This window comes from Urocitellus parryii, chromosome 5 (genome assembly GCF_045843805.1).
Source record: "Urocitellus parryii isolate mUroPar1 chromosome 5, mUroPar1.hap1, whole genome shotgun sequence".
Lineage (NCBI taxonomy): Eukaryota > Metazoa > Chordata > Mammalia > Rodentia > Sciuridae > Urocitellus > Urocitellus parryii.
In genome coordinates this window covers 87,550,220-87,694,398 of record NC_135535.1, presented here as the reverse complement: position 1 = coordinate 87,694,398, position 144,179 = coordinate 87,550,220, and positions in this window count along the sequence as shown.

Genomic DNA, 144,179 nt, shown 5'->3' with positions numbered 1-144,179 from the left:
GAGCCTTAAGTTTGCAATAACATTCATAATATGATCTTATTTGGCTGATATATCATAATTTTATTCAGGCATCTTAGCATACTTGTTCCTTTGCTGTGTCACACTAAATTCTAACTACTCCAAATAATTTTTATCACAATATATTTAATTGATTCACTAAGTATTTTTAAGCCCTAACAATTATACAATATTGCCTTAGGATTTAGGAACTGGAAGATGCATAAGGCAGAGTCCTATCCTTAGAGCATTAGCAATCACAGAAAGTTTCATCATTCATTTGATAAAGAATTCCCTCATATCTCTAAAACGTTTCAGTCTAAAGGAAATGCTGAAAGATCCATAGTTGGAATAACATTTTTTTAGGGTAGCAAAAAAAAATTAGCCTAAAGATACTCTAATGCCAATAAGACTGCCTCCCCCACTGAACCACCTACATGCAGTTAAATATAGATATTAAGCCAGAAAGTCATATTTAGTTTAATTTGGGGTTCTTTATGTTTTTTACTGACAGCCTTATGAGCTGTTCAGTTTCTGCTCTGAAAGTTTGAATGGTGGTGTCTCTAAGAGCTTGAAATTTTTAACTTTGTATTTCTATTTTGTTTAATAAGCACTTTCCATAAACCATCATTTCAACTATTAGTTCAAGAAAAGTAAGGTCTGTTATAACATTTCACCTAATTTTGGAAGACATTTTTTTTAAAAAAACTAGTCTCCAACAGGCAAGGAAATTATCATCTACTGCAACATTAACCAGAATAAAGTTAAAAATAGTAAAACTTATTTCATAAATTGACATTTTCTTTATAGTTCTTCCCAATGTTTTTCTTTCTCTTTTTAACAATTTATGTTATAATTTTTTTAAAATCTTCACAAAAGTGATATAACTGCTGCACAGCTAGGTTATAATAACTGCACAGCAAGGATTTCCAAGTATCTTGCCCTTTGTTCAATATCACTTTTTTTTTTGCTCCTCGAGAGAAGGTTATTGTACAGTAATTACACACCTTGTTATTTATACCTTATTAATTTGGTATTGTGTATTCTTCTGTACACTTATTAGCAAAGAAGATAGGATATGACACAGAGCCAACAGCAAGTATTGACAGGTTCCAATCAGAAGCACCAATTATGAGTTATATAATTAGGTTAATAAAAAACCACATCAGTAATATATCCAAGTCTCTTGAAATTTCTTTATTCTATTTTTTCTAGGTTACAGATTCTTTTAGTAAGAAAGAGTTAAGATGAATGTTAAATAGATACCACCAAACCATATCTAAAAATCCTTGCTATCCAAATTCTGGTTTTCATCCAGGCAAAAAAAAAATCATAAAACTAACATATAACATCTATTGTCTTTCCATCTCCAGTTTATGCTTTCCTCTCTTCCTCACTTCAGTGAGTTTAGAACCAACAAAGGATGTCATCTCAACCTTTAGTGTAATAACTCCAGAAGTTTTTAGTATCTCAATTTCAGGTGAGTCCTGGCATCCTTCTTCAGGTAGACAATAAGCAGAGTAAAAGCTAGTCAAATAGCAACTCACGTATTCAAATATGAACCAAATGCTTACTATGGATCTGGCCCAATTAATAAGCAAGATAGACATGATCCAAGTACTTAAGAAGCATGTGGTCCAGGAGTTAAAACTGAGAAATTAAGATCTAAATGTCATAAAGGAGAAGTGCAGAGCTTGCCATGGGACATAACTGCTCTTGAATGGGACAACTACACAACAAGTGTCGAAAGTTATTCTGGTGAAAGAGAACCTTAAGCTAATCACCAATAGAGGTTAGTAAAAATGTTGAGAGTGGGAAAGGGAAATTGATGGAGGTTAGATTAGCACTCCAGGCAAAGAAAACTCATGAAAAAGTCTGGAGGTGGGAGAAGAGTATAATTCAACACATCAACAGAAGAGGGTGTCTTAGTTCATTTTCTGCTGCTATAACAGGATGACTGAAACTGGATAATTTGTAAAGAAATGAGGCTTATTTTGGCTTCAGGTTCTGAAGTCTGGGAAGTCTGAGATCATAGTGCCCATACCTGCTCAGCATCTGGTCAGGGTCTTCTTGCTTCAATATAACATAGTAAAGGCCATCCCATGGCAAGAAAGGTACAAATTAGATTTCATAACAAATGCACTCATGAGATAATCTCATTATTTAATTAATCCACGAATGGATAAATTCACTTATGAGTGCACAAGCTCTCATGACCTAATCCCCTCTTTAAGATCTCACCTGGTCCCACCTCTTAATACATCACAATGGAGATTAAATTTCAAATGAGTTTTGATGGGACATTCAAATCAAAGCATTTGGTTAATATGACTTGAAATCTGAGAATCAGCGGGAAATTCTTTAATGGGGTTCCTTGAATCTGTCCTGAGTACAGTTTTCTCCTCATTTTATACTATTTCTAAGGCTTCAATGGGTCATAGCTTTTATTATGACCTACATGAAAGTGCTTTATGATTTTATCCCTGTAAGTCAGAAATTTCCTCTAAACTCTAGATCCTTATAAGCTACAATTTACTGGAGGCCTCCAATCGACATTCTCAAAAGCACCTCAAATCCCATATGCACAAATCCAACTCATCATCCTCCCCTGAAAATCAGACAGGGTTCCCTGTCTCTCCATTATCTACTTTATAGGCCATACAGTAGGGATGATTTTGAGCAATTACCTCTATCTTCCTCCTTGTCATAGAATACATGTTTGTGTCCCTACCTCCCTACCCAAATTCTTATGTTGAAGTCCTAATCTCAAATGTGATAGTATTTGGAAGCAGAGCCTTTGGGAAGTAATTAGGTTTAGACTGGGTCATGAGAGTGGGGCCTTCATCATGGGACTAAAGCCTTTATAAAAGAAGAGATTCATCTCACTCTGCTCTGCCATAAGATGATACAGCAAGAAAACAGCTTTAAACTTCCAGGAAGCCAAAAAGTAGGCCCTCAGCAGACTTAATCTGTTGGCACTTTGATTTTGAACTTCACATTCTCTGAAACTGTGAGAAATAAAATGTTTGTTGTTTAAACCACCCAGTCTATTGTGCTAGTTATAGCAGCCTGAGCTGGCTAATATACTCCCCTATTCTTATAATCCAACATGGTAGTTTCACTTCTTATCTGTCTTTTGAGTTTGATTATTTATATCTATATCTGCCATCACCACCTTAGGCAAGGCAATCATCAACCTATTTCTGGACTACTCAAATCTCATTGCCTAGTTTTCCTGTATCCATATTCTAGTCATTCTCTATGCTCCATACTGCAACTTTAAAATTATTCCATATATTATAAATTTCCTGTTTCTGTTTAGGATGGAGAAAGTTAGAAAGAAACTGACTCCTATCCTTGCAAAACAATACAAGATAATCTGTAAATTCATAAGGTTTCATGAGTCACTCAGAAGTTACAGGATAAGCAACTGACGTGAAGTCCAAGAATACAGGTGCCCGCAAAGAGAGATGGGATGCTATAGCACTACCTTACTTGAGACTGTTGGCACAGACCAAAGGTGAAAATAATCTAGCTAAATTTTTTAATAAATTTTGTAAAAGCTGAGTATGGACTAGCTAGTGGATAGAACTCCTACGGGATACAGATATACATGGAATTCCCTTCTACTGGAAGACCCATCTCTTGGACCTCTCAGAATGTTCACAGAGAGTCCACAAACAGCATCACTTGCAGTGTGGTGGTAAATGGAACAACAGGTATTATAAAGGGGTGATCAGATACCCTCCAATCCTTCTTCCCTATCATCTCTATTGAACAAAAGTCTTAAATTACTGTAAGGCAGAATAATACCCTTCCGGATCTATTAAAGATCCATTCTAACAGTGAATTGGCTAGGCAGTATTTTTATTGGTAGGAATGGGAGAGTCCAAATATGTGATTATAAAGGACAGCTAGTTAAACTGAAGTGTTTCTAACTTGTATAACTATGCTCTAAAAATACAAGCTGACTATTCATAAGATCAAAAACCAAATTCATTGCAGCCATGGGAGAGTAGCAGAAAAAACTCTTGCTACTCTTGGGGTAATGGTAGGGATGTATGCTATGCCAAGAAGGAAGGCTGGGAAAAGGGTATGGGCTCTGAGAGGGCCACAAGTCTTAAACTGAGTTCCTCCTAAGGCCAAGGCTTAATCATAAAACAGAAAACACTGCCATACTGCCCCACACCAGAGGAGAGGTTTATAGCAGTGACAAATAACAGTAATATACTGTTTTAAGACAATAAGAACATGAAGGGAGATCTTTGAATGATAGAACAAAGTAGCCCTACAATTAACATTGTAACAGATATTGAGAAAAGCTCTGGAAAACCAGCCTCAACTTTAAATGCAAAGTGATATTATAAGAATCTGAAGTCTATGGTGTACTTATATTAAAAATAGTAGCAATAAATCCAAATCCTGTTCAACACTGAAAAAATAGACACAAAATCTCACACTAAAGACCTAGAATAAGATACCCCATGTTGGTATTTATCCTGATGGACTAAGCATGACAGTTAAAGCCACAAATACTTGGCCTCCGCTGTCCTAAATACAGTGTTTAAATTTCAGTCCAAGATGTAAGGGACACAAAACGTCAAGGAAAAGTTATACAACGTCAATGAAGTCTTCTACTTCATATGATACAGACTTAAATATAACACTTGTCAGACCATCAAAACAGGAAATTTAAACTATAATTAGTATTTTAAATGTTCTAATGGAAAAGATAGAAAATAAGCAAGATGAGATAAATTATTTGAGCATAAACATTAGACCAATGTTACAGAACATATCTATAGTCATTTCATCCTTGACAAAAGTGCCAAAAACATACATTGGAGAAAAGACAGGCTTTTTAACAAATGGTGCTGGGAAAATTGGTTATCCATATGTAGAAGAATGAAACTACACCCTTATCTCTTACCCAGCACAAATATTGAAATCAAAATGGACCAAAACCTAAGAATTAGAAATTAAGCAACTAAATTAGAAACTAAGCAACTCCTAGAATAAAATGTAGGGTCAACCCTCTAGAATATAGGCAGAGGCAATAACTTTCTCAATAGGACCCCTATTACTCAGGAAATAAGGCTAAGAGTTAATATTTGAAAAAACATCAAATTAAAAAGGTTCTGAACAGTAAAGAAAACAAATAAGAATGTGAAGAGAGAACCTACAGAATGGGAGAAGCATCTTTGCTAGCTTTACTTCTGACATAGAATTAATATCCAAAATATATGAAGAACTAAAAAGAAACCCACCAAAAACACAAATAACCCAATTAATAAATGGGCAAATGAGCAAAACAGACATTTCTCAATAGAAGAAACAGAAATGGCCAACAAATACATGAAAAATAATTCAACATCATTAGCAATTAGGGAAATACAAACCACTACCCTAAGATTTCATCTCAGAATGGCAGCCATCAAGAATACAAACATTAATAAAGTCTGGAAAAGATGCAGAGGAAAAAGGAATGCTTTTACATGGTTGATAGAATTGTAAATTAGTAGAACCACTATGAATATAAGTATAGAGGTTCCTCAAAATACTGGAATGAAACCACCATATTGCCCAGCTACACCCCACCTTGGTATTTATCCTGAAGGACTAAATCATTATACTATAGTGATACATGCATATCCATGTTTATGCAGCACAATTTACAAAATAGACAAACTATGGAACCAGCCTGGGTGCCTATTAATGAATGAATGAATAAAGAAAATATGGTGTATATATACAATGGACTTTTATTCTGCCCTAAAGAAAAATGAAATTATGTTATTTGCAAGGAAATGGAGACCATTATGTTAAGCAAAACAAGTCAAACTCAGAAGGTGAAAGTTTATGTGTTTTCTACCATATATGGAAATTAGAGAGGAAAAAGTAATAAAGGATAGAAGGCAGGGGTGGGGGGTCTCCTGAAAATTGAAGAGAGATCAGTATAGTAGAAAAAAGAGAGCAGGGGATGGCAAGTAAGGAGGGAATGAAGAAGTGCTGGAGAGTTATATTGGTGAAATTATATATTTATATTGTGTTCATATACAAATATGTAACAACAATTTCCACAATTATGAACAACTATAATGTACCAATAAAAATATGGAAAATAAAACAGCATACTACAGGGACACAGCCACATCATTATTTATAGCAACACAATTCATAATAGCTAAACTGTGGAACCAACTTAGATACCCTTCAATAGATGAATGGATGAAAAAATGAGGCATATATACACAATGGAATATTACTCAGCAATAACAGAGAATAAAATCATGGCATTTGTAGGTAAATGAATGGAGTTAAAGAAGATAATGCTAAGTGAAGTTAGCCAATCCCAAAAAACAAAACGATGAATGTTTTCTCTGAAAAAATTGTGTTTTATATGTGTAATAAGAATTGTGATGCATTTCATTGTCATATATGAATTTTAAAAATTAATTAAAAATTGAATAAAATGAAAAAATATACAAGTCCACTATCATGTTTAGAATCTTTAACATTCCTTTCTCAGTAATTGATAAAAGAAGAAAGACAATGAATGAATAAGGATACAGAAGACCTGAAAACCATTCAGAATCAGTATTGTCTGACATTTCTAATATACTCAGCAGAGAATATACATTCAAGCATATATTAAGTATTCAGAAAGACAAAATTTTAGGTCATAAAAATATGAAAATATCTCATCTAATAATAACAAACTAGAAACTGATAAAAGAAAAATATTTTGAAAATCCAAAGTACTAGAAAATTAAATAACATGTTTTCTAAATAATTAATGAGCATAAAGGAGCTCTGTAATATAATTAAAAACATTAGCTGAAAACAAATGAAAAAAAGACATATCAGAATATATAGAATGCAGCTAATGTGATGCTTAGAAGAAAATGTATACACTAAATTTTCATTTTATAAAAGAAGATGCACTCTGAAAATAGTAGTGAAATTTTCACCAAAAATTAGACAATAAAGGGCAAATTAAGCCCCAAAAAATCAGAAAAGTAAATCAAACCACTAAAAGCAGAAATCAATGAAACTAAAAATAGAGGAACAATAAGAAAAAACAATGAAATCAAGAATAAGTTCTTTGAAAACAATATAACAAAATTACTAAACTACTTTACACTTTTTCCAAGCAAAACAAAACCAAGCAGACAAAAATTATCAACATGATGAATGAAAAAGGCAACATTACTGCAGACCCAACAGCCACAAGAATGATAATTTAAAAATGCTATAAATAACTATATGCCCAAACATTAGAAGAGAGTCAAATGGATAGCTTCTTAAATACACAAACTACAAAAACCTAGTGAAAAATAAATATTACATTCAAATAGTCGTGTATATATTAGTCAAAAACCTTAAAAAAAGTCTCCTAGCCCTGGTGTTTTTGTTTGTTTGTTTGCTATTTGATAAATGTTACCATCATAAGGAATAAATCATACCAAATATACACAACCTTTTCCTGAAACAAAGAAGTGGGCACACTTCATACCTCATTTATAAGAGGCCAGCATTGCCTTGACACCAAATCAGGCAAAAATATTGCAAGAACATAAAATGATAGAACAATAAATTTTATCAATATCATTGTAAACGTCCTCAGCAAAATTTTAGCAAAGTGAGACCGGGAATATATAAAAGGATAATGTTTTATAGATACATTCATGACCAAATAACCATATGTAGGGAATTTATGGTCATTTCAATATTCAAATATAGACCAATGTAATTTGCTATATTAATAGACTAAAGGTTAAAAATCATGTGTCATCTCAACTAATGCATAAGTAGCATTTGAAGGAATTCAGCATCCTTAATAAAATATCTTTAAAAGGTATACTAGAAAAGACCACCCTTACCATGATTAAGGGCTCTGCAAAATTCCTACAACCAACATCATTTTTAATGGTGACAGATAAAATACTCCTTTGAACTCCAGATCAAGAACAAAACAAAGATATCTCTGTCACTACTCCTTTTCACCATTGTATTTGGAGTCCTAGCCAGTGCAACAAAGCAAGAAAAAGAAATGAAAGGCTTATTGATTTGAAAAAGAAATAAAAGTGTTTTTATTAGCAGATGACACAATTCTCTATATAGAAAAAAATCCCTCAAAAAATCTAACAAATGCTTCTAGAGTGAGTTTAACAAGTGAGGTTAGTAAGGTCACAGTCTATAAGGTCAATATACAAAAGTCAATCATGTTTCTACATACTAGCAATACACTTGGAATTTAACTGGAACACTCTTTGATTGCTGGTGGTCATACATAATGACACGGCACTTTAAAGTAATTTGTTTTAAATTAAACATGAATTTATCTTATGACCCAGTATTTATCCAAGAGAAGTAAAAATGTATCTTCAGATAAAAACTTATATGTGAATGTTTATAGTAGCTTTATTGATAATAACAAACGCAAACTGGAAGCAACCTAAAATATCTTCAAATCTTGAATAGATAAACTATAATGCATTTGTAGAATGAAATACAAATCAGTAATAAAAAGGGACAGACTGTTGAAACATGTTGCAACTTGAAAAGATCTCCAGGGCTTTATACTGAGTGAAAGAAGCCAGATCCTAAAAGTTACATGCACATTGATACCATTTATATGACATTTGGGAAAAGGCAAAACTATAGGGACAAACAATTAATTCAGTTGTTGCCAAGTTGTGGAAGTAAAGAGCATGTTTATCTACAAAAGACCAATAAGAAGGAATTTGGGATGTGATAAAAAATGTTAATGTTCTGTTTCTTGATTGTGGAAAAATATGATAGCATTTGTCAAAATTCATAGAATTGCACACCACAAAGAGTACATTGTACTGTATATAAATTAAAAATAATTTGTAAGACATTTATGTAACTTCTTCCTATTCTTATGACAACAAACCTTTTCCATGATTTCAAAGGCTCTATATTTATTTTTTACATCTCCACTCATTGTTCACCAGGTCCCTCACTCTCAAAAATCCCAATAGACAGCCTTCTTTCATTCTTCAAATACACCATGTTAACTTAGGGATTCTGAAATGTGGTTTATACTGCCTGGAAATCTCTTCCCCCATATTTCTTGCAAGTGCTATAAACTTGTTTGTTTCCTATTCTTCCTTCAGATTCCTGAATATTTTTATATGTTTTTTTTTCAGAGAAATTTTCTCTAATTTTTGCCTGTTCCAAGTTTCATAGTTTTCAATCTCTCAGTCATAACATTTACTCCTCAATAGCATTTATTCTTTGATTAATATGCTTCTTTTCTACTAGTTGCAATATGACAGAGACCATGTGCCTAGCTAATTTCAGTACATGGTACATAGTAGGTGCTAAATAGTCTAAACTGGTTGAATGGATGAGTGGATATTTTAAAATTTTCTCTAGTTAACAAATAAAATTGCATGTATTCATGGTATGTACAGCATGTGTTGATATATCTATGTATGTATACATAGTGGAATGGTTAAATCAAGCTAATTAATATATCCCTTACCCCCCCATTATTTATTATTTGTTTGTTTATTAATTTATTGTATTGTGGAAATACTTAAAATATACTTACTTAGCAAATTTCAAGTATAAAATACATTGTTATTAATTGTAGTCATCACATTGTGTGATAGCTCTTTTGAAGGTCATCCTCATAGGTAACTGAAATTCTATATCCTTTGACCAGCATTTTCCCAGTCTCCCTCCTCCTCCACAGCAGCTCCTGGTAACCACAATTCTACTCTCCACTTCTATGAGTTTGACTTTTTTTAGTCAAATCCGTCACATATAAGGATATCATAAGGTATTTGTCTTCCACTCCTTGGCTTATTTCACTTAAAATATATATTTTACATACATATATGTAAAATATAATTTTTAAGTGAATATATATATATATATATATATATATATATATTATATATATATATATGTAATCTCACATGGGAGTGCAGCTATCTCTTAAATATACTGATTTAATTTTCTTTGGATATCCACAAAGAAGTGATATTGCTGGGTCATATGACAGTTGTACTTTTAACTTCTTTAGGAAACTCTATACTATATTCCATGATGAGTATCATAATTTGCATCCTTACCAACAGTGGTCAAGAGTTCCTTTTTTCTCCAGATTATTGTCGGCACTCATTGTCTTTAGTCTCTTTGGCAACAGCGATTCTAAGAAGTGTGAGGTGATATCTCATCATGGTTTTAATTTTCAATTCCTTGGTAATAGGTGATGATAATGTTTCATATACTTTCTGGTCATTTTTGTATCTTTTCAAAAGAAATGTCTACTCAGGTCCTTTATTAGTAATAAACCAATCCAAGAATAAGGATGGAAAACTAGGCAAGACTTTTCTCACTCAGAATGTTTGATGCTATTTAGGGTTTTGGATTTATTCAAGAGAAACATACAAGACTGTTTATGTAGAGTATGTGTATGTATAGCTTTTAGTGGAACTTTATTATTATCTTTGCTTTTTAAAAATTTATTTAAATCATTCTGAGAACATTGTGGAACAGATTAGAGATATCAAAAGTAGTTTCTACTTCTTGTTCACCAAAGCCTTCCTGTCTTGTGTTAATAGAATTGTAACTAGGATGTAGCTCATTATCTATGAGCTGCTTTTATTCATATGTCTTGCCCTCAGGTGTGGCCACCTGACTAAGTAAGCATAAATGGAAAGTCAGTAGAAATGGTACGTGTTTCTTCCAGCTGGTCATGAGAAACTTCAATTTTACACTCTGTCACACTCTTTTCTCCTTCCGATGATCTGGAATGATGACAATTAGAGCAATTTTGGACATTTATTTTGAACAAGGAAAAGCTGCTTTCAACCTGAGTCTTTAGATGACTGCAGATGGTGTAGTGACTACCAACTAATACCTCATCAGTGATTGAATGCAAACTCCTTAATCTTCCTCTTGTCCCCCATACTGTAATAATGATGATCAGAGCAATTGTAGAAGCCATATGCTAAAGATGGCAAAGAAACCACAGATTTTGACCTCTGGATTAATTGCTGCATGCAATGGAACTATTTACTTACCTGGAACATCTAAGCTATTTACTTTCTTATCTTGGGGATTTTTTAATTGCTGGTTTTTATCTTCTACCATTATTAATAAAGAGGCTGTTGCGATATTTAAAAGGAGCTGATAATGACTTGTACTAGGTAAAGGTAGTGATGTGGAATTAAATCTACCTTTAAATCGCTTGAGGGTGTAGATAGTGGAGCTATTTAATGAGATCTGAAATATTAAAGGAGGCAAGATTTAGAGAACGCAGAATGCAAAGCTGCTCAGCACTGTTCTCTTCCCCTGTTCCTGCCAATTTTACTTTTGAAAATTACCACACAAAAAAAGAAAAAAGTCATTATGAACTTGAGATCATTTAAAAAGCTTATGATAAACAGAGAGAAAATCACTCAGGAAAATCTAACTAGCTTTCAGTGAGAAATATTAGTCTCTCTATCTTGTTCATGGCCATTCCCTTAACATCCCTCAGCAATTCTGAGCTAGGAAAGCTCTACTCCAGAAACATGCAGGCACGAAGATGTGACTCTTTGCCCTCCACCTCCCAGTATGGAGCTACACTTGTAACCTGAGAGTGTCAAGTCAATAGTATTTATCATGCTCCCTACTCCGGGCAGTTATAGTAGAGGACTGTATCTGCTTTTTCCTATGCAGTGCCACTTGTAGGATGAACTTCTTCTTTCCAGCAGTGACGGGCTGAAGACCCTGGGTCCACATTTGCTTCTACCCCAGCTTGTTTAGGTTCCAAGCCAAGAGGAGAAAGCCAAGAAAACAAGAGGTAAGCCATCACCCAGGGCCCATTCATCTGGTGGGAACACCATTCCAGGAAGAGAACCCCTCTTCTCCTAGTTCTTATGCAGTGGCTCAAGGGTTTTTCTCCAATGGAAAAGGCAGACTGCAAGGACTAAGAACTCTGGAGCTCTACTTGAGGGAATCAACTTTATTTAGAACACAGCAAGAGGGAGAATTGACACAAATGCAGATCTTGGTAGATAGTAATTAAGAAAAGGCTAATAACTCCATACTAGTTAAAGAAAAAAAAAAGTCAAAAGCTTAAGAGAGCCAGGAAAAAGATTACTGAAAAGAGCCATTTGGAGATCCTGGTAAACTCTATGGGTTGGGAAGATTGTGCAAATGCACTCAGAATCAGAGCAGGACGTGGAACAGATATGAAAGATTTCTCCAAGGTATACACAGCCACAGCATCACAAGACAGAAGCCTCACTGGCACAAGCAGCCTATGTAGAATCCCTAACCAAACACAGACTGAACAATAAGCCACTGTAGCCAAGGGGTGACTCCTGAGAAGCCAAAATTAAACATAAAATCACATTTATTCCTGGCAATGCCGAAGCTGTATTCTAAGAAAACATCAGACAAAAACCATCTAAGTTAACTAGTCTTTAACTAAACATGGGAATATGTTTTTTTTTTTTTAAAGATAAACTCACTAGCAGCCTTCAATCCATACATCTAGTCACAGTAAAACAGTAAATTCTATCAAAGGAGATTAACCCTTAACATATAAGTGACTTAGATTGTCATTGAGACAACCCTAGATTTGAAACCAAAAATTGTTAACTAGAGATATAGTCATTCCATAGTGATAAAAGAATTAATCCTTTGGGAAGATTACCAGTTATATAAACATACATGAGCTTAACAACAAAGCCCCAAAATACATGAGCAAAACTAATAGAATTGCCTCAGCACAAAATAAATACATACATACATACATACATACATATTTTTTAAACTGACAGAGTTTAAAAGAGAATAATAAAGAATCCAATAGTATCCATAAGGGCTTTGATACTCTATTTTGAATAATAGCTTTGCAACCAGAAAAAAAACCAACAGGAATACAGAAAATATGAACAACCTACAAGGACCAGAATTCAATAGAATACTCCACTTCACAAGAAAAGCACACACGATCTCAATGCATTTGGAATTTTCTCTAGGATACACTATCTTTAGGCCATAAAACAAGTCTCAAAACTCTTAAAATGATTGAAATTATGCATGAGATGTTCTCCAACCAGAATAGAATCCAAAGCAATAACAGAAGGAAATTTGGGGAATTCACAGATATGTGGAAATTAAACAACACATTCTAAATAATACATGAATCAAAGACAAATCAAAAAATTTGAAAATACATGAATATGAATGAAAGTGAAAACACAATGTGTCAAAATCAACAGAATTCAGTTAAAGCTGTGCTTAAAATGAAATGTAAAACTTCAAATGTCTATAAGAAAAAAGCAAAAAGATCTCAAATTAATATTATGAAACTAAAACTGGCAAAACAAACAAAATCTAAATCAAATGAAAGGAAAAAATTAATAATGAATGGAGTTAAAATAAGTGAAATAGAGAAAACTAGTATTAAATATCAGAAACCAAAAGATTTTTGGAAATATTAAAATTATCTAAAAAATATTTAGATATATTGGCCAGGGGAAAACAAAGACTCAAATCAAGAATGACAAAAAATGGACATCCCTACAATCTAAACAAAAATAAACAGAATTATAAAGAAATACTGTGAAAATCTGTATTCAACAAACTAGCTAGCATTAACAATCTAGCTAACAAATTATCCAACAAACTAGCTAACTCAGGAGAAATAGAGGACAAATTCCCAGCAAGAAGTAGATATTGAAACTAAATTAAGAAGAAATATGAACACATCTATAACATGTAGGAAGACTAAATTAATAATTTTTAAAAGGAAATTTCCCACAAATAAAAGACAGATTCTTACTGGTGAATTTTATTACTAACTCAAAGAATAACAATAGTTCTTTCTTCCATAAGCCCTACAAAACAGCAGGAAGACCTCTCAACTCTTTCAGTGAGACTAACATTAACATGATATCAGTACCAGAAAGAGACATCACAAGAAAACTACAGACCATAATTCCTTAATTATAAACATAAAATCCTTTAGAATATACTAGCAAACCAAATTCAATAACATATAAAAATAATAGTATACCATGATCAAGCAGGATGTATTCCTGCAATGCAAGGCTGGTTCAATTGACAAAAATCAACCAACATAATACATCATAAAAATAAACAACGATAAGATCTAATAATCTCAAAAGATATAGAAAAAACTGACAAAAAATTCAAACACTTCCACAATTAAAATACTCACCAAACCAGGAATAGAAGGAGTATTCCTCAACCTGATAAAGGGCAAATACTAAAAAAAAACCACAGCTAACATCACAAGTCATGATGCAAAACTGAAATCTGTCCCTTAAGATCAGGAACAAGGATGTTTGTTCTTAATATTTTTATTCACTATTGTGCTAAAGGTTCTATCCAGGGCATTAAACATGAAAAAGAAATAAAAGAAACCATTTTGGGAGGAAAAAGTAGAAGTATATCTCTTTGCAGATAGCATAATCTTATATATACAAAATCCTAAAGAGTTCCCTAAAAACTAATTATTAGAAGATCAACACACAAAAAATTGCTTGCATTTCTGTACTCTAGAATCTAATATTTCAAACATGAAATGAACAAAACAACTCCATTTACAATGGCATTAAAAAGAATAAAGTATAGCAAACCAGCCTATACAGGACCCAGGCTCACAGAAGGCCCAGTCCACCCCTCCCCTAGCCAGGAAGACACTCCAGCAGGGCAGACACCCACCAGAACCTAGACTCTGGTGCAAGACTGCCCCCTTGCAATTAGCAGACTACCAGGGGAGCCAAGAACCAGCGCAGACCACCTACACCAGCCCACAGGGGACCCAGGCTCACAGTAGGCCTGGTCCACCCCTCCTCCAGCCAGGAAGTCACTCGCCAGAGCCTAGCCTCTGGCACAGGACCACCCCTTCCTACCAGCAGACTACCAAGGGAGGTTAAACCCAGTGGCCCAGATCCACTCCTGCCGACTTGCGCAGGACCAGGTTCAGGATGCAGTAGCATACATTGAGGGACACCAGTAGGGTCTGAAAGCCCAACAATAAGGTGAGGTACAGACAATCTGCATGGGTACTAAAGAATATAGGGAAAAAACTGTAAAATTTCAGATCGACACTGCAAGAAAGGAGGACATATAGACAACATGAAAAAAATGAGGGAGGAAAGTGCCAGGACACTATAATAACAGAAACAAACCAGGACACTATAATAACAGACCCATGGATAGCAAAGTTGATGAAATGTCAAAAGAAGGAGTTCAGAAAGTTCATAATTAAAATGATCTGTGAATTAAAGAATGACCTAAATGAGCAAATACAGGCAAAAATTGATCACTCCAACAATGAGATAAGAGAGTAAATACAGGCAGTGAAAGATTACTTAAAGAAAGAGATAGAGACTCTGAAAAAAAAGCCAGTCAGAAATCCTTGAAATGAAGGATACAATAAATCAAATAAAAAACTCACTGGAAAGCATAAACAACAGACTGGATCACTTGGAAGAAAGAACGTCAGATAATGAAAAGAAAGTATACAATCTGGAAAATAAAATTGATCACACAGTGAAGATAGTAAGAAACCATGAACAGAACATCCAAGAATCATGGGACAGCATCAAAAGACCAAGACTAAGAATTATTGGGATAGAGGAAGGTACAGAGTTTCAAAGCAAAGGAATGAACAATCTCTTCAATGAGATAGTATCAGAAAATTTCCCAAGCATGAAGAACGAATTGGAAAATCAAATACAAGAGGCTTACAGGACACCAAATGTACAAAGTTACAACAGATCTACACCAAGACACATTATAATGAAAATGCCTAGCATACAGAATAAGGATAGAATCTTAAAAGCTGCAAGAGAGAGAAATCAGGTCACATTTAGGGGGAGACTAATTTGTATCTCAGCAGATTTTTCAACACAGACCCTCAAAGCTAGGAGATTGTGGAATAACACATACCAAGCTCTGAAAGAAAATGAATGCCAACCAAGAATCTTATATCCAGCAAAACTAAGCTTTAGATTTTATGACAAAATAAAAACCTTCCATGATAAACAAATGTTAAAAGAATTTATAACTAGAAAGCCTGCTCTACAGAATATCCTCAGCAAAATATTCCAAGAAGAGAAAATGAAAAACAATGATGAAAATCAGCAGAGTGAGGTATTACACTAAAGGAAAAATCTAATCAGAGGAGAAACCAAGTCACATTAAATACCAAAAATAAACAAAAATGGCTGGGAATACAAATCGTGTCTCAATTATAACCCTGAATGTTAATAGCCTAAACTCACTAATGAAAAGAAATAAACTAGCAGATTGAATCACACACACACAAAAGACCCAGCAATATGCTGCCTCCAAGAGACTCATTTCATAGGAAAAGACATCCACAAGCTGAAGGTGAAGGGTTGGGAAAATCATACCACTCATGTGGACTTCAGAAGCAAGAAGGGGTTTCCATTTTCATATCATATAAAGTAGACTTCAAACCAAAGTCAATCAAAAAGGATAAAGAAGAATATTACACACCACTTAAGGTAACCACACACCAAGACTTAACAATTATAAATATATATGCCCCAAACAATGAAGCATCTTCGTTCATCAAACAAACTCTTCTCAAGTTCAAGAGTCAAATTGACCACAACACAATAATTTTGGGTGACTTTAACACACCTCTTTCATCACCAGATATGATCTTCCAAACAAAAGCTGAACAAATAATACAATCATTAATAGAACTCAACAATACAATCAATAACTTAGACTTAACTGACATAAATAGAATATTTCATCATTTAGTGAGCGAACACACATTCTTTTCAGCAGCACATGGATCCTTCTCTAAAATAGACTATATATTATGCCTCAAAGCAACTCTTAGAAAATATAAAAAAGTAGAGATACTACTCAACATTTTATCAGATCATAATGGAATGAAATTATAAATCAATGATAAAATAAGAAAAAGGCACTACAACGCTTGGAGACTAAATAATATGCTACTGAATGAACAGTGGGTTGCAGAAGACATCAAGGAGGAGATTTAAAAAAATTTAGAGGTGAATGAAAACACAGATACAACATATTGAAATCTCTGGGATACTATGAAAGCAGTTCTAAGAGGAAAGTTCATTTCATGGAGTTCATTCCTTAAAAGAAGAAAAAGTCAACAAATAATTGACTTAACACTACATCTCAAAGCCCTAGAAAAAAAGAAGAACAAATCAACACCAAAAGCAGCAGAAGACAGGAAATAATTAAAATCAAAGATGAAATCAATGAAACTGAAACAAAAGAAACCACTGAAAAAATTGACAGAACAAAAAGTTGGTTCTTTGAAAAAATAAATAAAATTGACAGACCCTTAGCCATGCTAAGGAAGAGTAGGAGAGTGAAAACTCAGATCACTAAGATAAGTGATGAGAAAGGAAATACCATGACAAACACTACAGAAAAACAGAAGATAATTAGAAATTATTTTGAAAACCTGTACTCCAATAAAATAGAAAATATCAAAAGCATCGACAAATTTCTAGAGTCATATAATTTGCCCAAATTGAATCATAATGATATACACAATTTAAACAGATCAATTTCAACTGATGAAATAGCAGAAACCGTCAAAAGTATACCAACCAAGAAAAGCCCCAGCTGAGTTCTACAAGACTGTTAAAGAAGAACTAATACCAATACTCTTCAATTTATTTTAGGAAATAAAAAAAGAGGCAGCACTTCCAAACTCATTCTATGAGGCCAATATCACCCTGATTCCAAAGTCAGGCAAAGACACATTAAAAAAGCTTCAGACCAATATCTCTAATGAACATAGATGCAAAAATTCTCAATAAAATTCTGGAAAATTGAATACAAAAATGTATCAAAAATATCATGCAACACCATCGAGTGGGATTCATCCCAGGTATGCAAGGTTGGTTCAACATATGGAAATTAAATCTTTATCCCTTTATTCTTCATACATCAGATAGAACACTAATTTCTAGGGTAATTCATCACATCAATAGACTAAAGATAAGAATCATATGATCATCTCAATAGACACAGAAAAAGCATATGACAAAATACAGGACCCCTTTATATTCTTTTTTTTTTTTAAATATTTATTTATTAGTTATTGGCGGACACAACATCTTTGTTTGTATGTGGTGCTGGAGGATCGAACCCGGGCCGCACGCATGCCAGGCGAGCGCGCTACCGCTTGAGCCACATCCCCAGCCCCCCCTTTATATTCAGAATACTAGAAAAATTAGGGAGAACAGGAACATATCTCAATATCATAAAGGCTAAGCCCCAGACCAACATAATTCTAAATGGAGAAAAATTGAAGGTGTTCCCTCTAAAAACTGAAAGAAGGGATGCCCTCTTTCACCACTTTTATTTAACATAGTTCTTGAAACTCTGGCCAGAACAATTAGACAGATGAAAGAAAATAAAGGGCTACACATAGGAAAAGAAGAACTCAAATTGGCACTATTTGCTGATGATATGATTCTATTCCTAGAAGATCCTAAGAGTTCCACCAGAAAACTTCTAGAATTAGTAAGTGAATTCAGCAAAGTAGCAGGATATAAAATCAACACCCATAAATCAAAGGCATTTCTGTATATCAATGACTAATACTCTGAGAGGGAAATGAGGAAAACTATCCCATTTACAATAGCCTCAAAAAAAATAAAACAAAAATCTTGGGAATCAACTTAATGAAATAGGTGAAAGATCTATGTAATGAAAATTACAGAACCCTAAAGAAAGAAGTCAGAGAAGACCTTAGAAGATGGAAATATCTACCTTGCTCTTGAACAGGCAGAATTAATATTATCACAGTGACCATACTTCCAAAAGCACTATACAGATTTAATGAATTCTGATCAAAATTCCAATGACATTCCTCTTAGAAATAGAAAAATCAGTCATGAAATTCATCTGGAAAAATAAGAGACCCAGAATAGCTAAAGCAATTTAGCAGGAAGAATGAAGCAGATGGCATCATCATACCAGAACTTAAACTATACTACAGAGCAATAGTAACAAAAACAGCATGGTATTGGCACCAAAACAGACTGGTAGACCAATTGTACAGAATAGAGGATATAGAGACTAACCCACAAAATTAAAATTATCTTATATTAGACAAAGGAGTCAAAAACATGCATTGGACAAAAGATAGTGTCATCAACAAATGGTGCTGGGAAAACTGGAAATCCATATGCAACAAAATGAAATTAAACCCCTATCTCTCACCATACACAAAAATCAACTCAAAATGGATCAAGAACTTAGGAATAAAACCAGAGACCCTGTGTCTAATAGAAGAAAAAGTAGGACCCAACTTCCTTAATAAGACTCCTGTGATGCAAGAATTATAATCAAGAATCAATAAATGGGATGGACTCAAACTAAAAAGTTTTTTCTCAGCCAAAGAAACAATCTGTGAAGTGAATAGAGAGCCTAGATCTTGGGAGCAAATTTTTATCCCTCACACATCAGATAGAGCACTAATCTCTAGGGTATATAAAGAACTCAAAAAGCTAAGTACCAAAAAAAAAAAAAAACCCAAATAACCCAATTAATAAATGGGCCAAGGACATAAACAGACACTTCTCAGAAGATTATATACAATTAATCAACAAATAAATGAAAAAAATTTCATCATCACTAGCAATTATATAAATGCAAATCAAAACCACTCTAAGATTTCATCTCACTCCAGTTAGAATGGCAGGTAATATGAAGACAAACAACAGTGTTAGTGAGGATGTGGGGAAAATGGTACACTCATTCACTGCTGATGGGACTGCAAATTGGTGCAGCCAATATGGAAAGCAGTATGGAGGTTTCTTGGAAAATTGGGAATGGAAGCTCCATTTGACCCAGCTATCTCTCTCCTCGGTCTATACCCAAAGGACTTATAAATAGCATACTATAGAGACACAGCCACATCAATGTTTATAGTAGCACAATTCACAATAGCTAAACTGTGGAACCAACTCAGATGCCCTTCAATAGATGAATGGATAAAAAAATGTGGCATATATACACAATGGAATATTACTCAGCAATAAAATAGAATAAAATCATGGCATTTGTAGGTAAATGGATGGAGTTAGATAGGAAAGGCAGCAGAATACAACAGTCACTAGTATGGCACTATGTAAAAACATGGATGTGTAACTGATGTGATTCTGCAATCTGTATACATGGTAAAAATGGGAGTTCATAACCCACTTGAATCAAATATATGAAATGTGATATGTCAAGAGCTTTGTAATGTTTTGAACAACCAATAATTTAAAAAAAGAAAAGAAAAAAAGCCACAACTTGTTAATTAGCTTGACTTAATTATTCTACAATATATTCATAAACCACAATATCACTTTGTATTTTATAAATACAACTATAATCTGCCAATTACAATAAAATAAATTAAATTCAGTAAAAATTAAAAAATGCATGGAGTTAGAGAAGATAATGCTAATTGAAGTTAGCCAATCCCCCCCAAAAATCAAAAGCAGAATGGTTTTTTTTCCATATAAGGAGGTTGTTTTATACTGGGGTGGGGAGAGGGAGCATGGGAGGAATAGATGAACTCTAGATAGGGCAGAGTTGTTGGAGGGGAAGGGAGGGGGCATGGGGTTATAAATGATGGTGAAATGTGATGATCATTATTATTCAAAGTACATGTAAGAAGACACAAATTGGTGTGAATATACTTTTATACAACCAGAGATATGAAAAATTTTGCTCTATATGTGTAATAAGAATTATAATGCATTCCACTGCCATATATAAATTTAAAAAAGAAAAAAATATAAAGTATAAATTTTTAAATATTTAAAGTTTGTACACTTTAAACTGCAAAACATTGTTGAAAGAAATCAAAGAAAATCTAAATGAATTGAAAGACATCCTTAAATATATTTACAGGTTCAATGCAATCCTGAGTATAATCTCAGCTGAATTTTTTTGCATAAATTGACAGTATGATCCTAAAATTCATAGGAAATTTCAAATAACCCAGAATTGCTACTGTAATCCTCAAAAGGAACCACATAGTTGGAGGATTCACATTTCCTGATATCAAAATTACTATAAAACTACAATAATCAAAACAGCATGATATCAGTCTAAGAATAGATCTATAGACTAATGAAATAGAAGATCCATAAATAATGTAGCCAATTGCTTTTTTAGAAAGATGCTGGGGAAAGACAGTCTTTTTTACAAAATGGTATTGAGAAAACTGGATATCCATGTGCTAAAGAATTAGTTTAAACCCCTCATACCATACACCATTGTGAGCTCAAAATGGACCACAGACCTACATGTGAGAACTAAAATTACAGAATTTGAAGGAAAGAGGGACATAATCTTCCTGACCTTCAGTTAAGGAAGGGTGTCTTAGATATGGCACTAAATGCACAAATGACTAAAAGAAAAATAGATGCATCAGACTTCAAAATTAAAACCTTTTCACTGAAAACTATACAATATAAAAGTAAAAGAAGAACTCACAAGATAGAAAAATATTTGTAAATTATATATATATATGATAAGAGCCTTACATACAGAATCTATAAAGAACATACAAATGAACTATGAAATAACAACCCAATTTAAAAATGTATTAATAATGTTTCTAGCTTCTATAAATTTGATTTGATGCTTTTACATCTGTCCTAAATGCACACATTGGACATACCTTGCTCTGGACAAATTGATAATGTGCCTGAATCATTTGACCCACTCATTGTTCCCTGTTCCCCAAGGAAATTTTCTCTTCTTGGAATGTGATTGTCAAGCATAAAACAATCGATACACAGTTCACATTCCAGTCACTTCCTTTATCAAACTCTCACATTCTGGGCCACCATACACCTGTCCTAATCACCCCAGGGCCAGGTATCTGAAAACTATGAACAGTCCCTATACCCAAAGCACATTAAAATAATTCAAATTAGCCAAACTAACCAGCCTGTCCTCCCTCAGCTGTTTCTTCCTGCAGAAATAAGAATAAAGGCCTTGGCCACAGTTCTTTCCTTTCTCCTCTCTGCCTCAGGACTGGGCCTCGTGCTTCCCCATGTGGTGTAGCATCCCCTCCTCCTTTAAATATAAGGAATAAAATACCTTTCAATGACAATCACCTTCTGATCTATAAGCCTTACTACATTTCAAATGCTCTGACACATTGTATTTTAAAACAAATGGGTCCAGAATATGGAGAAATATATTTCCAAGGGAAGTGTATAAATAACCAAAAGGCACATGAATTTATGGATGTTAATAGACTTGAAGGAAATAAATTAAAATGACATGAAACAATTCATAATAGCCAAATTGTGAATCAGACTAGGTGTCCATCAGTGGGTGGATGGGTAAACACAATGGAGTTTTATTCAGCCATAAAGAAGAATAAAATCACATCATTTTTCAGGAAAATGGATGGAAATTGAGAACATTATGTTAAGTGAAAAAAGCCAAACTCAGAGAGTCAAGGATTATAGGTTCTCTCACGTGTGGAATCTAGAGAGAAAAAAGAAAAGAAGGTGAGAGATCTCAAAACTAGAAGGGAGACCAGGGGGAGGTAAGATGGGAGAAGAAGGGACGTATGGGAGGAAAAATGTTGACCAAGTTATATTGTCCTATTGTGTGCATGTACAAATATGCAACAACAAACCCTGCTATTATGTATAATTCTAATTCATCAATAAAAATGACAGATTCTACACTTTAAAAAGAAAAGAGCATAAGAAATAACATGTATCTGCAAGGATGTAGAGAAACTATAACCCTCAGACATTACTGGTGGAAAAACCAAATAGTGTACCCACTATGGAAGAGTTGGGAAGTTTCTTAAAATATTAAATGTGGAGTTACCATATGATTCAGCCTGAATGTCTTTCTCAATACAATCCAATGAGTCCATTTGTACATATCTCCCTAAGAAAACTGAAAACAAATTTCCATACAAAAGCTTGGACATGTGGGCTGGGGATGTGGCTCAAGCAGTAGCGTGCTCTCCTGGCATGCTTGCAGCCCGGGTTCAATCCTCAACACCACATACAAACAAAGATGTTTGTGTCCACTGAAAACTAAAAAATAAATATTAAAAAAATTCTCTCTCTAAAAAAAAGAAGCTTGGACATGAATATTCATAGCAGCTTTATTCATTATAGCCAAAAGGCAGAGAAAACCAAAATGTCTATCAACTAATAAGTAATAAACATGGAACTTTCCAAATAACAGAATGTCACTCCTCCATAAAAATAATCAAGTACTTTGAGGCCCTATGTGACTTAGCAAGACCCTATCTCAAAATAAAAAATAAAAAAGACTGGGGATGTGACTCAGTGATAAAACATCCCCTGGGTTAATTCCCCAGCACCAAAATCATCATCATCATCATCATCATCATCATCATCAAAAATTGATACTGGCTATAACATGGAATAATCTTATAATCATTATCCTAAATGTTATAAACATTATCCTAAATCTTTTTATTTATAAAAGAAGCAGTTTCAAGGGATCATATATTGTATGAGTCCACCTATCTAAAATAACCAGAATAGGCAAATGTATATGGAGACACAAAGTAAATTAGTGTTCTGTAGGGCTAGGAGGGTTATGGGGTAGGGAATGCTGCTACTGGACTGCTAATTTTTTCTGGGAAAAAGAAAATGTGAAAGCAAAAAGTGGCAATGGTTGTATAGCCCTGTGAATTTACTAAAAAACAATGAGTGTATGATTTGTATTATCACATGTGAATTATATCTTAGTAAAGTAGTTAAAAATATGAAAATAATGGAGATTCCTTTGACATTCAAAAAAGGATACAAAGTTTCTAGCTGAAAATATTAATTTGACAGGCATGTCCACAGGAAGGAAGATACATGAGCTCTCAGATACGAAGGGTCAAGATAAGGGCTCAGTTCACTTCCTTCACTTTGCTAATTCATCAAAGTGAGTTTTAAAAAATTAAAAAATAACCGTGTATATCTTAGTACCTTCTAACGAGTCCATTTTTATTGTATTTATCATAATCAGAGTTGCTATTACATGTTCATTGTTAATGGCTCACTTTTTTGTGGGCTTTGGATGACTTGGAAAGTGTCTTAATGGCATTATAAAGCTGGGCAGGATGATTAGCCCATTTGCAGACAATGTGCCTATTTGAAGAGCAGAGGAAAGAAAGTAGAAGAGAAAAGAGAGGGAGTAATAGAATAGTAATAACTTAATAACTTTGCTAAAATTCTGTATTAGGATTCTCTATGTTTTGGCAACCACCCAATGACTTAGACATTTGGCAACTGATGCTGGGACAAGGGGAAAATGGAATCAACTAAATCACTAGTAACTTCAGTGACCAATTTTAAAACATAATCATTCTTTTTTTTTTCATCTATGACTGTTTACAAATGTGTGACTGTATCTAAGAGGATAATTAGACATTAAGTAATTTGATTTTCATAATAATGGGGAAGCTGATATTTCACATTCATTTACAGAATACTTTTTCCTCAAGGACACATTTCAAGAGCAATGGATGCATCTGAAACGGCAGCTGAGTATCAGGGCAGAAGGTTCTCACAGGGATGTTTCCGTCTAAGGAAAGATGCTAAGACCTTTCTAGTAGAATTTCAACTGTGTTTTAATTAACTTTCCTGAGCACAAGTATAATTCAAATGAAGGCTAGCAATGTTGTTTAGATGTGTGTTTGAAAGAGCAGCCATTAATAAAAAAAAATGGAAAACCACAGGACTAGGGACAGGTGATTTCACTTAAGGCAGCTAAAAAGTTGATCACTAACTGCATTGTTGTGGGGCATGTCATAATTTCAAAGAAATCTTCATGCCAACCTATTTGGGAATCTTTTCTCTAATTCCAGCTCTATTTTCTTTCCTCTTCTCACCCAGCTTTCCTGAAAAGTGGGCAGAGGTTCTGAGAAAGCACCTCAGTACATATCTAAACTTGAGATTTAACAAGAGGTTACACTCTAAATAGCATATCAAACTTTATAGAAAATGTGGACAGAAAAGGTATAATTTTTAAAACACATTGTATGTTATTATATACACACACACACACACACACACACACACACACACACACACATATATATATATATATATATATATATATATATATTAGGTTTAAGTGGACACAATATCTTTATTTTACATTTATGTGGTGATGAGGATCAAACCCAGTACCTCATGCATGCTAGGCGAGCTCTCTACCACTGAGCCACAACCCCAGCCCCTGTTATAATATTTTTAAAGAAAAAACCCTGTTCTAATATAAACTATATAGAAAACAGATAAAACTTATCAATATATTACTTCCAGGACTCTTTCATGAAGGAATCACTCTTAGATTATAATTTTGAGAGGTATGTATATGGAATTCTCAATTTTATCCAAAAGGGAAAATGTTTTTGAAATTTCAGGAACACTGATTTCAATAAATTAGCTCTTAATTTATCAATATTGCAGGTTTGAATTTTCAGAGGTTTGTTGTTTTCCTTCAAGCATATGTATGCATAGATATGTGTGTATGCATAGACACATATTTCAGTTATGTACATAATAATTTCAGAATTTCTAAAACTAATTCAAAATAACTGACTTCTCCATTTTTTTATGTAAAATGTTTCCTATAGTGTACACTATGGTATTATGATCATTTGAAAGTATTTTAAGTCATTTCTATTACTTCCCTTAAAGAAGCATGTTTGATTATTAGGAGATATTTCCAGACTAGACTATGAATCACCAAGAAATTTAAATCTCTGGCAACTCTGATTAGGATAAATACAATAAAAATGGACTCGTTAGAAGGTATGCACGGTTATTATGCAAGGTATGTACTTGTTAGAAGATATGCATGGTTATTTTTTAATTTTTTAAAACTCGCTTTGATGAATTAGCAAAATGAAGGTAGTGAATTGAGCCCTTATCTTGACCCTATGCCTCTGAGAGCTCATGTGTCTTCCTTCATGTGGACATGCCTGTCAAATTAATATTTTCAGCTAGCAACTTTGTATCCTGAACTGCTTTCAACCTCTTCCAGTGGATCAGAACAACTCTTGGAGTGATTAGAACAGGTAAGACATTTTAAACAAAAAGAAACTTTGGGCTGGGGAGGTGGCTCAAGTGGTAATGTGCTCACCTGGCATGCGAGGTGATGCTGGGTTCGATCCTCAGCACCACATAAAAACAAAATAAAGATGTTGTGTCCACCAAAAACTAAAAAATAAATATTAAAAAAATTCATTCTTTCTCTCTCTCTCTCTCTCTCTCTCTCTCTCTCTCTCTCTCTCTCAAAAAGAAAAATGGAAAGAAACTTCTGGAGAAAATATGAAATGTGCCTGGTAGTGGTACCTCACCACAGCTTATAAAGTTTATAACCTCAATTATCTAAAATTTCTCCCTTCTTGTATCTTAAATGGAACCACAGTTGAAGTACTGCATTTGTAGCCCATTTCTTCTATCTTTTCAGATAGAAGGCAGATTTTGTTAATTGGCCACCATATTTCAAGTGGCATTTGTATTCTGTCTCACATTTTATTTAAATTTTCAGAGTTAAGGAAGTGCCAAAAAATATTTTTGTATTAAAAGTTTGTTGGCTTTTAGACTCAGGAAATCAAAAGTCTAATGTGCTCTCTTACATACAGAAGTTAAAGCAAAGTAAGGGGGAAAAGAAAGGCTGGGTCAGATGTCATAATGGCAGAGGGAAAATCAGTGGAGCAGAAGAAAGAAATTGACAGGGAAGAAGGAAGCCTGGGAAAGGGGAGAATATGCAGAATGAATCTGACAATGTTATGCTATGTCACATATCAATGTGAAATACAAAAAATAAATATAAAAAAATTCTTATGAGCTTTAGCACACCACACAGGGATTCAAAGCCAGGTTCTTCACTTACTGGATACGTTAATATTACCCCATGTCTTGGTTATGAATTGTTATGGTCATATCCATTTCATAGGCTTAATTGAAAGGTTTAAATGAGACAAAATAAATGAGGAACCTGGCATATCATAAGCATTCAATAAATGGCATCTCTTTCCAAAAATATGACTCAAAATTGGTAAGGAGTTCATAGATTCTCTCTGTTCCCTCTCTTCTCACAAGTGAAAAACTGAAACCAACTAGGGTAGGTTACTCATCCCAAGCCACCCAGCTGACTGATGACAGTCAGTGCTAGAGTCTAGGCCTCCTGACTTTCGCCTTCACCAGCGTCCATGGGCTTCCAATTTCATACAGAAAAATTTTAAATGGGCAAATCTAATGACACTATAGGAGCTCTGGCCTACCTGTCTAGCCACATTTCCTCTTGTGCAGCCCACTGTCCCCACACTGCAGTTTACAGAATCACTAAAGTGTCTCATGGGATTTTGAAATCCCCCAGGATTCTCAGACCTCCCGTCCTGGGCCACCCATTGTTTCTGGCTCTTCCTTTTCTGGGCAGAACTCTCCACCAGCTCTGCTGTGCTGCACCATGCTCCTTCTTTCCCACCTCTCTCTAAGTGCACTGCCCTGGTTCTGCTTCCATATCAGTATCTCTCTGCTAGAGAACTGATACCTGAGGAAAGTGCACAGCTGAGAGCACTGCTGCGCTCTCTGCTTCTGTTTCCATCCCTGAGACTCCATCAATGAAGAAACACAGGACAGCTTAGGAACGAGTACTTTGCAGATGAAGATTAGAAAACAGCTGGGAGTGTTCCAATCAATCCTCTGCACAAATATGTGTCTCTAAACAGCATGAGAGGCAGGGCCTGTCAGGTATTCATACAAGCTTTTGAGTGGAGTGAGATGATAAATATTTGCTCTCTTAGGAATAAAATGGTTTTATGTATATATTATGCTCAACTGGGAATTTCATCTGCTATTTGTTTACTTCTCATCATATTCATACTTATTCTAATTGTTATTACTTTACTTTCATCTTCAATAAACATACTGTGTGTGTTTTTAAACTCATCTTTCGTCTTTACTTGAAAAAATATACTTATTACTTGGCAATCTACACAGAAGCATACACTAAATCTCTGATTTATTATGTATATCTCAGTCCTACTTGATAGCTGAACTACACAAGCTCTGTTTATGTTCAGGAAAGTCTCTTTTTATTCATCAAACTCTCTCTCCCACCCACTCCTGTACGCACATACAGTCTTGGTTAATATCTCTCTTCACTCTTTGCCATTCATCTGAGCTGCCACAACATGAGTGACAGGGAAAAGCAAAAAGAAACTATGAGAGACCAGAAAGTATGACATGGAAATAGAAAAAAAAAGGAAAAAGAAAGACTTTAAGCAAAAATGAAATATGAGTGAGTGGCAGGACTGAAATATGAGATATTGTCATAGATCCAAAAAACTGTTCAAAAACAAAGACCAAAATAATATAAATGTTTGACTGTGAATTAAGGCAGGGAGGAAAATCAAGGATTTGCCAAAATATATCAAAATGCCCCTTCTCCCCAAAAGGCAGATGGACAAATGTCCATAACCTCTGTTCCAAGTTTGTATCATGCATTGGAATTCATCTGTGTGTATGTCTATGTGTATATAACAATGCTGAACTTTTTGGCAATTTCTGTCTGGAAAATAGACAATTCAGTAAGCCAAACAATCCCAAAGAAGTGTCATTCTCAGATACTGTTTTCATCAGGCAATTATTAGGCCCCCACTCAAGACCAAAATTAAATAAGCCAATGATCTGGTGCCCTTTCAAAATAATCTTCAAGCAAAATTCATTGGAATTGATTCAGTGGAGATATCGGGACAACTTTCTAGTAATACATGCTCTATTCACATACAGATTGGCTTACTAATTTACCTTAAATGAGGCCAAAAAGGCAAGATGCTTTCTAATCTTGAGTTTTTACATTCCACAGTTTATTTTCTCCCAAGCCAGATATGTTTTAGTAAATCGCATGGAAAAGTGATTAAAATTCCATAATAAAGAAAATCATTTGTTCTCAATAAACAGCTCTCTGTAATCGTTATTCTGTTTCAGAACTTTAGCTGCTAGTGATTGTCAAGTTTGGGGTCTATCTACTAGCTGGCTTTGGCTGGCAAGGAGTGTTTTTATATTACTTTTTAAAATTTTCTTTCAGGGCATCACCACTTTGGTGGAAGCAGGACCAATATTCATTTTGCCAATAATTGAAGGAATTGCTTGTGGAAACCTGAGTATTTTGGCACCATATACTTGATTTATTCCACTGAAGTTTTAACGCCCCTTACAGATTAGCACCCCTGGTGAGAACCAGCTGGCCCTTAATCCAGTTTGTCCCTCACTCAGAGAGCATTGGCTATTCAACATTGTGCTGGATGTTTTAGCACAGGAGACAAGAAATAGGAGGTATAGGAAAGGGAAAACCTAAATTATCAGTGTTCTCAGATGCTATGATTAGCTAAAGAAAAAATTTCCACATGAATCCATAAGAACAAATGCAGTTTTATAATGCTGTAGGATTCATGGTGTTCATAAAGATCATCAATAGCACATAAAAAATAGTAAAAATGTTTTTATTCAAAAGCATACAAAAGTTTTAATGCACCTAAGAATAAGTTTAACAGCACACACATACACATACACATGTGTATGTGAGTGTGTATATATAAAATATATATTATATATATTCTATTGATAAATTTAGAAAATTTATTGAAAGACCTGAGACAATTTATATAAACAAAGTGGCTCATGCATGAGAATATGAATGAGCAATGTTATCACAGTGTTTATTATCTGAAAATTAATCTTTACATTTAATACAACTCCAAACAAAACTCCAATTTTTTTTCTTTTCAATGGAAATGTACTACTTCTAAAACTTTCATGGGTTAATAAAGGCTCAGGATTTAAAAGAAAATGAATGAGAAATGACCACTAAAAGCACCATTCAAATATATTTTAAAATTATGAAAATTCAAATGGTGTGGTATTGCAATAGAAACAGACAAAAGATAACTGAACCAAATTAAAGTGCTCTGAGCATAAGAAGATTCATGGTTAATGATAGCAGGGGCATCACACATCAGTGAGGAAAAGAGTAGAATTCTCAGTGAATAGTGAAATTGTGCTGAGTCAATTGTCTGTCATTATAGAAAAATGAACTATAATTTTTCACTTGCAGTTCTTAAAAAATACATTCCAGATGGATGAATATGGAAATGTAAAGAATAAAAGCATCAAACAATCAGAAGAAAATGTGCAGGCTTAGCTTATAACCTTTGATAAGAAAATAATTTGAAAAAGACATAAAAAACATAAATTGAAGGGAAAAATATTGATGGATTTGATGACTTATAATAAAACTTACTTTATGACATACACATGAAAAACTCCAGAACTGAAAGAAGATATCTGTAGGGATACAACCAACAAAGATTAGTGTTCAGAATACATGAATAAATAAATGTCTTTAAATCCTAAAGAAAAGGCAGTCTGCCAAAAAGAAAACTGACTTAAGATATGAGCAACCAACTCACAGGAGAAAAAAATTCATAGGCCCAATGGACATGTGGAAAGTTCTTGACTTGGGCTCTTACCACCAGTTGGTAGTTTTGTTTGGCTCACTCCATCTCCATTCTTTCCTTCCTATTTGGAGAGAGGAGAAAGCTAAAAATGTGCTTCTAGATTGTGAGGCTATGAGGATTTCAGATGTATGCTGGGTCTTGTCTATGAGGTACACTCAGGGGATGTTCACAAGGCAGAGTGAAGAGCAGGCCATATTTCCTGCCCATTTTGACTACTAGTACGGGCAAGCAGGGCAGAAGGAAATGTGGCCTCCAGTACAATAAGCAGCCAACATCCATTCCCTAGTGGCCTGGGTTTTGAGAATTACTTGCAGCTGCTACACAGAGAAGGAACTTCTTCATTGTGGCTTTCTGGTCACTGGTTGTCAGCTACAGAGTATGTTCATGACAGCCAGCAGAGAACAGGCAGTTGTATTGGAAGCGCAGTTCTGACCAGCCTTGTACTACTCCTGAATGGCTGGCCTAAACAATTTTTTTCAATAATTTCATAAGCTCCCGATTTCTGTCTTAAATCCCTTCCTAATCAATACCAAGGAATTTACACTGAAATTTGTGATACAATAGACACATGCTAATTTAAATTATGCCCCTTTCACGGTCTTCCTGTAGACAAATAAATAAATTATAAAATCTGATAATGACCATGCATAGCTGAGAAGACCTAGAAGTAGTGGTGAATGAAACAGCTATAACTTTGTAATTGCTAATGTCAAGCAATGGGCCAACAGGAAATACATCCTAGTGACCAAGGGCATAGGTTTCAGATCTTGATAAACAATTGTTCAAATTATAGTTCTTACTCTGCCAAACTACTTTATCCAAATTTTGCTAACCTAGAAAATAGTGACAATCTTTGGTGTGATAATTAAATGCACTAGTCAATATGATTTCTTAAGTCCAAAACTCAATGAGTAGTAAATTATAATTCTACTAAACAAAACTGACAAAAAAATGAGTAAATGGGGAAAAAAATATAAAAAGACTAAAACCTTCAGGACATATCAGAGCATCATCAGGGGGAATGAGATGTTCATATCTCCTGGACTTTTCAGACTTTGTTAAAGATTAAGGATTACCCACTACATTTTATACACAAATTAGTATGTTATAATTCTGCACTATTTGTTATAATTATCGCTCTCAAACTGTAGCCCTCAGTCTATTCCATCCAGGCCTGTCTCAGTGTCTCACTGGCCACTGCCACTGACCTTATGGGATGATGGGTTTCTGCTGCTCCCTACTCTCCTACACTGGCAGAGCTCACCTCTGGCTATGGAGAAAAAGCAGTGAATTTAAAATGTCCCATAGTACAACTCAGGACCAAAGGGAGAATGTACATAAGACTTGTTCAAAGTGGGAATGAAAGGATAATACACCAAATAGTTTACACATGCTTTAGGCGGACTCTTCATAGGACCCACATATTGAAAGTGAAATTCAGAGCCCTTGTGCTACAGTGGCAGTCCATACGTGGCAAGAATCAGCTCCCTAACAGATCCTCCAGTTACCTCCACACTGAAGGGCAGGGCCAACTTTATTCTGGCTCCAGAAAACAAAATTCTTCTCAGGTTTTGTTTCAGATAGAAAACCTTCATTTATTTTAGTGCAAATTTTACCTCAATATTATATTTTACCCAGAATCTGTCAATAAATCATTATAATGTTTTATAGTGATAGGTTTTCTGACACTGAACTGTCTTTGCATTTCAGAGGCTAACTGTATTTTACCATAATGAATTTTTCTTAAAATAGACTGATGTACTGATTTAACATATATAATTTTGTATTTAGATTTTTAGATAAAATTATTAATCAGTTGTTCTTTTTCTATGAGGTTTTTGGTCTGGTTTTCTACCCCAAAATGGTAAACTCAGAAAATTAATTAAATAATTTACCATCACTTTTAATGTTCTGGAATATTTTATGAGAGAGCCAGATTTATCTATCCCTTGAGAGTTTAATAGACCTTTCCTATAGAGTAAATGTGACCTGGTGTCTTTTGCAGGGGGTGATATCTTACCACACATTCACATTCTGAAACTAAATTTGACCTCCAAGATCTATTTTATTAATCTATATCTCCCTAATTTTTAAATTTTATCTAGACTTTCAAATTTTTACAAGTGAATTTGATTAGAGTAATGTATTTTATTTCTACTTTCTATAGTTATTTCTCCTTTTTCATTTCTAATGTTATTATTGCTTTCTCTCCTTTACTAACTTTTTAATTCATTGGTTATCATCACTAGCTTCTGTATTCTCTTTCCCTATTTCTATTTTATATGGACCTCCTCCCACTTTATTTGAGTTTATTTTTCTTCTTGCAGTTTCTTGAGTTGAACATGTATTTTTAATCTTTTAATTTAAGAAGTTCAATATGTGGTTTCCATGATCATTCTTAAATGTTTACAATTTCTATTTAGGTTTTAGTTTAATTCATAAATTATTTCTAAATATTCATTTTTCAATTTGGTCGGGAGGGTTGGTAGTTAGTTAATGAGTTTCCTGCAAAAAAAAAAAAAAAGAAAAGAAAGAAAGAAAGTTGTACATGGTAATTTTCAACCCAATGACATTTTTTCTTCTTATAATATTGTTCATAACTTAATTTAGTCATATAACATTCCATAATGCCAATGGCCCATAATTTATATAATCACCCTCTTAGTTTGCTTTTCAGTTTGTGTTAAAGTCCCTGCTATAGAAGCTTCAGGAACAGTACTTTCTTTCCCCTCTCTAGAGAGGATGGGTATTGACAAGGGAAACTTGGGGATTCAGAGCTTAACTAGACTAACTGTGGAGGAAAGATGCTGTCAACACCACTAAAAGAATAATTTTCTTTTTCAAAAAGTAGCAAATTCAGAGAATTAAGTGTGGATGAACATCATTACTTCACTGATGACATAAGCCATGAAGATAAATCAAGACATTCTTTTTTAAATTTTTTATTTATATACGGAAGTAGAGTGTATTACAATTCTTATTACGCATATAGAGCACCTTTTTTCATATCTCTGGTTGTATACAAAGTATATTCACACCAATTAGTGTCTTCATACATGTACTTTGGATAATAATGATCATCACGTTCTGCCATCATTTCTAACCTCATACCCACTTCCTTCCCCTCTAACCCCTCTGCCCTATCTAGAGTTCATCTATTCCTCCCATGCTCCTTCCTCTTATCCTACTATGAATCAGCTTCCTTGTATCAAAGAAAACATTCAGCATTTGGTTATTTGGGATTGGCTAACTTCTCTTAGCATTATCTTCTCGAACTCCATTCATTTACCTGCAAATGCCATGAAGATATTCTTTTAAATACAACACAACACAATGCAATGGTGTTCATAGCAGCCATGCATAGAAAAATTACTTTCTGTCCTCTCTTGAGTTCAGAACAGAGTGTTAAGTGACCGGTTGCTGGTGTTCTTAAGCCCTCAGCACACAGGAACATTTTCCCAAAGCATGGCATATCTCATCCCCAAAGTCAGGAACCCGTGAGATGTGGGTTTCCAGGGATTGAAGGGCAGGAGAGGCGAGGATTTTGCCACCCTTGGAGAGCTCTTCAGCTCTTGGCCTTTTCAAGGGCTGGCAAAGTGAACCGTCTCCTCTGCAGTTCATTGTCAATTCCTCCTGCTTGGGTGTCTCTTTTTGAAAGTTTAAGTAGGTTTTATTTTATTTATTTTCTTATTTATTTTAATATCAGAACTTTGCAACAAAGCAATGTAGCTCTCATCTTTTGGAGGGGATGATGATTTATCCTTCTTCAATATTCTTCAGCCACGAAGCAACCAAAACACTTTTCAGCTTTCCTTTACACTTCCTAACTCCTCGCAACGTACTCTTCCAGAAGCCTCTACAATGTCACCTTTCTGAGCATCTCAGTAGAAATGTCAAGGAAACCTAAGTCCTTGGTAAAGTCAAATGAGGTATATTTTGCTGATGCTCTTTGCCTGAAAGGAATCTCTTACTTACCTCCCTCTGTTTTGTGTAACTTTGCCCAGTTCTGACCTGGAGGTTTGCCCAATGTCTACAATCATATATGGCAGAGACTGTGGATTTTAAATAATGCCTCCCTTCATAAGGGAACTGAGAAAATAATGCCATTCCAGCAGTTCAAATGTGCTGTTAGCACAGGTAATATTAGCATTATCCTGGGAGGAAATTTGAAACTTGGCAGTCTCCTGAGTCTCTCAAGTTAAAGTTTTAGCAGATTCAACATTAAAAAGGATTTGGGGACTATTAAGGGAGTACAGAAGTGCTGCTGTTCTCAGGTCTGCCCTGTTTGGGGGAATTTTCTTCTTTTTCTCCATGACCACATCACCTTCCTGACTTCCATAAAGCACACGTGAAAAATAATTTTAAAGGGAAAAAACAAGTATCTAAGTGAAAAAGGGATGAACTAGGTAAAAAGGATTTAAACACAGTGAATATCAAAAAAGAAATGTTGGGAGGGCAAATTAAAGAAATAAAATTGTAAAATAGTAATGAGCATTTTAAGAAGTCGAGAGAGAAAATAAAGGAAAAGAAAATAAGTTTAAGAATGTACAATTTCATTCCAGAACAAAATTAAGCTATAAAATCTTTAAAGTTTAAAAGGACACACATTAAAAATCACTTAAAATGGGTAAAAAGAGTAAAATATAAATGAAATTGTAAACTGAAAATTAAAAAATTAAATAAAAATGTATTTTAAAAAACATAAATTATTTTCAGCCTACCCTTAGGGTAGTTCTTCTCTTGCTCTCTGTCTCCCAGTAATAGTTTTCTCCTCATCTGGCAGTGTCTTGTGGGGACCACTGTACTTTCACTCCATCACTTGTGCTGAAAGTCTAAGAATCTAGTCAGGCAGGGAGGCTCAGGAGGTTTGTCATATGACTCTACCCATTGCACAGACACATCTAAAAGGAGAGAGTTTCCATTTCAGTTGAGCTCCACAGCCTGCCACCAAGTCTCTTTAGCATCTCTCCCCCATCCCCTCCAACCTTCAGGTTCTATATGAAAACAAATACAATAAAAACAGGAAAGGCAAATCTTTACTAGGAGGACCTTAGGAGATGAACTATGTGTCATTCACTGCCAGTGTCACTGCCATTGAAAATTCCAGTGTCCTGTCTTTTACTATCATGAACTTTTAGGGACACTGCGAGTTTCCAGGAGTGTGTTAGCCAGAGTCCTGATAGTCAATGTCCAGAGTAGCCTCAAAACCTAAAACCAATGCCCTGAAGTTATTTGTTAAAAATTTGCAGCCTTGGGTCAGTCCTGCAGCCCCATCTTCTCCCTGGTCACACTTGGAGAAAGGCTTATGTCTGCTCAGAGTCCCAGGGTACCTCACCTGCTCATATCCTTTGACTCCACCTCCCCCCAAAGCCTATAAGGAAACACACACACTAAACATATGATATAAGCAACCTCAGAACAAAGTCCTAAGCTCAGACTTCACCCCAGTTGTTGTATGTACAACACCTCCTATATACACAGAAATTTCTAGCTCCACAGGGGCAGTGATGAGAATCCCTGGGGGGGCAGTAACTGTGGGGGCAGCAGTGTGACCACATCGCTGTCGGGGAGGGTCAGCACAGTGGCGCCAACTTATAGACTAGAAGAGACAGGCAGCTTCCATACTCTGGAGCAGACTTATTCTCTAGATAATGGAAACCAGCAAAAACAGAGTAGCACTATGCATATCTACAGAAAGTAAAGAATAGTGGCATGGATTTGTTCATGAATCTTTTTAGAACCCCAGGGAATAAGTGGGGGAGGGTACAAGGCGGGGCCTAGAAGACTCTAATAACTAGAGATTGATTTTCGTAAAAAAGGAGCCAGCAAAATAAACCTCTTTAACTCATTTTTACTCAAAGTGTGCTGTGACGAGGGAAAATGTACAAAGGCATAAAGAAACTAACCTAAAATGACAGTAGCCTGAAGTCTACAATTGAGATGAAGTCGGATATAAATTGGACATCCTATATTAATTCCTCAGCCCTCAGTTCTCTAACTCTTCTTATGATTTTATTCCTCAAGGAATTACTCTCTGCCATGATATAATATCATCTTCCCTCTACCAGTTTGCAAATAAAAAAGGAATGTCACACTTACAGATAACTTGGAGAGGGTCCAAAAGATCATAACAAAAAATGATCAGGGCTGTTAAAATGAGCAATTAGAAAATGTTAAAGGAACCAGAGTGATATGTCCTTGAGAAAAGAGAAGTAAGGATGCCTTCACAACACGTTCAGGTATTTCCTTTTTAGTCCTGAATGAGAGTTTTTGATTAGATAAAAGGGGTGCAGAGAGCAATGTGGAGGAAAGTTAATGGAGTTGGGGGTGTGCACTGACAGGCAGCTTTCTCCAGCGAGGAGTGAAAAAAATAATCAAAGCATCCACAACAAGAACAACAGAAAGCGTATATTGCAACAATTTATCTGTTAAAAATTACATTAAGGGGCTGGGGTTGTGGCTCAGTGGTAGAGTGCTCACCTAACATGCATGGGGCACTGGGTTTGATTCTTAGCACCACATAAAAATTAAATTAAGATATTGTGTCCACCTAAAACTAAAAAATAAATATATTTTTAAAAAATCACATTACAACTCTGCATTAAATTCAACCTAAAAATTTTAAAGGCAGATTACATAATGTTTGTAATTTGGGGTAAGAGTTACACTATTAGTAGAACCATATTAAATAATAAGAATTATTATTTGTCTTTGTAACTGGAAGAAGGGATAGAGAGAAAGATCTAGAATAAGTACAAAGACAATCTCTGGGCCAAAGCAGAGAAGTAATATATTGCTAAACTTATCCTAGAGAAAATCATTTGATATATGTAGAAAAATATATGCATACAATATCTGGAAAATAAAAAGAATCCCTGAACTGACATAAAGTTCAGAAGCCTGGGGCTTAGCAAGCCTGTCTAACTTCTTTTTAATATAAAAGAGAAAGAATTGGTCATGGAATGTTCTTCCTTAGGCAATTATATATTTCACATGACTGTTAGGCAGCTGTCAGTATCAATAATGACACTATGAAAATGGAAATCTTAAAAAAAAGGCCTGTTTATATTGATAAAAAAACCCTACTAACCAAGCGAAAGGAACACAATAATGAGAAAACATATGAGTTGTGAACTAAATATACAGTTCTTTATTATCCTTGAATTTTCCCAAGAAAACTCTAACCTAAAGAAAGTGAATCTGAATATGTGGAAGAAGAGATAATACCAGGTTTGAGTCAGTAGGGGATGACCTACTCACTCTCTTCATTCTTTATAACAATAAATGCAAGTTCACACATAAAGATTTGAAGCCCCACCACATCTTTTTATGTGATCATCCTCATAACATTAAACAAGGAAGAAAGCTCAAATGGCAGGCGCGGAATGGTTTGCAGCAAGCCCTGGCCTCCCCAGACAGGTGAATTTCTGTATTAGCCAACTCTATTCACCCCAGTGTTAAAGATCCCCATTATTACAACTCCAAAATCTCAGCAGGGCATTCCTATTTTAAGTGTTTTCCCTTTAGTCCAACTGAAGTTGAATAGAAATGAGTTCATGAGCTACTTTCTTATACTCATACACAGGAACAAAGCATTAATTAAAATCACAAATTGTTAACTCTGATAATAAAAGTGAAAGAAAAAAAACAAAATTAGTAAATGTTCTCCTTCTTGCCTCTTGAGATTTTTTCAATTCTTTCCTTCTCATTCCAGACATCTGTCTGCACAGACTCCAAGGCCTGCCACTGAAACATTGTTATAGAAAGTGGTCCACTTCTGTGTGGAGCTCACCCTCAGTACCTGGTTCTCTTTCTTACCTGAAGATAAAGAGCAAATCAGCATTAGGCAGTCACCCAGCTTTAAGGCAGAAAATAACCATGCTGTAAAGACATTGATTCATGTTCCAGTATAATAAGATTCTAGAGCAAACACAGTCTGAGCTTTAATTTTGCACCCAGTGGCATCTAGCTACAGTCCCTTTTTCCTTCCTCTCGTGCTTTAGTACCTGCCACCCCCAGGCCAATGTCAGTTTCTTCAAGCCCCTTCAGACATGTTTGTCTAGGAACCCCACATCTGGTGCTCTCTCCGTCCCCTCTTCACCAACATCACTTACCTGATAACATTTACATCAAGACCTCTTCAAACTCTACCTCCATAATAAGACATTTTTCCCACTAAATATAAATGAAGATCCTTCTCAATTAAAGATGTAGTTCAAGTCTTTATTTCCTAACCTATTCTACATTAGAGCCCTTAACCTTTTTTCCTGTTTATTGGATGCTTTAATTTCAGCGTATAATCTTACAGTGGCTTGTTATCGTTGTCTCAGCCCATCGTCACCAGTTTTCAATTGTAAACTTTAAAGAGCAGCAGGGAACATGTCTGTGAGCTGCTCTGTATGGTACCCAGCACAGCACTACACAGAGATCAATGTCAACTGGATGTTCATTAATGACAGTGTCCAGGAGGTTCTGCCTTCCCAGCTCTCTCTCTTATTGAACTGTCCACTAGTGAAAGAGCATTTAGGAAAATTTTTTTGTTAGAGTCTAATCAGAATGTCACAGCGCTCTTTCACTCTTTGTGCCATGCCCTACAGTGGCTGTGGTATTTGAGTGAGGGGCAAAAGAGAGAGAAGGACAGGGTTGCATGTTAGGCAAGGATATACGGATGGTGTTTTATTGGTGTTGATTTAAGATTCTACTGAAATTATACCAAATGCTCCTCCTATAAAGGACTTTCATCCTCTTTCTTTCTCTTTCTCCCTTTCTCTCTTTTTCTCCTCTTTCCTTCCACTCTCTAGATCCATTCAGGCTTAAACAAGAAGAGTTTATGTCACCAAAGACATAATTACATAAGTGAACTTAGGAAATAACAGATCGGTACAAGTTTCTATAGAAAATGTACTTTGCATTGTTATTTCAAATACCTTTTTTCACCTTACTTTAAAAGAAAAGCTCTTTCAAAGAATCATTTGGCTTTTTATCCTCTATCTGTTTAGCCATCACTCCTTGGTATATGCATACATGAGTTAACAGAAGCAACCCTTTTTGTTTCTCTTAAAGATATCTAAGTAAAGTTTCAAGTAGCCAATTAGCTTTTTGACCTAAGCTTTGTTGGCTGCAGAAAGCCTGAATCCCAGGAACATTTGGTTCTCAAGGCATTTGGATCTCAGAAGAAAGATTTCGTGCCAGCACCAATCAGAATGGCTGCCAGTTGTTATTCTTCTTCACAACTGGCGGCCATTTCCAGCACTGTTACGGAGCCGTGATCAATCTCTGCACCTGTCTATCAGTGGATGTTCATAGAGAGAACAGTGTGGGCTGCATCTGCAGATACCACATGTAACTCAAGGGGAGAAAGGGGAGGGAGACTATGAACTCCCAAATATGTAAAGTGAGAGAAAAATGCAAGGAAAAAAAACACACGCGACAGCTAGGTCAATCTTGTGATTTAAAGTCAGAATAAAAGATGGAAAGAATTGTTTATAATGGGATAATTACTGTTGGAATACATAGTTTCCATGCCGTGTGTGAATTTAGTCCTTAATTTAACTCTCGAACAGGTCTGTGCCTACACTTATGTGTTATTGTATAGGAACTTTGGATGGTGACTATTTCCTATAGATCTCTTTTTTTTTTAAATTCTTTGTTTTTTTCTTAATGTGTTATCAACCTACTTATTACGATAATCTAATTATTACAATAATTGAACAATCATTTTGATAATTATCACAAGAGATTGTAATACACCTTTAAGTAAAATCCATAAAATGTTGATTATATATGTATATATGTATGTACATATACATACATGATATTTATGTATATATGTATGTACATATACATACATGATATTTATGTATATATGTGTATATATATGATATTTGCAAATGTTATAACTTGTTATAACTCTCAAGACTTGAAACAGGAAATTCTAAATAAAATATCAGATTTAATTAGAAAATATTGCTTCTTTACATTTGCACATTCTTGCATTTGCATCTAGTATAATGTGCAATGTATGATTCCTAAATCCCCTTAATTCTGTGTTGAAAGCTGAGTTCACATTGCATGATAATTCTGTTTAATTGCCCTGTGATGATCTTAGCTCCTTGGTGCTTCTTTCTCTCTCAGTAAGCTTAGAATGCTTTACATAGTCAATCAATAAAATTAACAGTTTAATGTCCCTTCTCTTATTTCATAATGCTGTTTTATAAGTACTCCTTTCAACTTCTTTGTTCAATAAACTTCCCTTGAATAAATGGATTCATGTTAGTTTAAAATTAGAACGGGGAAAAAGTGTTTTCTAAAATCTTAACTCTAACAAGATGTTTGATATAGTTGACAGATCAAACAGTCTGCAAGAGAGTTGAAACACAGAAATATTTCAAATTTAAGCAAACATTAAAAACAATGTTCCACATCTGCCCAGTGATCTCAGGGCTCTTCCAAGACCCATTAGGTCAGATCAAGTCATAGGCATGATTGAAAAAGTGTGTTTATGTAGGGGAAAATTATATCTATTTATGATTTTTTTTGAAATCATGGTCATGTAAATTTTTAAAGAGATATTGAGAATACATTTTTAAAAATCTGTAATCCTGGTGAGTAAAATATTCAGACTGTGTTTGCATATGTTTTTAAAATTTAACTCAAATATCTGTAGTTTCTCCTCAAAAAAAAAAAAAAAAACATGATCCAAAGATACATATTCTCATGTCAGCCTATAGCTAATTTTTTTTTCACTTGATAAACTTGGTCCAAAAGGATGGTAAGCTTTACATCTTCCAAATTGAACTATGTATTCTACAATAACAACATTGGCTTTTACCATCTCTACAAGAGCCTAATGGAAATGGAGGCAGAATTCTTCTTAATAAAGTCTCATCACTTACAGATTTTTCTGATTTTCCTAATGAAAAAAATAACCAAGACTTCTGAAGACTCCCACTGGGGAAAAAGCAAAGGATTCTATTAGTTGTCTATCATTTTAAGAGATATATTTTTCGTTACTTCTGTTTCAGAGTATACTCTTTATTTGGGTAGCAACAAAGACATGAGATTTAAAAATGCCACAGTTTTTTTTTTATTGACTGCTATGGCTTTGAATGTTAGTGTCCCTTCAAAATGCATACATTGAAACTTAACTACCAAGGTGATGGTGTTAAGAAGTAGGGCCTGCGGGAAGTGATTGTCATAAGGTCTCCACCATCAGAGATGGGATTTGTACTTAATCTTTAAAGGGTTTATAGCAATGAGTTTACTCACTTCTGTCCCAGGAGAAAGCAGAAAGAGGCACTATCTATGAAGCAATGAACCTTCACCAGGCACCAAATCTGCTGGCGCCTTGATCTTTGACATCCTGATAAGCTCATTGAACAAGAGAGGAGAGAAAGTTTCCCTGCAATTTGGTGAAATGGTAATTTTGGTCCTCAGCATCCTTTACCACTGTTCCTGCATATATGCTGCCCTTTTCCCTGTTATAGTCTTTCTCGTGGGAAGTTCAGATTTTGTTCTGATCTTTCTGAATGAGAGCTCTTTCCATCAAAACTTGGCATTTCATGCCTCGATCCCTTAGAATCCTAATCCTACTGGAAAACAAAAATAAGCTGGTCAATAAATTGGTTTGAAATTGTAGGTGGTTCAAAGTGGTTTTATTTGATGCTTTTCCTCCCTGATTACCTGCCCATCATAATAACAGGAGAATAAGTAGCAGGGGGACTTTACATATGATGGCAAGTGAGGAATAAGAGTCACAATGTTCATATAATGAGTAGATTAAAGAGGACAATACTTCCAAGGAATCATACTTTTTACATGGATACTGGGTCTACCGTAAGATTAAAATTTGCCAGTGTGGGCTGGGGCTGTAGCTCAGTGGTAGAGACCTTGCCTAGCATCTATGAAGCACTGGATTCAATCCTCAGCACAATATGTGTGTGTATGTGTATAATATATATATATATAATTTTTAAAAAAGTTTACCAGTGCTTATCACTTCTTGTTTTGTTTTGTTTTTTGCTGCTATTTAAATTGCTTATACAATAGCAACCATCCCAGTTGACTGTGACCAGTGATTTTGCCAGCATTGGGGTATGCAGGTAGAGGTTCCTCCAGGAGTAATCTATGGGAAATATCAAGGTAAAAAAATTATACTAGTGAGTTCTCAATCTTTCTGAGGCATTGATTCCAATCCTGTGTTATAGTTTGCATATGAGGTATCCCCTAAAATTCGGCTTTAATGCAGGAATATTCAGATATTAAATGGTTAGATTATAAGAGATGTAACCTAATCAGTGTGCTCTAGTTTAAATGGACCAACTGGATGGTAACTGGTGGCTGGGGGAGGAGTGTCAATGGGGAATGTACCCTGGAAGGGTGCATCTTCTCTGCAGCCCTTCCCCTCTTCACTCCCTCTGTTTCCTGGCTGCCATGAGGTGAGCACCTTTTCTTCACCATGTCCTTCTTCCATGATGTCCTGCCTCATCTCAAGTCCAGGGCGAAGGAAACTGCCAATCATGGACTAAACCTCTAAAACCATGAGCCGAAATAAACTTTAGTTCCTCTAAGTTGTTCTTGTCAGGTGTTTTAGTCACTGGGACCAAAAGCTGACTAACACATCCTGTAAGCATGAGTTGCTGCCATCCTGCTCTTCCCTCAAGAGCTTTAGCTTTGCTCTCCCTCCCTGACCAAGAGAAACTGGCTGGCTGACAATCGTCCCTAGATTTGCTAAAAACTGAAGGATGAAAGAGCAGAGGATCTATTTTTAGACTTTTGTATGCCTTTAAGGAGGAAAAGGGAGTTTGGTACAACACCACAGGTCCACATACTGACAGCAAAGAAGCACACCTCCATATGGCATCAAGTCTCTGCTGCAACAGACTGCTAGCAAATGAGGAATAGAAGAGACAGTCACTTTTACTGTAGTGTTACTTGTCATTATTTTCTTGCTAGAGTTTGGAAGTAGCATATGGAGATAAAGCCACAAAGTAAGATTTCATGAAGACTACAAAACTACTTTCAAGCCAAGTCAATGTCTGCAAATGACTGCAACGTGTCTGCATGCGGTGTCAATAAAATGTGAGATTATCAAGTTGCCTTTTATTATGAAAAAAAATTTCATAAGGAGTTAATTCTCCAACTGAAAAGTGAAAAAGAAAAACTTGACCCAATTAAATCAGTTATTCGCTCACTGAATGTCAGTGGCATACCTACTTTGTGAAGAAAATGAATGCTTGAAAGTTTATGATGAGTTTCAGGTATACTAGCTCATTTAGTCCACAAATGACCCCACAAAATAAAAACAAGACCCAGAGAAGTTACAAAACTAGCCAGTACTTGGAATGCATAGAGTTTAGAGTATAGAATATATAGATGTATAGAGGTTTTCACTTTCAAGAACTTTTATTTTGAGAACAATTCATCTGAGAATTATGGTCATTGAAAGCAGAAGTTATGCATATTCTATCATGTACTCCTGGCACAGTACTTGGAAACTAATATATATTAAGAAAATATTAGAAGTGATAACTAAATAAATAATATAGTAACTCATCTTGAGAAGAGTGTCAAGTACCTGACAATGACCTATAAATTGGTAAAAGGCCTCAGCAAGGAGGCAGGTGAAATGACAGGACTCTATTTCAACATGCCTTCAAGTTGTTCATTAAGGTTCATTTTTAGAACATTTATTTAAAGTAAGCAGGACTAATTTCAAATGTTTTTGGATGCATTGCGTATTTTTGTTAGGATTTGGGGAAGAGGGGGTTGTTTCGATTTGTTTCTGCAGTGCTGAGGGTGGAAACCACGGCCTTGTGCACGCAGGGCAAGTACTCTGCTTCTGAGTTACATTTCCAGGCAGCATAGGTTTTCTAATGAGTTATGAGGTTTCTTTGATTTTTAAGTTCCAAGTTTTACTTGAGAGATAGGCTAAGGAATAGAAACTTTCAATTATAGGATCATAAAAAACCTTAACCTAAATATCAAATTCTTGAAGAAAGTTTCAGAAGAGAAAATAATTAGAGAATAACCTAAAATTTATGAATTAAGTTTTTCAATCCTATTATCCTCTGCCTTTTAAAGTGTCTGATAGGCCAGGCTCTGTGGTGCTTGCCTGTAATCCCAGCAGCTTGGGAGACTGAGGCAGGTGGATCATGAGTTCAAAGCCAGCCTCAGCAATGTTGAGGCGCTAAGCAACTCAGTGAGAACCTTTCTCTAAATAAAATACAAAATAGGGCTGGGGATGTAGCTTGAACCCCAGTACCTCTCCCCCAAAAATGTCTGATGGTTCTTTTATAGAGTAAAATCAATGTCTTAACTTAATATTGTCATCCCTCCACAATTAAATTTCAACATTCAGCACCAAATTCAAAAGCCACTTCTCCTTGAAAGTCTTCCTTAATTCTTCCAAAGATTTAATTTCTCTGCTCTCCTTGGTCTAGTTACTTCCATTGAAATAATAGTTCTGTCGCATTATAAAATTCTACAAGAGCATTCCGGTGTATCTTCACTTTTTATTTCTATGTGTTGGAACTAACACATACAAAATAGCCACAAAAAGTTTTTTTTTTTTTAAATAAGAGCAACTTGGAAATTAATAGATGAAATGCATTTTAAAAGATAAAATCCAGACTAATAAAAGTACATACCTTTTAGTGGTGTGGATCAATGTGTATACCAAGTTTAGGTTACTCTGCTGAAAAGAATATATCTTTTTTACTTTTCTTTTGGGAAGGACTCTTTAGCAATTCACAAAGTGAACTAATTTCAACACCTTTTGGTTTCTCCTTTCTGATAAAGACACTAACAAAAAAGAAATAGTCATATGGCAGTCAAAAGCTTCCTTCAGGAAATAATAATAATCGTGGATGACAGAACAATCCACAAACTGAGTCATAAGCCTCCAATTACCTAAAAATGTAGACAGACCATGGTACAAAGCAACATCTGAATGAGGTGAAAGGAGAAAATTGAAGAAAACACACTTGGATAGAATCGCTGCAGAAAGGAAATGACAAGAAGGAAGCACTGCCATGTCATTTTCCCCCTTATATCTGAGAGCTCATGTTTTGAACCAGAGTGGTTTCTATAATAATCAATGAAACAGTTACTAACTACTGAAGCCCTGCTGTGGGACTTCTGTTAGATTTTAAAATCACTGAAAGGGTCAGCTGCGAGGAAGATGTTATTTCAGGTCTATGAAAGATAACATGGGAATAGGATTTACTGAAGCCAGTTCTGTGATCAGAATCACTTCTTATATTAAGGACTGCTACACTAAATACAGCTGACTTTGGCAAGCACCAATACGTAATAAAGTTTCATTGATGCCTAGGAGGACAAAGAGAGAAAGTGTGAGAATGAACCCTTGGATAATTTTAAAAGGACACCTACTACCAAAACATTCTCTTAATTTTTACCGTCAGCCTCTTTTCCAATCAAAACACTACAAAAAAGTTATTAAAATTATAAATTGCCTGATTTGGGCACTGGCGTTCCTGATTGCTTTGGATGCTTTTCCATTTTGTGTCTCCATTTTTGACTTACATAAATGAGGATAGTATCTGCCAAATTCCATTACAATGCAGAAGAGGGAAAATTTATTTTCCTCACCCATCAGTAGATGAAACCCCCATAACAAAAGGCAGATTAACAGAAGACAGGCACACAAATTGACTTAAGTTTTGTGTGACATGAGAGCTGTCAGAAAGGGAGACCCACAGAATCTAGGAGACCTGCATATTATTATGTGGGGTTGGTTAAAAAGTGAATAGTCATGGAGAAGTATGATTGAACAGAGAGGGTGTGATCAGAAGGCAATAAACTGGGGGGAACTTGGCAAGGCCTGTCCATTCAGATTCTTTTCTGTGTCCCTTTGTCTTCAGAGATAAGGATGCTCCTTTCCTTCAGGTGAATAGAGGGCACCTCTCACATGAGGGTTTTATGACCTGCCTCAGGGAGAGGAATGAGGAGAAGGTGAAAGTGACTTTCCTGATTCAGCTGTTTAATCAAATGCCAAGGTGTTGTGTTTTGGGGGATCATGTCCTGAACCCCATCATTTCATTGTAGTTATAGTCACATGAAAATATACATATCACAGAAATAAATTCTAAAAAAAAATTGAAAAATTATTTTCAGTTAACATTAATTTTTTATTAAAAATACTAATAATCCTAAAAAGTAGTGATAGAATAAAACAAGAGATGAAAGAAATTTAGAAATTAATCATCTCACTTTGTCTAGAAATAACATTATAAAGAAAGTGAAATATAACATTGTCCATGTCACTTATGGGTTAGGAAAATGAGCTTCTACCCAGCTCTAAATTATGAATCAGGTCATTTAAATACTCATTCAATTATATGGAGAGAGGAGAAAAAAAGTTGTCATCCTATGGCTTCCCATCACATTTAGAAACTAATATGATAGGGCTTCCCATTGTATGTGAAGATTAATATGAATATACATTACTTCTAGAAAAATCATACCTATGTATCTTGGAAGAAAATAATAGACATAAACCATGATTTTTTTTGTCAGAGGAAATCAGTCTTGGGCTGAGAAAAATGTTAGTTGTGTTTACACATACCCAGAATAAGATAATTTTTTTTCTTTTAAAAAAAAATCAGTTAAAAAAGTTAGTTAGCATTGTTTTAAGAAAACAGAAGAGACCCAATGAGTTAGACTTGATAACTGCTTTATTTATTTATTTATTTATTTATTTATTTATTTTGAGCTCTTCTTGATCCCATAAATTAGCTGCAGTTACATAAATTGAGTGAACTTGCTCTGAAAGGAAAAGAAGTCTAGTGTTCTAGGAGTCTGGCAGGAGTCTATGATTTAACCCTGCAGGCAATGGGGACAGGCTGGGTCTGTGAGAGACTGGAAAAGAGGAGAATATTGCACCTTAACAAAAGATAGAAAGAAAAACAATGGATTGCTCCCACAATTGTTTTAGTAAATTAATGAGGAAAAGTAAAAAGAAAGGAGGAAATACCATAAAATTTGGGGGTGGGATGTCATGCTCTTCGTCTGTGTGTACCCACTGTCATAGTAATTATTATTTTTAATAATGTACAAAAATATTGCTTTTTTTCTATCATGAACTAAGAAATTGTTGACTTTGTCTCATTAGGAGACAATTTATTGCATGTTTTTAAATTCTGTTTCTACTTCAAAAGTTACTAAATGTGTAAGGATAAGTAATATATTTAAATGTTTTGAGTTCTTCTAATATAATATAAATATAGGTAAAGATACATTAATATTATATATGTATATAAATATATATGTGTGTGTGTGTGTATATATATATATATTGTATATATATATATATATATATATATATATATATATATGTAACTATATGCAATAAAGCAAAAAAGCTTGTCTCTTAAGACTTTCTTTGGATGTCTAACCCCAAAGTCCTGACTTCAGAATAATAGTTACCTTTTACCTAATTTATCCTTCTTGTCTACAGTGAGGGTAATTCAGAAAAATTGAAATGAATTTTGAAGCAGACACCCACATAGATCTTGATGATTTAGGGAAGCTGCCTTATCCCTCTTTTCATGCAGGATTATCTCTAATGTTTTCCAGGGAACCAAGTGCATCCAATACAGTGGCCCCCTAAATCTCTGTCTTTACAAAATAACCAGCCAGAATTCTTGGGCTGGGCTATGAGAGAGGCAAAGACATTAGGATTCTCAATGCACTAATTGATTTAGCAGCAGTTTAAAACAATGTTGAGTATTGTCAGAAATGCTCCTTTGAGGTATTAAATCAAGTTTCCCAAGATGGATTGCATGCTAACCACATACTATCTAAAAATCTCAAGGGCTGTTTATTGTTCTGCAATTTATGATCGCCTTGTTAGAGGATTGCACATCAGCTTCCCTTGAGCCTAGGAAGAAACAGAGACAAATAGCATGCAAACTATATTGAACAATTCATTATATTATATTGTAGAAACCTAAGCACAGTGTGGAGATAACCCTTTTATGCGCGCTGCCTTATTGAACAGTAATCACTCTGTAATGCTTTAGATATTTAAATCATATTTATAATAACACATATTAATGTAACATCCCTCATAAAGTTCTCAAGGCATTTTATGGGGTATATAAACCATAGAAAAATACAAAATTTTAAAATGCAGATATACCTACCCTGGGGTCTTTGAGGCAACCTAATGAGGAATATATACAAAATCCCAGGCTGACAGTTTAACTATTTAAATAGCATATAGAATAACTCAAACACATTTTAAGATATTGCTGGTTACGAACTCATTCTTTATCTAAATATTTGGCCAGGTTGTGTAAGTGCTTATTTTCAGTTTTACCGTTATGGGTAGGAAGAAAGGGGGATTAAAAATGTTTAGAACATTTTCAATCAAAGCTTTCAAATTCATATGCCTGAAAATCAATCACTGACTTGAGTTTATGTATTCTGTAAAATTACATTATTTGAGCAGTGGGGTTAATTTTAAGGCAAATGAAGGCATTTGTCTTGGTAGCTTTTGCCTAGATTTAGTACGTGGCTGTGCATCTATGCATCTAGTGGATAATTCAATAATTAGTTGTTGACTGACTAATCTGTTTATCTCGAAGGAAATGAAGATTCTTGGGGTTTCATGAAGATATGCTAGCCCTTTCACAATATGAGAGGTAAGCAATAGGAGGTCTAGATTGATTAGTTGCTTCGCTTGAATTTTTTTCTTTTGTTCTTAATATTGTTGCATTTATTCAGCATTGCTAGGGGAATTTCTCTCCAGTCTTTGATGTTCATTCAGCAAGGACATTGCCATTTAGTGGTCAGTTGGGCCTCCACAGAACTACGTACTTAATAGTGTTTAATGCTCTGGGAATTTTTATTTTAATTTATTTTGTATCTCCCCTCTCCCCATCATTTTCTTATCTGGAACATTCAGAGTAGAATAATGTGAGTTTTAAAATATTCTATTTTTGTTTATAGTTATCCTGCTCTCATATAAAGGAGACATATAATGTCTTGTTTCCTTAGTATATTTAAAAGTCATACAGAGGAGATAAAATAAGAATAGAGCTCTCTGACAAGACACCAGTCATCCCAGTAGCAGTTACACCACTATCTGCAGCCCTTCACATCTCTTCATGTCACGGATCTTGACTCTTTTGTGTGTATACTTTATTCAGGGGCAAGGAACAAAATAAGTATTATGGGGAAAGAATAGAATAAATGCAGGACAATCAACTCCAAGGTTTTTAGGTAGTTGTTCAAAGGTCAGAACCCTTTCTTGACAACATCATCTACAACACATTAATGCAACTCAGAATGTTCCACACACAGGGCACTTTATGTCATGTGAATAAATGTTTTCCTTTTGGGGGGCAAATAATGGAACCCTGTAGCAACAATTTATTAACATTGACATTCAGTTGTTTAGATATAATGAAAATTTTCCCTTTGGTATCCAGCAGACTGTCTGGTTTTATGTTCTTAATTTTTAAGAAAGCTGTTAGATCCAGAAGTCTGTTCACTAGTCTTGCCATACTCTGTTTAAGTCACAGTAGAAACCTCTCTTTATGAAAATGGGACTTTCTGGAATACAACTGAGCTCAAGTCTAATTGCAAGAGAAAGATTCTTTCCTTCAGACAGATGAGTAACTCTGCTGTTTGAAGGAGAAGTGGATAGACCACTTATCTCCAATTTTCTTGAGTTCTGAACTGCAAGTCTTTGAAATCAAAGTATAAAATGACAGGAAAGATGAAATATACATCCAGAAGTCATGCAACTTTAATAACCCTAATTCACTCTGGATCACAATTTTTATGCATTTCCTGGGAATGACTGTTGTTGCATTTATAGTGACCCATTCCCAACTATTCATTGAGGACCTCTAGGTGTGAGGTTCTATGCTAGGGGAGGGGAATTCAAGTGAAGACAGAAAGCCTACATATATGACTTCCAGTATAAGCTCTTTCACATTTCAGATTATTAGATGATTTGGAGAAAAACATATCGCTAAAGGTATCAGAATCTCCAACGTAGTTTTTTTTTTTTTGGTGGGGGGGAAGGTGAGGGGATACCAGGGATTGAACTCAGGGGCACTCAACCACTGAGAAACATCACCAGCCCTATTTTGTATTTTATTAAGAGACAGGGTCTCACTGAGTTGCTTAGCACCTCTCTTTTGCTGAGGCTGACTTTGAACTCACGATTCTCTTACCTCAGCCTCCCAAGCTGCTCCAAAGTAGTTTTATGCCTATTTAATTCAATAAATTGGCTATACCTGGGCTGACATATGCTTTCTTATTTTAAACAATTAATCAACCTTCCTCGTGTACTTATAATTGAAGACACTTCAAACAATGTTACTTGAATTAGAGGAAGTGACATTTCATTCCATACTCTGTGTCCATGAGCCAAGGGTGTTAGATGGACTTGAATTCTCTGGGAGTCTCCCTGAGAGATTTCAGGGTCTCTGACTTCTTCCCATTGCCAGTGCAGCTCTAACTTCTATCAAAGTCACCCCTAAAAACCATTACTGACTATTGGGTTAAACACAAGCCAATGCCTGGAAGGCTTGTTGTTCCTGAACAGGAACTAAGAAGGATTCCTAAGAAAACATTAGGGTAGGGAAAGGAGAGGGACACTGGCCTCATAATCTATCTCCCACCTTTAGGTAGGAATCAAAGCAGAAAGACCTCAGTTTTAAAGAAAAGTTATGAACTCACAAAACATCTGAAGAAACCACGCATATATTTCCCCAGCTTGTAGGTGCAGGGCAGCCTTCTATTTTGTCCCTGCCTGCCACCACCAAGAAGCACCTGAAGAGCAAAATATCCAAACTCTCTATTTTGTCCTCCAAGTTCTTTTGAGGGGTTTGGAAAACTGCCGGGGACTTTGCAGCTCTGGGGTTGAAGAAGACACACCATTATCCTTCAAAAATAAATCAGAGAGATTTCCAATACAAGTTTTCATCTGCTGCTGTTTGTGAATAGCACTCCAGAGAAGCTATGCAGGATAGGAAGTGAATGGAATCAGCACATTCATTCCAAATCTGTCTCCAGACGGTAACGTGTTACTGGGAATTGAACTCAGGGGCACTCAACCACTCAGCCACATCCTTGCCCTATTTTATATTTTATTTAGAGACAGGGTCTCACTGAGTTACTTATGCTATTGCCCCAAATGTCTACAGTTTAGATTAATATAGTTGATGCAACGTAGTCCTTTTTTACAAGACTATGAGAAATTTAGAAACACAATTTAATACTTTCTCCAAATACTCTGAATTCAAGTGAGATAGATGCCTATATTGAGTTGGTAGAGAAACTGAGAAATTGATGATTTAAGTGAGTTGTGACCATCTTGTTACTTAAAAGTATAAAGAACATTACAAAAGTGCTTCCTGTTTCCTGTAGAGTTTGAGTACTATTGCTCCTAAGACTATTTTGAATAAGAAATTATATATATCCAATAAATCCTGAAAGATTAGTCTATGGAGGAAATGAGCAAAACATCAGGTAAAGAAATAAAGTAGTTGGCACTGGTTAAAGCTTCAAAGAAATAGGACATGGGCTGCCAAAAAAACAAAAAGTAAGTGACATAAAAAGTAGTTAAACAAGGAATATTAAAATATCACCAGTAAGAGCAAACACAAAGTGAAAACTGAGTGTGAAATTCGTGTGACTTAGAAGTGGCCAAGATATTAAAATCATTTTTTAAAAAAAATCTCGTCAGTATAAAAGAAGAAATTGGTCTGCCAAGTCATAAAATCTTGCAAAAATGTATTTCAACAAAAATCCTGCATGGAGAGTACATTTCCACTTGAACATAGATCAGCATGTCCAGATGACAGGATCCATGGGTATTAATGTAAACAGCAAATGAATACTCTAAGCTTCTTAACAATTATGTTAGAAGACTCATCTAGGCACAGAATGTTCTAGGAACCATCTTTTCAGCTGATATTTCCCTTCTCAATTCCTCATAATAAGTATTTAGACAGAAGTACCTATTTGTAGTCAACTACTCATTGTCTGAATGAAAAAGCAAGGTTTAAGTAACCCAGAGACCTCACTATACAGATAAATCACAGAAAGCTGCAACATTTCAATTTCCCTTATCCATGTCATGTCTGTTAGTGGATTTAGTTTTTGCTTCTTTTAACATCCGACCTCACTATAACGGCACTAATTTTTCAATTCAATAAAAAGAACCAATTATTTTGTATGTGAACATATCCAATACATGTGTATTAAATCAGATGTTGCTTAATTTTGAGGTTTTTGGAGGATATATTTTCCTGGATTGAAGTTACAAAATAAAGACAGAAGTTGGTTTGCAACTTTGCTATGCCAACTTGAATAAATCACTTTGTTTCTCTTAGTCTTTGTTTCCTTATCTTTAAAATGCTGTATCAATGAGAACAGGATGAGCTATGCTATGGTAACAAATAATCACCAAGACATAATGATTTATGGTAGTTACTCAAAAGCCTAGGCTTTTAAAAGCTGTTTTTCCAAGTTTTCATGATCCTGGTTGGAGAAAAGATATTCTGCCAACCAAACATTTCTTCCTGGAAGTGATACATGCCACTTTTGCTCAGATCTCATTGGTTAAAGCAAGTCACATAGTTTAACTTCAAAGTACTGAATGATTACAATCCTACCGAATGTCTGAGTGGAAGAAAACTAGATTATTTACAAGTAATTCTATTGATTACCTAACAATCAGCTCTCTGGAATAAATGGAATTATTTATTTGAAAATGCTTGCAATATGCTATGCTTAATCAATTACTATATTTTATCTGCTTATATTTGTAAAGAAAAGGGAAACAGAATGTCAGAAGACTATATCATATTAAATAGAATGCCTAAAATGTTTAATGGCCCTTTTAAGCTTGGATTTTATTATGATTTCACATCAGTTTTATGCACAAAGACTAAGGGATGCTTCAAGTTGTCTAAAAACAATCAAATGCTCCATTTTTAAAAACTGTTAAGAGTTTTCCACTTAAAAAGTTAAATTTTAAAAAAGTTAAAAACTGTTAAATAAGGTAGAAAAATTGAAAGACTTTTTTTTTCCCTTGAATTTGCTTGTCTTTGTAGGCCTAATATATATTTATTAGTTGTTGATGGATCTTTATTTTATTTACTTATTTATTTATGTGTAGTGTTGAGAATCCAACCCAGTGCCTCACATATGCTAGGCAAGTGCTCTACCACTGAGCCAACTCCAGCCCTGTAGGCCTACATTTTGACCTCCTCTTGATTTATGTTTGTGCCTGTGAATTAAATTAGAAAACAGAGGTAATCCAAGCACAAATTTACCTTTGCTTCGTCTTTTCTGTGGACAAAAATTACCAGCACAAATGACAGCAAAAATTAGTCAGAGGTGCTATGTTTAAAAAGAAAATGAGTTGTTTTGCTTAGTTTTAAAGTCATCAAATCCCTCCTATTTCTGTCCCTTCAATTTCCAGAGTACAGCAAACGACAGGCATGCAGAGCGGAAAACAAGGGGCCTCTCACCCTAAGCGATCAACCTCCGCAACCGGCAAAGGACGCCAAAGCAGGCAGCCCTCCACCCCATCAACCTTGGCAGCGGGCAACACAGCCAAAGAAGCCTTGGAGAAGTTAGTTTCCACTCAGCTATTCCTCTTCTGTCGCCATCCTTGTTTGAGGATTTCTTAATGAAAATGAGCCTGCAGCTGAGCCTGGACAAAGGAAGTCAGAGTGAATTCTCTTCTTATAAAGATCTGAAAACATTCCTGGCAGGGTCCTACTATCTAGTCAGAAGCATACCTTTGTCATTTCCTAAAGGTGCGTCTGGAGCAAATCACTAAATTTTCATTTTCCCATCTGCAAAATATTACTTATCTCTATGCTTTGCAGGATTTGGATTAGAATCAAGGGGTTGATGTCTTTAAAAGTAAATTGAAATCATAAAAATGGAAATGATAAAAAGTCTCATAAGAGTGTATCTCCTCTGCCAACCTGCCCTCGATCTTTGCTTCTCTTTCTATGCACAGTTCAGGATGTGTCTTGGGTGATAGGATAGTAGGAGGTACAGTCCCTGGGGCAACAGACGGCTGAACTCTGGTCTTCTCTTTTCACTCAAGAAATCCCAGCATAATTCAAGTGAATATGAGTGGAATTATGGGAATGAATTGAATTTCTGTAAATTCATTTTTGAATATAGATAACTTATAGATGTGCAGACTTCCATCTAGTAAAACATTTGTTACTTATCTCACAACAGATTACAACCCACCAGTGGATCTAGATTCTGTGGTTGAAAGCCATTTTCCCTGGCTTAAAGAAAGATGGCATTCTTTCAGATCAGGGTTAGGTATACTCTCTGTTTTGGCCTAAGGAGTTGGCATTTGTAACATCCTATTATTGACTCAGGGTGGAGAGGGTTAGTTGTAACATCCCTTATTGACCTGAGGTAGGCAGTGTTTGCCCAAGCCTAAGAATATGGCAGGTCTCATTACAGGCTGAATAAATGATAGTGTGTTAGAGCAAGGATGGATAATGGGCTTGTCTATGTCGTATTGTAGGTACCACTGGCACTCACACAGAGGACATCAGTCATAAGAAGGGGACAAATGACACAGACCGTCCCTGATTTTCCAAATCATTTCTCCAACACTCTTCACCTCCCATCATATCCAAAGAAAATGACTATTTTAGATCCTAACCTGAATTGAGAGTTCCCCCCTTGCATCTTATTATTGTACCTTTTTCCTGTCTAGTCATAATATGCACCAAAAACAACATATGAGGACAACTTTTACTTAGGATATACCCCGTGGCTCGAGCACATGGTTCATTATAGAGCTGCTAGCAGTCAGAGGTTGGCAGTCTTACTTAATGGAATAACAGATAGAGAGCAAGAATAATAGCTCCCTTGTCTCTCAGTCTATTAATAGTGGAACCATTAATATTGCAAAATGACTGGTAATAAGAATATTTTAAGGGAGGAAAAGCCTTTGCAATAAATGAACTTTTATAGCTAAAGGCTTGCTAGAACATAAGTCTAATGCTTAAGAAAATAGAGCACCAGTTTACTGGATAAACATATTTATTATTTGTTATTATTGTTTATTTACTATCTTCTTCTTTTTTTTAAAAAAAAAAAAGATGTTTAGTCATTTCCCTCTTAACATCAATGTCCAAAAAATACACGGCAACTCATGACCTAGGAATATATTTATATAACATCACAAACATTTTCCATGGCAACAAGCCTTGTCAAGCTGTCAGATGCCATGAGACAGACTTCTCAGCAATTCCCAAGCAAATATAATTCTAATATAGAAATGAACAAGAGTCCTGCTGTTCTACAGTGATATCTAATATTGAACCCACAAACATATAGGATTTTACACCAAAAAGAAAGAAAACGAGAGAGATGATTTATTTCAAAGATTCATGCCAGATATAAATTGCCTTCTGGAAAGATAACATATTGTCATAGTCTAAACTTCATTTACTTGGAGGGTACTCTCTTTTTGGAAGATTGTGACTATTGTCTTAAATTTCTGTTATTTTTATCAAGGAAAAAAAACTTAAATAAAAGTTAAAACCTAATCAAAGTATTAGATACTCAACAGTCAAAATAACACTGTTGTTATTAATAATACCCTTATGAGATTATAAAGACTCAATATTAAGGGGATAACAAATGCAAAACTTTGGGTTTTTCCTCCATCTTTCCTGTACTTCCTCATGACCAGAGAACTAGAGTAAAACAAATGTTTGATATATAGAATTGCAATCTAATTCTTTGATATCAAGCTATAGATAGACAGAAAGTAGATTAATGGGTGGATGGATGGATGGATGGATGGATCTAGATTAAAGCTAAACAACAGATAGCTATTATTAAACCCAAGATACACAGTAGGTCTAGATCAGCAACTTAATTATTATGCAAATTCAGCAGTTGAGCAAACTGTTGACAAAAGAAATAAATACTGTTATAAGTTCATCATTCTTTATTAAACTTTTGGAAAGCTAAGAGCAAAATCTAACAGTATGAATCCCTTGCCCTACAAGAACTATGTTCTAGAGCTCAGAAGACTTACATTCCTATCTTGGTTCTTCTGTCATTTTGGTTAGCTTATTGCTATGTAATCAGTCACCCTAAAACTTAAAGGCTTCAAAAAAGGCAGGAAGATCGCATATTCAAAGCCAACCTCAGCAAAAAAAAAAAAAAAAAAAAAAAAAAAAAAAAAAAAAAAATGAGGTGCTAAGCAATTCAATGAGTCCCTGTCTCGAAATAAAATACAAAATAGGGCTGGGGATGTGGCTCAGTGGTTGAATGCCCCTGAGTTCAATCCCTAGTACCAAAAAAAAAAAAAAAATTCCTTTCTTATAATTCTGTGATTGGGGGGACTCTGTTAAGCCCAGTCTTGAGGCTGAACACCCATGCACTGCATTTATCAGGTGATCACCAAGGGTTGGGACACGAATCAGCTAGGCTTTCTGTCCATGCCTCAGAACATGGCTTCTTCATGTGGTCTCTCCTTCAGCATAGCCAGACTTCTGAATGGGGTTCTGGGTGCACAGATTCAAAAGGAAGGGTACACAGATGCATACCTACCAGTAAGTGTGGTTCACTGGGGCCACCAATGTGATAGGCTTCCCTATCACAAATTGTATAACCTAAACAACTTTTTCCTCAACTGCCAAACTCAGAAGTTGGGTTAGTTAAAGTTACCTTTAATAGTTCAATATTCCCTGAGCCATTTAATACAGTATAATATTTCAGGAAAACAGATTCCAAAACACATAAAATACTAGGTTTACTTTCAAATTCACACCTAACATCCTTCATGTCTAACAGAATTGGCAGGCAGCTTGAATGAGCACACCTTAATTCTGACCTTCCTTTTCAATCTGCTCTTATCCTGAAGTCTATATTTCAATTGATGGCACCACATTCCCCAGTTTGCCAGAAATCATTTTTGACTGCTCTTGTCAACAACACCCACAAATAGCAATGCCACAAGGAAAGTATTATTATTATCATCCTCCTTTCCAAATGAGGAAAATAAGACACAGAGAGTCTACAATATTCTCAGTGTTGCAGAACTAGTATGTAAAGGTTTCTTTGGAATCATGATGCTATACCAAGAGATCACAAAGACCTGGGGATGTCTCCCAAGCACAATATATGCACTTGAATTTTTGCCATGATAAATATTGATAAATTTTTCAGTAATAGCCTAGTTCTAGGAGCATGGCTTCAGAAAAAAAAATAGGTGACCATCTTAAAAATAATTCTTAGCCGTATCACTGAGCACACACACAGGTATACATGTACACACATATTGAAAAACACATTTTTGTTTTTAGTTAGTTCTCATGACATAAATTATACAGAGGACTGTAATATATATTCTGTTTTATGGATGGGGAAAACTAGGATGTTCATGTTAAATGACTCGGCCCAGGGGAGCTGGTGTTAGAATCAAGTGTAGATACTGCTAGAGATGAGTGGCTAATAATTAATTAGCTGCAGGAACTGGACATATGGCATAGGTTAAAACTATTCTGAAGGCCATGGTTCTGAGGTCAGATGCTCAGTAGCACAATTAATCTGTTATTTTGTGCATCTATTAGTTAAAACCATTGCAAAGAAATGAGGAATGTTAAGGGAGGATCATTTGCTGCAAACTTGAATAGTTTGGGAACTATTTTTGATACAGTGTTTGTATTGGGGGTACAGATAAGGTTCCTGAGACACTTGAAGTATATATAAAGGCTTTTCTGGAAATAAGGGAAACTATTCTTGGAAATGTTTCTTCTCCTGAGAGTGAAATAAATCAACAAATTACTATTTAAAGCATGTGAATAATCCCCTTCCCCCAGCTTTTTCAAATTACTTGTTATGGTTTTGCATATTTTTCCATGAATTTTCACTGCAAAAACGAAAAACACCACACTGACAAGGATAAGGAGATTTTCAGAAGCCAGTCAAGAGCTGCAGTGCGGCAATAACACTCTCGCCCTTCTTGTGCTTCAGCTGGTGTTTGACACATCTCAGGACAAGGAAGGGATCTCTTCTGTGGTTGGCATCTAGTGAGGACATACACTAAAGACAGTTAGGAAAGGATTTTACAACAACCTAGTAAATAATGCCCTGAAGAGTCACCCCAAATCTATCTGTATTCATTTCACTTGGAAATTAGTTCATTTGTTTAAACATTTCCTGGATCTGCCTTCTTTCCATGATTCCCAATTTCATTCAGTCTCAACACAAACTACCCTTTGGTTTATTTTACCTCCTACTCCATCCTGGTCTTTTGGTAATTTCTGTCTACTACATCCAAATTCACCCACTGATTGCTATTAAATTCCAATAAATTTATGTGACCAATATAAACATTAGTAAAAAATGAAAAAGGAGGATATCAGAATTTCCTTCCACTTTGCTAAAATTAATGTGGAACATGTTTTCTCCTTACAATACATTCACCTAAGGCCAAGTTTTCATGAGAGAGCAAAACAGGTTTATTAGGATGATTCGGCTAAGAACCAACATAATTTGTTCACTATGCTGCCCTACTCCATGTGACCCTGACAGAGAATTTTTCTCTTTTTATTTCTAGCTCCACTTCAGGGAAACCATACACATTCTACTTCTATATAATACAGTTCATTTTTGTATTAATCTAAGAGAGATAAGTTGCTTGGGTATTTGAAGAGTATTTGTCACAAAAATTCTGAGGCCCAAATAAGAGTAAATATATAAATCATAGAATTTTAGAGCTAGAAATTATTTCAAAGAGTATTAAGTCCAACTCTTAATGATTTGCCCTTTTAATGACCCCTCAAAACTGCCACTGTCTCCTTGTCAATCACATGATAGCCCACGTGGGCTACCAGCTCTTCTCCCACTTCCTTTACAACAGGCATCTCTCTCTCTCTCTCTCTCTCTCTCTCTCTCTCTCTCTCTCTCACACACACACACACACACACACACACACATACATGCCTACTGCTAGAGTAATCTTACTGAGACACAAGCCTGACCACAGTCTTCCTGGGCTTAGAAATCTACAATGATTTGCCACTCCCTGTTGGATGAAGCCTAAACAAAAGAGCTTGGCTTTTCCAGACTGTTCCAACCTCCCTTAACAGTCTTATCTCTATCCATTCCCTTTCATCCCATGTTCAGACAAGCCAGAGGTTGCATTGTTGCTCAATAAGTATCACATTTTCTTATACACCTTTGCATAAAATGGAACTTCGTTAGCCCTTCTTTCCGAGCTACTCCTAGTGAGCTCCAGCTTAACATTAAGAACTAAATTCACCTCATTGTTATACAAAATTACATATAAGAGGAAGTGAGGGGAAAGGGGAAAAAAACAAGAGAGAGAAATGAATTACAGTAGATGGGGTAGAGAGAGAAGAGGGGAGGGGAGGAGAGGGGAGGGGAGGTGGGATAGTAGAGGATAGGAAAGGCAACAGAATACAACATACACTAGTATGGCAGTATGTAAAAAAGTGGATGTGTAACCGATGTGATTCTGCAATATGTATACGGGGTAAAAATGGGAGTTCATAATCTGCTTGAATCAAATAGATGGTATGTCAAGATATTTGTAATGTTTTGAACAACTAATAATAAAAACAATTAAAAATTTTAAAAAAAGAACTAATTTCAAAGTTAATCTGTAATTTTAGCAACTCAGGAGTTTGAGACAGGAGGATTGCAAGTTTGAATCCAGCCTCAGCAATTTAGCAACACCCTGAGCAATTTAACGAAACCCTGTCTCAAAAATCTAAAAGGGCTGGGGCACACACCTGTAATCCCAGCAGCTCAGGAGGGTGAGGCAGGAAGATCACAAGTTCAAAGACAGCCTCAGCAACTTATCAAGGCCCTAAGCAACTCAGGGAAATCCTATCTCTAAATAAAATATAAAAAAGGCTGGGAATGTGGCTTAGTGGTTAAGTGCCACTGAGTTCAATACCCCATACCAAACAAACAAAAAGTATTTATAATTTTACCTTTCTGTGGAACCTTTCCCAATACTGACAGGATGAGTTAGTGCATAGCTGCCCTCTACTTCACTATACTTTGTACACGAGTCCATGGTAGAATATGTCATGTGATATTCGGATCAAGTCTCCCTGATGAGCATCAAGCACAGAGATCATTTCTCACATGTCTTTCTGCAAGAAAGAGAAGATACTTCATTTATTCATTTGTTCATTCATTTGTTGAATAAAGATAGTGCTATTGCTGAATTGGTATTGGAGAACATATTAGACATGGCTCAGCTGTCATGTAGATCATTACTTAGCTGGGAAGACAGACAATAGATAAATACATCAAAAAATACACAACTGCAGTCTGTGATCTGTGCTTTTATAGAAGAGAACAAAACACAGGAGAGAAGATGAATGGATGGAAGAGAAAACTTAGATGGGAAGAAGGTATCAGGGAAGACATCTCTGGGAATGGGGGGTTGAGATGGAATCTACAGGATGGGCAGAAGGCAGGTAAGGAAAAAGTGAATCCAAAGGCTGTATGGGGGTCTCAAACAGGAGAATCTAGTGGAAGGAATGAAAAACAGGTAAAATAGAGTGATCAGGAGGAGTGGGTTGTGGAGAGACCTGAGAGGTAGGCAACAGAATCACAGGGAGTTTGGATGTTGTCAGAAGTGTACTTATAATCCACTCAAGGGTTAATAATGTTGAAAGTAAGTTCCTGGAACACAGGGCACATTATCTTTGAAGTAACAAAAGGCTTTGTTCCTCAGAGATCCTGGATGAGAGATTAATTGAGCTAATGCTAGGATGGAGGGCCCAGAGCAGCAGAGAATTTGTCACTCTTCCTTATAGAGTAGAATTATTGGCAGTGCCCCCTGAGGGAAGCTGACTTTGTCATTCAGAGCTACAGTTTCAACTATTTGAAAAGTTATGAGACCATTCCCTTATGGTTGAGAAAAACAATAAATAGGTCCTCAAAGGAGTAGTGTTCTGATTGAGGACCAGGTCACGAGTGCTATATAACAAGTACATAATGAGCATTGCACTAGTCACCTCTGGTGGGATCCAAAAAGTCACCTCAAATTTGACCTTCCAAAAACTGAACCTACCCTCCCCAGTTCCTCATTCTCCATCCCCAATTCTGTTTACCTGGTCTCTTCCCAGTGTTCGTTATCTCAATGCATGGTGCCCCGTTACTCTCAGGTATCAGCACTGACTCCTTCCTCTCCCTCATTGCCCAGAACCAACCCATCAGTGTGTCTTGTTTATTCCACATTCTAAATATCCTCAGATACATTGACATTCCCCCATCTTTACCACCATCCTGCAGTTGAAGCTACTATCCTCTTTTTTAAAAAAATATTTTTTAGTTGTAAATAGACACAATATCTTTATTTATTTATTTTTATGTGGTGCTGAGGATTGAACTCAGTTTCTCATGCATGAGAGGCATGTGTTCTACAACTGAGCTGCAGCCTCAGCCCTACTATCCTCTCTTGACCAAATCTCCACCACAGTCTGCTGTGGCAGGTCCCCTGTCAATTGTTCAACCAATACACCTGGGAGGAATTAAAAGTTGCTTCCTCTTAAGTTCTCTTTTTAACCCATTAATGAATGTCTACTGATTTCCTTTAACTATGCACCTTTTTCTACAAAACTAAGAAGCTCCTCAGTTCATACTCAGGTTAAAGTCAAATTAATGCTGAGTTGTCTCATAAGCCAGCCTCACTCACTCAGCACCCCAACTGCCCACCCACTTCCACCCTGCCTGCTTTCACTCATTTCTGGGCTTTAAACACTCTCATCCCTCTGCCTGATCTCTCTTTCCTGACACAATGGCCCTCATATGACAGGTCTCAACTTAGAAGCCAGTCCTTCCTGACCCCACCAGATTTGAGTTAGGTGACCCCAGGAACTGATGAACTTCTTCAACCACCCCTCTCACATGTACTACTGCAGTTCCTATGTGGTAGAGGCTGCTTCCGTATGAGCCCGGAGTCATTCAGACTTGGCTGGATAAATCAGGCAAAGTAATGTCATGGGCAGCTCTGTAGGACATCTCTATGTATGAGTGTATGAGATGAGCATGAGTGACCTGCCTAAGAACAGGATAAAAAGCACTTGTGGATGCTTCAGAAGGGGCCACCAAACAACCAGTTCCCTACAGGACTCACATCACATGGTTTTTTTTTTTTTTTTTTTGAGAGAGAGAGAGAGAGAGAGAGAATTTTTTAATATTTATTTTTTAGTTTTCGGTGGATACAACATCTTTGTTGGTATGGGGTGCTGTGGATCGAACCTGGGCCGCAAGCATGCCAAGCGAGCGCACTACCCCTTGAGCCACATCCCCAGCCCTCACATGGGTTTTTAAAAGTGGAAAGCAAGGTGGCATTATGACTTCTGAAGCTGTTGGCACTTTTGATTTCATAGGTAGAAACACACACACACACACACGTGCGGATTAAGAAATAGGCGTATGACTGTGTCAGCATAAAGGCCAAGATATTAATACCAACATTACATAAGGAAGTATTTTATTCAACCTGAAAGTTTATTATTTCTTCTGATTTTAAAAGAAGTTAAAGATTTCATAAAACCCTAAAAGGATTTTCATGGTCCAAGGCGCTCTGTTTACGGACTAAGTGGCCTCTGACTGCAAGTCATGCATGCTGGTTTGGCACCCGGAGATTTTTCAGCTCTTAGTTGCCTGGGTGGAATGGTGGCTTTGGAAGTGATAAGATATCAGTGAGAGAAAGAAGATGTTCCAAATACCCAGCAGATGCTCAAGTTGTCAAAGACATCTCGGCAGCCCCAGGGGTATGATATTTTCTGGAAGGCATGTAAGATGGTCTCTTCTGAGCCCCAGAAATACAAAAAGTTTACTTTTCTTAATGTAATCATCAAGGTCCCAACAGGAAGCAGCACACTCAAATAGGAGAGTACATGGAGGATTTATTTATAAAGTTATTATTTACAAAGGTGTGGGGGTAAAAGAAGCAAAAGGCGGAGGGGACTGGAACTATTGACTTATTCTATAAGGGCTAGCCTCCAGGGAAGAAAACAGGTGGATGAGGTTGGAGAGGAGTCTTCAGGGGCAGTGTGAAATCTGATCATGTAATGCTAATGTGATCTTTTTACTCACAGTCTGATGCTATCTGGGATCATTTAGGTTCAGCCCTTTCATTTTTCCTACCTATCTCTAGACTGAAATTCAGTGATAGGGATACTATGCCAGACAGCCCATAGTTATATTCTTAGCACTTTTCACACTCTTTGTAAATACTTAATAAATATTTGCTAAATAGTTTAATGAATGAATAAAGAAATAAATGAATAAAAAAACAAATTTCTGAGGTTTACTGTACTAAAGTCAGGACTACCAAAGAACTGGAGAAGGGATCATGTTTTCCAAAAAAGAAAGAAACGGAACCAAATGAAAACCCTTAGAGGAAGCAAAATGCCTCCAAGCCAAAGCTGCCATAGTAGAGACACCCTGTGAGGGGTCTCAGGATGGCTTCAGCATCTGGGGATTCACATCTGTGACAGCACCCTCAAGCTATTGAAGGAGATTAACTAATGCTTCTGGATGACTATTAAGAAACTACAATATTTGCAATTAATGTTATATCTGTTGTCAGTTGCATGTCCCTTGCTCATTTCCCTTAATTACACTCCATGCCTGCTCATTCAGGCAATAGAAACTTTATTAAAGTTACTGTAATGTCCAACAGGCTATGTCTTATAGACTTCACAACTAGGGTAAAGAAGTGTATGCTGGCATCTTCCCCCTCCCATACGTACATTAAGCCACCTCTTTCATGTTGTCTTTTACTGACCTGGTTGGCTTCACATATTAGCACATCTTGGTTGAATCACTTAGATTACCACATTCTGGAAAATTCCTCCATCTTAAACAGACCTAAAAAGAATACCCTATTTCTTGGCATATGATTTACCAAGTTATCATTTCTCAAAATAATATTGACAAATATAATTATTACTACATCTTTCTTTTTTATTTTTTTTCTGTACAGTTTCAGTCTTTTTTGTTTCTATTTTCGTCTTAAAGAACATATTTGATTTTTAATCATTAAGAAAGATATACCAAAGGTCAAATGTTCTCTTTGACATGCGGATGCTAACACAATAGGGAGGAAGGGTAGAGGAAAGAATAGAATTCATTGGATTAGACAAAGGGAAATGAAGGGGGGATGAGAATAGGAAAGAGTAGAATGAATCAGACATAATTTTCTTAGGTTCATATATGAATACACGACCAGTGAAATGCCACATCACGTACAACCACAAGAATGGGATCCTAATTAGAATAAGTTATATTCCTACATATAATTTGTGAAAATACACTTTACTGTCGTGTATATATAAAAAGAACAAAATTTTAAAAAGATATACTGTCTAAATTATACTAGTATTATTGGCTATTTATTGAAATCCCTCAATATATTATATTTTTCATCCATGATGTATTAGCCTTCTGCTACTGTAACAAATACCTGAGATAAATTAACTTCATAAGAGAAAAAGTTTATATTGGTTGATTTGGAACCTCCAGTCTACGTTTGGGTGAACTTACTGCTTTGGGCCTTTGATGAAAGAACAGCAAATCATTGTGAAAGCATGGGACATAGAAAAGTCATTTTCTTACATGGTGGAAGCAAGAGAAAAGAAAAGAAAGGAACTGGGGTCTCCTCAAGAGCACAACTTCAGTGACTGAACTTCCTCCCACAAGGCCCAGCTTCTTCAAGACACCATCACCTTTCTATAATGCATAGGCTGGGAATTAAACCTTTAATACACACACCTTTGGGGAAACACTTATTCATAGAACATGGTCAGGAACTTGAGACTCACTGTCAACATGAGTGGATATGCTAGGAAAGAAAGTAGTGGTAGCATTATCATCTCTTAATTGTCTTCTGTCTATGTGAAATGCCGAATGCCACAACTGGCGTTGCCAAGTGTGAATTGAGCTCTGTGTATCAGTTACTGTAAAGGCTGAGCATCTGTCCTTCCTGATGTGGACTCCACTCCAAGATGCCCAGAGACAGTACAGCTCTATGAGGTCCTGAGTAAGCTGTTGACCTTCCCCTGTGTGTCTGTTCAGGTAAACCTAGATGAAGTCTCTTAGGTATAGCACAATGTGAGTTTTTGATACAGAACTTTTTTTTTTTTCCTAAATTTCTCTTCTGTGAGCAGTTCTTCATCACTATTTCTAAACTTTTGTGTTTAGTGACCATCAAATAGCCATCTCCTTGAAATCCCATAAGAGGTTCCACTTCAGTGATAGAAAATCAAGCCTTCTTCAAATAAACAGCAATCATTTTTCATATTTTCATTCCTGATTAGACTTAAGAACTGATTAATCAATACTTGAATTGTGACAATTACAAAATTAATGTTAACAATAAATAATTCTATTGGTTTCTTAACACTTAAGGCACTAAACACCATCTGACAGAATCGAATCTCTTCAATACAGAGGGGAAGTAAAGCTTCAGTAAAGCCACAGACATTTTTTTTCCATTTTTATTCGTTCATATTAGTTATACACAACCTTAGGGTTCATTATGACATGATTATAAAAGCATGGGATATAATTTGCTCTGATTGAGTCCCCAGAACTTTCCCTTACCCCTCCCCCTTTCTCCCCTCTTCCTTTCCCCTGTACCCTTACAGTTTCTACAGTATGCTCTTTACTTATAGTTTTTTTAAATTAGCATCATAGATAAACATAATGGTGAGATTCACTGAGATATATTCATATGCGTACATAGAAGGAAAGTTGGGGTCAGATTCATTCCACTATTTTCCTTTTACCCCATCTCTCCTCTCTCCCACTCAATTCCCTTCCTCTACTTTACCAATCTTTTTTTCTATTTTAATGAAATTCTTTCCTCCCGTTTTCTCTTCTCCCCTGCCCCCCTTTATTTTGAACTAGCCTCCAGATATCAGAGAAACATTCAGTCTTTGACTTTGAGTATGTCTTTTTCACTTAGCATGATAGTCTCCAGTTCTATCCATTTTCCAGCAAATATTATAACTTAATTATTCTTTATGGTTGAGTAATAGTCCATTATGTATATATACCACATTTTCTTTGTCTATTCATCTGTTGAAGAACACCTAGATTGGTTCCATGGCTTGTTTGTTGTGAATTGTGTTGCTATAAACATTAATTTGGTTGTTATCTCTATACTATGCTGATTTTATATCTTTTGCAATTATACCAAGGAATAGGATAGTTTGCTAGTTTTTTGAGAAATCTCCATAATGCTTTCCAGAGTGATTGCACTAATTTGTAACCCCACCAACAATACGAGTGTACCTTTTTCTTCACATCCTCACCAACATTTATTCTTATTTGTATTCTCAATAATTGTCATTCTGACTGGCGATAAAATGTCAATGTAGTTTTGATTTATATTTCCCTAATAGCTGGAGATGTTAAATCGTTTCTCAAATATATGTTGACCATGTGTATTGTGAATTTTTCTTTTGAGAAGTCACAGACATTTCTTTTTAAGCTTAACTCCAGAACCAGGATGCTTTTCTACAATGACAGGAGACGGTCTAAAGGAAAGAACTTTAGAATAACTGAGGGCAACTTTCTAAGCAGCCCTCAGCCAATATGCTATATCTTTATCAAATAATGTGAGAGAAACTTAGCAAAATATTCCTTAGTGGAAATAGGGAAGCACTGAAGAGTTAAATATTTTACAAAGTCCATTCTGTGACCATTGTCCACATTGAAGAAAAAGACTTTTACCACTGTGGTTTGCATCCACATGTCTTTATTCGGGCTCAAATCAAGCTATGTAAAATTTGGAAAAAAATTTGAAGAAGTTTATATAGTTCCAAAGCAAAAGGTCTCTGCCCTTACATTTTTGTTTTGTTGTTCTCTCTTTTCTTTCATAAACAGGACAGTCCTAAAGAAAGTCACTATGTATGTTGGAATAATGTACAGATCCTGGGACAGTGTTGGTGTGGCTATCACTGCACCAGAATGGAGTGTTGGAGCCCAAATGAAATGAAGGGCCCATTCTTGCAGTGGGGAGCAGCCAATGCAGTGTGTTGGAACCAAGCAGGATGAATGACATCTAGTTTGAGAATGGGCTGTCTTGATGTTTGAGAGACCAAGAGGGTGGGGAAGGTATCCATGTACCCTGGCAAGGCACAGAGTGAGGAGGACATGCATGCAGGGGAGGGGCTGGCAATAGAGAAGGGAGGTTGGATTCACATAGGGGATTAACTGAAAATAGAAAGTATGTGAATGATAATAGGGTCAAGGTTCTAATTGTTAGAGAAAGGTGTTGCATATATTTAAAGTAAGACACGAATAAACCTCATGGTTTGATATTAGGATTAGAAGAATCTGATAGCTTAGACTAGAGAAAGATGATAGATTGATTGATTTTAATAAAAATGCAAATAAATGTCTGTGTAAGTTTATATGTACAAATGAAAAATATTATATCTCCCTACTTTCTTCACTTAAAGGACTTGGAAGCAGCATATCTCAGTAGCAGTGAACCCACTCACCTCCCACATCTTGATTTCTAAATAGTATACTTTACTCAGAGGACCAGGTATCTCTGATGAAATTGTTGACTCAGGGCATTGGTAAGTACAAGGTAATCTGCAACATTTTTTTGCATGTGTGCCAGAAATAAAGTAAATGTTCAAAGAATGACAGAAATATGTCAAAAAGACATGGATGGCAGATTGAAGAGGCTGCCATTCATCAAATTCAGGACAATTCACCATCAAAATATATAACACTTATAACAAATTATAATCCATTGAAGAAAACTGAAAACTATGAGCCCAAACAATTATAAATGAATGAGTGAATTGAAATGGCATGTGAATAAATTTAAAGTTTAATGAGGAATGAGCTATTTATATAGGTTCAAAGTACCTCCTCACAAAAATCCTTAAGTAAAAAGGAAAAGAGTAACTTCAAAGTATGGAAACCTGTCAGACACCATGTTAAGCCAGTCATCTGAATGAATATCATTAATAGCAGGCCCATCTCAATCAAGTGTCATTAGATAAGATGCAATAAAAACATACTTTTGTGATTTTCTTGTCAGAGATGCATAATCCATTTCTAATCATGAAGCAATATCAGACAAACCCAACTTGAGAGACAGTCTACCAAATAATCATCCTGTCATCTTCGAAAATATTCAGGCCATGAGAGTTAAAAGTGAGGAACTATTCCAGAATGAAGGGGGCTAAAAACAAATGACAGGTAAATCTAACTCAAGATTCTTAATTGAATCATTTGGTTATAAAGGACTTTATCAAGTAACTGGTAAATTTTGAGTGAGGCTTGAGGATTAAATGGCAGTACCATAATTCATCAGCGTTAATTTCCTAATTTGTATGATTATATTATGATTATGTAAGACAATCTCCTTATTTGTAGGAAATACTAGTGTTTCAAGGGTAATGGAGCCTAGGTCGACAATTTACTAGCCAATGTTTCTGGGGGGAAAAGATTATCTTTATACTATATTTGCAACTTTCTGTAAGTTTGTTAGTCTTTCAAAATTTAATAAAACATTTTAAAATAAAGATTTGTTTACAAGCACCTCTTCAAGAAATACATCAGCCTTGACATAGTTTAGAATGTGCCTATGACCGAACACAGATGAAAACAAGAGTAAACCAAAGAAACAGAGGAAGAAGGTCTAAATCAGGAAAGTGCTCAGTAGACACCACCCAAAACAATCAAAATGGAGGGCATTTTTGCTAATACTCAGAAGAAGAATTGATAATTACTGTCATTTTCCCTATAAGAAAGAACACAGGTGAATAAATTGACCAAATTTTTTTAATAGTGAGGGTTTAATTCATCTCAACTTATTCCTTTAGTTGAATTTTTACAATCCTATATTTACAAGGAGTCAAATTGCAGGAATTTGGTGGTTCTTGTTCTTCACAGAATGATTCTTGACTAGGGAAAATCATCAGAGCCTCAAGCCACTGAAATTCATGGAAACCCAATATGCCTTTTTGTAAAAGACTATGTAAAAAACTCTATAAAAGGCCTTAAATGAAGTGCAGTTTCACTCCTTTTGAGGGGAAGGGCAATTCACTTCCAACACAATCTACATGTAGCCAGTGGAAAATATACATACACACACACACACACAAACATACACACACACACGTTTGAAAGAAAATCAAGTTGAAAAACTCCTGAGTTACCTAAATCTATCAAACTTAAGTAAAAAAGTATAAACAGATAGCTGCAAATTTTTCAATTTTTAGTTTAAAAAATATTTACAAATTTAAAATAACTTTATATGATTTTATATCTAATGCAGAAGAGTTGTGATGTCAGAAATTTTTTTTTTTAATTTTGTTTCTAAGTTGTTGTCCCCAATAGTTGATTTTCCTTCATTCCTTTAATATTTTTCAAATTATTTCTCTATAAAGTACCTTTCACTTGTTATTTCTTTTTAAAGTGATGAATATATTTATATATGTATATATACATATATATATATATAAATTTATACATATGAGAAATAAAACTAAAAAAATGTAGATATGTTAAATCACTGTAACCACATTTAAATTAAACTTTTTTTATACCAAATGAAAAGAAAACCATGATGTTCAGTATAATTTAATCTGCTATGTAGAATGAAATATTTATTATTTTTTTAGTTTTATATTATTGATTAATAAAAATGAGTGAACATTTCCCTTTAAAATAAATTGCATGTTTTAAAGGAGAATAATGCTTTTTCCCAAAAATGAAACTCAAATACAGAATACTAATTTCACCAAAGGTGCTAGCTAGTTGTAGTTTTCCCCCCATTTTTAACCTATAAGTGGCTTTCCCTGGCATTAATCACATAGTTCCATGTATCTATATTTATAATTTTAACAGATACTTCATAAATATGGAATCAGGCTATTATCTTGATAATGTGCCACTTTTCTATAAATACAGAGATAGGGTAATTACCACTAGAACTATTTGATAAAATTCAAAAATAGATAAATAATGAATAAGTTTTCCATTCAGTCATTAAAATTCAGAAAACAAAACAAAATATATTTAGCCATTATCCTTTTGATGAATTTGGCTCTCTGCCTTCAAACCACTACCAATTTCAGCTGGCATGTAAGGAGCATTTTATGAATACTGCCCAGTGTGCGGTGAACTGAACTGGAGGCATTAGTCAATAACAGCCCATTAGCATTATCCAAATGAAGAAGCAAATTAAGCATGAAAAAAATATTTTAAACCATATAAAAGTTGACATGTGAAGTACAAAAATCTAGAAAAATTTAAGTGAAGTTTCACATGTCCTATAAATTGAGTTATGGTTGGAAACGTGGAGATGAGATTATTTATAAATATATGTCAGTTGTTATAAATTATCATATAAGTGTTGCAGGATGGTAACTTAATTTTTATCTGTCTATGGCTTTATCACTGTAATGTGACATAGCCACTGAAAGGAGCTGATATATTCTGAGATCACTTTAGTACTAGAGGTCAAGTTCACGTGACTTCATTTCATTCTCCACGATTCTCCAGCTCATATATGGAGCACTATGTTTAACCATTCATTCTACAAATATTAACGTTATTCTTAATATGTTATGGGCTTTCATTTAGTCTGTACACTTTCCAACTAATATTTATTGGCTATACACCTACTATGGAATAGGACTTATGAGAGTCCCTGTAATACTAAAATATTATTTCTGTTGTTTTAAGTTGTCAAGTTTTTGTAAACTGTTAAAGCAACAATGTGAAACTAACATACATATCAAACCCCTATCACCTTTACCTTGTTTTGCTTTTAGTCCATGGCATTTATGTCTTCCATAATATGCAATTATTTGTTTGTGGTTTTCAATTATGTCAATTAAAAATATTTTTAACTACATTCTATAAGAAATTCTAAAAGGTGATGCTAAACAACATTTATTTATTTTTATTTATTTATTTTTTATTGTTGGTCGTTCAAAACATTACATCATTCTTGATATATCATGTTTCACAATTTGATTCAGAAGGGTTATGAACTTCCATTTTTACCCCGTATACAGATTGTTGAATCACATCAGTTACATCAGTTACATTTCCATTGATTTACACATTGCCATTCTAGTGTCTGATGAATTCTGCTCTCTATCCTATCCTCTACTATCCCCTCTCCCCTCCCCTCCCCTCCCCTCTTCTCTCTCGACCACCTCTACTGTAAAACATTTATTCCACTTGAATTATTCTTCCCTTACCCCTCACTTCCTCTTGTATGTAATTTTGTATAACCCTGAGGATCACCATCCCTTTCCCTGCAATTTCCCTTCTCTCTCCCTTTCCCTCCCACCTCTCATCCCTATTTAATGTTAATCTTCTTCTCCTGCTTTTCGTCCCTACTCAGTCCTTAGTTACTCCCCTTATATCAAAGAAGTCATTTGGCATTTATTTTTTAAGGATTGGCTAGCTTCACTTAGCATAATCTGCTCTAATGTCATCCATTTCCCTCCAAATTCTATGATTTTGTCATTTCTTAATGGAGAGTAATACTCCATTGTGTATAAATGCCACATTTTTTTTATCCATTCATCTATTGAAGGGCATCTAGGTTGGTTCCACAATCTTGCTATCATGAATTGTGCTGCTATGAACATCGATGTAGCAGTGTCCCTGTAGCATGCTCTTATTAGGTCTTTAGGGAATAGACCGAGAAGGGGAATAGCTGGGTCAAATGGTGGTTCCATTCCCAGCTTTCCAAGAAATCTCCATACTGCTTTCCAAATTGGCTGCACCATTTTGCAGTCCCACCAACAATGAACAAGTGTTCCCTTTTCCCCGCATCCTCTCCAGCACTTGTTGTTGTTGGACTTCATGATGGCTGCCAATCTTACTGGAGTGAGATGGTATCTTAGGGTGGTTTTGATTTGCATTTCTCTGACTGCTAGCGATGGTGAGCATTTTTTCATGTACTTATTGATTGATTGTATGTCCTCCTCTGAGAAGTGTCTGTTCAGGTCCTTGGCCCATTTGTTGATTGGGTTATTTGCAGGAGTGTCCATACTCATATCTAATAAAATAGATTTCAAGCCAAAGTTAATCAAAAGGGATAAAGAGGGACACTACATACTGCTCAAGGGAACCATACACCAACAAGACATAAAATCATAAATATATATGCCCCAAATAATGGTGCAGCTATGTTCATCAAGCAAACGCTTCTCAAGTTCAAGAGTCTAATAGACCACCATACAAAAATCATGGGAGACTTCAACACACCTCTCTCACCACTGGACAGATCTTCCAAACAAAAGTTAAACAAGGAAACTATAGAACTCAATAACACAATCAACAACCTAGACTTAATTGACATATACAGAATATACCATCCAACATCAAGTAGTTACACTTTTTTCTCAGCAGCACATTTATCCTTCTCAAAAATAGATCATATATTATGTCACAGGGCAACTTTTAGACAATATAAAGGAGTAGACATAATACCATGCATCTTGTCTGATCATAATGGAATGAAACTGAAAATCAATGATAAAAGAAGGAAGGAAAAATCAGGCATCACTTGGAGAATGAACAATAGGTTACTGAATGATCAATGGGTTATAGAAGACATCAAGGAGGAAATTAAAAACTTCTTAAAGTTAAACGAAAACACAGACACAACATATCGGAATCTATGGGACACATTGAAAGCAGTTCTAAGAGGAAAATTTATTGCTTGGAGTTCATTCCTTAAAAAAAGAAAAAACCAACAAATAAACGATCTCATACTTCATCTCAAAATCCTAGAAAAAGAAGAGCAAAACAACAGCAAAAGAAGTAGAAGGCAAGAAATAATTAAAATCAGAGCTGAAATTAATGAAATCGAAACAAAAGAAACAATTGAAAAAATTGACAAAACTAAAAGTTGGTTCTTTGAAAAAATAAATAAAATTGACAGACCTTTAGCCATGCTAATGAAGAGAAGAAGAGAGAGAACCCAAATTACTAACATACGGGATGAAAAAGGCAATATCACAACAGACACTTCAGAAATACAGAAGATAATCAGAAATTATTTTGAATCCTTATACTCCAATAAAATAGAAGATAGTGAAGGCATAGATAAATTTCTTAAGACATATGATCTGCCCAGATTGAGTCAGGAGGATATAGACAACCTAAACAGACCAATAACAATAGAGGAAATAGAAGAAACCATCAAAAGACTACCAACTAAGAAAAGCCCAGGACCGGATGGGTATACAGCAGAGTTTTACAAAACCTTTAAAGAGGAACTAACACCAATAGTTTTCAAGCTATTTCAGGAAATAGAAAAAGAGCGAGAACTTCCAAATACATTCTACGAGGCCAACATCACCCTGATGCCTAAACCAGACAAAGACACTTCAAAGAAAGAAAACTACAGACCAATATCTCTAATGAACCTAGATTCAAAAATCCTCAATAAAATTCTGGCGAATCAGATTCAAAAACATATCAAAAAAATTATACACCATGATCAAGTAGGATTCATCCCTGGGATGCAAGGCTGGTTCAATATACGGAAATCAATAAATGTTATTCACCACATCAATAGACTTAAAAATAAGAACCATATGATCATCTTGATAGATGCAGAAAAAGCATTCGACAAAGTACAGCATCCCTTTATGTTCAAAACTCTAGAAAAATTAGGGATAACAGGATCATACCTCAACATTGTAAAAGCAATCTATGATAAGCCACAGGCCAGCATCATTCTGAATGGAGAAAAATTGAAGGCATTCCCTCTAAGATCTGGTACAAGACAGGGATGCCCTCTCTCACCACTTCTGTTCAACATAGTCCTGGAAACACTGGCTAGAGCAATTAGGGGAAAGAAATTAAAGGCATAAAAATAGGAAAAGAAGAACTTAAATTATCACTATTTGCAGATGACATGATTCTATACCTAGCAGACCCAAAAGGGTCTACAAAGAAGCTATTAGAGCTAATAAATGAATTCAGCAAAGTGGCAGGATATAAAATCAACACGTATAAATCAAAGGCATTCCTGTATATCAGCGACAAATCCTCTGAAATGGAAATGAGGACAACTACTCCATTCACAATATCCCCCCAAAAAATAAAATACTTGGGAATCAACCTAACAAAAGAGGTGAAAGATTTATACAATGAAAACTACAGAACCCTAAAGAAAGATATAGAAGAAGACCTTAGAAGATGGAAAAATATACCCTGTTCATGGATAGGCAGAACCAACATCAACAAAATGTCGATATTACCAAAAGTTCTCTATAAGTTCAATGCAATGCCAATCAAAATCCCAACAGCATTTCTTGTAGAAATAGATAAAACAATCATGAAATTCATATGGAAGAATAAAAGACCCAGAATAGCAAAAACAATGCTAAGCAGGAAGAGCAAATCAGGCGGTATAGCAATACCAGACTTCAAATTATACTACAGAGCAATAGTAACAAAAACAGTGTGGTACTGGTACCAGAACAGGCGGGTGGACCAATGGTACAGAATAGAGGACACAGTAACCAATCCACAAAACTACAACTATCTTATATTTGATAAAGGGGCTAAAAGCATGCAATGGAGGAAGGATAGCATCTTCAACAAATGGTGCTGGGAAAACTGGAAATCCATTTGCATCAAAATGAAACTGAATCCCTTTCTCTCACCATGCACAAAAGTTAACTCAAAATGGATCAAGGAGCTTGATATTAAATCAGAGACACGGCGTCTGATAGAAGAAAAAGTGGGCTATGATCTACATACTGTGGGGTCGGGCTCCAAATTCCTCAATAGGACACCCATAGCACAAGAGTTAACAACTAGAATCAACAAATGGGACTTACTCAAACTAAAAAGTTTTTTCTCAGCAAAAGAAACAATAAGAGAGATAAACAGGGAGCCTACATCCTGGGAACAAATCTTTACTCCACACACTTCAGATAGAGCCCTAATATCCAGAGTACACAAAGAGCTAAACAACATTTAGGTTATTAAATTGACTACAAATGACATGTTCCATGATTGGAGACTTGAGTGGGATTAGGCTGACTCAGTAACATTAGGAATGCTTTAAGAGTTTCCTGCATTATGTAACAAGTTTGAAAAATGTCTACTGTTTCTACTATTTAAATTAGAATAAAATGAAACATTAGATAGCTCCACTTGCTCCCACTTAATGAATAATTAGGACACCAGTTATGAAGTAGCATTAATGGTTTATACAACTGCTTATTTCTTTGCCTCTTTTGCTTCAGTAAAGCAGAGAAAGAAAAAAACTCTTTATGAAAATAATTGATCACTACAGAATGATTTTCAATCTAAAAGAGTGCATCAAAACCCAAGATGTGACCTGAGTCAAGCATACATATAGTTGGAAAAGCAATCTTAGTTCTGATGTGTTTCATAGGACTGGAAATAGCTCTACATTTGTTCATTGACCTAAATCAAGTCTCTCTCTCTTTTTTTTTTAAATCTAAAGACTATTACTTTTATAATGAATTGAAGCTCTTGATACTTGAAGTGAGGGGTGCTTCAAATTCCTACCCCATTATTTATTTTACCACTTAAGTAAGATTGAAAGGAAACTAATAGTGACAATGAATAAAGGCTTTTCCTGAAACCACTTCCTTTTTAAAAGTAAAATATTATTCAAAAGAAAGCTTGATATGATTTGGAAGATTTAAAAAGACCAATAATTATTTAAAAGGAATCAAGAAATTTCAATTTTATTCATTTGTCTGCTTTTTAGCTTCAAGTCAAAGGAAAGGAAAGGATGGAAGGAAATAACATAATTTATGAAACTATTTCAAGAAATGATAGAAGACGTGAATAGTTATATAAACATGAAATCATTGAATCTAAAATAAAACATTTCCCACAGAAAAAGTAAAAACATCAGGCCCGGAATTTTGTTGTTGTTCTTAAATAAGGATGAGTTCTACTAAAAAATCAAGGAACAAATTATTCCAATCTATACTAAAAACTGTAACAGAGTATAGAAAACTCTTATAACTCATGTCCCATTTAAGGATCTTAGTATTAACTTGACTACAAATTTTCACAAAGACATGCTAAAAAAAATTATGGGCCTAGGGCTGGGATTGTGGCTCAGCGGTAGAAAGCTCACCTAGCATGTGCAGGGTTCTGGGTTTGATCTTCAACATCACATAAAAATAAATGATTGGAATAAAGGTATTATGTCCAACTACAATGTAAAAATAAATATTAAAAAAAATGATGGGCCTAACTGATATATAATTATAGATTTAAGGAGTGCTAAAAAATTAGTAAATTAAATACAGCAATTGCATAAAAAAGATATCTCATAACCAGTCATATCCTTGAAATGCAACACTAATGTAACTTTTGAAATCACCACTTTAAAAGAGAAAAGTCAAATGATCATCACAGTATGAGCAAAAAAGAAAGAAAGAAAGAAAAAGAACAAATAAGATAAAATTGAGCATCAATTAAGCATTGTTATTTAAATCCTAGCAAACTAGAAATAAAAGGGATTACCTTACCTGAAAAATAGTATCTCAAATAATATACAGCAACTCTCATATTTCATTGAAAAAGGGTAAAATCATTTCTATCAAACTTAGCGACAAAGACAAGTGTTCTTACTTTCCTCAACTGTATTATCATTGAATTAGAGGTCTAGGCATTGCAGTAAATCCAGAACAATAAGTGAATAAGACAGACATGGAAACATGGAAATAAAATTGTCAATATATAGAGATGATATGATTTTGTTCATAGAAATACAAAATAATCAAAAGATACATATGAGAGCTTAGCAATGTTGTGGGATATGAAATTTAAAACCTCATTATGTCAGCAACCTATGATCAGAAAATGTAATCTCTAAAAACAGACACCATTTACAAGCTCATTAAAAAATAAAACATTGCTCTGAGTCAATCTAATAAAAGTTGTACAGTTTTAAAACATGATTCCAAAGTTGTGTGACCATTTTCTCATCATAAAGTGAAATCTATGTTGTTTCCCTGGAGTTTGGGTTCTCTAATCATTTAATCAAGAGAAACACATGCACTCTCCAGGCATAAGTCTCAAAGAAATTGGCACTACCAACTCCTATCTCTTAGGGTGCTAGATCTAAGAACTCAGACCACCTTGCTGTGAAGAAATCCCAATTAACCCATGTAGAGAGACTATATGGTGAGGCCCTGGGACCGCATAAAAAAGATTCTTGGCTATCTCCCAGGCATTAGAATTCTCCCTTACCCTACACTCCTAGTCTTCCATCTTCAACCATCATCTCACTAAAACCTCAGGAAAGGTTTCAAGCCCAAACTACCCACCTGAATCCTTCCCTTCCCAAAACCCTAACCACAGTAAGCAATGAGATTTTTTTAAGTCAGTTAGTACTAGGATGATTTATTACATTAGCAATAATCAGATAATATCTATGGAGAAATGTTTACCTTTGCTAAATAACATTTCCATGCACAATTCATCTAAAAAGATTGAATAAACTCATAGATTCAACACAGTTCCAACAAAATTCTAACCATTGTTTTTTTCTTCATCCTTCGTAAGAACAAGATATAGTGTTTTCTTTTCATACATGAAGAGTTGTTTTGAAGTTATAATAGTTATTATGTCAGTATGAGAGTGGAACGGAGATTGACAAATTCACCAAGAGAAGCAATGAAAAGGTTGGAATAGATTCTCACAAATGTTAAAATGTTTAATATGATCTTTACCACATTACATACTGGTTGATAAACAATAGTTTTTAATAAATGTTGCTGAGAAATTAATTATTCATAATTGAAAATAAGTAAAAGTTGACCCAAACCTTACACCATATATAATCATTACTTCCAGGTAAAGACTTAAATATGAAAGAAAAAAACCCATAAATTTTATAAAAAATAATAAAAAACTTTATTATAACAATCTACTAAGAAGTACTCAATTTATTAAGAATGTCTATGAATTCGTAGGAAAAAGACAACTGAATAGAAAAATGGGCAAAAGTTATAAGCAAGCATATCATAAAAGAGAAGACTCAAATTACCATTAGAATCATAAGAACTCAGAAAGGGTAAATTTCATTTTAAGAGAATTACACCTCCATGAACAAACCAAAATTAAAATGAAAAAATACTCAACCTTATAATCAACCTTGAAAATGCAATTTGATACCGCAATGCCGCAGTCTGGCTGGGCACAAAATCACTAGCCACTCAAGCAGGTACAAACTTTATTTCCAAAACTCCCGCGAATGCCATGCATGCAGCCTTCTCCCAGGACACACTACACCAACAGGAAATCCCTCCTCCGGAATTCTCTCCTACTGCACTTCCCCAACCAATGGGAACTCTCTGGGAGACCCGCTAGAGCTCCAAAGTGGCAGGCTGAGGGGGACAGCAGGGGTCTAATCTCCAATTGAATGCACATCTTAACCTAATCATTATCATCTCAATGGCTTGCTGGTGTCACCTTCCAACCAAAAATGCCATTCGTCATTCCTACTTGGCTATGGCTCTCAGCACCGCAATCCGAAAACATTTGTCATCCACCATATTTAGCCAAAAGATAAAAATTTCAATATAATTTTTTTTCTCAAAGACATGAAACAACTGAGACATCTATGTTCTCTCTGCCTGCAGAAATACAAAGTAGTACAATTTTCGAGACTGATTAAATGTTAAGCAAAGTTCAGAATGGTATAGCAATTCCACTGCGGTTTTTAGGCCCTCGAGAATCTCTTAAAAAATGGGCACTTGAAGTCATGCATAAGAATGTTGTAGAACCGCATGTAATTAAAAAAATCTAGAAAACAACTAAAATCTACCAAGAGTTGAATAACTAAGAGTAGAATAACTAATCTACCAAGAATAGAATAAATATACTGGGGAAATCAAATAATTGAAAATGTGCATCAGGGGAAAATTCAAGGCACTGAATCTATAATAGGCATTATGAGACCACTTATTAACATGTAAAGTAATTGTGTGCTTTATTTAGGAATATATATATATTAAAAGAAATAAAATCCATGGAAGTGATGAAACAAAATCCAAGATCATTTTTTGTTTACGGTGGAGCATTGAAAGACACAGCCAGGTGCACCGGAATGCTAAACTCCATACTGGTGTGGCACTTGGTGTCCATTGGTCAACATAGTAATTTTTTTTTTTATTTTTCTGATATAGTCCAGAAATATTTTTGGACATTCATTCAGGTGAGATGTTGGCTGCTGGAAAAATCGATGATCCCTTATATTCATGGGGTGCCAAGTTAGGATGTAGGATATACATTTCAAAGTACAAGTGTTGGTTTTATGAGAAAGTTGGGTCACACTTTCAAGGAATATGTTCTGTGTTTTGGAGAGTTCAGAGGCTGACATTTTGCTCTTAACTGAAAAACCTTTTGGCCATTTTTTTACTTTGAAAGTTATCTTTACAGGTGGCAGCAATGAAAACTGTGCAAATCTTGAATAAAGAAGAATTAATTTCAATAAATCTCTTCTAGACAAGCAAGATTAAGGCAAGACAGAAGGGTTAAAAGATCAAGATTTTAGCATTGATTTTCAAATCTGCAACTCTGATGGTCACTGAAAATATAACTGAAAGCAGCCTCAGGGTCAAAATGATGGATCAATGTGCTTTTTTGAGATTCAAGATTCATATTTGCTGACTCACTTTAAACTTCTTGGTACCTTGATTTGTCTGCCTAAAAAGACACACAGGTATCAATGTTAGGTCATAGAGAATTATCTTCAGGAGCTGTCTAGCCTTTTTTTTTTCTTTTTGAGTAAAGTTTCTGAAAATGTTAAGTAGGGACACATTTTTATTATTTCTGTGACTGAGAAGAACGTAAAGTGAGATAAGACAAAGACCAACGTAAGGGAGTAGAGTCACCAAATAGGAAGAAATTTTAATTTATTTTGTTGATGCCTGGGTATCTTGAGAAGTTGACATTTGACTACTTTCAGAAGGCTGAATGTGGAAATGTTTGTGTCAAGGCCTACAGAAAGGGCTGGCTTACATAACAAAATTGTGACTCTTTAGTTTGCATTTAAATTGGCAGAATTTCAGGTTGGAAAAAGAGAAAAATCATATTCATCAGAAAAAGATTAAGGCAGGTCAGTTATGAAATCCCTGTGCTGTTAAACTGTACTAGCCATTTCCTTTGGCAAATAATCTTTTGCCTACACATTTGTATGGATTACATTCACATTTTTTTCCCTAACAAATTACTGTAATAATGTTGTCTTTTTATGTCTGTTCAGTATTACCCTGTTCTGGAATCATAACATCAGTTACAGAATTTTGTTGACATGTTAGGCCTTTATTTTGCCTACTTTTTGATTATAATATCTCTATGTGACATTGTTGGGCATTGGCTCATGTAGTAGTTTTCCATAAAATTTTTAATTATTTCTTCCAGATCTCTAAATGTTTTGACAAGTTAAGCTGCTCTGATTCCCTTGCAACAACCTCAGCTCTGAAAAAGAATGCCTTCAATTAAAATAACAAGTGAACAGTTCAAGAAAAATATTACAGAACAAATAAGAAAGAAATGCATAATGTCATTGCCATCATCTATGTTTCACTGTTGAACACTGCAGCTTTTCTTCACACAGATAAAACTTTTGGCAAGTACCATGATCTATTGACTTTAAAAAACTGAGTGAAGTTCCAGCAGAGATAAAAAACAAAGTTGCCTTCCATGTTGTTAAGCTCCTATAAATGTAAGATTTTAGAATTAGAAATGGGCCATGTTTTAATAAACTCTATGACTGAATGCTAGCTGGCCCATTCCACAGTCTGTAGAATCAAAAGCATTCCACTCATACTGGTGTGTTCACATAAAATGAAACACAGTTTGAAGCAGTATGATCAACTGCAGCAGAATGAAAGCTTACCATTTACACCAACATAAAATAGGCACACCAAAAAAGTCAGTTATTAGCTATTGAAATATGGTTTTATAGGGAGACATGATTGCTGAGTAGGAAGACCCACCATATTTCAATGGAGAATTTTTTAGGACCATGTGAAATCCTCATGTCAATTGTTATACATATCATCTTTCTTAGTTTTTTTTTTCCCTTTAAAAAAAAACAAACTTGTACAGAATGTTGTAATTTAAAATGATGATAAATATATAGTAAGTTTTATTACAAAATCCAAAAATCCCTCCCCTCAATTACTCATGAGTATACATAACTTCAGAAAAAAGAGTGACAAATTAATTGAAATGGGAAAATGAAGTTTTGCAATTAAAAAAAAGTTGACATTGGCTTAAACCATGTGCTAGCAAGCTCAAGATTATACATATTGTCATACCAAAAGTTACCTAATGATTGCCACCAATGATGTCATTCTTAAAATCAGGGTTGCAGTCTCACAGAGTTAAATCAATTGTGTATAGCAATGATTATCTGTACACCTCTTTATTCTCTCTACAAATGTGGAGACATTTGCAGAATGAGTTCCTTAATAGCCATGTCCCCTCTCTCGGATGGCCTTCACTTTGTATAGCTCTGGCAGTATAAGATGTTATTTTAATCAGAGAGAGAGAGTTATCACGTGACATGAGATGTTTCCAAAATTTAATGATGATTGGTTTTCATATTGTGCTCACAACAAAAGTTATGATTTTTCTAATGAAGGACTTGGAAGAAACTACAAAAATCATAGTATGGAGAAAAGGAAGATACGCAAAGAGGAGAAAAATGATAAACACGATCATTTTACCAGAAAACATGGAAGTATTTCCAAGGGGAAATACAGCTAGTTAACAATTTTAAAAAGAGAAGCATATCTGATGAAGATAAGACCTAGGATAAGTCTCAAGTTGAAGCATTTAAAATTCTAACCCTGGTGGCGGGGAGAGAATCATGGATCCAAATTTTGAAGGAAAACTTTTGTTTAGATGGTAACATTTTTTAAAATATTATTCTGTATATTAATCAAACTCCACTTTTTAATTTCTTAGACTACTCATTCTATTTTATGGAATAGATGTTACCTTATTCTAGAATTGCAAATAAGAGCCAATTAATATGTTTAAACTTAAAAAGCGAGGAGGGCACCAGAAACCATCAATGGAGTCAGTTCTGGTTCCTCTTTGGTAACTGTGGTTACTGTAAAGCTATACAAATCTTTTTGTCCTAACCAGAAGGTCTCTCCATGGGGGTTGCTTTGCATTTCAACAGGTCTTTTTTGTTTTCTACTCCTTTTTCATTCCTCTTACCTAACAGCACATATCCAACATTTCCTTCACCTGGTTAGGAATTCCTGAGAAAGGCTAGATGAGGAATCTCCAGGCCATAGGACCAAGCAAGTCTGGCAAGGATTAACCATGGGCTGGGGAAAAGAGGGATTCTCCTTTCTCTTAACCCCTTTGGGAATCCTAAGAGTATTCTTCAGTATTGGTGGTCCTAAGTAGCCTTAAGGAGAATGGTCTCAAAGAGACTGTGGGCAACATTTATATTTCAATGAACTGAGAAGAAACCAGATGATGCATAAAAAGAAGCAATAACTATGAATTCTGAAGGGAAATACATTGCTTAAGAAAGAGGGCTACAATTGGAAGATTTTATCAGTTATAGGAAATACTGACTGGAGACGCTTACTAGACAATTTTGTGTTTGGCTTGTATGTCATCAGTGAATAGTCCCCTTTTATTCTATTGGTTAATTAATATTTTTTATTCTATTGGTTAATTAATATTTCTGATAAAAGAAATGTATGCTCTAGAAGTAGCCCACCATTGTTTTAAAATGTTTTTCTTCTATGAATGTCACTGACATATTCATGGTCCTTTGAGCAAACAAACCTTTAAAATGCTTCACCCTCTATTTATAGACATTAATGGTCTGTATGCACAGAGTAAAAATTGTACTATTCCAGTTTGAATTACCAAATTTGATTCTCTTGCCAATACGTGATCCTTTCCATTGTTCAACAGAAGACAAGTATATTAACTAATGGACTTTAGAAATGGTCATTTGGTGTCATTCTGTTCTAATTCTCAAAATTATTAGCATAAGCAAAACATAGATATGGCATTATTATTTTGAGTGGGATTTTTTTCCTGTGTGGCCTTCACCTTGGTGCGTTAATGGCTTTGTTAAATGAAAGAGCTGGCATACTTGTAGGGGGTGGTAAAAATTCAAAAGAGAAATACTTAAAGTGGAAATATTAAATTCATCCTTTGACAGGTTTTCCTATAGCAAGGATGAGGCAGACTTTAGAGGCACTGCCAGGACTCTCCAATGAGGCTTCGAATGGTTTTGTTTTGTCTGCATTGAGCTAATTACCTGGCTATCTGCCAAAAAGCCCCTTTACCTTGTGCTATGTAGAGTCTAATGTTAGATAATATCTAATTTTTAATGCTAAGAAGTGGCATTTGATGTTGTTAGTAGTATCTGGTAGAAAGCAAGGGACAGAAGGTCAGAAACAGTTTCCTGGGAAGTGCTCTTAAACTGTTTCCTATACAGCAGGGAAGGTGAACAAAGAGAAACCCTGTAGCCACCATTTCCTTATCCTTTGTAAGAATAAAGAAAAAGGAAAAGATTTAACATAACCTGCTCAGCAGGAAACTCAACTTTACAGTTGCAGAACAGCATAATTTGGGCATTTTGTATGAGTCTATCATATCCAAGCATTTCAAAAATAAAACAGGAACAGCTTTTAATGCAATCTGTGTTTACTAATATGAGCTAATAAAATCTCATAATATTATTTTGTATTGCACTAATGGGTATTGCATTATAGGATATTAGTTAAATCGCCCATTATTTCAGTATTTGGTGTGTTACTCCTAGCAGAAGCATGCATAGCTTAGTATGAGAGATGTTGTGGGTAAAAACAGGGTGCAGAAGAAAGATGGCGATTGTATGGCAGGTTGATGTTTAGGGAGGGAAGAGAAGGGGAGGAGTAATGCAAACAGAGCATTCAGGAAAAGGGGACCTAAACCCGATGAGAAGGTAAGGATAGATAGCTTTTTGGTTGGTCAGGGTATCCTGCAGGTTGCTCTAGTAAATAAATATATTCAGAGCAATGGTGGTTTGATTGGTGAGAACTCTTACCCCTAACTTGGCCCTTGTCAAGTTTGCAATCTTTCCTTACTCTCCTCAAATCTGAGTACATGAACTTAGGTACTGAGAGGGTGCCAAGCTCCATATCTGATGAGTAGAAATGGTGGCATGAGGATTTTCATTCAGATTATTCCAACCCAGAGTTCCGATGTGACACTGCCTCCTTATCATATTGTTTAACAAATATTGCAACATATAAACTCTGCAAAATCATGTCATTGCTCAACAAGGGATACCACAGATAGATGGAAGTTGGGATGAAACATTTAAGAAAAGCCCCATATGCTCCTATTCAACAAGAATAAATATTAAGACCACACATAAAGGATGAACAGAGTCTAGAAGCCTTCATCAACTTCATGCCTCAGTGTGTTAGAAGACGATGGATTCAGGAGAACAGGCACCAATAAAGAACACTCATTAAGGACATGGATCTTGAAATCTGAGATGGCCTCCTTCCATCCCATTACATCCTTTTCTAGATGTGTGACCATGAGAAGTCAAATTAAAATTAAAGGTCAAGTTAAAATTTCTGTCACTTGATTTCTCTATCCAAATTATATGGATAATAAAAATTCCCCTAAATGTATTTTAGTAGGATTAAATAAATTTATAATATTAATATTTTTATTTAGTAACAAAAAATTCTCACAAAATACACATCATTATTTTGAGACTTGACAATAATAACTGGGGTGACCTTACATTCTGGGTTTCCTTTAATGGTCAATTTGCAGTTGTTATCCCAACATAATTGTTTGTGATGCTCTCTTTCACTGTGAAAGTTATCATGGTTTGAACAAAATATTGTTTAGTTATTTAATGAGAGCTATGATTTATTGAATACTTATAATGTGTTGCCTATTAAAATGCTTTTAACTGATTGCTTTAATTTTAATAACCCTGCAAGATAGGTATTATTATTATGCCCATTTTTTTTAAATTTTTTTTTTCTAGTTGTCAATGGACTTTTATTTTATTTATTGATATGTGGTGCTGAGAATCAAACTCAGTGCCTCACACATGCTAGGCAAGTGCTCTGGCACTGAGCCACAATCCCAGCCCATAATGCCCATTTTAAGATAAGAAAAATAAGTCACATAAAAGTGAAGTAACATTAGGATTTTAATGCAAACTTTGCATGAACAGCCTAGAATTTTGTTATTAAAACATTTGTTTATGTAGGTGACACTGAGTGTAATTGCTCAAACGTAGCAAAATACAGAAAAGAGAAAAGATTAAAGGAGAAGAGAAAGAAGAACAAAGGAGAATTCCTGAGTCAACTTTCTGCTCTGGGTGCTATAACCATGCAGTAGTTTCAAAAGGTGTTATCTCCAAATAGCTGAGTTCACTTGAGGTGAAGTTTATTATGAGGTCCCAAGATGCCCTAATTTCTTCATTCAGTAGTAATGTTTCCACAAATGTCAACTCCTCTCCTTTTCTTTTATTATTTGACAATGACATTTTATAAAGTGTCAACTGATTTGGGTTCATCTGACTACTTGCTCATGATCAGATTTAGGTAATGCATCTTGGGAATTTGAACCTCTGCTGTTGTAAGACATCACCACAAGGGTCATGAGACATTCCTTTTTGCAATTAAGGTTGATCTTTTACTTGGTCACTTAGTTTAAGGTGGTATCTGTCAAATTTATTCACCATAAATATGCATTTATTTGCATTCATACTTAGCAAATAATGGTTGGCAAATACTTTTGATGGAATAAAAATATCCTGTTTCCCCTACAAATTCTCCCAGCATTTTTTCATGCAATCTGATTCCTTCCTGAATCAATGATTCTATGTTTGTGAAGGTTATCCACAGTGATTTCCTACTCTACTTCTATAACACGTGTTGGTTGGCATTCTATTATAAAGGGAATCTTTCCCACTTATCTTTCTTCTTTCTGCATTTATCCGATTTTTTTTTTTGGAAATCCAGTGTGTTGTAATCCATGACTGGTTTTATTCATTGTGCTGCTCAAATAGACCAAGGTTTGGCCAGTGAAAATTCCATCAAGCTGGGCTTTTGTGTCCTTTTAACATATTCCCCATTAGTTTCTGGGATCTTCTTGCTTTCTGGCACAATAAGATATTCATCAACTCATTCTTTCACTAAGCCCTGTAATGAACCATTTTTAGAGATGCCCTTATTTGTTTTAGTGGGGAAGGGTAGTTAGAAATCAAGATTGAGATGTTACATGAACTCCTTGTACTCGGATGTGAATACTCCCAGGTCCTCTCAAAGGATGAAACTAATTATAAATGTGTAGCCGGCATGTATTCACATATATCATATATTTCATAAAGCATACATTTATGATATTCATCATGACTGTATCATGGGTTCATATTACAAACTAGAATTACAATACAACATTGCAGGATTCCTTCTAACATTCTCCAAGCATTAATGTTCTCTTCCTTTACCACAATGAGAACTTTGGTGTCAACAATATCAGAATGTTTACTAATTTGTTCATTACCCAATATACAAAAAACAAAATTCAGTCTTACTATACCAACACCACTAATAACACTAGCCTCCCAAGTAAAGCTCAAGTGTTTTTTGTACTTCTTTGTGCCTTTACACTGAAAGTATATAGACAAATTACAATGTCCCAAGGTTACTTGAACAAGTTCTTTTTCCTTCATTCTGTTTATATTTTTATATGGTGGTAGGATCATTTGTTTTTCTTGCTTGAATTCATTTTTAGGAGGTTTTGTCTGTCTTCATTGATTTAGACTTTTTTAATTCAAAGAACTTTTTTTATCAAAATGTCTGAACTTAATAAAGAATATACGCACTGGAGAGTTGATCTCACTCCTATGCCTTCTAGCTCATTCCTCTCCAGCCCTTGTAGATAACCTGTTTGCTGTTGGTTTACCCTTCTTAGTGTGTGTATGTGTGTGTGTGTGTGTGTGTGTGTGTGTGTAATGTGAAGCATGCACAGGTGCACACAATCTTATTTCCCCTTCTTTACATAATAGCATTCTATACATATTCTTTTGCATGCTGCTTTTCTAACTTAAAAATGTATCCTAGAAATCACTATTTCTAGAGATATTCTTCCTTTTATACCATCAAGTAGATGTTTGCTGTTGGGTAGATGCACCATGGTTAATTCAACCAATCTCTTGGGAATGGGCCTTTGGATTGTTTTTGAAATTTTGCAATTATATATAATACAGTGATACTGCAATGGTGAGATGACCTTACACAATTCTTCTACATTGACAGGGTTTCTTTAGGGTAAATATTTAGAATTTTCTAGAAAAAGGGTAAATGCAAATATGGTTTTACTAGCTTTTACCAAATTCCTTTCCATTCCTTAGGTATTATATCACTTATTATCTCCTTCAATATTGTGTCAAAGTGCCTATTTCTCACAGACTCAATGAGTATTTGATCAAACTCTTGAATTTTGGCCAAACTGATAGGGACAAATTATATATTACTTGAGCTTCATTTTTATTTCTCTTCTTGTGGATAAGGTCAGATTCTTTCCCCATGTTTAGAGTCTGTTTTTAATATATATATTTTTAATTTTTCTGGGTTTTTTTTCAATGTTTTAGGAGTTCTTTATTACATTAAGAATACTAACCTATCATTTGTGACATACATTGCAAACATTTCCTCCCAGTTTGTTATTCACCTTTTGAACTTGTTTAGAATGATATTTGACATTGAACAAAACTTTATTTTTAGATATTAAAATTTATCTTATTTTATTATAGTACAACTGGATTTTGAGCCATAATTTGAAAGCACTTTCTCTCTCATCAGGGTCTAGAGAAATTCTCCCACTCTTTCAACCTGTATGGTTTTAAATTTTGTATTTAGAACTCAGGCATTTAGAGTTTGTTTTTGTGCATGGTGTGAAGCATGAATCCAATTTTATCTTCCTGTAAATAAATGTCCAGTTGTCATAACACCTTTTATTAAAATGTCCATTTTTGTCCCAGATGATCTGACAGTTTTTAATATGATTCTTGATAAATAAAAGAAATCACATTTTATTATCAATAGTTTTTAATGCCTGCTGCTATTGTCATATTAATATTCCAAAACACAGTTGTTATTATATAACATTTACCCTATCCCAAACAACAACACCCAAACCATCAATATGTGACAGTTTTAAAATTAACTGTAAAGTTTAAGCTTCCTGCTGCTCCTTGCAATATGGCAGACAGGTATTCTAAAAAAACACTGAATTTAAAACATGTAGAAATTCTGGATAAGATTCAATAAACAACACTGATAATACATTGCCTAGCTTAAAAGCTAAATCACCAGGGCCAAAATGAAGAAAGAATTGAGACTGTATTGGGAAACAAGATGAGCAACATAAATGGAAACATTTACCAACATGAGAAAGCAAAATGTCAGAGCCCTTGGCCCATTCAAGACAGGAGAAATTGAACTTTGGTCTTCCCAAGTTTTCACTGACAATGAAAGGGTGGAAATCTTAAAAATCTATCTTAGAACCAGATGAGCTCACAGGGAACTATCTACTTCTCTTGGGCTAGCCAATCTTGGTTTTTATTGTGGAGAAAAGCTTGTATTACATATATGTTCCAGGGACATGAACAAATATGAAAATAAGTCCAATGTCTAGAATTTTAAAATGGTAATGAACTCATTTAAAAAAAATTACATCATTTGAAATGCATAAACAACAGCATCATTATTGACATAGATGAACCTCTCAAATATAATGTTGAACAAAAGAGCAAATATAGATACATGTTTAAATTTAATATACATGCAAAACTAAGGAATATATTTTAGTACAGGAATATGACATGTGCAGTATAATTGTAAAGATGTTCCAATTAGTGGTCACAGTTATTTGTCCCTGGAACACATATAATATGAGGCTGGTGTACAAGAGGAAGAAGAAGTGATCAGATTCTATTCTCAATTTAGAGACAACAGGATTTCTGGATGGGAAGAACACAGAATGTGAGAGAATGATGAGTCCAGGGTGACACCAGTGTTTTGAGCATAGGCTAAAGAAGGGAAACTTTGGTGTGACTTGGGTTTGGGAAAACTGTGGGTATATTATTGGTCTAGTAGGACTTCCATAGTAAACTACACAGATTAAAGGGCTTAAACAACAAAACATTTTCTCACAGTTCTGGAGGCTAGACATCCAAGATAAGGTCTAAATCTTAGTGTTGTACACTTTACTGTCTGTATACAAATGGGAAAGATCTCATGGAGGAGAAATCAATGATATAGAAGAGAATTGCTAGAGCACTTACTGAAGGCAATGAATGAAAAGGCCTAGTAGAGGGATTATTTTCAGATATGTAGGATCAAGGATAATAACAGACATAGAAATAATGTGTATATATACTTACATTACATGTTACCTTTTTATTCATAATATATTTGTTCACATTCTTAAAATACTTTAGTGTTGTCTTAGTGAATAGTTATTTTTTGACCTGTTCATTCTCCCTCTCTCCTTCCTTTCTTCTGGAAAATGCTCCTACCAAATGGGTGCTTCTGGAGAGGGAGGTGGGCTGCCCACTCACCAGAGGATCAAATCCATGATTTGCAGCATTTTATAGTAAATGTTCCAGGTAGAGTCATGTGATACAAGCTAGACCATTCAGGGATCCAACCGAATTTTCAAATGGAAGTTGAGGAAAAGTACTCCTTCCCTCCTTGTTCACAGTAATGCAAGGGTTATCACATGAATAAGTTATTAAAGTGAAGCCCATAAGGAGTCACAAAAACAGAGGAGGCACAGAGTGATATATTCCTGAAATTGTTCCTGTCCATGTTCTGGTTGTCCTTTAGGTCATTTCTACAAAATCCTTCTGAGTACCCTGAATTTGAATCTGTCTTTTGGTTTCAACCAAAATTGTGTACTTAAGGTATTGAAGGACCGACAATGCTAATACAATACTCCTGTCTTTTTTTTTTCTGACATAACATTTCCTTTCAGTGTTTCAGCCACACTATGTACTTAGAGTCAACCTTGACTCTTTCTCATTTCTTTTTCCTCACATTCTAATGATCAGCCTATTCCATAACCTCTACAAAGTATTTCTTGAATCAGACACTTCTCACCATCACCTTTGCCACCTCATCCAAGCCACCTTACTTGTCACTTTTTGAATGAACATATGATTTTTAATCCCTAGATTCTTCCCTAGTTTTGTCCATACTATTTATTCCGCTTGGAGTTCTCTATCTACTCAGCCAAAAATGACCCCTCTCCTATGCAGAGTTTCATGATCCCTCTAACAAGAAATGAATTCTCCTTGATTAAAGCCCCCTTAGATCTCTCATATAACTTGTTCCATTTTTGTCTTGCCTATAGTTATTTAGGAGCATTTATAAAATGATAATAGCTTTGAGAGCTGTTTTAGTTCATACTATTTCATGGCAGCACGTTGTATAAATGAGGCTCTCAGTAAGTTATTATAACTTAATCTTATTTTTAAAAACTTAGAGAGGAGTATTGACTTGGGGAAAATATTATGATAAGCCCCACTACTACTTATAAAGTGACTTTTAGTAAGTTTTGGGATTAGTGATGGGTGGCGAAAAAAAATATGAGAATTTATGCTTCTGGGCATGCTATGTTTATATTATTTTATATTCTTTTATCTAATTTAAACCTTAAAGATTCTGATAATTAAGCAATAATGTGGAGAATTCTGAGAAATAAGCAAAACTGAAAAGAATATGGAAAAGTGGCAATTCAGAAAAGAACATGGCTCTGCTGCTATTCTTGGGCTGCATCTTTTTTTGTTTTTGTTGTTCCATAGAAAAATATCATCATGACCTAAGTTCAAGATAGCCCTCATGAACAAAAACACATCAGTGGATATCTCCACATAATTGTTGACCTAGCAACTGCTATTCTTGCTTTAATAAATATTGTCTTGTGTTTGAAGCTTATTTGCTTAAATAAAAGCTGCTGCTGTGAGGCTTATAGGTTAATTATGCCTATTCAAAAAAAAGGGTTTGTTTTAAATTTGTTACTAAAATTTTCTGGGTTTAGTAGAAAAAAATTATTTTAACATAAGAAAGCTCATTACTGTGTGTAACTGAAAGGTTGATCGAGTTGCCACTGACTGATCAATACTCTTCCATCTTGAACCACTTATATCTCTTCTTCTTCGTGTCAAATACACAACATGAAATGATAAAGATTAAAACACCTTTGATTATTAGAGTAAAATGGTCCTTTTAGCATTAACATTAATGCCAAACATTAGAAGATTGTAGACTAAAAGGAACTCTAGTCCATGATCACGCATTCTAAAAATTTAGTTTTACAGATGGCAAGCATAAATAATAAAATATATTATCCTATAACCCTATATCATGAAACCCTTATTGCATGCTAACATTAATAGTGATCTCAGCTGTAAGAAGAAAAACAGCACCATTAGATAATAAAGCCATATGACCCACCATGTAATGCAAATACCAAATGTTGTATCCCTAAACAGAAAGAAAATGGAATTTTGCTCTATGAGTTTGAAATGTTATATGCCCTTGGATTATCTTCTTTGGGCCCATTTTTATCCTGAGATAATGAAAGCTTTGCATGAGTAACCTAGGATAGACTATGGCCTTTTCAAACTAACTTTTTCTTACTGCCAAATAAATCTCTTTTAAATATGTTCTCTGTGAGGCAATCATGACATCCATTGGCCAACTGGATCTGGGGTTATGCCTGGATACTTTCCACATTGCACGTGGTTGTCAATTTGAATTGTGTATCAACTACCCATCATATTTGGCACATCTGTACTTAACATTGGCATTAATTTTACCCTATTGTTCTAATTGCAGTACTTTGATGTAATGACACCATTCAATTCACAGATGGTACTGGTGGGGGGTTTTCCCAAAAAAATATAATGTAATTTTAATTTGGAATGTGAGAATGCCAAAAATAAGAGCTTCACTGATTAAGTTATCTGAGCCTGCTAAACAGTTGAACATTTGAACTAAATAGGAAAAACTGGGAAAGAGAACAGCAGGTTTCAATACTAACCTACTGCAAGTGTTTTGTTTTTTGATTATAGTCTATGGGGCTCATAAGACTAATCTGCTCATAAACAAACTTTGACATTCTTAAGATAAAACAAGACAAAATCTATATTTTCAATGAAAACCAAAGAATTATTTTTAAAAGTGAAGTCTCTGGTGGCTTGGAGGAGGGTCTGCAATTTGAAAAGCCACCATTTAATCTAAATTATTGAATCTTAAAATTGTTTAGGGCAGCATCACAAATGTGATACCCATAAACAATTTAAAAATATTTTCCTGGGGTACTGTTGTCTTGATTTTCTGTCATCATGAATAGGTATTGTCTCAATAGGTGTTGTTGATCATAATTTGCATTTTATAGAATCAAATCAGGTGACAATTGAGCAATTTTCCAAAGGTCACAGGACCCGTCAATAATGGAGGAGTGACTAGAATTCAAATCTTTATTTCTCATTTTTATGAGACACTGTTGACTCTATTGAATAAAAATATACCTCCCTGTTATTTTTACAGAAAACTGTGCACCTTTCCAGTAAGAAGAGAGGTGGCAAGGTGTGTGAATAAAGTACTATTATAATTAGCTTTGGAACAGAGTTGGGGAACATTAAACCATAAGAACAACTCATTTTAGTAATTTTCCTAGAATAAAAACAGAAACTGCAGGAAGCCTTCGGTGGAATGCATCTGAGTGCAAAGTGAGAGAAAATCCAACAGTCTATGCCACAAATCATCAATTTACTTAAAATTCAGGAATTCAGGGTGCCAATGAGCCAGGACCATTCTAACATAGTTGGGTGTGTTTAATGAAGTGAAGGAATGGTGCATTCCTTGACTTCTTCTTCTTCTTTTTTTTTTTTTTTTTCTTTTTTAACCAGGAGTAGACTTTCATGGGAACAAAAGATCCCCAAGGCAAACTAAGACAACACCTGGGGAAGACTACAAGGTATCAGATCCCTGGTCCTACTGCTAGGACTACAACTGGGCCGCAAGCTAAAGCCAGAGAAGGAATTTTTACAAAGGACATCTATGAATCTCTAGGCCACATGCAGTACTTCTGCGGTGTGTAGGGGACAGTTTCTCCCACTTCTGGATGGATGATGGACTGGCTTCAGTTGAATGATGATGTAACAAATGCAGGGTTAGTTGTTGCCATCAATGTTGATTGTAGCAGAACCTCATTCTCTTGCTCTAGAGAGAAGCAGCAATGACTAGGTATCATTTTCAAGTTGCTGTGCAAATAGCAGGTATGAAGAGGAAGCCCAGATTCTGTGAACCTTACAAGATTTTTCCCAAGTATGTTTAAGACACCCTGAAGTTCTGTCACATATAACTCAAGAAGAATTTCAAGGGTGAATGAAGAGTTTGTTCATTATTTTGTAGTAAAAACAGAATTTCAGTTTAATTTTACTAAAAATACTTGAAGGCTGGGGATGTCCTAAGAAACTTGGTTTAAATATGTCACATTCTTATAGCAGTGATCTCTCTAACCTCTGCATCCTATTCAAAGTCACAGGAAGCCCTATTCATTAATCTTGCCAACTTTTGTCACCATAAAGCATGTGTGAACACTATAGGAGGCTGTCGGGGAAGCTGTGGAGTCCTGAGGAGTGCTGGGCCATTGCAGAAACACTCAGAACTACTGACTTCATTGTGTTCCATCTCTTACCTCTCAGCCACTTCCATTAGGTTGCATAAGGAGTGATTATTTTTTTTTTAAATGGCACCTACTGGCAAATTTATGTAGTAAGTTCTGTTTCAATTTCTTAAAGTTTCCTATGGAATTTCAACATCACCCCAAATTTGTGTCATCCTTATCTGCAGGGATCAGTATTAAAATGGTTTTCGAGATCACGTCCTGAGGGGTAAGTTTTATACTATGCCATCAGTTAGAAGTTTCACATGAGAAAGCCCCAGTTTCTACCTCAAATCTTTGAACATTCTCATATGCAATGGACCCTGGGTTGAACTCACTGTGGAAAGTGTATGTGCTAAGAATTTTGTAACTCAGTAGGCCATGGGAGAAATAGGTCCCTGATAACATAAAGTGCTCATCACCCTTTTATTTATCTATAAGCATCTTAATTTTAGACAGGTATTCTGTCTGAATAAATATATTTAAGGAGACACTTTGCACCTCTATTTGTCAGCATTTTTAAAATCATTATCGAGAATTTATTTTTCTTCCACAGATACCCTCCTACATCTCCATTCCATTTAGGTTTACCTGCCTTCATATCACTATTACTATACTGTTTTAAAAAGGTTTTCTCTTCAGGTAAACATTTTATTTTACATATATGTGTACATGTGTGTGTATATACAAACTTCTTCATCTACTGCCAAAAGTTATAGTATTTTAGTTAAAATTTTGGAAGCTTGTGCAGCTGTTAATTAAAGTAGCCATTACAAGATGATTTAGCATATAATTTTAGAATAGCATATTGCAAGTTTGAAAAGACCTACACCTGTGTTTACCTGTGTACTATAACTGATTCTAGGGAAATCCAGATGAGACCCAGGTGCCCAACCCACTTTGTTGCAATATTTACATTTTGCACTAAATATGTTTATGCCTCACATTTCTAGTTACACAGTCCTAATTATGGTGAACAGCATTTCTATACCTTTCTCTGGGAAGTGGAATTCCTTTTCTATCATTAAGCAGAAGTACAAAATTGACTTATTGTTGTGCCAATTTGTTAAGCTTGTTGGATAAAAATTTCAGGGCATTTCTTTTCAGTGTTCTCATCTGAAGACTAGTTTAGAGATAACTGAAGTAGTAAAGTATCTTTAAAGTGAAACTTTCTTATAATAAACAGATAAAATATTAAGGCATTAGGGTGGAAAAGTTGGATCAGATAAACTCTAAAGCATAATTATAGTGCAGGCAAAGCTTTTAAATTGACAATATGAAATATTTGGACTAAGAAACATTTAATGCATTTAATGTTTGGTTTCTAAATATGCAACACTGAGATTGTTGAATATACTGTTTGCTGTCTTTCCTTCTTCGATGGTATTCATTTTGACCAGAACTGGAAATTTCAAAATTTATCTTCTAGCTGAAAAGTTTGGGGTTTTAAATGATCAGATTTACAAATTCAGGCAAGTTTCAGTTACTTTTCTGAAATTAAGTCTAAATTCACATTACTCAGAATATTTGATTTTTTAAAACGATCTAACAGTTTTCCAGGTAGCCTAAAATGTGATTGCCAAACCAATATAGGTTTGATCTCATTGTCTTGGTCACCACCCTGACTCCTCAGTTACTGTGGTGAAAAATATTTTTCAGCTGTTCTTCATCTGGCCAGTTGTTCATTTTGACCTCATCTGCAGATCCTTTCATCAAAATTATGAGTGGCAAGATGTAAAAGTAGTTTTAATAGGCCTATGCAGTTGTCGATTAACCGTAGCATTTTCTGGTGAATTTGAATTTTAAAAGTACTTCATTCACGATTTTAGAGGTCCATGATATTGATTCTAAAATTGTCTACATAGTAAGGGCTCTTTCATACATAAGAGTACATTTAAAACCACTTGATTCAGCATGCAAGACTTTGAGTGGTCTGAAATCATTCACTAGGTTGATATTAAGACCATATTATTGCTTTGTTGTTGTTTTTAAGTACTATTCTTGTCTTCAGACTTAAGAAAACACTTCAACAATATTATATTCCTCTGTGTGTTTATATGTGTGTTAAATAACCTTGTCTGTAGCTTTGTCTACAGCCAATACATTTCTTTATAGAAAACTTATTTAACTATTAATTATAATACAAATGAATTAATTTCCTTTATGTATTATAACAATGTCATTTCTGTAATAATGGTTAAGTCAGCTTGAACCCAAAATACACTTTATTTTACTCCTTTTAAAAATGAAACAAGACTTATAAACAGTGTTGCATCTTTATTAATGTTATTTTATTCCTTAAGAAAAATGTTCTGATATGATGCTGGGGTTGTCGCTCAGTGGTAGAAAACCTGCCTAGCATGTGTGAGGCACTGGGTTCAATTCTCAGCACCACATATAACTAAATAAAATAAAGGTCCATTGACAACTAAAAAAATATTTTAAAAAAGAAATGAGGACATGGTTTAAAAAAAAAAAAAGATGTGGTATAGAAATACCCAGACACCATGGTGAAATTGCTGTTTTCTTGTAAAGTCAACCCACTGTCCTTCATATTTCAATTTACATTAATCAAATATTCCAAGAAATATGATTCTATAATGTTTGTAATGTATGTTTGATACAAATCAGCTAGAATAAGATAAATGTGATTTAAATGAGTATCAATAGACTTTAATTTGTGTCGTGAAGAAATGGGGAGGGGAACCACAATTTTTGAGCAAACATTATAGTCTAGGTACTAAGCCAATCATTTTACATCTTTTACTTATTTACTCCCCATAAAAATCATATATAACACCATGTAATTGCATTTTATAAAAATAAAATAAACTTTAGAGAAACTTTTTTGTTTTTTTTCCAAATACATGAAATTGCTTGAAGTTGAATAAATGCATCTATCTTTAAATCATGAGAGGTCACACTCAGCTTTCAGGCAAAAATCAGGGCAAAGGGATATAACAAATTTCTAATACACCTGATTTTAAACTTTTCACACAAACATTATTTAGATATATATGTCAAGTAACATCAAGAGAAATTAAAAATAAGTTGGTCTTCTTAATATAGTCACTAACATTTTAATTAACCTAAAATTCTCTCAAAAATAGAGTTCATTTTTGCTTTATACATGACAGCAGATTAAGCACCTTTTCTTTCACTGGCTTTTATTGCCTGTAGTTATTGCAGGTTCAGGTGACCCGTGAGTGCTACCTCGCACAACAAGAACACGCAAAGTACTTTTTAAAGTAACTTTATCACTTCAGCATGTAATTGAGACATTTGTCTCAATAATATAAGTTTTCTTACTTATTACATGGATCATCCATTTCTTTGGTTGGCTCTTGAGTATCCCCCAAAACCCATGTGTTCCAGGTTTGTTCCCTGACTTGGCACTATTTTGGAGGTGGTGGACTTTAAGAGGCCTAAGAGGCCGGGGCATAATGGGAGGTCTTTAGATTATTGGGGGTGTGATCTTAAAGGGGACAGTGGGAGGCCAGCCCTTGCCTCTTCCTCTCTTATGTTTTCTGGTCACAAGATGGGTTGTTTGGCGCCTATTGTGCTCCTGCCACAAAGTCCTCCTTCATGACAGGCCTAAAAGAAATAACTACTCATGGACTAAAACCGTGAGCCAAAACAACCCCCTCCCTTTTTTTTTTTATAAATTGATTGTCTTAGGTATTTGTTTTACTAACAAAAAGTTAACACACCCATGCTAAACTGTTCTTCTAGTTAATGGATTTGATCTATTGTTAAAGACTCTGAATGTGGAAATAGACCACAGGAATCAACTGAAAACAAAGGGAAAGAAATAGATCATCTCTAATATTCTCTACAAATTATAATGCACAGGGGTTCTATAACGCCACTTTTATCGTAATTCCCTAGTCACCGTCATGATTAGGACTACAGTAGCTAGAAATGTGACTATATAAGAGGAAAATAAAAACTACCAATTATGGAACATCTACTATGAGATAAGAACTATGCTATATGCCAGGGGTCAGCCAACTTTTTCTGAAAAGCAAATTATTTTAGGCATAGTAAGCTATACATTCTCTTTATCAACTACTCAATCCTACCAGTATAGCATGAAAACAAGATTACAAAACAAATAATCAAATGAGCATGGCTGTGTTCCAATAACATTATTTAAAAAAAAAAAAATAAAGCAGAATAGTGGCCTGAATTTGACTGGTAAGCCATAGTGTGCTGAACCCTGCTATATGCTATATACATCCTTAGCTCTGAGAACAGACATCAAATAAAGCAATCATTGCATTTATTTCATAGGTGAGGAAACTGGGATTTATAAAATATTATTATACATAAGATTAATAGGGAAAATAGAGGTGACCACCAGGCCAAAGGAATTTGAGACAAAGAAATAATTTAAAGGATATTAAAAGTACTAAGAAGCTAAGTAGGGTAGTGAGAAAACTCCAACATACTAAGAAAAGTTATTATCATGCAAAAGAAGGCAGTGGCATTAACAGAACCCAGACTAGCCACCAGCGACCTCATGAGAAAGGGTTGTGCAGAGATACTTGGAATCCTGGGAGAGACACAAGCTCCTTGGTGCACTGGCAGTAAGGGAAAGAGAAATCTTGCCATCTCTCACCACAGTGATGGATCTTAGCAGGATTACAGTTTGGAGAGAGCCTCCTGAGGGACAAAGCAAAGCACACAAAATGTGACAGGAACTAGTAACAGGAACATTTTCAGGATTAGAATCTAAGTCTGTTCCCTCCAATTGCCAGACACTTTGACTTCATGATAGGGTAGGCAGGTCTTGTTCATCTTTGCTTCTCACATTTTACAAGTATATTTCTTAGGCTCAAAAATACAAGTCTTGAAAACTTTAGTTTCACTCTGTGGCACTTAATACAAGAGAAATCCTATTCCTATGAAGAATGGAAACGGTGATGTCCATATCCACAGTGCAGTAAAGGTAATTCTGCTAATTTGCCAATGCCTTGTTTCAGAATGTTGAAAAAACATGTGCTTACAGAAAAGAATTTTAGTTGGTTATCTTTAAGTTGTTTATTTTAAAATATTCACATCAGATGCATACTAAGACCAGCCCAATTTCATTTGAGTATTAAATTGGTAGATTTTTATTCCTCATAAATCTTTTCACAAGATTATTTTCAGGCTAGACAGAAAAACAGTCTGGGATAGTTTGGCAGACTTACAAATATCCACATACATTGTCAAATGATCTATCTCATTGTTTGCTAATGTCACTTCCAACATATGCAGGCTACATGACAGTCAGCAAGATGATTAACTCAAGTTCCAGGCAGCTGCAAGAAGGCAAGATGGGCAGTACATTGAAACACCCAGAATTTACCATTTATTCAAGATTATCTACTTGCTTGGACAGCCCTTCCCACTACATTTCATCACCTAAAGATTCAGAGTTAGGATAAATAACAAGGCAAGTCAGTAAGACTTCTTAGATGGCAAAGAAAGTCTGGTGCCACACAAAGGAGAGGCTTTCTCAGGAAAAAGAGACACAAGGAATTTGTAGAATATACTTAAAATAGAAGTCTGTCACTTAAATTTAGGTGTAATTAAAAATATAGAGTCTGCATTCAAAGTTTGAATTACGAGCAACTGCAGATGGAGAGAGTTCTCCATAATTGGAATTTAAACTTGTGTAATAAAAAAGCCATCAGTGTTGCACACACAGTGACATGGGAAACAGAGAGGAGCTCCAGAGGAACATGCAGAACTCACACCAAGGCAGGACACTTGCTTTCAGTACACTTGGAACCACACGCACAACATAGTGGGGTGGGGAAGTTTCAACAGACCCATTGCACTTACAATTTACAAGCAGTGGTATATTTATTTCCTTTTAAATGGCCTTAATCATAACCAGAAGTTGATTCTCATAACAGACACTATCTACCTCTGTTCTGAGAGGGGACCCTGAAGTTTTCCTTTGTCCTTAAAGGAAGAAAGTTAATTGCTGTGGAAGGATGATATTTGCTTGTGTCCAACTGGCAACTGCTTTTGAGTTTCTATGCCCAGTATGAGCCAATCAAGGGGACTGTATTCAGTAAGGGTGGAAGCTCTGGATCCATGGGATGGAATCCTGCTCTGCCACTGACTAGCTGCAGGCAAGTTCTGATGTCTTATCACTCTTCTGTATCAACTACTTCTCCTCAAAGGGCATTAAATGATGTCCTGAATATAAGTGCTCAGTTGATGTGTTTATCTGGATTGAAGAAGCTTGTGCCTGTCCGTTTCATTTCCTTCTTAACAAGATATGACACAAGGTTGGGATATGGATTCTTATTCTTTTACATAATTTCTAAGATATCTACCTTAATACATTTATTTCTCTAGGTCAATTTAAGACCAAGGTTCACAATGTGTTCATTTTCACAAGATGGGGGGAGCATAGAACCTTTCCAAATATCTATTGCCACTGTCAAAATTATGAAAGACACATATAAAAGATACGCAGCTTTAAAATCACATATATATTTTTTCAAATATTCTTGGTGTGACTTGTGAGCCACAAGTTCTTTTGATAAACCTTTTTGATCTTTTCTATCTCTGTTGAAACTTCTGTTGCTTCCTGTCTGTGCTGCCTTACTTCCACTTGGATTGGATGATTTGTAGTGGTTCTTTTGATTTAAATGGAATCTTTCTGATACTTTCAATGGTATAGGTCTGAACATTTTTTTCAAGGGAACACAAAGATGCAGACTCCAGAGTCATGAAATCTAGGTTTGGACTTCATGTGTACCACTTCGTGACTCTGACTTAGCAACATATTTAAACTCCCTGTCCATAGGTTCCTCATTGATTATTAAATGAGAGTAAATAATAATTTTTGTATACATGCACAGAATATGGCATAATAGAGATGATTGATGAATCTGTGCCATTCTTATTGAAGATAATTTTAGTGAAGCCAACTTAAAGTTCATGATCATTATGATCTTCCATAAAACCATCAAATAAAATCATTCCTCTCCTTCATGTGAAGCTTCTCCTCCATAAATCAAAGCTTCATTCAAATACATAATTCATTGACAAATAAGGATTTGTTAAGCACCAAGTAAATTGTGTTAAGCAAACATAGGAACACGAGTTGAATCAGAGGAAGCACAAGAAAGATTCATGTCCTAATTTCATAATAATCCCATGCAAAAGGGTTATTTATTTTCTTTCTTTTGTAAGGATCAAAGATTCTCTGTCTTGAGTTTTGGTCAATTAAAAGGGTGACCATAGGAAAGAAGAATGGCAGTAACAGGAGGCAGGGAAGGGAAAAAAGGAGTGAGGGACAGAAGCTAAAGAGAATATTCAGAAACCAATTTTAGTTGAAAAGAAACGGATAAATAAGCAGTCAGGTGACTCTCTCTAGCAGAAGGACAAATGAGCACAACTTGACTTTCATGTAGCTCTTATTCTTCTTAGAGAAGGAAGAATTGGGAAATGAAGTACTTCTCAGCTATATTTTAAGACAAGAATTGGAATGAATTTACTTGACTTTAAAGCTATGAGACTTGTTTACACTCTGTAGAAACCACAACTTCATACTCCTAGATTCCAGCCCAATTTTGACAAATCAAATTCCTTGTAATATTAGATAAACTACTCACCATGAACTTCTGGAAATTCAAGATGTCTTTATTATACAGGATAACCGTCTTCTACCCATTGAATAAATCAGACTCCCTTAGACCCAAGAAACACATCAATAGATGACAGGCATGGTTGCTATTGGGTTCTAAAATAAAAGTATTTTGTTATTCCATATTAATTTAAATATTAAAAACTATACAAACTATCAACACAATCATTGGATTGTATATTAATTCAAAATATTAAAAATGTCAATGATCTTGAATTTTATAGACTAAAAAAAAGAGTAAAAAATTTAAAGCAAGTATATACATACCTTTAATTTGAAACATTGCAATAATGAATGAATATCAGTGGTACAAATTAATCCAAAGATGAAATTTTTGTACAAAACTATAGCCAAGATTGATCAAATAAATTTGACCTTAAAAATTTTAAATTAAAAAATGTTAGATACCACATAATGTTTTACATTATTTGTATTCATAAAATGTATCATAAGAAATAATGCAAAAGAATTGAATCATGAGTTGCAGTAGGTCTTTACCATTTTATCAGTTAGCTATTGCCAGAACTACAAACTATATAAATAAACACAAAATTCTCAGGGGCACACTTTTGTGAATACTTACTTACTAATATGTTTGTGGGTAGGTGGGAAGTTTGTTTATGTGTGCTGAACTCAGCTGGGTGCCTCTGTTTCAAATTAGGTATGCTTAGTTATTGAGGTTTCTGCTTAGATTTACTTCATGTTTGTTTATTTGGGGCTTCTGTTGACAAAGAAGCAGCTCACTAGGGGATGTTCCTCTTAAGACAATGGAAAGAAGCACAAAATGACAAGTAGAAATAGTGAATGACAGGCCTATCTCAGAACTGGCATGCCCTCAGTGCCACCATGTTCTATTGGTCAGAGCAATAAAATAGTCTGAAGAACAATATAGTCACATGGAAAAGAGCATGAAAATAGAAAGGGCATTTAATTAGGGCATTTTATGCAACAGCACCAAAATCCTCCCCTGTCCCCCCTAGAAAAACATAATATTTGACAACAGGAAAGGTTGCAAAAGATAATAACAGAATTATAAATATTCACAAATTAACAACCTAAAGGAAGTTGTTAGACTAGAAGAAGACATAGTTCAAGAGATAAAGTATAACATATAGGTGGGAGAAAGATAAAGTCAAGTCATATAACCGAACAATGATCCAGTTAAAATTTAGTGAAACCTCAATATTTAAAAAAAAAAAGAAAAATGAGTTCTATTCCTATTCACTGTTGAAATTTTACACCCTTTTTAAAAATTACTGTTTTGCCAAGGGCAATAACTGACCATATCATTTATGTTTGTGGTGACAATTAATATTGTAGATGCTATAGCAGGAACTATTTGGTTTAATCCTGTAAACTGTTTGCTTTGGTTGTTGTTATTGCCTGTCTCCCATAAACTGTGAGGTACTGGAAACCTTCAGGGGCACCACAAGTCCACAGGATAGAAACTTTACTGCCTCAAATCCATATTTTCAGAGGCATAGACACATAAACAACTGGAAAAGCAAGGGAGCATATTACTCCAAACAAACCAAAATACTTCAAAAACAAAATACATCAATACCACAGTGGAAGAAATATCAGAGAAGTTTATAATTCATAGACAGACTGATCTGTGAGGCAAAAGATAATGTAAAGAGTGATATCAGAGATAAAATACAGGAATTGAAAGATCACTTCAATTAAGAGATTGACATTCTGAAAAAAAAACTCAAGCAGAGGGCCAGGCATGGTGGCACATGCCTGTAATACTAGCAGCTCAGGAAGCTGAGAAAGGAAGATCCAAAGTTCAAAGCCAGGCTCAGCAACAGCGAAGGGCTAAGAAAATCAGTGAGACCCTGTCTCTAAGTAAAATTAAAAGTAGGGCTGTGGATGTGGCTCAGTGGTTGAGTGACCCTGAGTTAAATCCCTGTTTTTTTAAAAAAATCAAGCCCAAATCCTTATTCATTGGAAAAGCATCATCAGTAAACTAAGCCACTTGGAAGACAGATTTCAGGCTATGAAGACAAAATACATAATCTAAAAAAAAAAGTTGACCATGGAGAAAAGATGTTAAAAGACCACGAAGAGAAATTCCAAGAAACATGGTATAACCTGAAAAGACCCACTTTAAGATTTATCAGAATAGATGAAGGCTTGTAGCTACAAACCAAAGGAATGCACATTTTTTCAATGAAATAGTATATGAAAACTACCCAAAACTAAAGAATGAAATGAAATAAACAAATACAAGAGAAATACAGGACCCAAATATACAAAATTACAACAGATCTACACCAACACATATTATTATGAAAATGCCTAACATCCAGAACAAGGATAGAATTTTAAAGGCTTCCAGGGAAAAATAACAGGTTACATTAAGAGGAAAACTAATCCAGATCTCAGCTGATTTCTCAATCAAGATCCTCAAAGCTAGGATGTCTTAGAATAACACATGTCAGCCAGGAATAGTATAGTCAGCAAAATTAAGTTTCAAAATTGATGAAATAAAAAACTTTCATAATAAACATAGTTTAACGAATTTTAAAAAGTCCAAAACCTGCACTAAAAAACACACACAATTAAATATTTCATGAAGAAGAAATAAAAATAAAATTGAAAAACAACAAAGGAAGGAACTGCTCTTGAAGAATAATTAATGAAAGAAGAAACTAATCCAACTTAACAACCAGAAATAAATAAAATGACAAGGAATAAAAATCATTTTTCAATAATAATATTGAATGTAAATGGCCTAAACCCATCAATCAAAAGACATAGACTGGAAGATTGGATTAAAATACAAGACACAAATAGGCAAAGACATCCACAGATTGAAAGTTAAAAAAAATGAGAAAAAATATAAAATTCACATTGACCCTATAAACAAGCAGGGGTTTCTGTCCTCATATCAGGGAAAGTAGACTTTAAACCAAAATTAATCATAAGGAACAAAGAAGACATTTCATACTGCTCAAGGGAATTATAATCATGAAGACATAACAATTGTAAATAAAATTACCCCAAACAATAGAGCAACTAAATACATCAAATAAATCTTTCTCAATTTCAAGAATCAGATAGACCAGAACACAATAATACTGGGTGAATTTCACACAACTTTAGCATCATTGGATAGATCCTTCAGACAAAATCTAATAAAGAAGCTATAGTACTAAAAAAATACAATTAATAATTTAGGCTTAACAGACACATATAGAATATTTCATCCATTGGTGACTGACCACACTTTCTTCTTAGAAGTATATGGATCCTTCCCTAAAATAGATCATAGCTTAGGTCACAAAGCAACTCTTAGCACATAAAAAATAGAGATAATACATTGTATTCTATCAGATCAATATGGGATGAAATTAGAAATCAACAATAAAATAAAAAATAGAAGATACTCTAACACCTGGAGACTAAATAATACACTATTGACTAACCAATGGTTAGCAGAAGAAATCAGGGATAAAATAAAAAAGTACTCAGAGGTAAGTGAAAATAATGACACAATATATCAATTTCTCTGGGATATTATGAAGGCAATTCTAAGAGGAAAGTGCATTGCATTGATCTATTTCACTAAAATAATACAAAGTCACCAAATAAAAAACTTAACTTTACATCTCAAAGCCCTAGAAAAAGGAAAAATCAACCCCCAAAACAGTACAAGATAAGTCATAGTTAAAAGCAGAGTCAAAATCAATGAAATAAAAACAAAAATAAAAATAAAAATAAATAACAAAACAAAAAGTTGGTTCTTTGGAAAAAAAATAACTAAAATTGATAAATACTTAGCCAAGCTAATGAAGAGAGAGAGAGAAAACAGAAATTACTAAAATTCCAGATGAAAAAAGGAAATATGACAGACAGACACTACTGAAATACAGACAATAATCAGAAACTATTTTGAAAATTTTTATTTTAATAAAATAGAAAATCTTGAAGACATCAACAAATGTCTAGATACATATTACCTACTCAAACTGAATAAGGAGAACATAGAAAATTTAAACATATCAATTTCCAAAAATGAAATTGAAGATGCTATCAAAAGCCTACCATCAAAGCAAAGCCCAGGACCAGACAGATTCTCATCCAAGTTCTACCGGACTTTCAAAAAAGAAATTGAACCAATACTCCTCACATTATTCCATGAAGTAGAAAAAGAGGGAACCCTTCTGAACTCATCCTACGAAGCTAGCATCACCCTGAAACAAAAACTAGACAAAGACACCTCAAGGAAAGAAAACTTCAGACCAATTTTCCTGATGAAGATAAATGCAAAAATTCTTAATAAAATGACGGCAATTCACACTTAAAAACATATTTAAAAGATGCTGTCCATCTACAACTACAAAAAATTTTAAAAAATAAAAGACATTGCACCATGATCAAGTAGAATTCATCCCCAGGGATGCAAACTTGGTTCAATATGAGGAAATCCATCAACACAACTCATCACATTAACAGACTTAAAGACAAGAATCACGTGATTATCTCAACAGATGCAGAAAAAGAATTTGACAAAATTCAGCAATCACTTATGCTCAAAACACTAGAAAAACTAGGGATAGCAGGAACATACCTCAACATTGTAAAAGCTGTATATGATAAACCCAAGGCCAACATCATTGTAAATGGAGAAAAATTGAAAGCATTCTCTCTAAAAACTGGAACAAGACAGGGATGCCCTCCTTCACCACTTCTACTCAACATAGTCCTTGAAACCCTAATAGTCAGAGTAACTAGACAAAAGAAAAAAATCAAAGTGATATACTAGGAAAAAAAGAGTTCCACCTATCCCTATTTGCCAACAACATGATTTTATATTTAGAAGACACACACACACACACACACACACACACACACACAGCATTAGAAAGCCTCTAGAACTCATAAGTAAATTTAGCAAAATAGCAGGATATAAAATGAACACCCATAAATCATTTGCATTCCTATACACTCATTCAAGTTTTAAGAGAAATTAGGAATAACTATCCCATTCACAATAGAGTCAAAGAAAAAAAAAACTTGGTAATCTCTAAAATGAAAACTATAGAATACTAAAGAAAGAAAATGAAGAAGACCTTAGTATATGAAAAGACCTCCCATGTTCTTGGATAGGCAGAATTAATATTGTCAAAATATCCATACTACCAAAAGAGCTATACAGATTTAATGCAATTCTCATTAAAATTCTAATGACATTCATCATGGAAATAGAGAAAGCTGTCATGAAATTCATTTGGAAAAATAAGAGACCCAGAATAACCAAAGCAATACTTAGCAAGAAAAATGACACAGGAGGCATCACAATACCAGACCTTAAATTATACTACAGAGCTATCAATGGCATGGTATTGGTACAAAAACACACAAAAGACCAATGGAACAGAATAGAAGACACAGAGGTGTATATATATATATTTATCTCATAGTAAACAAAGATATCATAAACATACATTGGAGAAAAGATAGCCTCTCCAACAAATGGTCCTAGAAAAACTGGAAATCCATATGTAGTAGATTGAAACTTAACCTCTATCTCTCACCCTGCACAAAACTCAAATCAAAATGAATCAAAGACCTAGGCATTAGACCAGTAGCCCTGGGCCTACTAGATGAATATGTAGGCCCAACCCTTCACCATGTCCACTTAAGAACCAACTTCCTCAAAAAGACTTCTAAAGCTCAAGAAGCAAAATTGAAAACCAATAAATGGGATGGTATCAAACAAAAAATCTTCACAGCAAAGGAAACTATGAAGAACATGAAGAGAGAGCCTACAGAATGGAAGAAAATCTTTGCCACCTGTACCTCAGATAGAGCATTAATCTCCAGGATATATAAAGAACTCAAAAACTTAAATCCCAAAGAAATAAATGAATGAGTAAAGGAACTGAACAGAAGAAGAAATATGAATGGTCAACAAATACATGAACAAATGTTTAACATCTCTAGTAATTAGAGAAATACAAATTTAAAACTACACTGAGATTTCATCTCAGTCCATTTAGAATGGCAATAATCAAGAATACAAGTAATAATAAATGTTGAAGAGGATGTGGGAAAAACGGTACACTCTTACATTGCTGGTGTGACTGCAAATTTGTGCAACCACTCTAGAAAGCAGTATGGTGATTCCTCCGAAAATTTGGAATGGAACTACCATTTGACTCAGTTATCACACTTCTCGGTATATAACCAAAGGTCTTAAAAAGAGCATACTACATTGATGTAGCCACATCAATGTTTATAGGAAATCAATTCACAATAACAAAGCTACGGAACCAATCTAGATGCCCTTCAACAGAAGAATAGATAAAGGGGATATATATACACAATGGAATATTACTCAACCATTAAAAAGACTGAAATCATGGCATTTGCCAATAATCAGATGGAACTGGGAGACCATCATGCTAAGGGAAATAAGCCAGTCCTAGAATACCAAAATCAACAGCCAAATGTTCTCTCTGATATTTGGATGCTAATACACAAGGGGTGAGGAAGAAAGAATAGAAGTTCAATGGATAAGACAAGGGGAATGAAGGGAAGGAAGAGGGGTGAGTATAAGAAAGACAGTAGAATGAATTGGACATAACTTTCCTATGTTCCTTTATGACTATGCAACCAGTGAAACTCCATATCATCTACAACCACAAAAGTTGTACTCCATGTATGTATAATATGTGAAAATACACTCTACTGTCATGTATATGTTTTAAAAAAGATTTGACATAAGCAAATCATATGACATGAATTCATTTCATCTACCTGTATTTTATTTTTCCTCTTTATCTGTTCACATTTGTGCCTTTATGATCATCTGCCAGAGGAGGAAAAAAAGCCAGTTCTGTTTCATTGGAAATGCAACTCAGTGGTTGTTGCAAGCCAAAACTAGACCGGTAAACTATCAGGAACATAGAGTTGGGTGCCCCTCAAATGCAATGATGATTTTAAATTCTCATAGATATTTAAGCTGCACATCTGATCACCAACTTGGCATGGAGATGGAAATAGCCTAAGGTAAAAATATGTAGCCCTAGTTGGTAAAATAGCTTGGCTGGTTGTTCATGCTCTGGAAGGTACAAGATTTGAAAAAAAAAAAAAAAAAAAGAAAGAGGAAGAGGAGGAGAAGGAAGAAGCAAGAAGAAAGAAGAAGGAAGAAAATGGAGGAGAAGGAGGAGGAGGAGGAAAGGAGGAGGAAAAGAAGGAAGAAGAAAGAAGGAAGAGGAGGAAGGGAAGAAGAAGAGGAGGAGGAGGAGGAGGAAGAGGAATAGTCCACTAAAGGAATATCCAACAGGTATGGATTTTTACATCTCATATCAAGACCTTTGTTATGGTTTGGATAACAACTCATGTTTGAGAATGCCAAAATTTCCAGAGGCAAAATGACTGGATTGTGAAAATCTAACCTAATCAGGTAAAAAATTAACCTAATCAGTTTTAAAAAGTTAACCTAATCAGTGGATTGGTCCACTTGAATGGATTTACTGGGTGATAACTGTAAGCAAGTAGGATATCACCAGTGGAGGTGAATCACTGGGGATATGCCTTTGGGATTTATATTTTGTCCTTGGCATCTCTCTCTCTCTCTCTCTCTCTCTCTCTCTCTCTCTCTCTCTCTCTCTCTCTCTCTCTCCCCTCTCTCTCCCTCCCTGGTTGTGATAAGCTGAGCTGAGCTGCTTTCCTCTCCTACACCCTTCTATTATGATGTTTAGTTTCAGCTCAGACCAAAAGCTGCTCTACGTTGTTTTTGTTGGGTCTTTTGGTCCCAACAATGTAATTTAAAGCTAACTCTAACAGCCTCCCAAAGAGCATAACTTTCACAGAAGCTACATACATAAGGTAGATAGAATGATTCAACCTGAGTCTCTCCTTGCTCCACAACTTTGCCATGTCCCTATAAACCAAATAACCATGGATAGCTATGGCAAGAATGGAAGCTATTCATGCATTCAACAGCATGAACTTTTCATTCATCAAAGCTGATTGATTCACTGCTGTTTATGAATGACTGACCCATCAAACTGACATTCCATGAGTATACTAATCAGGAACTTAGTGGTAAGTCGATTATATCAGACCTTCTATCATATAAGAGATAATAATATATCCCTTCTGAGATTGGTGTGAGTTCTGTTTGTGGGTTTGTTTTCGTGCCCATCTCTAGCAGCACCACCCTCCGTACACCAATTCAAGGATTCACAAATTATGATTTACTAGCGTGGTTTCTATCATAACATGTCCTTTGACTAACAGACCCATTTTGCAATGAAGTGGTATAACAATGGATAAACAGCCCTTGAGGTCCACCTGTCCTACCATAAACCTCATCACCAGAGACTGCTAACTTAGTAAAGGTACATCCAAAGTGCCAACTCAGAAATTATACCCCCTGGGTTAGGACACTTTTATTCAAGATGAAGTCAGGCAGGAAATGAGGAACAAATGGTATATGGTCTTTGAGATCCTTGTGAGATTAGCTTTTCTGAATGAAATGAGATGCTCTTAGAGATTTTTGAAAAAAAAAAGAGTAATTTGGTCTGACTTATTTTGCACAGAACCACTCTGTCTGCAGCAGGCCAAGGGCAGAGCAGAATGACCAGTTGGGTGACATATTGCAATTATTTTTGGAGGAAGTGAAGACAGCTTGGATAAGATACTTGAGAGTAGGGCAGGTGGGGAAAAGAGATTTTGGCCATATTTTGATAGTAAAGCCACAGAATTTATCCTTTTAATTATATTTATTTATTAATAAATTTAACATATAAAATGTTACTTATATGGATCATATATATGCTTTTATTTATAATTTTGTTATGAATTTGTTCCACTATAACAAGATATGGAAGTTGAATGAAGAAAACAATTTTGAAAATTTTAGTCCATCTACAAACTGAAATATAGAAACTCTAAATGTAGAAACTCTAGAGCAGATCATGTTGTATTGTCTCTATGAAAGTCTCTAATAACAAGAGCCTTCTTCAGGCTTTATTTAAAATATTTGAATTAGGCCTAACCATATGGAACCTGATATATCTTTGTGTTCTATTTTCTTTTAAACTATTTTAAATCCTTACATGCAAATTTTGTGATTGTTATAGATTGGATTATCCTCCCCCAAAATTTGGTAAGTTGAAGTCCTGTTTCCCACTGTCACTATGTTATAGATAGAAACTTTAATGAGCTCATTGAGGTTAAATTAGATCATAAGGGTAGGGCCCTAATCAAGGGACTAGGGTCCCTATGAGAAGAGAAAGAGACTCAGAACTGTCTTGGTCTATACACACATAGACAAAGGATCAACTGAGGACATAATGAGCACTCTGCAAATCAGGAAGAGAGACCTCACCAAAAAACTACATTGTGAATGCCTTGTTCTTGAACATCCAGCCTCCAGAATTGAGAGGAAATACACTTCTGTTACTTACACCACCCAGACTGTTATGGTAGCGTGAGCAAGCTAAATAATGCATGTATTTGGACAATGGTAATTTTTAAAGCTTCATTGAATTAATCAGATGCAAAAAGCAAAGATAAATTCATCTAGGATAGTTACAAAAAGGAGCAGCACATGGGCTGGGGCTGGGGCTCAGCGGTAGAGCACTCGTCTTGCATGTGTGAGACCCTGGGTTTGATCCTCAGCACCACATAAATAAAATAAAAATGTATTGTGTCCACCAACAACTAAAAAATATTTAATAAAAAAGGAAAAACTACAGTGAAGAAAATAAGATATTCTGGCTAAGTGTAAACAGTAACTTTCAACCTATAAATATTTTTTTATTGTTTGCAATATTAACGATATTTCCCTTTAAGAATAGTGTGATATTTTCTGGTTAAATTTAGCTGTTTCATCTCATCATAAGCCCAATATCTACTCCCACCTCCATTTACCACAATCATTCTATTATTAAAATTTCAATGCAAAAAAAATCCCAAAGGATGCTTTTTTCTCTCTCATCGCTATAATTTAAGGTGCCCTAGTCACTCTTTTTCATTACCATACTTTATTTTCTTCATAACATTTATTTCAATCTGAAGTTACCTTACATGTTCATCTTCTGTTTTATTTTTGTTGCTCCCACTAAAATCCAAATTCTGTGTGACCCTGTTTTCTTGCTCACTGCAGTACTCCTAGCACTTAAGAAAAATCACAGGGACTCAATAAATAATATATATGGAACTGACTGCAAGAAATTTTAGAACCAAATTTATGACCCACAACAGGGCCTACATTTCAGGAGTAATTTTAATTCATCCAACATTTCTATCCTTATTTTTTCAGAATTATTTGATTTCATTTTACCATGTCATTTACATCTTTATAAATTGTCACAAGAGTTTTTGAAGTTAGGAGGCATATGAACAACAAAACAAAAATTGAGATTCAAATCTTAAGTTTTTGCCCCAAAATATATTTACACTATAACTAACCTGGATTACAATACAAAATGAGTATTTTAACTGCTTATTACTACTGCACAAAATGTTTTTATGTCTTAAATGTACTGGTTTGAAGGTTTCTTCAACTATAGCAGTGAATGTTGTTCTCTGCCACCTACCTCCTTCTACAATTCACCATCTATATTTCTCTGCCCTGCTTTCTGTCCCACAGAACTGACCAACAGGAAGGCATAGCTTAGGTACCCTTGCTCCTGGCTTCCAGTTGAATTCAGCCAATGGCAGATAGTGACAGGAGAATGGAGGGTGAGAAGAGGAAAAAGTGTGGGGAGTCATCACTCTGGATCTCTACCCACGTTTTCTTCCTGCTTTGTATTTGGCCTGGCAACAGCTACATCTCACAATGACCTTGGATGCCCTCTGTCCACCTGTCTTCCACAGCTCCAGTCTCCTGCATGCTTTAGGAACATCATTCACTCATGGCTTCCCACTGATGCTAATCCCAAGGTGTTCATCCTCTTGGTTTCCTTAACTCTGCCACACTACTACATATAATTCTTTCATTTACCTTTCTTCAAGTCCTTAGTATATGCCAGCTCTTTTCAGCCAGGAAGCACCCTGACCAAATCTAACAATGAAAAACTCCCTGGCTGTGTTTTAGTGGAAGAAAGTAGTGGTAGAATTACTCCTAATGACATAGTAATTCAATTAATATTTGTTGAGCATTAAAGATATGCAACACACAGTGCTCCTTGCTGTAATAGTTAAAATATTGCATAGGACACACTGTCCTGAAGGGAACATTGAAACAAAGGGGAAAATAACAAATTATTTTGTGGATCCAGAGGTAAAAAGGAGACGGTTTTTTTCTTCCTTTTGACTGAAATTCCAAAATCGAAGAAAAAAGGGATATTAACATTTTTCATAATAAAAATATGTCAGATTATCATAGCATAACTTCCTAAGAGATGTTCCCCAAAATACCAGGCAACACTTTGCCACCAATAATCATAATAGCATGGGCTGGAGTTGTGGCTCAGTGGCAGAGCACTTGCCTAGCATGTGTGAGGCACTGGGTTCTGTCCTCAGCACCACGTAAAAATTAACAAATAAAATAAATGTCTATTAACAACTAAAAAAAATTTTTAAAATAATCATGACAGCACATAAAGATATAAGATGAAGATGTCAAGACAGTAGAACTGAATGCTACTCTAATGTCTCCATAAATCTGAATTTTTTTAACCATATTACCCAAGTAATTTCAAGATTTTATTTGAGTAGGTAGCAAAATTTGTAACACTATTTTAATAAACAGTTGTACTGTTAACTCTACTTTCAGGTTTTCTTCTATGTCAACCCTCTAATATGATTTTAATTTTTCTGGATGCCGGATCTAGAAAATTCAAGCATCAGATGTGTGACTTAGATATGGTAGAGTAACAATAAAGGCAATAGTAGCAGCACTTGTAATGATAATAATATTTAAAGTATTAGATACATATGGCACTGCTAGGTGCTTTGTATGTGATAGCTTCTAAAATTTCAAGGTTTCTGGGAGATACTAGATAGCATGTTTCAATTTCCAGAAAAGCACATATGTTCTTGAAAATAAGACACAGGTAAAAGAAAATATAAGAGTTCTAAACTGTATAAGATCATTAGTTTATAACAAAACAGATTTCTGAGATTTTGTTTTATGAATTGTCCCTTCCCTAGCACAGAACACAGGGCACAAAGTAACTGATAAGGATGTTTCCATTCTATAGATGTTTATTAAATGAGCTAATAATGAATAAATTTGAATGAATCTCTAGAGAACTGAATTTTTTCTTTTGTAATAAAGGTTAAATAATATAACATAGAATTTAAATCTTGAAATCATACATATATCAAGTAAATATAAATTCATGTCCAATAGTTCTTCCCATTCTTTTTAGCACTATTTATTCATTGCTAAGTGATAAACATTCAGCTCAGCAATTAAGGATATTTAAATCTTGACAATGATGATGCCCTAATTGAGGTTAATTTGAGATTTATTAAAATCTGATTGGATTTTTAACCCTGCATGAGACAGATTAACATTCAAAAAGATTTTTCTTTCAACTGAAAAACATGAGGTATCCTAACAATAAAGACCTGCTAAAATGGATGAAAACTGTGAAATTGAAACTGGTTTCCTACAATAGTTACCAGGCAATTTTAATGCAAGTTGTCCTTTTGCACAGTCCCTGAAACACAGCATGAGTTATTTGACTGTCCATTACACAAAGGAAGCAAACACATATTTAATTCAAAATTCAGCTCCAATAGCCACCTCTTCTACGGTGCCTTCACACACCAACACAGTCATTTCATCCTCGATGCTTCTTTCAGTCAGATTTTTCACTGCTGTGATTAAAAGACCTTACAAGAACAATTTTAGAGCAGGAAAAGTTTATTTGGGGGGTTCAGTTTCAGAGTCCATAGATGGCCAGCTCCTTTCCTTGGGGCTCAAGTTGAGGCAGAACATCACTGCTGGAGAGTTTGGTGGAGGAAGGTGGTTCATATAATGATCAGTAAGCAGAGAGAACAACCAAACTCAGCTCACCATTATACACCCCAAAGGTATATCCCCGATGACCCACCTCTTCCAGCCACCCATTACCCAGCTTCTGTCACCACTCAGTTAATTCCTATCAAGAGATTAATTCACTGATTGGGTTAAGGCTCTTATAACCCAATTATTTTACTTCTGAATGTTCTTGCATTATCTGACACATGAGCTTTTTGGGGACACCTCACATCCAAACCATAACAATGCCCCTGCAAAACTTGGCTTGTGTCTTTAAATAAGTAAAGAGGTGGCTAAAACTACTACTACTACTACTACTACTACTACTACTACTACTACAAATAATAATAATAATAATAATAATAATAATAATTGTCATTATCAATGAAGATAGGACAACGAAGTTGAGATTTTAGCCATCTGCGAAATAGTGAACTAATTTTATGACCAGGTTTTATCTTTAGGACAGAAATAAAGCACACAGTGTAGATATCCATGAGAAATAACCCAGAGGAGAAAGAGAATAATGGCCAGCTGTTGACACAACATCATTTCCAGAGAAACTTGCACCATGCATCTTGTCCAAGAGACCTGGGTGCTTGATTCCTAATACCAAAGGGCTAAGGTGGTATTCCGGACGTGTGTGGCTGATAATGAGTCTCAGACATATTGCTTGTTTTTAAGAAGATGGCAAAGTTGTGAAGAAGGTGTCAGAGTTTCCGCTACAGGGCCTGTTGCTGGTGTTCAGCACCATTTGAAAGGCCAATAGATCTGCAGACTTGGTCCGCTTCTTCCTCATCTAAGCAAATATTCATTCCCCTGTGACCCGATGGCCTGCCACATTCTGTACTGATTTAACCTTCCTTAGTATTTCACGGTGGTGCAAATAAAAGGAAAGTTTTAAGTGTACATATATACATATTTACTTAATTGACTAAAATACCTAAAAGTGGGCAAAAATTATTGGCAAAGGTAATATTGGGGAATAGAAGATAGTCTAAATAAAGAATGATCTTCACACCTGAAAATACAACCTAATCATTAGACTAGATATAAGAAGGGCTGAAAGTAAGAAATACTCTTGTGTATTTCACTAGATTCTCTCTAATGGGGATAATAAAACCTAATACCCAATTGTACTTTAGAAACAGCAGTGGTTTTACAGGAAACCTTTTAAAATAATTTTACACTTAGGGTGCACTGCTATTTTTATAATATAGTACCATCTCTATTTGCAAAGAGAGAAACTGAGAAAAAAAAAACATCATCAGCTGATGGTGGACTCAGAAAAGAGGATTTCAATTATTCCAGATCTCAAAGATTTATGATACAGTTCAGTCCTATGAACTGTGGTTGATAACAAAGACAACAGAGTTGGGAATCCAAGTATTTCCAGTACAGCACCACACCAATACTTCGGATGTTTACTTTCTAATCTCTCTTAAATACAGTTTCTTCCTCCTTTATTTAGGAAAAATATTTTTTTGGGGGGGGGAATAATTTGTAACCATATATGAAAAGCATTCTGCTATAGTACAAGGTAGCTTGTAGTCCTTAACAAATTATAGTAACAGTTATTATGGCTATCTTAATTTATACTGGAAAACGGTCACATCTTTTAGTCACATCTGATTCAACAAAATGGTGTGAAGAAACAGTGCCTAAGGGACTCCCCATTAGATAAGATTTGAATTCAATGGTTCTCTAGGCTCGAGTTTTGATGGAAACATGCCCTTAGGTTGCCTCAATGGAATAGTTATAGCTATTACACTGATCCTAATAAATAATAAAGTGTGGCTGATACAAAAGTAATTTATATTCATGCATTAGCTGGGTACATAGGTTTAATAATATTGACATTACAGTAACATGCTTAATAGCACATTGTCATAGAATCATCTGTTAAGTATTTCTTACCAATGCATTTCATACCCTGCCTAATAATAATTTGTTAAAGGCAATGTAGCTGCACATATTAATTCTTTCGTAAATGTGAACATCATATTCTTGAATGGCACATGACTTAATTCATGATAACTTGGGTTGTGATTACATGAATAAATACTAAGCCTCATCTGAATGGGAAGACTGCACATTTGTAGCCTTATTACAGTTGGAAAATTGAAATGTGAAAGAAGTGACAACTGCTAAGATCTGCAATAGGAGCATTTTAATAAATGCAATATAACTGGTCTGTGTCACCCTTTGGCTCTCATTTCTTGCCATTTTATCCTGTGACTCTGAATTGTACAGCAAGATGGCTGATATTTTCCCATTCCTTTTACCTTGCTTAGTTCAAAATAAAATTGATGGATCTCAGTCAGTTACATTTTTCTCTCACTTACTTATGGAAACATCTTACATTTCATTTACTCATTCAAAAAGCACTGTTGACCACCTTACCTGGCTGCTCACCTGGCACTGGATTAGGCATTGCTGATTCAAGATGAAAAATAGATTTTCTGATTTTCAAAAACTTGTCAAGCAAGTTTTTTGCCTTTTAAGTAATCTTATTGTAGCCAAATGCAATGAAATACAAGATACATAAGGGTCCTTTAAAGGGTTGATGGTAAATGTAGTGGACAGGTCTGATTCCCATGCCACCTTTATTATTCATTCTAGAATTATTGCTAAAATCCACAAGATATCTCTTTTCCTGCCATGAGTTTTCTTATTTTAAATATTTTATTTATTGTACTACTTGTAGATTTTTTTGTCGATTACACAAGTGATTTCCTATGATAAAACTGATATGTATTATATATAATTATGTTATATATGTATATTATATATAATTATATATGTATATATATACATTCACATACATATATATAAATTTTTTTTTAGTACTAGAGATTGAATCTGAGCATGCTTTACCACTGAGCTACATCCCAGTTCTTTTTTTAAATTTTGAGACAGAGTCTTGCTAAGTTGCCCAGGATGGCTTTGAATTTGCCATCCTCCTGCCTCAGCTTCCTGGGTAGCTAGATTATAGACATTTGCCATTTGACTAAAAGTAATATCTTGACTAAAAGTAATATCTTGAGACTTAAACAAATATGTTAATTTACACTTCAACTGGAATATTCCTATTTTGTTAAAAAAGTATCAATAGAAAGGTAACAAATGCCTATTCTTCTTTTGTTTGTAATGTACCAATGATGATGATGTCTTCATTGCTCTTCAGGTAATGTGAATTACATGAATTTAAAAATCAGATTTCTTTATGGGGCACATTTTTTCTTCTCTCCTATTTTTATACTTTTTCAATCTCATTTTTTTGCCTGTAGCAGCAAACTGATCTCAAAATTCATGTTGGTATTCAAGGTACCCCCCCCAAAAAAAAAATCTTGGAATTAAAAGGAATAAAATGGAAGGCTCAGATTTCCCAATTTCAAAATTAACTACAAAGCTGCAAGTATCAAGACAGTGTAGTACTGACATGGGGCTAAATATTTATCAAGGAAATAAAACTTGCTATCAATTTATTTTTACGAGTGCTAAGACAGTTAAATGGGAATATTGTCTTAACAAAGGGTGCTAAAGGACAATTGGGTATCCACATGCAAAACAGCACTTTTGGACCTCTGACCTCACTCCATATACAAAGATTAACTCAGAGTGGAACCAAAATCTGAATAATCTAAATGCAAGAGACAATCTAAAAAAAAAAAAAAACTCTGAAAAACACATTGAGGGTAAATCTTTATGACCTTCAAAGAGGCAACGATTTTCTCAAATATAACATCAAAAGCACAACAAACAACACTAATAAAAACAACAACAACAATTAAAAAAAAAAAAAAGTGTTTAGCCAGGTGCCATGCAACTTGGAAGGCTGAGGCAAGAGGATCACAAGTTCAAGGCCAGTCTCATCAATTTAGTGAGACCCTCATTCAAACTAAATTAAAAGGACTGAGGATGTATCACAGTGGTAGAGTGCCCCTGGGTTCAATCCTCAGTACCAAAAAAGAAAAGATATTTAACATGAACATACACAAAATTTTATGTGTCAAAGGACACCATTATGAAAGTTAAGTAGCAATTCACAGAAAGTAAGAAAATATTTGCAAATTATATATCTCATAAGGTCCTTATATAGAGAATACAAAAGCATTTATAATGATGGATATATAATGCAAGTTTAGATGGAAGGGATATCAAAAAAGCAATAATAAAATAATAAAGGGACCAAGGGTCTGACTTTTCATCATAGACATTATATATCAAAGAAGATGTACAAATGGACAATAAACTCATAAAAATATATACAATATCATTAGCTAGCGGAGAAATATAGGTCAAAACTACAATGAGACACTACTTTAAACCCACTAGGAGAACTAACTACAGTAATCATGACAGTGTTGAGCATGTAGAGAACTCAAACTCTGAAGCACTGCTGGTAGAATTATAAAATGACACAGCCACTTTGGAACTCAAAGCAGCAGTTTATCAAAAGGTTGAACACAGAGTTACCATATGACCTAGCTATTGGTCCTCAAATTATATGCTCGAAAGAAAGGAAAACATGAATCCACAAAAGCTTGTGTGCAACATTATTGATGGTACCCAAAACCAGAAAAGATTCAAATGTGCATTTGTGACTTCTTTGACTCACATAATTTTTTGATATTCAATCATATTATAGCATGTATCTGTACTTTATTTCTCATTATTGATGGATAATATTTCAATGTATAAGGATCTAAAGGGAGAAGCCAGTCAAATAACAGGCTAACAAGAAGGAACAGAACACTGGGAGTTAAGAATGTGTTTTGAGGAAGAAGAAATGACAAACTATTTAATGATGTTGGAAGGTCAAATAAAATTAGGATTGAAAGTTGGCCACTGCATTTGTTGACATGTTAACAGGTTGACCTTAACAGAATTCCTTTATTTAGTTGTAGATGGATATATATATATATATATATATATATATATATATATATAAAATTTTGTTTATTTATTTATTTTTACGTGGTGCTGAGGATCAAACCCAGTGCCTCACACATGTGAGGCAAGTCCTATACTGCTGAGCCACAACCCCAGACCAGTAGAATTCTTTAAATGAAATAATTGATGGAGTTCGAGTGAAAAGATAGGAGGTTAGAGAAAATTGAGATAAGTATTGCTTGATCCTTTAAGGACTTTGTAAAGAGGGGAAGAAACTGGAGAAAATACAAGGTCAGGGCTGTGTGTGTGTGTGTGTGTGTGTGTGTGTATGTATCAAGATAGATAGGCAGGGCCAGCGATGTAGCTCACTGCAGAGTTCTTGCCTATCAACCATGAAACCCTTAGTTCCATCACCAGCACTGTGAAAAAAAAATAGGCAATAATGTTGTGTATAGAATATGAATAGAACAATTGAGTGACAGTGGAGAAGATGATTTTGCAGAAGAGAGGCAGATATGTGGATTATATGAGGCAGTGGAAGGATGTATAAGTTCCCTTCTGGTTGTGTCTGTTCTCATCAATGTAATATGAACCAAAGAGTGAGGAGGAAGAAGGAATGTTGAAATTTCTAGGTGTGAAGTAGTCACCCCGACAGTGAAAGAGTGAACTAAATAGGAAAATGACTAAGAAAGCTTGACACAATTATTAGGGACTATCACAGGCCCCTTTGCAGTTTATGGTCATTAATTCAATTTGACACCAGACATTATAGTTGATATGGTTTCCACATTTCTCCCCTTGAAATGTGAGCACAAAACAGGAGGAGAGCAGAAATTTAACAGAGCTCTTAAAGGTGGAGTTTGGAAAAGAAAGTAGAGGTTTATACTGGGGAATCTGATAATCATAGATAAGGGCTTAGTTGGGAAGAATTTTAGAAAAACAGGAGAGTCAGTGGATTGAAGGGTACTGGTTTAGTAAGAAAATTAAGGAATGAGAGAACATAAAATAGAATAGCAGTTGGTAATAGCGTACAATGCTTTAAACTAAGCAGTTAGAAATCTTGTCATTACTGGTGAGGATGAGGATGAGGACAGACTTTGGGTGTGGATGGCTGAAGTGAATGGGGAACATAATCAGTGAAGGGAGACCAGTTCCAGGAAATAATGCTCTTTAAAATGTATCATTCATGGAAATATTGGAGTCACCAAGTCAAGAGGAATAATAATCTCAAAATGGGCAGTGGAAGGAAAACCAGCTACTCTGCAGGAAACCTAAAGGGGAGCATTGTTGTTAGAACCAGAAGGTTTCATTTAGAGCAAAAGGAATTACTTAGAGAAAAGGCTGAGGACATAAGGGATTTTTAAAAATCTGTGGTAGAACATATGTCTGTCACAGGGAAATGTTTGGGGGCCTGGGAGAGTTAGGAGATGAGGTCAGACTAGCACATACAAAGCATTGAAAGTAAGTCGTTTGATGGCTAGCTCAAATTTACCAGCTGTGTTTACAACCACAGATGTGGCTGGCCTTCCACACTTCACACATGGTTTAGGAACCTGAAGAAGGTACGAGTACATGAAATCTCATTTGCCATCAAAAAGGAAAGATTTGAACGCTTAACCATTTCATTCAATTGTGTTTGTGCAAGGAGATAAATCAGGACACCTGATTATGTGGTGCTGAGATGCTGAATTTATTAGCATTATTTCCCTCTCCTTTGAGTATAGCCAAGAGCTTTTCTTCCCCCACACTGAATACATAAGGACTGAGTATCTGTTTGCCAATGGACCACTGGATGGGATGAAGACAGCTCATTCTTTATTCCACTTCGATCTCTGGCCTGTCTGATGGTACTGTCAACAAGGGGGTGACACAATGCCAAGTATCGTTGTGATTTTTATGACCTGGACATCTGTCTAGTATGTACTAGACTAGGACCACAAGTTCTGTCACAGAGGCCATGGAAAAACTGCCAGATGGTAATGAATTTTAGCCACTGCTGACTTCAGCTGGATACAAACAAATGACCTAAGGGGACCAGATTCCATATCTCACTTCTAATCCTTTCAAGCCTACCACTCCTTCCAAGATATGATTAGAAATGCAGCATTCATGTAGAAACAAACTTGAAGTCACAAAGGACCATTAAGGTAAATAATTAAGGAAAATACAGGTAAAAAAAAATTGGTAGACAAATATTGAACCCCACAAATATGGATTGTTTGTTTTGTTTTCTGCAAACCTTTTTATTTTTTTCACCACATTTGAAAGGGTCAGAAAGAGGAATAATGAAAATTCACCACTTTTGTTTTCCTATTTTGTTAACCCCAAAATAGAAACAGTTATTATTACAATTATGGCCTCACTAACAGCATTCACAGAGTCGTGTATTAAACAATTACACTTTTTTTAAAAAACTAGGATCATAACCCCAGGATAGGATATTTTGTTCTGGCATATTTAATTTAAAAAAAGAACAAAATGCTTCTGTTTTTGTTTTGGACTCTTTCACAGGAATTAAGCATTTGCTTTCACAATATAGCAAAGTATCAACAAATCTTTTACAAGGCCTAATGTTTAGAGCAATGAATTCGTGTAGGTTGGTAAAAGAGACAAGACGAGAATTACATTTATTATAACCTTGTTTTGTTCACAAAGATGAGCTGAGCTCTCACTAATATGAAAGTGAATTCCTGTACCTTTTTTTTTCTTTCTCCCAAAATGAGAGAAAAGTACTACCTCACTTATGGTTATGATAAGTTGGTGATAAAGCTAATTAGCTCCAACTAACTAGTGAATGGAGAATTATTGTAATTAAAATTTCTGATCTATGAGTTTACTTCCTGGACATAATTACAGAGGGTAAATTGGGTGGGATCTTGGTAGAAATTGTATCAAAATGATATAGAAGAAATATATATATATATATATATATATATATATATATATATATATACATAACACATATATATGTATATCTCCTCACTTTTCAGTCACTTTTCTGTTAACATACCTACCGTCCGAAGATAGAACTTCATGTCTTTCTTCCAAATACCAAATGGAGCTATCACAGAAACTATTTTCTGACCAATATGAGTCACCTGTAACAATCAAATCTTTCTCATTGTTCAGCTATTCAAAGTTTTGGTGAAAGTTCAGAATGAATTGTTATTTTGAAGTCCCCATATTGTGGGAGTAATGTAGAAAAGTAAAATAAACAAAATGATATCAAGTATGAAAATACATTTATTTTTTATAAATCCAGAAATGGATTCTGTGATGGAGAAAATTACCTGCACAATTACCTGGATATGTAGATCTCCTTTACCAAAACTTTTCTAGATACTTCTTTGGTTTTGTTTTGATATTCATCCCAGTAAACTTTTTTTTTCTGTTAGTGTATTCATATCATATTTAATCAAATCTAAAACTCAATTGATTATAAGATCTACCCTGTTGTATACATTTCTAAGGAAACAAATTTTGTCATTTAAATTAAGAAACAGTATTAGGACATCATCAGTTTAAAAATTCATTTTGATTAGAGAGAGATCAGAATTTGTAAGACAAGGAGAGGACGTACCAGGTCTTAGGATGAAGTAACCCATCTTACCTTCCCCACTGAGTTATCAATATCTGGAAAATAGAACTACCATCTCATCCATCTTGGTAGTATTTTCCACAGGGTCTTCCATGCAACACTTACTTAATAAATATTTGTTAAATAAATAAATCCCTAAGACAAGAATCTACCTCCAAAAGCAGTGCTGTTGCAACCAGAAAATTTTTTCTTTCTTTTCTTTTTTTTTTTTTTAACTAATCAGTGAAAGGATTCAAGAGATAAGCCAGTCTATGAAAAATCATTGTGTTAATCCAAAATTTTTAACTAGCCACAAGTAGGAATACACTAAGGGAAGTAAAAGAAGAAAAATTTAAAAAATTAGTCCCTACAATCTAAAGAGGTAATAATCTTGGAAAAGAAATAGGGATTATATAAAAGGAAACTAAAATAAATAGCAACAATTATATGAGAATGCAAAGTAGACCATATGCACTTAAGTGATACAGACAATGGCTATTAAAATTATTAAGGATTTGCATAAAGCTATAGTTACATAGATATATCTATTAATAATTTTCCATATTAAAAGTTAAAACAAAAATTTTAAAGAATTAATTCATTTTAAAATAAATAAAATAATTACATTTTAATAGTAAATTTTGAGGGAAGAATAACTTAGCTGTGTGTCAAAACAAAACATAAGTAGGAAGAGTCACATTATTTGGCATTTTGTTAAATCTCTTTACTATCTGTCTTCCAAGAAGTAAAGTGGATTCCCATATCTGCTTCTGCATTGACTCTATTCCATACCAGACATTATGCAGCCTCTGAAAACTCCCAATATTCAGTACAGAATGAGAGAGAAAAAAGCAAAAAGCAAATAGTATCTCAGTATGGTTATAAAAAATAGTTTTGATCTTGCTTATCTCTTGAGAGGGTTTGGGATCCCCAGGGTCACACTTTGGGAAGCTCTGACCTAGAAAGTCAGAGAGAAGAGGGAGAGTGACAGGTCTAAAGAGGAGGGAAAACTTTAATGGGGGTAATTTTGAAAGGCTCTATGGTGGGAAGACTTAGTTGTTGTAAGTCATTTAAACCTTTCTGCAATTCAATTTCATCGTCTACACTCTCCAAGGTTGCTTTGAGTAGTAATGAATTAAAAATATATATAAAGGCTTTGTGAAATATAAACCTTTTTATGCCTGCTATTACTTTTGTTTAGTAGGCCATGAATTGGGATTCCAATGATGGATAATTAGCATAGGGATGTCTTAGATCAGAGAGAGTGGAAGTGTTCTGTTTTAGTGTTATGTCCAATGAACCACTTTAGTCCTCATCACTCTGAAAAATATCGGACACTAATCATCCATCACTCCTCCTTTGCATACTTTATTAATCTATCAGTCAGGATACTGCTGTCCTGATTTCTCACCTGGTCACTCTTTATCAGTCATCTTCGCTGGCTCCTGCTTTTCTCTCTGAGGAGTCACTGGATTTCCTCAGGACACAAGTCTGGCCCCTTCTTCTCTGGTCCATCTACCCTCACTTCCTAAGGAACCTTATCCCATCTGATGGACTTCAATAGCTTATCTACGCTGAAGAATTCTACATTTGCATTTCTAACCATGAACAACCCGTTGCCTATTTTACATACCTACTTAGTTGTCCAGTAGGAATCTAAATACCTCTAAAAGCAAATTCTCCCTCCAACTTACTGACTCCATCTGTTATGCCTTCCTTTCTTCCAAAGACGATGTAGAGGATTCCTTGACCTTCAACACACTAGGCAGCCTCCTACCTCAAGTCCTTTTTATATCTCTTCCTTCCAACCAGGATGCTCTTCCTATGAATATGACCATGGTTCCTTCCCTATTTAATCTTTTCTGATGTCACTGTCTCAGTCATATCTATTTAAAAAGCACAAACTCTTTAAAATTTGCAACCCTATATTCCGTGCCCTTTCCTGGCATTCCCTACCCTACGTAGTATCTGTATGATCCTATTTTTTAGCATGTATTATGCTAAGTTTGAGTGTGGTTTGAGTGTCCCTCAAGGGTCCATTATCAAAAGGCTTAGTCCTCTGGGTGGCACTTTTGAAAGGTGGTAGAACTTTAAAGAAATGGGGCCAAGGGGGACAGTGTTTAGTCACCGGGGCATGAGGTAGTTCCGGTGGGACTCTTTGAGTTCTTTGAATGGGTTGTTATAAAAGGAGGAAGCCTTTCATCCCTCATCCTCTCTACCTGCTCCTGGTTCCAGATGTAACTGCTTGCTGTCACCTGCAGTCCTGCCATTGCTCTCCACATCATAAGGAAATGAAGCCAAGGGTGGAGATTACCAGGGAGCCTGTGCTGGCCATTTGGACTTCAGACTTCCAGAACCGAGATATAAATAAATCTCTTTTTTTTTCATATGTATTCCATTTCAGACAATTTGTTACAGTCACAAAAAGCTGACTACTGCATACAAAAGGAGCATATAATTATTTATTTTGTTTGTCTCTTAAGCTCCAATTTTGTTTATTTTCTTTCTACATAAGCTCCATCACTACACAAATGTTTGCCTTGTTCACTGACATATGTATTCCTAGGCTCTGAAATGCCACCTAGCAGATACTCAGATGTTTGTGTAATGTATAAATGTTTATATAAAAATCCTGAAGGTATGACATTGGCAAGAAGTAAAAGTGCCCATGGTAAGACACTTTTAGTGCCAAGTGTGAGTGGAACCAAACTCAACTGGAGAAGAGCATCTGCTGCACGGTAGTAGATGGAAAGAAGCTCTTTATAACAACAAAAGGTAGATCTTAAATTGGTTTTCTGGGATGCTGTGGAGTCTTATTCCATGGAGACTGCTAAAAATAGAGAGAGCCATTTTTTCAGCCGTTGTTAAGTGTAATCTCTCTAGAGGCAGAGGCTGCATGCAAGGATTTCTTGGTCCTCTCCAGGTCCTTGTCTGGTGATACATGCATATAAATTTCAGCTTGAGAAAAAGTCCCTCCTAAGTCCAGTATCCCTACTCTGTTACCTAATACATAAAATATAGTTTATATAAGCCTGCTTTGAGAGAATGCAAATAATAGAGTGAAAGTAAATGAAAAAATAGGTGAAGGATTTTCTATGATCTTATAACTTTGAAAATTATTTTTAAGTCATACTTCGGTCTTATTAATTTACCAAAAATAATGCTGTGGAAAATGGGTTTCAATTTTTTTAAATGTTTTGATGTTTTACTGTGCCATTACAGAGCACTTCTCCATCCTCAGTAAAGATAAAATCTTCCACAAGGGAAACCTGTAGAGCCAACTTTGGAGGTTAAAAACTCAGTAATGAATGTTCTTGCTCTTGTGGGTTATCTCAGATCCTCAACATTATTTTAATGTCATTTTTAATGTGAATTTCCATGCTATTTTAATTCATTAGTCATGGGCTATCATTTTTTGAAGTAATTACTGTAATTTCATCAAATGACATAATTATAGTAAATACTTTGATGTAATTACCATAAATATGGAAAGAGACACCCGAAGGTATAATAATGTCACAAACTAAGATATTTATGATGTGTAAAGACAAATTATGATGACATTTATGACATGTAATAACATCACAGAGTTCTGTGTTTATGTTGTATAAAGAATAATGATATAAATAGAATGTAAAATTACATCATGTAGATTAATTTCTTTTATAAATAGTATAGAAACTCCAGAACTCTACAAGGCTTCAGGTTCAGATTAATAGATCATTGCCACTTTTCAGCATTTTTTTTCCCTTTGAACCCTAATAAATGACTATGTTATTTTATTGGGGTAAAAGCACTTCCTCTTCAAAAGCATAGACATAGACACAAAGCAGAGGCACAAAATGAGAATGCATAGTTAGTCCGTGGAAAAATATTCACTTGAAGATTCAAAATATAATTGTACATGTTTGGATGTAAAACCAATGTTATTTCATATTGTCAATTGAGACTTTTAATAGGTCATTTCAATATTTTTTTTCTTACAAAGCAGTCAGGTTGACTAGTACTTACTAAAGCAGACACCAATTTAATTGAAAGATTTCTTTCTTCTTTCATCAATCAGATTGCTATGTTTTGAGTCCATGAAGAAGTAACTTTGTATGTTTGTATTCTGATTTCTGGAATAAGGTAAAGTGGTATTAAGGAAAGTAGAAGATCCCAAGCCGGAAGTAAAGCCTAATTCTTTGATCTTCAGCTTAAACTGAGTCAGAAAAGCACCTTAATAATTATTACTGCAAAGTCATAGTTTAGGATGAAAGATACATGAGCACCAATTAGTTTACTTATAGTACTATATATAATCAATGCTTTTTTAAGGGGGAGAATCCAACATCAGAAAAAGATAGCCTTTTCCTAATGCATTAAACAAAGCATTTTTGGGGCACATTTGTTCAACATGACTATATCCCAGGTCTAGAGCTTAGTAGACTTATTGATCATTTTCTTTCCTTCTACTCCTTAGTGCTGTTTGAAAGACCCTTCCCATTTTGGAACCTTAGTAGTACTCATACCCATAACAATGCTTTAGGGCATAGTAATTTTTCCTGCATGGACACCTAATTTGAGGTGACCACAATGATAATTTTAATATCTTGCCACTTTTTCCATGGGCACCTAAAGATCCATTCACTCAAAACAAGTAGATTATGCTTGCTTTTTTTTTTTTTTTTTTGTAAAACCAGTTGGTTCATCTATAGGTTTCTGTTTCCTTCAAAGTGTGTTGCCTGCAAGCACTTCTGATCTTAATTTCTATATTTGTAAGTATTCTTAATTGCCAACAACAGAATCTACTCCAGCTGGTTTAAGCTGTAAACAAATTTATTAACTGATATTATGGCATTCTCATAATCAACCACAAGGGCCAGCAAATTAGGCTCAGAAGCTACACAATGGGGAAAAAATTACAAATGCTGCCACTGGGCCACTTGGAACAATAGTACCACTGCCTTTGGGCTAGCATAGTCTTCCCTGAGAAGATAAGCATAGAGCCATGGAAATGTACTTCTACAACATCTACCCCTGCTATGTCTGAGAGCTCAAAATCCCTTTGTCACTGTGTCACATTCGTCAACACATAAGCTATACAGTCACTGAAATATTCCTTCACTTCTCACATTGCTCTTTGCTGCACGGAAGTCATTATTGTTTCATCTGATTGTTGGAATCTAGGTCATGTGACTGTGTCTTTCTTACATAGGAAACAGAAAAGTGAGGTCTTGACCTTAAACTTGAAGAAGATGAAATTATGATGTGGAAACTTACCTTCAAATATAGGAATGATTTTCAACAATTTCTGGGCCATCATTAACTTTATTTAAACTGTTCCCAAAACATACCACCCAAGATTTGCCCTTTTCTTAAATTATAAAGGCACTTGCATGCTTTTGAGTTTATTCCATTATCATAGTAACACTGCCCCTTAGAATCAGGTGGTGATGATGGAGAGGGAATGGATCTCATCTGACTGGGTGTGTGTTGCTCAAGAAGTATATTGTCCTAAAAACTGAATGCCATTGAACTTTATTACCTTTTATCTATCATCAGATCTTAAGTATTAATTTAGAATTATTTTTATTTCTACTAAATTACTAGGGGTCACGACAACATATCTGCCACAGAAATAATTTTATATAACATGAATTCAAGTCACAGTTTCTTAAAATTATTTGGACAGGCAGGAAAGTCAGCACTAGCCAGTCACTAGATCCATTCTAAGGCTATTAGATTAACCCTCTTTTAAGTCAATAGTTTTCATTCTGGAGAAGAGGATCATAGTGATTTAGTATCACAACCACAACAACAAAAGAAGTGTCCACACTCAGTTAAAGACCCTGTTTTGGGACAAAGATGCCCTCTAGATTAGGGCAACTGCCAACTTCCATTGGTTTCCCAATAGAAAAGCTCACCTCACAGTCCTTCATAAGGAGGATAATGATAGGTTGAAACAAATAAAATAGAAAGGAAAAGTTGTCGTGTTCGTCAGCTTCCCATTACGGTAACAAAGTACCTGAGATAATCAGTTTATAAAGAGGGAGGGTTTGTTTTGACTCACAATTTTAGAGGTTTTAGAACATGGTCCTTTGGGCTCTTTGCCTTTTGGACTTTGATGAAGCAGTATATCATGGTGTGCATCACAAGCTGGAGCATAATACTTATTTCATGATGACCAAAAGGCAAAGAGAGAGAGAGAGAGGAGGAGGGGAAGTCCAGAGTCCCAATAACTCCTCAAGGACACACCCCCAGTGACTCAATTGCTTTCCACCAGGACCCACCACTTAAAGGTTCCACCACCTCCCATACACTGACATCCACCCTTTAATACATGGGCCTTTAGGGGACACTTATTCAAACCAAAGCATTGTCCATGCAATACTTATGAGATTTTCCAGATGTTTGGGGGTAGAATAAATAAGTTAAAAACTACAAGAAATTTTATTTAATGTAGTGAAAATGTTAAGAGAATCTAGCTAAGGAACTGAGAAAATGATAATTTCTTATCAACATATTAAAAAGTAAATAGCTATATGTTATGTAATATAAATATTTAGCAAGAAAATGCCATAACCAAAGTTAGAATTTGCAAATAAAGTTGAAGAATATAAAAAAAAATCTTGTTTCTAAGCAGAGCAGTAGAGCTTTTGCCTAGCATGTGGAAAGCCTCTGGTCAAAGCCCCAGCATCAGAAGGGGGAAAAAAAATCACCAATTTTCATAATTATCAGTTTTCTATAGCAAAATATTCTCTTAAGTCTATTTTCAGTGTTCCCAGGACAGAGATGTAAAATAAGCCACTCTCAAGTTCAACTTCATTTTGCACTATATGGGTTTTTAACCACATTGTGTCAATAGTTTCTTAACCAGTAGAATTCCTTGCCATTTAAAGCATAAGTGGTACAATTGCACCCAACCCTTATTTTCCAGTTTATTCCATTTTAAATTAGTTTTCGAGCACTCAACTATGTCGGAGTTTTAATTGAAGTTTCCTCTTTCTCCAGATCATCTTGAATTAAGAGACACCTGAATGAGAAGACTTTCTGAGGAGGTTAGGACAATGGATACTGCTAAATCTGGATATCAAATATCAGGAATGCTACACTCATTAAACAGCTCAGAATGGTCAGTGAATTTAGAACCTGTGAATTCCGAACCTGACTCCATTCCTGCCTTCCTGTGTGCTGCCCTTAACAGATAATCTAACCTCTCTCCCACTTCTGTTTTTATCATTTATTGAATTAAGGATGGTTGGAAGAGAATGTTTGTCAGATTGCCATGGTATGACAGGGATATGTTTGAAACTAGTAGAGAGTGTTTTGTCCATCTCCTCAGCAAAATGAAACAAGCCCCTATTGTGTTTTAAGAGTGAACTCAATTGCCTGATTTATGCTGTCACATGTTTGCAAAGAGTGTAAATTGATTTTCACTCAAAACAAGACTGAAAAGCCAAAGTGCTTGCCAAACTCAAAATCACTAACCTGTCTGGAAAAGCTCACCCAAACCCAGGGAATCTGAGGGACTATAAATGTTTAAATCAGATGCTTGGAGAGAGCAGCCGGAGGCAGTGTCATTCCACAGGGGCAAGCTAATTGTAAGCTATACAAACAAACAGTGCAGTGGTCAGTTTTTTTTTTTTTTTTCCAAATTGATTAACTTTCAGTACAACTAGACTGAAGAGGCTTCACACAAATTTATTCTAAGAAAACTAATTTCTCAAGGCAGATCTGCAATGTTCACATGCACTAAGTTTGTGGGGAGTGAGACTTAAAATGTGCAGTTTACTTGGGTACAGTGGAAGTTTCTGAGAGTTGTGAAAAGCTCAATAATAACATGACTTGCTATCTTACTGAATTTCAACATGATGGCCCCAAAGTTAATCCCAGCTTTGGACAGCCCTGAGTAGGAAATCCAGGTCTATGGCTATTTTAGTCTGCTTTTTTCGGAACTGTGACCAAAAGACCTGACAAGAACAATTTTATGAGGGAGAGTTTATTTGAGGGCTCACAGTTTCAGATTTCTCACTTCATAGAAGCTGGCTCCATTTCTCAGGGCTCATGGCAGAACATCAGGGAGAAAGGGTGTGGCAGAGGAAAGCTGCTAGGTACATGGCACCAGATAGCTGAAAGAAAGCACCCACTCAACAAGGTAGAATATGCTCATCATCTCTAGCAATCAGAGAAATGCAAATCAAAACTACTCTAAGATATCATCTCACTCAAGTCAGAATGGCAGCTATTATGAGAAACAACAATAAGTGTTGACTACGATGTGGGGAAAAACTTACACTCATACATTGCTCGTGGGACTGCAAATTGGTACAGCCAATATGGAAAGCAGTACGGAAACTCCTTGGAAATCTGGATATGGAACCACCATTTGACCCAGCTATCTCTCTCCTTGGACTATACCCAAAGGACTTAAAAACAGCACACTACAGGGACACAGCCACATCAATGTTTATAACAGCACAATTCACAATAGCTAAACTGTAGAGCCAACCTAGATGCCCTTCAGTGGATGAATGAATAAAAAAAATGTGGCATATATACACAATGGAACTTTACTCAGCATTAAAAGGAATCAAATCATGGCATTTGCAGGTAAATGGATGGCGTTGGAAAAGATAATGCTAAGTGAAGTTAGCTAATCCCAATAAAACAAATGCTGAATGTTTTCTCTGATATAAGGAGGCTGACTCATAGTGGGATAGGGAGGGGGAGCAGGGGAGGAATAGATGAATTCTAGATAAGGCAGAGGGGTGGGAGGGAAAGGGAGGGGGCAGGGGACTAGCAAGGGCAGTGGAATGTGATGGACATCATTATCCAAAGTACATGTATGAAGACTCAAATTGGGTGTCAACATACTTTATATATAAACAGAGATATGAAAAATTGTGGTATATATGTGTAATAAGAATTGTAATGCAAAAAAAGTACATGTATAAAGGCATGAATTGGCATGAACATACTCTATATACAAAGATATGAAAAATTGTACTCTATATATGTAATAAGAATTGTAATGCATTCCACTGTCATGTATTAAAAAAATCTAGAAATCTAAATATATATATATATATCTCGCAAAGGCATGCCCGCAGTGACCCACTTCCTCCAGCCACACTCAACCTGCCTACAGTTAGCACTCAGTTAATCCCTGAGGATATTCATTCACCAATTGGGTTAAGACTCTCATAACTCAATCGTTTCACCTGTAAACTTTCTTACCTTGTCTCACACATGAGCTTTTGGAGGGTACCTCATAATTAAGCCATAACAATGGCTAATATTCTGTGTTTATTTTGCACCATTTCTACCAACTGGCGAGTATAATTGTTCTTGTCTCTGTGTGGCAAAGCCCACAGAGATGAAAGTGGTTTACTACATGCTTTTGTCAACATCCATGAAATCACTGGATTTTTATAGTATTTTGAATGAGAGACAAGAAATTTTCTCAAGAGACCAAAAATCTAGGTTTGTCCAGGACTGAGTTTTTATGTTAAGAATGCAGGACATTCCGTGGTAAAACAGGGTCAGGACATTTGGGGAAGATGATCTCCTTAGTCTCTCAAAGGAACAACTAAGATCATAGAAGTCAGAATTATGTCAAAGTTAGTGGGAGCCTGGAACAAATAGTGTATGTATATGCTTTTTACATGACTATCCCTTGGTATCATAAACAGGCATCAGTCAGTTCAATCATCTCCTTCATTTAATCATTCAACAAATGAAAAAGAAAAAAGAGAATCAAACTTTCCCCCAGATTTTTATTGAGGATCTATTATATGCATAGTGTAACGGGAATACAGATGAGACTTCCTAAGGGAGAGAAAGTGCCACAGATACTACAATAAAGGTAAGTACAGGATATGGAAAGTAGAGAAATGTAGTATATTTCAGAGCCTATGGTTTTATCTATATATTGTAAAGTCCCTGCATCTTCTCATGTGCTTACTGGCTATTTTTATATCTTCTTTGGAGAAATGTTTATCCAGAGCCTTTGCCCGTATTTTTATATTGGGTTATTTTTCTTTTTATTATTGAACTATAAAGTTTCTTTATATTTTTGGAAAACAAGTTGCTTATCAAATATATGATCTGTAATATTTTTCCCATCCTGTGGGTTGTTTTTGTTTTTGCACTACTGGGGCTAGAACCCATGGCCTCAAACACTCTACCACCAAGCTACACTCTCAGCCATTGTGGGTTGTTTTTATTTTTATTTTTTTGGTGGATGTTTTAGTCAGTTTTCTCACTGTTGTAACTAAAAGACCCTATCAGAACAACTGTAGAGGAGGAAAAGTTTATTTGAGGGCTCACAGTTTCAGAGGTCTTAGTCCATAGAAGGCCAGCTCCATTCCTCAGGGCTCAAAGTGAGGCAGGACATCATGGCAGAAGAGTGTGGCAGAGGGAAGCAGCTCACAGGATGATCAAGAAGCAGAGAGAGATCTCCCTTCTCCAGATACAAAATATGTACCCCATAGCCACACCTGGCAATGAACTACTTTCACCAGCCACACCTTAACTGCCTTCAATTACCGCTCAGTTAATACCATCAGGTGATTAAATCAGTGAATTAATTGCTGATTGGATTAAGGATCTCATAACTCAATCATTTCTCCTTTAAACCTTCTTAGGTTGTTTCACACATGAGCTTTTGGGGGACAACTCACATACAAACCATAATAGTTGAGTTCTTTCAAGCACCAAAGTTTTTACATTTATTGAAGCCCAAGTTATTTGCTTTTGCTTTTTCCAAGGTTGTAGAAATTTATTCCTACGTTGTCTTGTAAAAGATTTATGATTGTAGGCCTTACATTTAAGTCTTTGATCTCTTTTCAGTTAATTTTCATATATAGCATGAAGCCGGGTGAGGGGCAACTTAATTCTCTTGCATATGGCTATATGCTTCTCACAGCATTATTTGATTTAAATAAGACTAAACTTTCCATTTAATTGTCTTAGCACTCTTGAAGAAATCAATTCTAAGTTTTTATCATGTTTTCCTCTTTGATTCATTTAGCGCGTTATTCCCTTTCCTGACTCCCAGTTCCATGACCCTGTGTTCTTACTAAATACGTTTACTGAATTTTTAATTCTGGGCATTATAAAATGCAGTTCTATCATGTTTTCTAGATGACATCCACAGGTGACAAAATGTTATGAAATTCAACACGTTCATGTATTTTGTTTGTCTTTCTTCTCTTTCTTTAACACAGTAATCATAGTTAAAATCCATATGTGCTAATTTTAATAACTTAATTATTTGTTGTCTGTTTTCTTTGAGGTATTTTTTTCTTTTTATGTTTGGTAAGTTTTTATTCAGCTTTAGAATCGTGTATAAAATCATCATACAGAGAAATACTTTGTCTCAGAGATACTTCCCTTTTTTCCTTTTAAACAAACGTTCTGAGAGGCTGATTACCTCAACCAGGGATTCAGCTGGGCCTGGCAGGGTTGCAGTTTTAGTAAGCCTGACTCTACCTCTGGTTTACCCTCTTTTCTTGGGCATGGCTTTCCCCAGCTTTTGATTTAGATACGGATGGGTCTTTGTCTTGTTATAAAATACTTCAGGAAAAGCTCTCTAGCATTCCACTCCTTTCAACTTCAAAATCTAGCAAGTATTTTGAGGAAAAAAAGGCCAGGTTTGGTATAGGTCCTATCCCCTGGAAAGCCTATGTTTTCTCACAAAGTAAGATTGTGCATTACATTCTGCCAAACTCCAAGAACAGTGGTCCAGCTGCTTGTCATACATCTCTTTAAATAGAACTCACTTACTCTTAAATGATCCCAGGTTTTTGTTTTTTTTTTTTCCAATAAATTCTAAGTTAACAAAACTGAGTTTGAGAAATGCTATACTGTGTCCCAGACTGTAAGCGGTAATTCATGGTAAGTAGAAAGAAGTTCTGTAAAGAACTGTAGTAGAGAAATTGTTTGATTTTGTTTTATGTTTAAAAAAAAATATTTGAGTATACTATTAACATCTTGCTAAGCACAAGTTGGGAAAGATTATTACACGATTGATAATATCTGGACTATGCTGGTCAAGCTATGACCATAATTAAGAAAATATGTAGTTAGGTTTGTTTACCCAAACTTCACCCATTTTAAAATGACCTGCAAATTGAAAGTGAAGTGACTGAAGGGGAGAAAATGGTGTTAAGAATGTTACAAATGAAGCATAAAATACATACAAAAATAAATACATGATATTTTGTGGGGTTTGGAAGTTGTTTTGGTTTTTTTTACTCATGGGCAATAAATTTTATTCAAGATTTTGATATCTAGAGTGGAAAAAATGGGGTGATGCCCCTCCAGAATGCCGCAGTCTGGCTGGGCACAAATAACCAAACTGCCACAAAGCCTTGTAAATTCAAAGAGCAACTCTTTATTCCCGAACTCTCACACTACACACACTTCCCGGAACACACTCCCTCCACCAGGCTCCAGGCGCCAATTCTCTGGGAACCCCAGAGAACTCAATGGGAACTCCAAAGTAGCTGGTGCTGGAGGTAGCAGGATCTGCCCTAATCCCAGCGGGATCCGCCCTAATCCCGGATGCGCCCTATTCCCCCCCCCATCCGCCCTAATCCCAGAGCCGCCCCAGAATACTGTTTTATTATTATTATTATTCTCTTATTTGAGATACACAATTACTTGAATTTTCATATAGCTTAAGAGATTCTTCATAACGACTTAACATAGGAGAATTTATCAATCTTCTATTGATAAATTGCTGATGTAAGAACATAATTTGACTGAGATTTCACAGTCACTAAATGGCATTTTACAAGTACTCACTGGCTTCATGTAATGTGGTAGGCACCTTACTATAAAAATCACAAGCTTATAGTATCTCTGAGGCAGGTATTATATAATCTATGTTTTTTTTTAAATGATACCTACGTTTTTTCAAAAGTCTCAAGCTTCCAACTGGCCTCATCATCGAAGAGTGGCTAATAATCACATGTTCACTCTCACAGGATCAATAGTCAATTAGTTTCACCACTAGAGTTACTTATGGAAACAAGCAAGGAGCAGGAACCAGATTAAACAGGGCCTTCTTAAATTTTGCAAAGGTGGATCAAGATGGAAGGTAGAATATTTTAGGACAAGCATGTGATTGTTTCTAGTGGGCACTGTTCTAAAATATTTAATATAAAGGAAAACATGCAGTGAACCATTGGAGATAAATTACCATCACTGTTAGTTTTTGTTCATATCTTTGGTTTCACCTTAGCATTAAATTGCATTTGGGCTTTGGCATTGCCAGCGAAGCCAGAGGTCAGCAAGGTCATCTTCCTTCTCCATGTAGCAGAATCATGCTTAACTGTGAAGCAGCAGTGGATAGAAACTCTAAGGAAGTACTTTCCCACATCCAAAGTAAGATGTCCAACCAAAGTTTCATCTGAAGTCATTGAACTATTGACCTGTACTGTCTGGGCTTGTGCCCAAATGAAAAGACTAAAATGAAGAATCTCTTTCTATTTCTGGCCCTGTATTCTTTGTCTTGGTAAATGATTTGTATATGGTAGAATGATGTCTGTTCTTGAAAAATCCTTGCTTACTCACTCAGGTTTCTTTCAAGATAAAGAATGCCCTCCACAAAACTGAAGCTTAACATTCTTTATTAAATTCCTTCAGGTGAGAACATAGAAGGTATATGGAATTCTTTTTTTTTTTTTTTTTCAGGAAGCAGGGCTTTATTCTGCAATATGGAGGAAACATGCTTTGCACACCTGCCTCAGATATAAATCTTTACCACTCAGGAACTGGCCAGCAATGCCGCTTGTGGACCTCTTGCAGGGTTCTGAAGACAAATCAGAGCCTCCAAATTCTTTCTTCCCTTAAACACACCCATATCATTATTTACAGAATCCACTTTTATATTGGTATCAAAAATATACTAAAAATTTATTACTAAACTAACTTTATTATATATTTTCCCTTTTAAATTTCTTTGCTAAATATCTTCACTGTCCTGGTGACTTCTGTTTCTTATTTTCTTGATGCATGCTGTGTCCTTATCCTCCTTTAGGTTTTCTGCACATTTCTTGGCACCTTGAGTGACTCTGCTCAGATTCACTCTTCAGTCTCCTGCATGCCCAGCTTTCTGGACCTCAGACACCTGAAGTCTGAATTTGCAGTTGTTCCTTTCTCTCTCTTCCTGGTTCTTCCTGGGGACTGCCATGCTTTTCTCCCTTACTTCCTCCTCCCACTGTGTGAGGCTGGGAAATCTGATTCTGTCTTCCAGATCTCAAGCACATTCTCTTTTCCTTGACTTTGCCCCTAGACACAGGTTCTTCATCCCATCACCTGGGTTCTGTAGTTCCATCTCCTAGGAGGTTTTCATGAGCTTCTTTTCCTGTCTCTTTATCTTTTCTTGCACACGAGTGCTTCTTCTTCTACCGATTTTTTTGCTTATTTATGCATAAGTAATTTCTATAAATGAGTGATTAAGCAAATAAAATTCTAATGCCAAGGGGCAGTTCCTTATACAGATCTCATTTTAATAAAATATGCCCTTCAATAGATGAATGGATAAAAAAAAATGTGGCATCTATACACAATGGAGTACTATGCAGCAATAAAAAATGACAAAATCATAGAATTTGCAGGGAAATGGATGGCACTAGAGCAGATTATGCTTAGTGAAGCTAGCCAATCCCTAAAAAACAAATACCAAATGTCTTCTTTGATATAATGAGAGCAACTATGAACACAGCAGGGAGGAAGAGCAGGAAGAAAAGATTAACATTAAACAGAGACATGAGATGGGAGGGAAAGGGAGAGAAAAGGGAAATTACATGGAAATGAAGGGAGACCCTCATTGCTATACAAAATTATATAAGAGGTTGCCGCAGGCCAGCTGCAGCAAAATAACCAGGGGGTGACGAATAACTTCTGTAGATTGATGCAGCAGGAATAGGAGCCGTTTATTGTAGGGCAACAGAGCTATTTATACATTTTGCACAGCTTATCTTAATTAGCATAAACTAGATACATGAATCAACCAATAAGGAATCTCTACACTTAATGGCTCGCTTTTGTTACTTCTCAAACCACTCCCTCTGACATTTTGCCAGGCACCATCCAGACTTGTTTACGAACTCTTAACATTTCTCTGGCAAAATACCAGGTGTTATTTTTGACTTATTTACAGACCTTAACAATAGGTTGTGAGAGGAATGGGAAAATAAACAAGGAGAGAAATGAATTACAGTAGATGGGGTAGAGAGAGAAGATGGGAGGGGAGGGGAGGGCGGATAGTAGAGGATAGGAAAGGTAGCAGAATACAACAGTTACTAATAGGGCATTATGTAAAATTGTGGACGTGTAACTGACATGTTTCTGCAATCTGCATTTGGGGTAAAAATTGGGAGTTCATAACCCACTTCAATCTAATGTATGGAATATGATATGTCAAGAGCTTTGTAATGTTGTGAACAACCAATAAAAAAATAAATAAATAAACCACCCCCCCAAAAAAAAGAAAGCAAAAAAATAATAGATAAGAGGAAGAAGGAGGAAGATATAAAGTTTTCTCAACAGGCACAGAGAGAAATATTTTAAAAGTGTACCCACATAAGACCTAACTTTGTTATTTATTCATTTCATGTATAAACATCCATCAACTATAAATTTACATAAATGCACACATACAATGATACAATGTAGGCGCCATGGCTCAGAGGTAGAGCACTTGCCTAGCACATGTGAAACACTGGGTTTGATCCTCAGCACCACATAAATGTAAATAAATAAGATAAAGGTATTGTGTCCATCTACAAATAAAAAAATTAAAATGATACAATTTACACTGCAAGTACTTTTATTTGTATGTTCATTTTAATTTACTTTTCCTTTTTTACTTGATAGAAGTTAAGTAACACCTTCTTCTCTCTTATTCTAATATTGCCATTCCTCTCGTTCTATTCCCAGGACTGACCCAGGAAAACAACTTAAAATTTAGTATATAGATGGCCATGTTTTTCCATACCTTTATAATTTTATTTTTGTCTTTAATTCATTTATAAAATGGGATAATCATGTGATAGATTGACTTATGAGTCCCCCCCCAAATTCACATGTCAAAGCCCAAACCCCCAAATGACTCCATTTGGGGATACTCTTTAGGATAAAAGTTGTTATAAAGTCATAGGATGGGGCCCTAATCCTAGAGGAGTGTAACGTAACAAGAAGGGCAAGAAAGCAAGATATCTCTCTCCCTCTCTCTGCCAGGAATAAGGACACAGAGAGAAAGGCCATCCAAAAACCAAGAAGAGAGCCCTCAGCAAAATCCAATGCTGGAGGTATCCTAATCTCAGACTTGAAGCCTCCCGAAGTTTGAGAAAATAAATTTCTGTGGTTTAAAGCCACTTAATCTATTTTTTGTTTATTTGTTTGTTTTGTTTGTTTTATGGAAGCTGACTAATATTGCAGTAAGTATTCTTCTGCTATCCCATTGTACTCCTTCAACTAAAGTTCTTAGAAGTTCTTTTAAGTCAAATGGATTAATTCTAAGTTATCCTTTTCAATGATACAAAACATTAAATACAAAATATGCTAAAATGAGAATTTACCATGATTTCCTCAATCTATTTATGTTCCTAATCTTTCCGTTTGTTTCCATTTTAAAAAATTCCAATATCTGAACAATTTTGTAATAATTAGTTTTGCTCATATTTCTACATACATTGGTGTTTGTTTATTTCTTCAGAATGGAGGTTCAAGAGGTGAATTGCTAGGTCAAACATGTCAGGGCAGGCTAGGCAATATAATCCACACTCTACTATCTTCTAGGACCCCCTAGCTCAGCATCCTAGTCAGATGGAAAAAGGAAAGAACACAGAGGGGTATGTTTTAAGGATCATGTGTTTGTATGGGCCAGGCCTAGAAAGAATACACTTATGATACTGCTGGGATTCAGTCAAGTAATGCCAGAAAACAATCTAACCACATGACCAGGAAGAAACAAGTAGGTTTTGGAGAACAGTAAACATTTTCTGTTAATATATGTAATATGTGTGTTTGTACATGAGAGAGTGTGTGAGAGGGGGTTTACTAGATAACGCTATTTTGCCCAAATGAACTATAATTCCATATTTCTTCACTAAATGAACATGTGTGTCTTAAGTATTTCACTATAGGCACTGCAATGGTTTTACAGTGATATCTCATTCTTTAATTTGAGTTTCTTTTTCCTGACAAGAAAAGTTGCATATCTTTTCAAATGCTTGCCGGTCACTTGGATTTACTTGTCCATGAATTGTTACTTCATAATCGTTGCCCACTTTCTAATTGAATTTGCTGTTGCCTTCTTATCAATTGATGAAAACAATGTTGCAGTTACTAACTTCTGAGTTGCAAATATTCTCCAGATTTTTTTTCCATTTTATTGTTGTGATATATTTTCCTATAAATTATTATATTTTAAATCAATAAAATCTCCATTTTTCTGTTATGATTTCTGATGCATCATCTTAGCTAAAATAATTCTCCACATAAATTGTGCATTTAGTCTTTCACATTTTTATGTTGAATCTTATTATACAACTAAACTTTAAATCTTGAATCTTTCAGTATATGGTTCATGGTAACGGTAGTAATAAAATCATGGATACAATTAGAAAGGTGAAACCCTACTAATAAATTGAGTTAATCTAAATAAACTTTTTGGCAAGTCACTGATCTATAAGGTAGCATTCAAATTCATTTTCTTCCAAAGGTATAAGGATCAACCCCCAGTTTGGGGTTTCTCAAAAATATTTCAACCAATAATAACACTTTCCTTGTCATTTTTCCTATTGTTCCCATGCAGTGTGAGAAACAGGTCAATGAGATCTCCATACAAAAGCCTCCTGAGAAGAGCAGAGGTGCCTGTCCCAGTTCATCAAAGAACTGATCAAATTCTGTGGAACTATTCACTTGCCCTCTTGGGAAAAAATATACCTATAAAGAGATGACCACAGACTTAAAGCCATGATACAAATAATACTAAAAATCTATACCACTAAGGAAATCCAGGTGCGAATGTCTCTCACATGAACACATGTTCCTCTGGTTCCCTTCCTTTGCCTATAAGTTCAGAAATGCTTTTCTTCCATTGTCAAAGACAAATGTCAAGGTTGGAGACTACTTCCAGTCATATGACTCTAGAGCCACACTTTGTTTTCCCTTTATTCTTATAAAAGCCCTTTGCCTGGGCTTAGTAGGGCAAGTTGAATGTCTAAGATCTAAAATGTCATAAAAAAAATACTCTTCTTAAAAAAAATCACATTTCCATGAACAGAAATATTCAGAACACAAGGAGAGGATAGCACATTTTAAAATACCAGAGTAAACCATGGTATTCTTTCCCCAATCAGCTGTACACAGCTTCTGTTAGATTGTATGCTAACGTAGCCCTCACACACAGAATGTCACTGACATGAAGAAATTCTAAGAAAATTTTTAAATGAAGTTTGATTTTCCTGGCAGACATTGCTAAAGCTATTCCAGTTTAGATGTTCTGAGTACAGCCCTGAATTTCAGCACTTCTCTAATTTCAATCACTTCCACAGGCATATCTTTATTTAATCATTTCAGTTTGAAAGGCATATTTGTTGTCCATTTTAAGCACATTTCTTTCATTATCACTTTGTCACCCGAAAATAGTATTTTCTTGAGGGCTCATTTTTATTTAGCAAAAATGACCATAATGCCCTTTAAAAGTTGTGAACCCTTCTTTTGAATATGTTCAAATACCTAGAGCTGCAGACTCAAGGATTTTTGAGAATGATTTAACTCGCATTCATGTCTCAGGCTAAAATATCTTAGCTGAAGAAATAAAACAGTGTGCATGGGAGGGAGGTGACTCTTTAATTGTAAAATTTGTAATCACTCAAATGATTTGATAGGAACCTTTACTGAAACTGCTCTGTTCATTTCTTTTTTCTTTTCTTTCTTTTTTTTTTTTTTTGAAAGCATTTTCTGGTCTAATAAGTACCTACTGTTTAATGGAGAGAGCTGCCATGATTTACCTGGTTCTCACACCTTTGAGTGGCTTGATTCAGTAACTTCCTTCTAGATATTAAATATTACTGCGGGCAGATGCAATGAAAAATAGAATTATTCCCAGTAATATATATATAATGGTGCAATTTATCCATTTGGATTCTGGGAAATTCTGAAAACCTGAGGAAAACTAAGGTCTTTTTCCCACAAAGAACAAACAGAACAAGCATTGACAGTTTGAGGTGCTGCTTTACCCCGTGAAGTCCCTTCAAGGACCACACACTGTCAACTTCCTCGGTGTGGTAATCTATTGAGGTGTAGCAGTATTGCCACCAACTTAGCACTTACAGATATATATCTTTCTTTCCTTTTTTGGCGGGATGGGGTTGGGTCCTGGGAATTTAACCACTGAGCTACATCCCCAGCCCTTTACTTTTTCTTTCTTTCTTTCTTTTTTTTTTTTTTTTTTTTTTTTTTTTTTGAGACAGGGTCTCACTATGTTGCTCAGTCTGGCTTTGAATTTTAATTCTCCTGCCTCGGCCACCCAAGCTCCTGGGATATTATCTCTTGTTTTCTATGGAGAGGAGTTGGGGATAGGAGTTCTCTGCTTTAGGCCCTCACTCATTTGAGGTATTAGAAGCTGCCCATAGTGCCTTGCTACGTGGCCCTCTACATGGCTAACACAAGATGTTACTGCAAGCAAAGAATCTTCTAGCAAGACCAGCTTACAATCCTGAGTAACACTAAATCTTCTAACAAGACCAGCTTATAATCCTGAGTAACACTAAAAAGCATGTATACACTAAATATACATCTCACCACCTTTGTGGTATTCTACTGATTAGAAGCAAGTTACTGGTTCTGCCCATGCAAAAGAGGGGGCATAAGAGGTGTGTGAACACCAAGAGGAAGAGATCATGAGGGCAGAAGGGCGTCTTAGAAATTGTCCCTTTCATTCATTTATAAAAATTGGGCATTAAAACATCTGCACTGTCTCTGTATAAAATTATAATAAAGATAAAAGATGAAATTGTACATAATAAGAAATTCAGAAAGAGCCATTGAGGTTAAGGGGAACTATTGCATATTGTCCACATCCATAGGTTGCCTTAGCTGAGAAAGAGCTACAAGAGGTTGTGCTGATTGAAAATTTTGCTAGTACAGGTGCAAGCACAACTGGCCCCTTTGGGGCAAAGCCAATGGCAGGAGTCATCACAACAGAGATCAATGATCCTGATTTTAATGGTATCTGAGAATGGCACCATGAAATCTGGAAGCACATCTATTGAAAAGGCCGCTGGTTACAAGGAAGTCCTATGAAGACTCCTGATTGCTTTTGTCTAATGCTAACCCTAATCTTAATACCCTGTAAGGTTTTGAATTTGAACTGGGGCCTCTTAAAATTTTAGTTTTTAATATACTTGGTTTTATTTCTCAATCTTCTCTTTTGAGAAGCTGGGCATGGTGGTGCATGCCTGTATATACCAGTGACTTTGGGAGCAGAGGCAGGAGGATCACAAGTTTGAGACAGGTCATGGCAACTTTATGAGACCCTATCTCAAAATAAAATAAAAAAGGATGGAGATGCTGCTCAGTGGTGGAGTGCTGTCCCTGGGTTCAATCACTAGTACTGTAAAAACTGAATGAATGAATGAATGAATGAATGAATATTTTTTTTTCTGTTTTGTTCTTTGAGGTCTCTTCTCCTTAAAGTTTTAAAATTTATCACAGTTTC